This window comes from Coloeus monedula, assembly GCF_965178545.1.
Source record: "Coloeus monedula genome assembly, chromosome: 11".
Classification (NCBI taxonomy): Eukaryota; Metazoa; Chordata; class Aves; order Passeriformes; family Corvidae; genus Coloeus; species Coloeus monedula.
The window spans coordinates 15,570,408-15,714,586 of NC_138791.1; the positions used below are offsets into that span (position 1 = coordinate 15,570,408).

At 46.3% G+C, this 144,179-nt stretch overlaps 1 protein-coding gene across 1 annotated transcript; it reads right to left on the minus strand.

Moving 5' to 3' along the window:
- Positions 1-1,534: 1,534 nt before the first annotated feature.
- Positions 1,535-94,268, minus strand: LRIG1 (leucine rich repeats and immunoglobulin like domains 1). Its single transcript, XM_082288961.1, has 19 exons — positions 93,836-94,268; positions 57,845-57,916; positions 53,003-53,077; positions 35,075-35,212; positions 33,979-34,122; positions 31,581-31,724; positions 30,614-30,757; positions 25,958-26,101; positions 22,273-22,353; positions 17,185-17,256; positions 15,842-15,913; positions 13,584-13,747; positions 11,334-11,654; positions 10,428-10,709; positions 9,463-9,882; positions 8,048-8,170; positions 7,331-7,477; positions 5,912-6,220; positions 1,535-5,682 (listed from the first exon to the last, which is right to left on the minus strand). Exons 1-19 carry the CDS (start codon positions 94,000-94,002, stop codon positions 5,450-5,452), a joined length of 3,252 nt encoding a protein of 1,083 aa, XP_082145087.1. The 5' UTR covers positions 94,003-94,268; the 3' UTR covers positions 1,535-5,449.
- Positions 94,269-144,179: the final 49,911 nt, after the last annotated feature.

The window sequence follows — 144,179 nt, forward strand, 5'->3', positions numbered from 1 at the left end:
AAGCGGCAGCAGTCAAAACGGTATGGGGAGGAGTGTGAGGAGACCTTATTGGAATTATGCAAAATTATCACCAGAGTTGGTGCTGGCGGTCAGGTTTACAGCACCAGCTTGGCTGAGTGGTGGTTGAGGAGGTTTAGCTGTGGAGGGTGTTTCTGAGGGCAGGCAAAGCCAAGGGACTGTGGTGGGTGATGGGTTCCTGCACGGCCGTGGGTTGGGCCATGATACTGGGCAGTTCCTCATGACTGAGCCATGCCAGGTTCTGGTGGCACCGTGCATGCTCTGTGCTTGCTCCGTCCCCGTCATCCCAACGCTGATGTACTGGGGATGATGTGCTGCCCTAGGGTGCTGTAATTTAACTGTGAGGCTGTTCCCCTCATGAGGACGATGTGCAGGTGTTCAGAGTCTGGGGGGAGGGAGAACAAATGCCAGACCAGGTTAGTGGACTCACCAGGGGACACAAGTGACACCAGAGCCCCTGCCCAGAGCACCAACAGCCCAGGCTGGATGTTTTGTTACACTGTTATCCATGACAGAGTAGTAAGACTTTGTAGAGGCCAAAACTTAGAAAATAATTGGCAGACAAGTAAAACATAGAGAACAAAGGACATAATTCTTAAAAATAATCTTCAGTTAAAATTGGGAATTCAGCCAAGTCCTGTCTTGGTTGGTAGTGCTACTAGTTACCATGGCTTGCTGTAGAGGTTGTCTCTTTTATGACATTCTATATATGTATCCTGTATATATGTATCAGATCCAATTTTAGGGGCTGGGGGGGAGGAAGATTTATTACTCTGTCTCAAAAGTCTATCACATTTTCTGTTTAAGCTCTTTAAGCATGGTGAGGGGGTTAGCACTACAGTTGATGCATTTAATTACTTGAGCTGTAAATAATCATCTTTATGTCATTGGGTCCAAATGGTGCATTTTTTGTTTTTATTTAATGTTGCAGAATCAGTTTTTGTCATCACCTCAGGCCCTAGCCTCTTAAAGCCTCTCTCAATTTTAAAAAAATTTAACTCCTACATATGTTAAGGAACTTTGAGTATTCTCAGACAACCTGTTTTATACCCAAAGTGATAATTTCGAGGGGGAAATAGTTTTAATTTTTAAAAAATAGACAGAAACTGAGAATTTTAGTTAAAGCAAGAATTCAGTCTTATCTCCAAAGCTGCCTCTGGAATTTCCATCCAGGGTGGGGTTGGGGTTTGGGAACACCAGAGGTGTTCACAACTGCTGCTGAGTCTGGTGCTGTCCTGGCCGTGTTTTTACTTGCACACATGCTCACTCCCCCAACTGTTCTGTTCGCACTGCCAAGATAGGGGGACTTGCCAGATATTAAAGCAAGCTGATACATTGGAAATGTATTTCTTAGGAGTTCTGTATTGTATTTTCCAATCCAGCCCCAAATTCCACCCCATCCACATGCCAGGCTGTCAGAGCCTCATGCTGTTCCCCAGGATCTCATGGCCCAATTTTGAAGAGCAGGTACTTTGGCAGTTAATCTCCATTTTCATAAGAGAAAGACAGAAAAGAGTTATAGCAATGGATTAGAATTTTATTTAATTTTCAACTGAAACTCCCAAAAGCTCACTCTCAACAAATCAGCCGTAATATTATAAATGAACCTTTATTAAAGACACTTCAATGCCATTTGTTAGACACTTCAATATCTTACATGTTTTTCAATGTACAACATTGTACCAAATTTTCTAATAAATAAATAAATTTGTACACAAAAGTAATACTTCCTCTTTCACATTGCCTCTTAGAAGCAGCAAATTCACATATTTAGTGGAAGTCATAACATTAGGCAGTTAACTTTATTCAGAAACATTATTTTCAATGTTAACATGGCAAATATGCTTTGTATCCGCACTGGTGATGACACTGCCGCCAGCAAAACGAGCCCATTGAATCATTCCCATCTTCCCTGTGTCCCTGGTTCCACGAGTTGGTTCTGGAGTACTTTTCCCTTTAGTGAAGGGAAAACTGTGCTCAGTTTATAATTTTCTAACATCCATTTCCTTTGCTTTGAATAAACTTGGCACTCAACATAATTCACCACCTGTCTCAAAGTGCAAATGTGTCAATAGTCAGGGACTGGGACAGACAGGTACTGGCTGAATTATGCCTGGCTTCATCCAGGGGCAGCTGCTGCTCCCTGACCCTGAGGGCCTGAGGTCCTTCCCTCACAGGAGCTGGTGGCTCTTCAAGCTAAGGCTGGGTATGACCACCTTGTAATAAAACCAAGGGGCAGCTTGCAGCCACTCCCTGAAACCCCATAGGTGCAGTAGCACTGGAGCAGGTCCCTAAGTAATGGATCTAAAGTGAGCATGAAGTGTTTCTGCCCTTATCTCTGCTGCTTGTTCTGAACAGCAGTCCTGGCAAAGGTGGATTCCCAGACTCAGCCTCAGTGGAACTGGTATTTGAGTTGCTCCATAGGAAAAAAGTGACAACCCCCCTGTGATAAACCTGCCCCAAAGTAGTCATCACCAGAGTTAGCAACCTCATGTTAGCAGAACTCAAATCATCCATCCACAGGTACCAACAAACACCACCGGAAAGCAGCCTTTCTATAAATAAAAAGCATCATTTTGAAGTCAGAAGTGACAAAGATCTGTTTGACTGAGGTGGGCATTTCTTTATTACCTGCCCCCTCCCATTAATGGACAAGCTTAAAAGACCACATAAAAACATTTGGGACATTTCCATTTAAAAGTCTATTTCAACCATGAATCCACAGTTTTCCTTATAAAATAAGTGTATTTCTAACTAGCCCAGAATTGCTACACAAGGCAGTGTAACTCACTTGAAGGTGGTATTTTCATATAGAGAGTCTGGCTGTTCAACTACATAGTGTAATATTATGTTGCAAGGAAAAAAAAAAAGTATTGGATGAATTAATGATACAGCTGTCCCCTTAGGAGTGCAGTTTGGTTTTGTTGTCAAAACAGCTCTATGGTTTCAAACCCCCCAGAACAGATGTTTTTTGGGAGTGAAAATGCATTATACTGGCATGGGTTATTTATTCTAGGCAGGGCAAGGCTGGATCATTGCACACACCTCAGACAGGTGGAGCTGGGTCCCTTCAGAAGGGGAAGGGCCTGTGGTGAGGGCTGTGGTGCCCAGTGCTGTGCCAGCACACATGGAAGGTAACACCTCCTACGATGATATGTTTGAAAGGTGCACTGTTATGAGACCACCCCTGGTTTACTGCTCAAGTTATTTATTTTGGTAACTGCTTCCCAGTCATAACAGCCTTTTCCTCTGGTTGTTTTGGGGCTCTGTACTGTTGCCGAGTTACTTAGTGCCTCCTGTGTGGTCCACTCTAAAGTCTCACACAGTCACAGTTCAAATAGTAATTTTTACAAAGTTTTGAAAAATAATAGAATTTAAGTTCTTCCACCAACAGGAAAATATCAGGTTGCTATGTCATTGCTCACTGCTTTTTTTTCTTTATAAATTTCATTTGACACAGTTGAACCTCTCTGTTATTAAATGTGTAAAGTACAATAAATTTCCAAGGGGAAAGAAATTTGTGCTAAGTAATGCAATTGAATCACAGAATGTCTTGGGTTGGAAGGGACAGAATCACAGAATTAACTAGGTTGGAAAAGACCTTTGAGATCATCAAGTCCAACCTGTGACCTAACACCGCCTTATCATCTAAACCATGGCACTAAGTGCCAGATCCAGTCTTTTTTTAAACACCTCCAGGGACAGTGACTCCATCACCTCCCTAGGCAGCCCATTCCAATGCCCACTCTGTGAAGAATTTTTTCTAATGTCCAGCCTAATTTCCCCTGGCACAGCTTAAGGCTGTGTCCTCTTGTCCTGTCAGTAGTTGCCTGGGAGAAGGGACCAACCCCCACCTGGCTATATCTTCCTTTGAGGGAGTTGTACAGAGTGATAAAGGTTACCCCTGAGCTCCTTTTTTCCAGGCTAAACAACCCCAGATCCCTCAGCTGCTCCTCACAGGATTTGTGTTCCAAGCCCTTCACCAGCCTTGTTGCCCTCCTCTGGATGCATTCAAGCATCTCAACCTCCTTCCTAAACTCAGGGGCCCAGAATTGGACACAGCACTCAAGGTGAGGCCTCACCAGTGCCGAGTACAGGGGAAGAATCACTTCCCTGGTCCTGCTGGCCACACTATTCCTGATCCAGGCCAGGTGCCATTGGCCTTCTTGGCCACCTGGGCACACTGCTGGCTCATGTTCAGCTGCTGCCAAGTCAGTACCCCCAGGTCCCTTTCTGCCTGGTCCCTGTCCAGCTGGTCTGTCCCCACCTGTAGTGCTGCAGGGGTTTGTTGTAGCTGAAGTGTAGGACCCAGCACTTGGACTTGTTAAACTTCATATTGTTGGATTTAGCCAATTTATCCAGCCTGTCCTGACCTTAAAGGTGATCTTGTTCCAGGCCCCTGCCATGGGCCAGGAGACCTTTCATTACTCCAGGTTGCTCAGAGGTCCATCCAACCTGAACACCTACAGGGATGGGACATCCACAGCTTCTCTGGCAACCTGTACCAGTGTCTCACCACCCTCACAGGGCAGAATTTCAATTTCTTCCATATCTAACTTAAATTTTCCCCCTTTCAGTTTGAACTCATTACTCCTTGTCTTGTCACTACAGCCCTCCTTATATTGAGGGCACCAGAACTGTGTGCAGAACTCCAGGTGGAGTCTCACCTGAGTGGAGCAGAGGAGGAGGATCTTCTGCCCACAATGCTCTGGATGCAGCCCAGGACACGGGTGGATTTCTGGGCTGTGAGCACACATGGCAAGAGCATGTCCAGCCTCTGATCCACCAACACACCCAGGTCCCTCTCCACAGGGCTGCTCCTGGTCACTGCTCCACCCAAGCAGTACCTGGGATTAACCCAGCCCCGGTGTACGTGGTGTAAAGGAACTTCCACTGAAAAGAGGACAATCCCTTTGGAACGGTCTGGCTTTTAAAAGTTATGCTTATGCATTTAAGGCACCAGAATTATTTCTCTCACAAAGTTTAACAGCAACCTGATACTGAAAACAATATTGCCAAAATTGTAAAATTTCACTCAGTTTTCCATGCACTAAAGATTAAAATAGCCTCTGTAAAAGATATATATTTTTTTATATATATTTATATATGAAAACTCTTATGTACAATTGTATCAAATACTTTTCTCTTTACACAATAATCCCTTGCATTTATGTGCTTCATATGCAAGTTGACTTCTGAACACTTCATACTTCTCAGGGAAGTTTTAAACTATGTACAATCAGATGACGCTCGAACAGGAGTTTGTTCCCCATACAAGCTTGTTTCTCATACCTCAGTTGGTTGCCTTTGCCAGGCCATCAGTTCGAGATTCGAGGTAGAAGTAAGTAGCCTATATACTCTGTGCAAAAAAAAAAAATTTAAAAAGTAATAGTGTGTTTGTTAATTTGCACATGGCAGTCAGTGTGTGCTCTCAGTCCAGAGACCTGTTGGGTAGCTTGGGCTCGTGACCAGAGTTGAAGGGCTGGGCTGCGGTGCCACTGGGCAGGAGAGCCTGCTCCACTTCTGCTTCCCTCTGCAGATCCAGTAGTGCTGGGGACATTTCGGGAAGCACATTCAGTTGTTTTAATGACCCTCCTGCTGGTGAAGCTCTCACCAAATTAAGGTTGTTAAGCTCTGAAGGCTTTGCTGCTGCTTGTGAAGAGCCTGCAAAACCCCAAAGGATCAGCATGGTTAGGTGATGCTCAGCCTGCTATCTTCCATGACCCTGGAGGTCTTTCCCAAGCTTAATGATTCTATTCTGTGCTCAAACCAACCCCACCGCTGCCATCCATGCCTGTGAGCTAGTTGAAAAGGCTGAGGGGAGCACATGGGGCTGTACCACAACCCCGATGGAGCCCCTGGGGATCAAAGGTGACCCCAAGGAAGGACGTACCGTGCGTGTCTGCGAGCAGCGCGCTGGCCATGCCCTCTGGCCTTATCCTGTCGTGGTTGCTGGGGTAGAGGGTCCCGTCTGTTTCCACCCTCTTGCCACTGGCAATCCCATTGCAGGGCTGAGCATGAAGAAGGCTGGTGCCTGCACCCCTCTTCCTGTGGCGCTCCTTGCTGCTCAGTGCATTGGGGTGGGTGTTTTCCACAGTCTTTAGGCTCTCAGAGTAGCACTCGGAGTCCCTGGGGTAGATGTGGACGTTCATGCTGTCCGTGCTGCTGCTGCACTCTGTGCACACCACGGGCAGCCCATAGCCTTTGGGGGAGGAAGGGAAAATCAGCAAAGGAGGATGAGCAGCTGGAAGTGGTCAGCACTGGAGCACACAAATCATGGAAGGAAAGGGCAATTCTGTGTAGTTCAGGGGGGAATCTCTCATTAAATAATGTGGACACTTTGTGATTTTACACAGGCCTACTACACACACAGTTTTCAGAACTCTGTAGGCACCATCACTAAAGGTAGTTCCAATCAATAGCTTTAGTTAGGGATTCTTTTTCACTCCAAAGAAGTTGTAACTTTCTTTTTTTTTTTAATAAACTATGCATTTATTTCCTTTTCCAGACTTTCTAATCAGGGTAGAAATGCAAAGTGGAACTCTCCTGTAGCTGCTTTAAAATACCAAGTTACCTTTCTTATTTTTGTACTGCTGCTTTACAAGGGATCACCATCAGCTCACACTGTTATCTCAAGATACATTATTACTGGTAGTGGGAACAACAGATGAGCAGAATTCAAAGCAGCAGGAGTTTCTAAATGTTGAAAGTTGATTTCCTTAGTGCACTCAACAACTTTCCATTATTAAACTTTACATTAGTTTCTTCTAGAGGGAAATTTGTTTCATTGACTGGTTTTCTGTGGCTTTTACAATACAATGTTAGAACAGAAAGCACATCCTAAAAATAGAAAAGTATGCGTGTAACACAGTAAAAATTGGCAAAGAGCAGAGGCAGGTGTAGTGCCCAAAACAAATTTTAAATTTTGAAAATAAATAAATAAAAAAGCTGAGCTTTGAAGTCAACAGCCCTTTTAAAAGAGCATGAAAAAATTTAACACCTTCAGTTTTGAAAGCGCTCTCATATTCTAGGAATATCTCAAATCAAAATTCCCATCAGCCAGCTGGACAGAATGGCAGTCAGGAGCTTTACTCTGCCTCTTTCTGACAGTTCCTCAAATTCCAACTATCCACGCTTGAGAGAGGATCAAAGCAAGCAGGAGAAAGTAAATTTTCTGTGCTTGCACCTGATAATCATTCTGGGCTTTTTTTTCTCTGAAGGTAACAATTTCTTGTGTTAATGCTGTCTGACTTGGAGGGCTTTGTGATCTGTACAAACACGAAATGCCTTCCCAGATTAATGGGTTTTGTACCTGTCTTATCTGGAACAAGCATTCCATCAGTCATGTCCTCAGTTTTCCAAGTGTCTTTATTATAGCTGACACACAGCTTGGGCTGTCTACAACCTACAGCAGGAGCTTCAACATCTGGACACCTTCCAGCGTCAGTCTGACACATACCTGTAACAAACAAACCATCTGGTTAAAGATCACAGCCCTCTGCTCACACTTAGGTGACTTGTTGGTCTTATTTCTACTGGAAAAATGGAGAAAAAATAGCAATGGAGATAACAGATAATTTAACAGAATAAATGCTGTACAGTCTCAGGAGCATCTTAGTTCAGAACTCTGAACTTCTCCTTCCTAATATGCTGTGTTTAAATAGTGTAAAACCCCAACATTTAATTTCAAAGCCTGAAGGCAGGGACAGGCAATGCTAATGCATTTTCTAGTATAACTATGTGTAACTCTGCTGCCAAAAAAAGAATCCAAAATTAGCAAAAAACCAGTCCTTGGGGCCTGACTGAGCAGTTTCTGAGGCAGTCAGCTTGTGGGAACACTTACTTCTGGGAGAGGAGAGCTCTGTGAAGTCAAACACAGATCCCTGCTCTGCATAAATGCAGGAGTTACATTATGAAGATCTCTGATAACTCAGAACAAACACAAACACAGAAGTACTCTGGGCTGTGATTTCTACCTCCCATATCAAGTTCAGATCCAGCATTACAGAATGATTAAACCATTTCTCACCATTGCTGTCAATGTGTCCTTTGGGCTGCTGGGTATCCACTCCAATGGCCACTTCCTGCCGCTCCGAGAGAGTCCCTTGGGAGGACAAGTAGCTTGGCACGTCAGGAGGCACAATAGTCTCATCTAGAGCAATGGGAGCAAGGAAATCTCAGTTCCCAGCAGGATTTTCAAAGTAAATTCACATTTTCAAGGGGGATTTGGGACCAGATCTAGAACCGGTCATTTTCTGTAGGTGCAATGGAAACTGAACTGCCTAAATATTCCTTTCCCCTCAGAAGCCCCATTCCTGATTTTTCAAAGCTTAAAGCTGTGAGAGATAGTGCTGGTAAAGGCACTTTGAGGGTTTGCATGTGGCATGGTCAGTACATAGTAGGTGGAGTAGAACTATTTCTTCAGAATAAGTAAATCCTTCTCTTTCCCCTGAAATTCAGTCCCTCCTTTGAGTCAAGCCCTCTGCCTCCTGAAGTCAGGAGTATAAGTATTCTGCACGACAAGCTCTTTGATTCCCGTAAGCAGGAAATAAGTCTTAAGCCTCCTGGCTGTCCTTGGCTTTCTCCATTTTCTATCAGGTAATTTCAGTTTCCCTTGCCATACAAAATCAAGTGAAACTCAATTATATCAGGCATGAAGCCCTGGATTTTCAGGACTGAAAAAAGAAGTTACAAAAGAATCCCACTAATACATCACACTGCTAACAGGCTATCCAAGACTTCCTACCTAACCCATGTCTTTAAAAATCCTTTTGTACTCTGCCTAAAGCTAAGCATAATATAGGAAGGCTGCAAATCCCAACAGGCTGGGAAAGTCTTAGGCTGGTTCTTCCATACTTCTGTTTTGTTCAGAGGCTGTGTAAAGAGGTCAGGAGACTTTATTCTTACTGCAACACTTATTTCAGCACGAAATTATCCCCTCTGAGTATCAGGAGAAAGCAATAAACGCTAATTCTTTCTTTAAAAAGTAACAGATACCCCCCATCAGCAGGGCTAGCTCTTATAGCCAATATGGAAAAAGGGATTCCATCTTCAAAGTCTAATTTTTCAAGTTTTGAATTCAAAATCTTTGAAAATACAGATTTCCAAAAAGTAAGACAGGTTCCCAGCATCATGGACATCATCCAGACTGCCTCAAGAGTTACCACGTATGGTCATGGAAAACCAAAGTAGCAAAGCAATGGCTGCAACTACTGCCAAGTGGAAAAGACCTTCCTTAAAGAGCAAGCCAAGGGGAGAAATGCAGCTCTGAACATGCTTCAGCAGCAAGTGAAAGCTGTTTCCAGCTCTGTGAGCCAAGAGAACCAGGGAGATAAGCCAGCTGCAGTTCAGTGCATTGTGTGGCTCCCCGATGGGCCGGCTCAGCCTCAGTGGGACATCTGGCAGCACGAAAGGTTAGAGGGGGCCTCAGGACACTAGAGCTACCTGTGTTGGTGACACTGTACTCTTCACTCTTCTTCCTGGTCTGGTAGATGATGCAGACCCAGACCAGGGAGGTGAGCACGATGCTGCAGACCACGGCGATGGTGATGATGCCCACGGTGGTGCGGTCCTTGCGGCAGCCCAGCGACTGCAGGATGCTCACGTGGCTGTGCGCGCGCTCCGTGCCCAGCGTGTTGGACATCTCGCACGTGTACTTCCCCGCGTCCTCCAGGACAACGTTCCTGACGATCAGCAGCTGGTTGCCCGAGGTGAAGTGGTGCCTTTCCGTCACCACCAGGGGCTGGTCACCTTTCAGCCAGGTGATGCGGGGCGGGGGACTCCCCGTGGCTTTGCACTGGAGAGCCATGGTCTCACCGACAGAGACCACGTGGTCTTCCAGTGGATGGACCAAAGATGGAGTCTCTGCAGGAGAACAAACACAGAAATTAATTCTTAGGGACAGTGTAACATCAGATTAAACAGTGCTGAACATTCCTGATGTTCCTGCAGACACAGCAAGGCACAAAGCAGGCACATGCTCAGGAATATGGCAGCTGCACACCACAACAGGTCTAACAACCACAGCCAAGGCCTCACTTCCCACAACCAACTGGTGTTAAGTTTTCCCAACAAGAAACTTTCTGAGGACATGGGCCAACAGCTGACACGTGAATTATTTCATAGGGCAAGAGAGACGAAGTGCAATTTCCTTTTGAAGTCATTTTCCCAGAGAGCAAATAGGCTGGTTGGAGGGGCTTCCTCGGCTCAAGAGGAGATGCAACATACAGCTCCTTCTCTAATTTAAGAGGTATTTTTCATTAGTGAACTACAGTGTAAAAGAATGAAACAAGACTAAGCGGAACATTTGACTCTGTCTTTTCTTTATCTGCAAGTGGTAAAGAGCTTGAACAGCCATCCCTCCCAGTTCCCACTTGCACTCGGCCTCCTGGGGCACTGGTGCATCTTACCCAGGACGGTGAGGGTGGCATTGGCCAGCACGGACCCTGCAGAGTTCTGAGCTGTGCAGCTGTAGACCCCCATGTCCTCGATCTTCACATCCGTGATGAAGAAGACGTCGTCGTCGGGCATGACGTGCATGCGGCGCTCGCGGGCCGCAGGGAAGTCGGTGCCACCGTCCTTCTGCCAGGCGATTTGGGGCGTGGGGTGTCCCTCGGCTGCACACTCCAAGCGTGCCGTCGTCCCCGTCCGGCTCGTGATGTCGTGGGGAGTTTTGATAAATGATGGCAGCACTGATAAAAGAAAACAAAAAAAGGGCATGAGCAATTCTGTGGGGGAAACACCATTGTCTGGGCAGTTCTGTTTTCCTTCCCACAGAGAGGATGAACATGACCATTACCCACAGGCAGGAGGATGTCCACCTGCTTCTGCAGGGTATCTCTGAACTGCTGGGGACTGACCCTGTGTTTCTATAGAACACTCTGCAGAGTCCATGACACCCCCAACTGAGATCATTAGAGCTGGGGTCAAAGCTAATTTTCTTCTGTGAAGACCTGGGAAAAAATCCATTATCTCTCCTACAGAGAACTTCCAATCACTACATCCCTCTTCTTTGCATCCCTTTGTTATTCTTGTTTTCATTGGGCAAAGAATCTACCTGAGCAGCCAAAGAGAGGCAGCTAAAGCTGTTAAGAACATGCATGCTGAAGTGCTTGGTTGGATGGCAGCCAACACAAAATGGTGTGTGCTCCTCACAGGGCATTTCTCAGCATCCACTGAGATACAGACAGCTGCTGCAGAGGTTAAGAGCTCACCACCAGGAGTGGACCCTCGGGAAGAACTAAGTGGGTCCCAAGGAACTGTACCATGTACGAGCTCAGGCTGAGGAGAGGAATGAGGAAGCAGCTCCCACTCACCATTAACAGTGAGTCGGGCCTTGTTGGAGTAGGTGGAGCCGAAGTGGTTGGTGATGACGCACTGGTACCGCCCCTCGTGTGCGAAGGTGACGTGCCGCAGGTGCAGGATGGTGGTGCACTCCATCACCTCCCCGTCCTTGGCTCGCACGTGTGCAAAGTTCTCGATCTCAGCGTTGTGCAGCATCTCGTTGTCCTTCTTCCAGGCAAACATCATGGGGGAGCTGCTGCTGCTGGCAGCCAGGCAGGTGAAGCGAATGTCCTTGCCAAGGACGGCCACTGTCGTCTCAGGTTGGATGATGATCTGTGGCTTGGGGAAATCATCTGGGAGGAAACAGCAGCAATAGTCAGTGCTGAACTCTGAGGGGAGACTGGAGCAAGCCAAGAGGTGAAATGAGAAATAAGCAGTGCTCTGTAGAGCAGGTGTGCCACACACAACTCCACTGAGTGGTTGGTTTATGTGGGATTGTTGTTCCTCTGGTTCCTTCAGTGGGCTGAGATGGTCACCTAGTGACCTCAGACACCTACAGGACACCCAGCTCCTTTACCAATGTGGCTGAAATCTGAGAAAGATGCTATGATCTGAAGAAAATATTCAGACCATATTCAGGCTGTCCTTCCTTGTACAATCCATGCATGAAGAGCACGACTGAACTTAAAACCTCACCTCCAGACCTGTATTGGCATGAAGTAGGATGGGAGAGGACACTTAAAGGGCTGCAAGTGTCACCTCCGGGGAAAATTTCTCATAGGAGGTTTTAGTGAGGTGGGGATTGGTCTCTTCTCCCAGGCAATAGGACAAGAGGTAATGGCCTCAAGTTGTGCCAGGAGAGGTTTAGATTAGCTAATAGGAAACATTTCTTCCCAAAAATGGCTGTCAAGCACCGGAACAGGCCTGCCCAGGGACCAGGGATGTGGTGGAGTCACTATCCCTGGAGGTATTTAAAAGATGTGTAGATGTGGTACTCGGAGCCATGGTTTAGTGGTGGGTTTGGCTGTAGTAAGTTAATGGTTGGATTCAAAGATCTTAGAGGTCTTTTCCAACCTAAAGGACTCTGTGACTCTACACAGCCCATGCTGTCAAAGCAGAAGCAGCTGTATTTGCCTGTCACCCGACCGGGGTGGAAAGCTTTGCACACTCTCTCTGCCCTGAAGACTGTTGGTTTTAGCAAGGTTCCAAGCAGATTCATTTATTAGATTTCTACAAATGGTGTAATTTAATATTTGACTGAGGTTTAATTAAACAGCCAGGCCTCTGGAACCAGGACTACTAGTGCCTGGAGGACTTGGCAGGCACCGGGAAGCAAAGCTGCATTTGCTTTGTGATGTTGCTGTGGGGATGGAGCCTTCAGGATCTCTTCTTCCAGATGAGCACAGCAAGCCTCCCTCCCAGCCTGCTCAGACAGAGGCCACCTAGGCAGAGCCTGTCACTGGGGGATCAAGAGGGACACTGGAACAAAGCTTCTGCTCCGTGTTCAGTGCAAGTCATGCATTCAGCTCAGTTAAATAGTGTTTGCAAAAGCTCATTTTTCCTTCAAACAACCATGTGCAGCTCCACCCAGGATCCTCACTGGTTGGCTCCACTGCACAGGGTTTGGCTCCCAAACCAGGCCTTTCTTTTCCCCAAAAAGCTGGATGCCTGAGCAGCATTAGTTTGGCCTCCAGTGATGATTTAAATTTCTTTTTCTTTATGAGAAAGGTAGTAGATGTTTATGTGTTCTGGGTATTAAGTAAAGCTGCTTTGAAACCATAGCTCAGGTGAAGACTCAACTGCAGTATTTGGAAGAAGCAGCTGTGATGGAGGGATTCTCCTCTGGGTTTTGTTTTTAACTCTTTGTTGTCTCCAAGAGGGAGAAAGATGGGTGAGGAACACAAATCCACAGAAGAGCTCAGAACACTGCAGAAGGAAATAAAATTACAGCTGCAGTCTTGGTACTGTCAAACTGAGAGGGCTGGGGAAGTGTCTGTGCAGCCCCATCTGGAAGTGGAACAAGCCTTAGTCCCTTTTGATTTAATACTCACAGAGCCCTGTAAGGAATACTCTGGATGCAAGCAATGCAGTGTGGTTTTGGTGGGAAATAAATTGTAGCCAATGACAAATTTTTAAAATGCAGGCTTGGGCTTCCTTTGATCCCACTGAATAACAAAACAAAACAGAAACCCTCTCATAATAACATGCTGGTAGTCAAAGAAAATGTTTCCCAAGTGACTCCTACCCTTCATACAACCTCAAAACACGCAGGCAAGACTTACCACACACAAAACTCTCTGGCTGGATGGCAAAAATGCTCTTGCTTTTCAGTGACTCAGGATGGGCACAGGTGGCCACCACGAAGGACTGCAGCTCCTTCTCCACTAACCACTGGGGCAGCCACTTCAGCTGGCAGTCGCAGAGGAAGCTGTCGCTGTTAATGTGGCTGCAGGGAAACAAAACCAACATGAGCCTGCTGTGAGTCCTGCACGGAGGGAAGGCTGGGAGGCTCACAGCCCTTTCATGTTAAACACATTCCTCCCGCCCCCCCAGCATGGGTGGAGGGAAAAAAAAGGACTGCAGGGATGTCCTGGAGGCACTAAAGATGTTACAGACATGACACATTTAAAGAGCATTTCATCTCCACATAGACAGCCCCACTCCTGTACTGCAGTGACACTCTGTAGCACCTTGTACTTATTAACCAGCTTGCAGAGTGATCCCCAGACAAGCAGTGTCAGTGAGTTCCTCCTCTGGCCCTGTGGTCTGAGCATCTTTGGTGGGGACCAAATTCAGCACTTTACTGCTGAACAGAGAGAGGACACCCAGCTGCCACTGTAAGGCCTCGAGTTCCCTCCGTGGCAGAGCAGTAAGCAGAGAGGCCCTGCCTTCCACTGGGTGAACCTGGAGTTGTGTTTACTGATGAGCAGAAGCAGTAGAGGAGAAATGACCAAAGATATTTGTGTAAACCCCACACAAACAGTAACTAGTCTGGAAAACAAAACATTTCTCAGCATCCTGAGATGTTGAGAAATCCTGAGTTCCAACCCCACCATTGCAGGATTCTGTAATTCTTTGATCCAACACTAGCTTAGCACCTTATGTTAGGAAAAGAGGTGTGAAAAAGGGGCCAAAAAAAAAAGGAGCTTCAGGATTAATGTGGGTTTTTTTCAATATTCTGGGCCAAATTATGGCTCAGCATAGCTCTGAGGCCAGTGAAGAACTGTAAATTTAGGGCATTCAGACTTTGGTCTGGTTTGCAAAACTCAGTCTGATCCTTGGAATTAAATGTGAGGATGCCTCAGAGACTGGGAAAATGCCCCAGAGAGAGAGCTCTTGTCCTGCAATACTAGAAGCTATGCAAGAGCAGGGTATCAGGAACACAGCAGAACCCCAGCTCCAGCACTGCACTGTAAGATGTGAATCTCCTGCTATTTTTCTACCCAATACCTCAGGAAATCCTGAAGTTTGAAATAAGCAGGAAAATGAAAAAGAAAGAAATGGACTGGAGAGGGAGGGAATATAGGATTTGATTTTTCAAAGCTGTCCACTTTGCTCTTCTAGAATGATGTGTAGTCTCTAACACACATGATGGCATAAAACCATCCTGGCTAGTTGGGACAGGTCACAAGATCCTTCAGCATAATGCATTCTGCATGTAAATGCCCTCTAGCTGAACTTCTCCATTTTATAAACATTCCTTCACAGTATCTGGGATCTCACTATCTCTTCCTAATAAGATCAATCTTTCATCTCAATTTTGTTTCAAGAGCCAGTGCAGAAGATAAAGTTTTTAATCACACAACAGACGCACAGTGTTTATCTTCTTCATTCCCAGTCACTGGTATCAAGTGTCACTGCTAACAGTGACCATCTGATTCCCATTTCCAATGTCAGGAGCAAGAACCTGTGCCTGCCCAAATACCAAGTAAGTGATTTTGTGTTCCACAGACACTGCACTACTCCGGGGCATAGCAACACACTGACAGTGGATTAAATATTTATGGGGAAGAAGAGAAAAGGAAACCAGGCAAGACTGGAAACAGTGTCTGATAACAGTGCAGAGCCCCAGCCTGGAGCACAAGCGGCAGCTCTGATAACACATCTGTATTTTTACACCAGAAGGCTGGATGACAAGTGGATGCAGTTCAAATGCTGCTTATCACTGCAGTATCAGTCCTGTGTGTGCACCCTAAACACAGGTACAGCAAGGGAGCAGATGGACCACTGGGAATTAAGTCCATGGTGGTGTGAGCAGGAGAGCTGGCTAATAGGACCAGGGCTGGACTTCCTGAATGGAGATGAATAATTGCACAGGCACAAACCTGCTGGAAGATCCTATTCTGATGATCCAATTTCACTCACTATTACATGCAAGATGTTCCTGTGACAGCTCCTCGTGTAAAAATACCCCACAGAGGAGGACGGAGGGGAGGGGCAAATAAATGAGTGGTAATGTGGGTAACACCCGTGCTGCTGCTCACGTGCAGGGCCAGGAGGATCCCTCCTGCCTAATGGTGTGAGCAGGGCAATCACTTACAGCTGCTGCAGGCTCCTCATCCTGGCAAAGGCATCGGCTTGGATGGAGCGGATGGCGTTGTCCCCAAGGTTCCTGCAGGCACAACCACAGGCAATGTGAACAAAAGGGATGCTGTGGCTGGGACAGAGCCTCTCCACATTGATCTAAACAATGACTCCAGTAGCAGGTGATTTGGTAGCTCCTTGGTAAAGCCTTGTGCACTTACGGTGCAGAGAAATGCTCCTCAAACACCTTTATATTATTAAAGTATTGCTAAACAATAGCCAGCCAACAAAAATTACACTTAACTAAATCACTAAGTCATTCCCTACCCCATCTTCTCACTACGCTTTCTCAGTCTGAGCTACCTCCATCATCCATAGCTCGGAAATTCCTCAGCCCCCTCAATAACCAAAGATAGTCAGGAATGTGGTACCCCAGGCTAGACCTTCAGCAAATATAAAAGAAAGCAAATACTTGCACACTACACAGCATCTGAGGAATTATTTGAAAGTGACTTGGAGAGGATATTGTTGGGTTTAAAAAAACATCCCAGTATTTCCAAAGGAAGGGGTTCTTAAAAGCCTCCCTCACAACTATTGCTAATTAAAAAAATAATTTGTTCTCTGAAAAAGCAGTGTCAGATTTAGGGCTGAAGTCTGCTAAGTGACATGTAGGGCAGACGAGCACTACTTAAAGAGGACAATCTCAGTAGAGCATTAAGGGCACCTTTATTTGAGAATGTACCCCCAGTCAGGCAGCCCAGATCTTCCAGTGTGCTCTCGATGGCCATAACATCTCATACAATCAACAGCCAATAAAACATGCAGAGCACAGTCACATATACTTTAACTTGTCTTAATCCAAGAAAGAAGGTTATTCATGAATCACTGCTGGAGTCACCAGCCTTGGGACACAGAAAAAAATTACACAGAGGCAACCAAAATTTACTTCTTGCAAATGGCTCTAAGGGGGTTGCGCTGAATGGGGATGTTCAGTGCCTGCATCGAAACCAGTCATCTGCAACATATGTCACTGCCAGAGCCTGGGTTTAGGAGGAAGTTGAGGCAAAGGAGGAGAGCCTTTTTACTGCTAACAGCCTGCAAACAATATTGTGCAAGTCAAGGTGATACTCTCAAAAATTAAGAGCATGCAAATTTGCCATATGTTCTATAACTTTGTTTCTGGCACAAAAAAAGGCCAAAGTTGGGGCGGACTTATAATGAGAAGGAAGCAGGTGGCCCCCACAAATGGACTGGCTTCTCAGTTTACAAAGACACTATTAAATTGCTAGCAGATTTCTCAAGCAGCTACTTTTGGCAGACCCCCCTTCCCGAACTCTGAGGCATGGTGGGGTTACTCACAGGTGCTCCAGGGCCTCCAACCCTGAGAACGCTTTCTTGGCCACTGACTTGATCTTGTTTCCAAACAGAGTTCTGCAGTTTCCAAACATCCAGTGCCAGATAAACAGAAAGAAAATGGGGAGAGGGGGGCAAAAAAAAAAAAAGAAGGAACGCAATTAGTGTGGCTTTATCTGATATACACACTCAGTGTAAGTCCCAGGAAATCTGAACTGCACAGAGATTAAGAGGGCTGAAGCACACTCACTTTCCTGCTCCTGAAATTAAATCCTTTTATCTGTATTTGAATTTAATAGTGATGACAGCGCAAAAGGGAATGTGCCATATCATGTAAAAAGGCAGGTTTGCTCCTGTGCTTGGGAACCAGCTTACTGAGTAACAGAAGGTCCCCTCTGTTCTTCACAGGCTGGCTGTGGACAGGATTAAGTGCAGTGACAGTTTAACAAGATACTGGTCTCTCCCCAAAACACTTTTCATTTCTGACTTCTTCCCAGACAGGAAAAAGAGTGGTCATTTATTCACTGTACTTGGCCTGAGCAGCCATCAGCACACAGAGCTGAGGACTGCCCCTGGGCTGCACATTTACACAGCAGCTGACTGGAGGCACTGCTCATTCCTTCCTTGTAAATACAACAGCAAAGTAACATCATGCAACAGATCACAGCCAAGGGAAAATTTCTAGGAGCAAAAGGCAGAACAGGTAATGTCCAGAGCTGAGGAGTGGGCTTGCTTGCATCTGTGACCAGAGAGCATTCCTCCAAATCAGCAGTGGCATGAGGGGGACTATCACCAGAAAACAGCCAGCTGGAGAGGTCCCAGCCCAGCTGCCATCTCCAAAGCAACAGTTCTCCATAAATATTGACCAGTGCTAATGGCCAGGGCCAGGGTTCGTGCCAAATGGATGGTCTCCTCACCTGTTTTAATAAAACACCAACCAGTGTTACTAATTAGGAACTTTTTTTTTGCTTTCCTTCCCCAGGCTCCCTCTAAGGTTTATCCTTCAGGTGCATCTGTTACCACCACACGATGTCCAGTGCAAGTCATCACCCACACCTCAGGTGAAAAAAAGGCACATCTGGTGCTGCATTTGATTTTGAGTTTTCCTTCAAGAGTTGTACTTCAACATAGGGTGCAACGTGTATCTGCACCCTAAAAAGACCTAACACTATGATGGTCCCACTGCTTGCTTACTGTCCAGGGAAAGAACAGGGATGGGGCATGTGCAGCCATTCCATGAGCAAATACATTTCCAAGAACTTGTCAAGGCTTTCCACAAAGCACTTTTCAAATGTCAGCATAATTTGGTTATATATTGGCTGCCAGAAAGCCCAGTTTCAAATACCCCCAGCACCAAAAGATGTGTGCAATCATGTGTGCCATCATTTGGTAAAAGGGATGTTGCATTAATGAAGGCTTTGAAAAATCCATTAGAATGATTAATACAGTAAATAATTTACTATATGTAAACTCTGGTCAAATGGCTGCATCCAGACACACTGATTTCTGGAGCCATATCTCTAAATAAGGGTGTTATAAGGACAAGGTAAGGATAAAAAAAGGACCAGAGGAAACAGCCTCAAGTTGCGCCAGGGGAGGTTTAGATTAGATTTTAGGAAAAATTTCTTCAGAGAAAGTGTTGTAAGCATTGAACAGACTTCCCACAGAAGTGGCAGAGTCACCATCCTTGGAAGTGTTGAAAAAACATGTGGACATGGCACTTCAGGGCATGGTTTAATGATGAGCATGGTGATGGTGCTAGGTTAATGGTTGGAATTGATGATCCTAAAGATCTTTGCCAACCTTAATGATTCTAGTGGAAGTTAGATGGGCAACTGCTGTTGAAAAAATTATGCTGAGCTTGGGTTTGACAGCTGCAGATTTCTATTATTGTTCAGTGGATTTTGGACTTTGGAAATTGGAGATACTGCTGGTATCTGTTTATTTTTCTGTGCAGACATAAGCAGTACATCTGGGGATGGGAATACACAACTATACCACTTGTGTAGGTGCACATGACTTGATGGCTGGACATGAGAAACATCTAACACACTTAACAAGTCAGGCCTCAGCAAACTCATTACTCCTTGCAACTAATTTCAATCAATTTCAATTTGCCTCCACAAATCTGAGAGTTTGAACCCAGCAGCCCCCATCAAAGGGCTGTGGAAGGCTGGAATGTGAAGGCCGCAAACACAGCCACAATTAACCATCCCACTGCTGTCCAAAACCTCCTCCATGGGGCAGAGCCAGGCACAAGCTCTCCTGGAGACTGCACCAGTGTAATTACATGCCAGACACACAATTCATTGCAGCATTTTCTCCTCCAGCCAGTTTTGCACCTGCAGGAAGATCTCGCTGAGTAAGCCATCAAAAAGCCGGTTACATTTAGCAGCTTGAATAATTAGGAACCTCCTTGTTCTGCAGCGATTCCACCGGTGCTTTTTATGCTTCAGTGCTTCTCTACTCCCTCTTTCTTCAAGCAACATTTTAATTTAGGCCTGTGCTCTCCATCCTGGAGAGCTTCATATATAATTCAGAGAAGGCTAAAGTGACTGGCCTCTCCATCTCTATTTAACACCTTCGTGTCAGCGAACAACCCTCTCTGTGCTAAGTCCTTTCAGAGGCTAATCTGTACCAGATCAAAGGGGAACGGCTTTTAAGGCAATCTCCACAGAGCTGAGGTGATTATTAATTCATCAGAAGGTCTCCTCTGAAGTGCCCATTTACTTTTTGTATGCTAATGCATTTAAAGCGGTTGATGGCTTAAACACAGGCCCTAAATCACACACTGAAATGTTTGCTGTAAGGGCTGATCTTTTATTTACAAAAAAATCCTGATACTCACTTCAGCCTTAGAAATCACCAGTTTGGGATTTATGTGTTGATAAGCTAAAACAGTTCTGAAGAGAACCCTTTAAAAGTGACCACTCACAAGTATTCTCAAAATGCCTCAAGAAATAATAATAAAATAATTTCATGTTCTGAGCCTTTTTTAGCCTTACACTCCGGCTGACAGTGAACGATCCCAGCAAGCCGTCTGTCCCACAGCAGTTCACTCTGTTAAGTAATCAAACCACTCCTGTCTGCCCCAAACCAACCTGATCCACGTGCTCTTCCAGGCTATGAAATGTGCTGCAATCCCCTGCACAAACCTTCCCTGCACAGGTCCCTCAGCCAGACTCAAAGCTGGCCCAAGTCCATGTGCAATGACAGACATCAGTCAACAAAGGAAAGAAAGATATAAACCAAATTTCTTTAGACTTGCACAAGCCTTTAGTGCATCCTTGGCTACTGGCAGCCCAAACCAGCCATCTTTTGGAGGTGTTCCTTGTGCTGGGTGATAAACTTCCCATCAGGCCACCGCATTTTACAGAGGAGAGCAATAGCTGCTCTGCTCAGAGCTCCCAGCACATAATCCCACAGGCTGTCCCTGCCCCCTTCCTCCTTCTGCTCCTTGCTGTTCCTCCTGGCCTCTGCCTGACCCCCACAGCTCATCAGGGCTCACTGCTCCTGCTCTCCGAGTGAATCCTTTTCCTGAACTCTTTCCTTCGATGCTGTCTCCTCTGGATTTATCTCCATTCTCCTGATATCTGCACCCAGCATTTCTAACATATCCTAATCACTTGGGGCCACTACTTTTGCTCCCATGCCAGTGGCCCTGTTGGAGAGATGTGTCACCAGCAGTGGTTGTCCCAAAAGGACAGCTCTCTCCACTCCTTTCCACCACCTTCTCTCCCTTGTCAAAGCAGCACTACAGACTCATAATCCCTATAGCCTGCAAATCCCACTGGATAAAGTCTCTTCTCCCATCACCCTTGCAGCTGCTCACATGGTTTCACTGGGTTCTTCAGACAAACCAAACACTTCAGTCAGGCAGCCAAGGACTCTTCTACTCACCACATCTGCTCCTCTGCCTTTTTTCTGGCAGTCATGGGAAGATTCCCTGACTCTGCATGCACAGCAATTCTTACTGACTTCTCTCACCCCCACACTACTTCTGCTTCCCTGCCTGGCTCCCCCCATCCTTAAAACCTTCTCTGCCTTCTGCCCCACTTTACGTGCAGCTACAACTTGGTTCCTCTCTGCGTGGACCCAGTGACTCCCCTCAGCAACGATCAAATGCCATCTCTGTCTGTGATTTCAAATTTTTCTTCTCTAAGCACTACATCCCCACAAATCCTGCCATGGCTCATCCCACTCCCCGAGGAGTCTCTAATGAGAGCGTGACAATATCCCGCCTGCCAGGATTCATTCCAGCCATCTGCTATCCATCGAGGTACTTTTACTGCACCTCTGGCTGTGCCATCCCAGCATCAGAGACAGCGGCATGGGGGGTGCTGAGAACTTCAACAAAGGCAAGAGGTAATGATTAGAGACTCTTGATTTGTCACAAGCCATCAGAGACTCCTCTGACAGGGCTGATTTATATCACCCATTTCAAATGGAATAGGGACTTGTACAGAGCAATGTGAAAATCCTTGTGAAGGCCAAGCAAGCCATAAACATTTGCAAGGCGCATGCTTGCCTTGGGTTTCTTTTTATCTCTTTAAGAGCCTGTGCCCCATGGTGCCTTTTATTGTCACTGCACATGGAACCGAGCCCAAAAGATCACTCTCAGACAGAGTATCCCACAGAAACGAATTCTCTTTCAATCCTCTGTTGTAACAGGAAGTGGCGTGATTTTTCTCTTCTGTTTATTGTTATTTGCTGCATCAGTCAGTGCCTCACTGAGGATTGCAAGGGGTCGTTTTTGTTGCTTGTTTGCTTTTGGAAGTGAGGAATGGTTGTACTGAATTTTATACACAAAAACAGCTTAAATTTCTCTCTCCTGTGTGTCTGAACTGCAGTATGTGGCACAATACGTTCACCATTTTGAAAGGAAATAATTGCCTCTACCTGCTTAGAAACATCAGTGCTTGAAAACCACATTTGCACTCTTGCAGTGAGCCTGAAAAACTACTACATCTCAGATTTTCTGTTGATTTTTGTCTTGTTCCAAGATGAGGGAGGCTGCATAAAAAGGGACAGACCCAACCCTACACAGGCACACAACAAAAGTGGCTTGCAGAATTCAAGCCCAGGGATACTCACAGCTTGCTCAGGTTTTCCAGGCCAGTAAAGGCTCCATTGGTATCTTCTATTGTGCCTGAGATGTCGTTGTGGTCCAGTTCCCTGGGGAGAGAACAAAAGAGAGCTTGGAATCAGCGCCTTAGTCCCAGTGTCACTGTAACAAACAAGTGGAGGAAGCTGGAGAGTGAAGCATGAGAGCTTCCCATTTTCTCCTGAGTTACCAGAAAATGCAGAGTCCTGCAGCAAAGCAGCACTAATCACTTCTCCTGCACTGACACATGGTGGGATGGTGCAAAACAGAAAGAGCCCTAGCTGAAACCCTCTGAGACAGCTACTTTTTACCACGTAGGTTTCTGTCCATTTCTAGTTCTGTGTATCCAAACAGGAGGAGGAAAATGAAAATAAACTGCCAAAAAAACCTGAAAGAAACAGCGGTCTTTAAATGCTACTACCATGAAATAACATCACTTTAGGTATTCTAGTGTATACGTGTATTTGTCTATAGCTGAATCCTAGGAAGATTATTTGGTATATTTTCTACAAAGCTGCATTTTTTCTGGCAATGAACTTGAAAACTCAACAAAGGAAAGCGCCAGCATCGCTACACCAGCCTAACTTTGTGTAACCATTTAAAAAAACCCAAGAGAATTCCTTTTTCAGAGTTAGCTTCTTTTGGCTCTCAAATTGACCATCAATTACAAGAGCCAAAGAGGTCTGAAGAAAAACAAGCACACAGAACAAACAGAGAGATCCACAAAAGCTGTTTAAACAGTCTGTTTAAAAATCCTTCCCTCCCAGCTTTTAATTCCAGCTAGCAATGAATACCCAGCAACACAGACAGAAATTCATCATTTCCAATGCTAAGAAAAAAGAAAGAAAAACTAAATAGGCTTTGTTGGTTTTGTTACATCACTCTGATTTAAAACCTGGCAAAACCCAACACCAAAGCAAACTTCACTATCCAGATAACCCCTGAGCCCTCAGGTACTCCTTTCGCACCTTTTGAAGATGATTATCAGAATGTTTCCAGATAAAAAAATATTAAGACCAAAAAAAGAAAACCAAGTCCCCCTGCATTTTGCAACACTCTAGACACAGGCATCACAGTGTGGCTTCTGGGCTGGGCAGCACAAATACACAGTAACTCACAAGAAGGGAAAAGAAATTTAAAAGAAAGCCCCAGTTGCAATATGGGAATAGCTTTCCCTCAGCTGGCTGCAGTCTTTGCTCCTTTCCCTGCTTTAGGGTGAACTGAAGATGTGAAGGCAGATGGCCAAAAGGCACAATTCCTGGTTCTCAGCTGGCTTCAGCCTGAGACCTGAATCTCATGTCCCTGGAGAACCCTGGCCTTAGCCAGCATCATTGTGGATGTCAAGGTGATCTGTGGATTGCTCTGTGGCAAAGGGATGGACAAAAACTCAACATCCTTGTGGGGTGTGGGTGCACATAATGCTGTGGTGGCCAAAGAGATGAGTCCAGGAGACATGCTTTGATGTGCTGGAATTTCCAGCACCATCCGAGTCGGACAGGAGCAAGTAACATCCTCCTGGAGCTTAGTTTCTACATTTTCCCAACAGTTGCCAAGCCAATGTCTGTTGTTCTGTTTGTTTTTTAAGGGAAAATCCCTTCTCAGACATTTCTCCTCTTCAGTTTCACCACGGGCTGCTGGTCTTTGGAGCGGCAAACCCTTTCCCATGGCAGAGACAGACAAGTGGGAACAGCCTGTAGGAGCTCTGACACACACTTTTATTAATTGACTGCCACACATTGTGTTTTCTTGAAAAAGGGAAAGAAAATGGTACTGCTTGTTCATCCAGTGGCAACTCAAAGGTTTAGTGTTAGAAAGGAGGAATAAAAACCTTTTTAACAAATGAGTGAAAATAGAGAGAGGGAGAAAAAAAGAGTGGGGTATTTTAGCCCAGCTCTCTTTGTATTCCAACTCCTCTCCCAGCCCCTGTTGCCAATTTCCTATTCTTTCTGGCTGGCTGAGCTTGAATGCTCGAAGCCTTGTTAATCATTGTGCTCAGAGGTCTCCGGGCCTGACCTCTATTTGAATAGCTCCACATTTCAGCAGTTTCACACCCACCAAAGGCTCCCCAACAATAGCCCATAATTAAAGCATGCTCGGCTCTTTTTCACCAGGTGCAGGACCCAATAGGCCTTTCTCTTTATTAAATTAGAGCTGGCTCACACACTCCCTCTCCGTCTCCCCCCTCTGCCCTGGACATAAAAGAGGCTCCACATTCACTGCAGAGCAAAGAGAACGACCAGCTCCCCTTCCCCTCCATTTTTCTTTGGAAACCTTTAGTTCCGGTCTTGACAGCTGCCTCAGAGAGGTCCCTTTCTGAATGCCCAGTGGCTGAAAGGCTTTGGCTTAAGTTTAAAAAAAGCAAACAAAACCCAAACTCACTTTCCAGTCACTTCCTTCACGATGAACTTCAATAAAGAAAAGAGTAAGATGCAGAAAGTCCTGTAAAGAGGGGAGATCTTTCTGCTCCCGTTTCCTTTTAATGACTCAGGCCACAATGGGCTTCTGAAGAGGAATAAAAGTATCAAAGTGTGTGTTTTTTCTTTTGAAGGAAGAATTAAATCAGTTTGCTGAACCCAACCAGCCTGGGAATGTGTCTGGTGCTGTCACAAGGACTGTGAGAACTTTGTGGTTTGCCAGATGAAGGTGCTGAGCCTGCAGCTCCCAGAGAGAGGAGGAGAGCAGCCAGCAGCCTTGCAGGTTCCAGTAAGGAGACCGAGACAACACAGCTGCAAAAATGGAACTGGGTTCCTCATCTTCTGATGTTCATAAGACAAGCCCAGATGTACTTCAATCTAACACAGCTTTTGGGTTAACAGTGCATAATGGTACAGCTGCATCCCACAGAAAGTCACACTGATCTGTCTAATGGGCTCTACTACTCCTAAAACCTTACAAGCTGGTATTTGGATTAGCAAGCTCGTTTCCAGTGTCACATTTCCAGGTATTATATTGTGTGAGTGGCTTTAAAATAAAAGTCTGTGGTAAATGGCCACAGCCAGCACTGGATGGATCATTTTGCAATTCAGTATTAGGGCACACGAAACTTTGCCCTTGGCAGCTTTTTGGTTTTTCAGGGTTTACCATGAAAATCAGAGCACAGAACATTTCATGAGCCCAACTGCATTAAAGACTTCCGGTTACTTGCATGGTACCTGCAAAAGCTTCTTATTTCTCTGACTGGATTGAAGACTGGGTGAAGCTTCCTGTGTTGTTACACTTCTGGTACAGTCAGACCCCAAGCCCAACTTCTACATTGCTTTGTTTTGCCATTGCTTTTTTCTTAACATCATCTTACCCCATAATTTTATATTTAATATTCAGTTTTTTCTAAAAAAAGTAACAACACAGAAGTGCTCAATAGCACATTTAAGAGGATATTCAAATTTCCAGTGTTGCCAGTGGAAGGAATCATTCCCTGCTCCTTTTGAGTGCAGAATAACCCAAAAGAAACTAATCTTTTCTAAGCATTTCAATTAAAGTCAATATGATAGCATGAAAAATACTGCTATTAGCTGCAGGAATGAGACCTCAGGGATTTCTGGTCTGCTGAGGTGGTTTCAGAAACCTGAAACTGCCAGACATGGCACCCAAGGCACCTCCAAAGCAGAACCATTCAGCAGAACACAAACTGGAGGGAACATGAGTGTGGTCTGACAAAAGCTCAGAGCAACTTACAGGACACGTAAGTTTTTGAGTCCCCTGAAAGCACCTTCTGCAATATGATTGATGGAATTGTGGCTCAGCCGTAGCACGTGCAGTCCCCCGAGGTCTGCCAGGCTTCCCTCATCCAGCCTTGTTAGGTTGTTGTAGGAGAGTATCCTGAGGAAAAAAATGTAACAACAGCCCTTGTCAATCCATCTGGTATTTTCCAAACTCCTCTCAGCCAACCAGTGCCTGCCTCCCACAATCACCATACACGAGGTGAGGTACTGGGTGCATACATAACAGCTGGATGAGGAAATAAGACTGCAGCCTGCAAGTATTGCCACAAGCCACCCATTGGGAAGCCTGGATGACACTAAGGGAGCAGGAGGCAGTTGGTACCCAGCTATGGGGAAATTTTCTGTGCATTCTACAGAGAGAGGCTGCCCCAGAAGTGACTAAGACCAACAACCTAGCACACACACTGTCAGCTACAGCAGGGATGAGCTTCTCCTGCTCCCATGCAGCTGGGTGAGGGTCTGGGAGTGCCACCCCTCTGTCCCCACAGGTACAGGCAACACTCAGATGGCTGTGTTCAATCCTCACTTCCATTTGGACTCCCTCCCAGGCTTATAGGGAAAAGCAGGCCCTGTTCCCCACACCCTGTGAGGTGCAGAGTGATGTCACACAGATGGATTTTGGAGTTCACACACGCTCTTGGCAGGGTCCAGATTTCTGTACTCAGGAGGTGTCTTATCGTTCTGCACTTGTGCACAGCAAGCCCCAGGCTCTGGGTGTGGGTGCCTCTGCTCCACCCCAGTCCAGAGCCAAAAGCATTTCACCACAAGGCAATTGAATGCTTCCTTTCACTCACAGAAAGGAGGTGTCTGTTGTAAACCAGCCACCTTTCCTTCCTCCCACTCCCCTTTGTCAAGAAGCATAGTTTGCCTTAAATCCTCTCCACTTACAAGAGACTATTGGAGGGTTGGTTTTTTTCCTAGTTTTCCATCTATCTCTTCCCCTTGCCTGTATTATCTCTGGTGTGGGAGATTGTTTTTAAACACTACTCCTGCTGCAGTTTGGAAGCTGTCAGGAAGGCAGCTGCTTTTCTCTCCCAGCAAGGTGCAGATGAGGCTTTGGAGATGTGACACTGAGGGCAGGCATTGGGAAGCTACAAGCCACTGCAGTCACCTCACACACTGTGCAACGACCTTCTATCCAGAATAAAGCCTTGCTGTGGAAAGCCAGCTTGGACTGTCGAATGAGGGACCTCTCAGAGTAGCAGCAGGCACCAGATTTTCAAAACAACCTTCTTAGTGACCGGGACGTACAACTCACTTCAAAAGGTATGACGGTTTGGGCTGCTCAACTTTTGAAAAAGTGGAGTTAGGCAGCTTTGAACAAGCACTGAAATCTTTCACTGTATGGACAACAAGAAAAAAATTTCACTGAGTTTGAAACCTCCAAATTCCTCTTCTAGTACTGTCTGTTAATGAGTCTGCTTAAAAATGTGTCTAGGGCTTGCATGAAACTCACTGCAAAGCCAAAACCTAAGTCAAAACAGACACATACTCCAAAGCACTGAGAGCGTCATTTACTTGGCAAACGTGCAATCTTTTAGCTGTGTGAGTGGGCAGAGGGCAAGCTCTGGAGAAAATTCAGCAAAGATTAATGAGTTTGAAGGTATGGGACAACATACCTTCATTCCTAAAGAAGCTATAGTGTTAGTTATGAAGAACTGGCATCTGGTCAAAATTATGTCTTCACCTGCGATTAAAGAATTTGGCTTAAAAAAAAAAATTGTTCAAAGTAATCCTAAACCTGACTGAGAAAATATATAGCTCCTTTTGATTCTACACATAAGAGTTCCTGCCACAACTGGTGAAGGCACATTCCCTCTGTTTGTTCTGATGTCACCCCAAGATGGACAGACAGCAGCAGGACTTGGAGACTCTCTCAATGGTGTCACCACATGGAAGGTTCCAGGAGTGACTGCACCTGGTGGTGGCTTCTTCAACATTCCAGGGCTCTGCTTCCTGCCACAGGACAGGCCAATTTCCAAAACATCAGGTTTCCCCCCTCAGCAGTGTGGATTATCTGGTTGAAAGAAGCCAGCAGATCTCTGCTGCTTCCCTGACCTTGGCATCTCTCTACCAGTGAGAAATCACTGGAATGAATAAATGGCAATGTTTGTCTACACAACCCTTTTGGCAAGAAGTGGGAGAGCAGCTCCCTGAGCACCATGCCAAAATTGGTACAGAAAGGGGTTAACCAGAACCCTGTTGTGCAGCTGGGGCTGCTGCTGCCAGCCTGTTCTGGACCAGGTACATCTAACATACTTCATTCCCATTGACCAAGCTACAGGTAAAAAGGGAGAGACCCAGCAGGCAAGCCACCATTTACCTCTGATGAAATCCTGTGCTCCCACTGTGGTTTTTTCCATGATACTGATGCTCTAGCACCTGACTGGTGAATACAATCAGCCCTTTCTCATGCTGATAACAAGGCAAGTGCTTTCTTTCCTTGTCAGCTTTTAAATCAGACCAGAGCCTTGGGGTCACATTTTGTCCCAGCAACTGAATGAGAGAAAACTCCTCCTTCAGATGACCAACTCCCTCCTTAGAAGACTTTGAAATTAATTCCCTGTACAACCACGGTGTTTTCTGGTAACTGAAACCCAGTAGATTTAGCAACAGTGGAGGTGAGCAAGGATCTTTCCATGAGGAATGAAACATACACAGCTAACAAAGTGCAAGAGTCAGTCTAGATGTATCTATGGCTTCCTTTCCTCACCCTTGAATTTCAGCACAGACCTCTTCTACAGGTACTCTCTGGCTGTGGGAGTTTCAGTTTGGAGATCTGATGGCTCCCTGCAGCAGCCTTACCCTAAAGGCAACACCTGCAAGAGCTTGTAGTACTTTGCGGGGATGTGCTAACACCCATACAATCACCTTTCTCATCTCTGTGACTGTGTCTCTGGCCTCAAACGGCAGCACAATCCTGCCTGGCAGATCAGGCACACCCCAGTGGCTCATACCACCTCACACCACCGGGCATTTTCCAAATCTACCCCATCCTGCACCAGCATGAGTGAAGCCTGCCCCCGAGTTTCTGCAATTACTGCTTCTAAGACAGGACAGCTCACTGTTAGAACTGCATGTTGGATGAGATCCCAATCTGTACCTGAGAAAAAGGACTCAGCATGACATGCAACTCCAACCTAAACCTTGAGGGTTTGCAAGACAGTGTCAGGGGAGAAGACAAACTTCGCCCTGAAAGGTGCAGACGGGCCTTACCCAACCCATCTAACCCAGGCTGAACTGAAGCTCAGCACAGGCACCAGATACTTGCTCCTGAGAGCAGAAAGCTCTCAGAGCTGTGCAGTACAGCAATCTGCATTTGGCTGTTCCAAGGATTCAACTGTAAGTGCCTTGGCAAGGCAGGTTCGCCTTTTTTTGATGCTTCAGATTTTAGCAAACCACAGAGCACAGTTCCAGTTCTGATCTCTTGCCTTGAAGATCTCTCCACTAACACTGCCTTAATCTAGCAAAATATCATGTGAGGATCTACACATGAAGGAACTGCAGCTGTCCACAGAACTGTGTCAGGCATGTGCAGTTCTGCAGCAATTTGAAAAATTAGGTAATTTAACAATCACACATGTATTTCACTAAAATCAAAAATAAAGTACTTCCTTGTGCCCCCAAAAAATAACCAACACCTGAATGAATGATTTGGGTTCAACAGAAGATCACAGGGCTGGCATGTTAATTCTAAACTTAACGAAATTACATGTGTCATGTCCACCTATCTCTGAATGCACAGCCCAGAAGTTTCGGGACTCACAGCTGAGTGAGCACATACCAACCTCTAGTAGGAGAGCAGAGTGAGACCTCTGGCAGCAGGAAGCTGCTTTACTATTCTGCCTTTTGGTGGATAGGAGAATCCCTAACAACATCTAACATTTCCCTGCACCAAGCAGAATGAATTCCAGTTCCACTGACCACGTGTCAAGTTCTCCAAAGAAAAAAGTGAATCTTTCCACAGTCCCACCAAGGGGATAACAGTTACTTCTGTAAATACTGCAGGCACCCATGTGTGTCTCTTCAAAAAGGCTTTGAGCAGTGTCACAGACCCAAAAGACACCCTTGTGGGGCTGCCCTCAGCAGCAAGGCTTTCTTTCATTTATCAGGCTGTATTCACAGCTGGAAACCTCAGGAGAGCAAAGCCAATGTATTTACTTTTCAGCAACTGAACCCTACAGAAAGGATCAAGTGTAAACAGGAGAAATAAGGAGAACTGCCTTTAAAGGGCCAAATCTTTGCTAGTTGAAAGCATGATTGTTCTTCGTAAATACAGAAGATAAAGCAAAGCTTCCTTCAGGCTGCAGAGTTATTTTATGGCAAGTTACAAATCTTGTAACTCACTAGCTAAAAATGCTGGCAAGCCACAGCTCATAAGCTCTCCAGGTCTTTGGGCACTGTGCATTTTTAGTGGGTTCTAGCCTTTGTTTCTGGTGCAAATGTATTTTAACCAGGTTGTAACATCATAAATAACAAGGGCATCACTTAGGAACCTGCAGTTCCTGCATTTCTACAGGTTGATACAGTGGGAGCTGTAAGCCTTGAGAAAATTCCTTACTCCTGTCTCTCCTGCCAACATTACACAACACAACAGAAACCAGCTTACAGCTCATGCAGCTTCTGGCAGAAGCTCCAGCCATCGGGGTTGATGCGGGATATGGAGTTGTTGCTGAGGTGAAGCTGGTGCAGAGAGGAGAGGCCATAGAGAGAGCCACTGTTCACTTCTGTCAGGCTGTTATATTCCAGATGGCTGTGGAAAAAAATCAGAAGGAATTGACAGATAAGCAGCACTGGTCAAATGCTGAAAGAATTTCCAAAAATAACTGGGATTTTTGCCATTCGTACACACCTTCCTGCATACCCATGGACACATGCATGTGTGGGCATTTCTTGTCAAACAAAGGATAGAAATTCAAGGACAACACAAAGGAAATGCCCAGGAGGAGATGTGACTGCAGAGAGAAGCTCCACTGCAAATAAACCGGGCTTAAAGCATCCCATTCAAGTTTGTATTTGCAGAGTCTCAGCTGTGTGACAGCAGCACCCAGAAATATGCTGCCTTCATCATCTGGGACCTTGCAAACACACCTAAAAGCCAAGTGTGTTGGAAGCTTCAGGTATTTCTCTGCAACTTCTAATCAATATTCTCTGGTATGGAAAGAAAACATCACTAAGAATGGCCAGCTTGGTTTCCAGGTATCCCAAGAGGTAGAATAATCCTGTCTGCAACACAGAGTTTCCATATATCAGTCAAAACAAATTTGCAGAAGCCAGATATTTAAAGACCAATTGAGATCAATGCTGATTGTTCAAATAGTCAGACTTTCAAAGGAATAGTGTCACAGCTTAAAAAAACAATGCTCTTTTTATTGAACACCTGGTGAAGCAGTGAGCTTTTTTAAACTGTAGGTCAACTAAACAGCTGCTGCAGCAACTCTGAGCAAGCAGGACAAAGAAAGAAGCACGAGAAGTGGAATAGGTGCCCACAGATCTTTGCTAAAACGAAGAGAAGGATGTGACAGCAGCTGAAGCTGAGGCTGTTTAAGGGAAAAGAGCCCATTTCTCCAACTTACAGAATCTGCATTTTGGCTAGTCCCCAGAAAGCCCCATCAGTCAATTTGCTGATGTTGTTGCGCTGGAGTTTCAGGACTTCCAAGCTGTCCAGTCCCTGGAACGTCAGGCCTTCAATCAGGCGGATGCGATTCCGGTTCAGCTCCCTAAAATCACCAAGGCCATACAAGTTTATTAAACCCCAGTCCTTTCTCACGAATTCATCTGTGCAGCACACAATGGGGACAGCAATGCCAACAACTCCTCTGTCAGTGGTTCCCAGGAGACAGCAGAAGAGCACCGGAAACTTTCAATCCAAGAGCTATGCAGGAAAGGCAGCTGGGTGCGATCGCTTAAACAAACTCACCCTGGGACAGACTTTCACTACAGAGAAATAACAGAGTGCAGCAATTCCTCTTCATCCCTCCTCTCTCTGCATTTCTTTTAAGCCATTGATCCTTCTCATCAATTTTCACACTTCATCCTCCCTCAAGCGCAGACACCATTTGAACCAGAACACTCAAACGTCGGCATTATTTCCCTTACAACCCATTGTTTTTACAGGACTTGTAATTGTCCAGTAAAAAGGTGCTCTGAAACATGCAGGTGCCCCAAAAGGGTGGGCCCAAGAGGAAACTTTATGGCCAAGTTTGAAAGGAAAGCTTTCAGTTTTCTGATAAATTCCACTTTTTTTTTTTCTACTATCAGAAACTAATAAAGAGTGAAAGAAGTTGTTTCCAATAACAATGTAGTCTTACTATTTTCTGTGTACAAAGATTTCCAGCCTGGTTCATTAAATTTATTTTTAGTTTCCATGGGTGGGGAAGGACCCCTAAATGTTGGCAATATCTTTTTTCTAAATAGCAATATGAACATCATAACAGCACACTTTAGCAACCTACATCAGTCTTATGGATTGCTTGACCCACATATACCAGGTGAAAATCCAATTTTGTAAAATCAGTGGAAAACTTCAACACCATGCACTAAAAGCTGAAGCTGGAGCTTTTAAAATTGATACTTTTCCACACATACAAGATTAAGCTAAAGATAGTTCCCTATTCAGTGTTTGTGTTGAGGAAAATGGTGGAAGTTACAACATCTGAACTTGTTTTGGAAAAGATGAAGAAGCCATAGAGACTTTAAGCTTACTTTTCAACTGCCTAAAAAAACAATGTTGAACTTGCACTCAAGTTGAGTGTAATTAAAGTCAAGTAAGCAATAAAGATTTTGCAGGCCTAAAGTCCCTTGTCGTACTGCATTTCCTGGGCTATTAGTGAAACAGGCTTTGCCAGGAAAAGAACTGTACACAAATTCTACAACACACCAATCTGGATAACTTGCAATTCATTCATGTTTATCTGTAGAGTTAAACAACCAGCTCTGAGGCTGTCATTAAGAGTACCAATTACTCCATCTCTCAGTGCAAACTGTGTTCCTAAACAGACTGAGTTGTTTTTATTACAGCTCTGCACATGATGCAGTCAAACACAGTGAATTAGAAGGCCTCACTCAATGGACAGTAACTTCCAACTGAGAAGCAACAGACTTTTCAAATGCATATGCTATTGTGTCCCCCTATCCAATCCCAAACTGGCCATAAATCCTGCATGTACACAGACACAAAGGCACACACATTCCTTGGGCACATCCTGGCTTAAGGATTTATCTCTCAGTCAAGAGGTTGCCACTTAGAGGTGCAAGTTCCAACAGCATTTGTGGACTTCATGTTAACAGACAGAGGTGGACCTCCTGCCTATCAAATTTGATGGAAAGATTGCAAGGAGCCTTAGTCTGTGCCCGTTTCTCCAACGGCAGCAGAAGGGAAAAGCTCAACCATTAGTGCTACTTTTTCACACATGAAGCATGTTTATAGCTGCAGATATGTGCGTGTCCCCATGCAGGCAGAACAACAACTGTGTGTGTGTTAACTCATCTGAGCTGCAATTTTCTCTGCCCAAATATCACCTCACAGTTTAACAACCTTCCCTCACTGCTTTTTTATTGTCACATAAAGATACCTGTGTGGTCTTGAAACGCTAACATGGCAGCTGAGTTCTGTCATTCTCAATAGAAACGTCTTGCAAACCTCTCTTACACCACAGACACCAGCAACTTGCAAGGGAATGAATTAGTCTCACTCTGTCAAGTGCAAAAGATGCTGATGTCTGCTGCAGCATCCCTCCCTCCCTCCCTCTCCACCTAGTCCAAATAATGGCCTGAAAAGCCAAGAGCTACAAGACAAAAAGGACCCTCTCCCAGAGTGCCTTACTAGAAGCTGGCAGAGGACTGCTGCAGACTGGATTCTACATTTTATAGATAGTAGGTGAGAAAGGGTGACATTCGGTGTGCATATCCCCAGGGACATTTTGACTCCATAAAGTGTGGCTGAGCTTAATTAAAGTGGACATTTGTACTCACAGTTGTATTAGCCTGGGCAGCCTGAATGCCTTGACAGGAAGCTGAGTGATCCTGTTTTTACTCAGACGAAGTGTTAGCAGGGACCGTGACAGGCTATCAAAAGCACCAGGCTCCAGGGTGCTGATTCTGTTGCTCCCCAGGTAGCTGCAATAAATCACAGCAGAAAAATGAACAGTTCTGTCAGAAATCAGCTTTTATCAGCATTTAGTTGGTCTCCAGACAAGCTGGTGAAACTAGAGAGATGGCTTCAAACCAGCTGGATTTCTGTCTGCACAAAGGGCACAGGGCCTTTCCCAGAGCCTGTGATGAATGTGGAGAATTGCTGGGCACTTCCAAAGAGCTCCCTGACATCCTCCTACTTGAACAAGGCAATCAGGAGTGGAAGCCAGAAACTGGAGACTATTCCAGTGCAGGATGATGCTATTCATTCCCCATTTTCCCCTCAGTATCTGTCCCAGAGGTGTTTCTTATTTAGATCCTAGTCTTAGCCACAGGGGGCTGTTTTTGCAGGACAACAGGCAAACATCAGTCACACCACCACTCTCTTACACCCTCTTGCAACCAGGAGCAGAAACTTGGGTGTAAACTTTAATGCAGGCAGACTATTTGCTGCACCTCTTCAAAGGTACCTAAAATACAGATTATTTTATGTCTCTCTGAATAGGCAAACATCCTGTTTGGGGGGGGGGGGGGTTGTTATTCTGCTTGACCCCATTTTCTTCAAATAATCAGAGACATTTCTGTTCTCAATATTCAGAAGCCACTTTAATGATGAAATAGTTGTTCTCTCTCCACTCTCCTTGATGCACATGGGTTTGCAGTTGTAAAGACACCCACACCTGAAGGATGAAGGATACCTTTTCTCTGCAACACAATTAATAATAATCTGCATTCTTTATAGCTACATCAGAAACAGCACTCAAAAAATAACCTGACAATAGTGACAATATGCTGCCTTCTAGCTCTCCTTTGCACTTAAAATCCTGACAAAAAATCCCATACTTCTTATATTCATTACTTTTTTTTTTAAAGGTTTGAGGCCCTTTTCTCTGCTGTGGTAACTCAACAAAAGCAGTTCCCAACAAGAAAAACTCACAGCTCCTTTATGTGAAGTCCCTGTGGAAAGCAGCCGTTTCGGATTTCCGTGATGTCATTGAAACTCAGGTCCAATGTTTCCAGGGTAACGTAGGGCTGCAGTTGACTGGCTTCAATGCTGCGGATCCTGTTGTGATGCCTGAAACAGTCAGGAGGAGAAAAAGAGACTATTTAGTTCTCTTAGAAAAACAGAAAGAATATCCGAGGCTGCAGCAGGCCCCCAGGCTGGCCCCGAGTTTGTACACTCAGAGTTATGGTGAGTTTTCAACAGCTGTCTGAGGAGAAACCCACTCCAGAGAGACATTCCCTAATCCCCTCGCTGCTCCTCTGGCTAGAGACCAGCTCATAGGTATCTGCAGGCTTGAGACATTTTTTTCCTTCTACAGAACCCTTCACTCCACTCATCAGTTTTTCTTCCATTAAGCTGGGCTCGTTCTCCTACAAGCCTGCACTTCCAAACTGGATTTGTTACATTCAAGGACTACAGGGCTGGTTTTGAATCCCAAAGGCAAGGAGTGCAGATCAGTGGTTTAACCAACCTGCCAAGGCTTTATTCAGAGAATGGGACTTTCAGAGAAGGAAACAAATAAGTAAATACAAACTCAACAGAAGTTACATAACATTCTTAATTCCTAAGGATTCTTCTGAAAATTCCCAGCTTTGCACTATGTTACAACAATTTGTAATACACAGAAATAAGAAGTCTTGCAAATGTTCTTGCAGGCGTTTCCTCATCTTTTGCTACTTTTGTCCCAGTGTAGGATTAGGACAGCTCTGCAGTGCCAGTGCCTGCCCAAGCACAGACTGCAGGATCAGACCCTGCACTCACCTGTGTTTGTTGCCTTACCAGGACAGCCTGAGGGATTCAATCTAAGGTTTTCCTTTAGAGAAGGTCCTGCCAACTGCCCTCAGGGCTTCCACAGCCACTGAACAGTTAAATACCTTTAGACTTCATCTGTATTCAACAAGGTCTAAGTAAAAATCACCCTCCCACCGAGTTCTTTCCTCTGACTCCTTTCTGGCCTGAGTCAGTAGAGAACAGTAATCAATTAAAAAAATACATTGTGCATTAGTCACAGGAGGCAGAGCACATGCCTGATGTGAATTTAGACCAGTCACTGATATTACTGGCAAGGCTTTGAGTGAGGCACTCCAAACGGAGACACTCACCAGACACTTGGGAACTTGCTGAATAATAAGAGATAGTAGAGAGAGTTCAGACAAGTCCTGTGCCTTAATCCATCCAGCTACCTACTGGGTAAGCAGAGGAGGGGACAGCAGCCAATGAAAGCACTCCTGAATGCAAGTCCCAGCTCCCCTGACAGAGCATCAGCTCTTTGAAACAAAAAACTGAGGGATGTCCAACCACAGCCTTTCAGGCACTGAAGCTCACAGCTGTTTAGGAGCCCATCTTCTCCAGCTTCACCCCCATTCAAGGCTCTCCCAGTGGTTCAGACAAGCCCCTTTTGAAGAAAACCTCCTCCCTTTGGCAGCAAATGGCAACAGCACATGTCATGGGACCTGCTCCTCACACCGTGATCTGCTCCTTTACCCTCCCTGTTATTAAAACCAGATTGTTTCACCACAACATTTGCTGGTGTCCGCAACAGGAAAACTGTAAAATCTGCAACCCCAGAACAATTTACTTTTGGGAGACTCACCCTTTAAACAGCCAGCACATGGCCCTGGCTTAACGCTGGGGAAACAGGCACAGAAACACTACTTTGACTGAAGAGTTTAAATGATAATTAATTCAGTGCAGGCCCAGAAAACATTAAGGATAAATTTTACAGCTCCATAGCAGTGTGCTGCTAATACAATGCAACAAGGTGTCAAGAAAAATCAAAGGAAAGTCATAATTTATGTCTCCAAACTGGTTATTCCATGGGTTACTGGCACACAGGTCTCCACAACCACAAACTGTTTCAAAAGCAATGACATGGCTGCTATCCAAATGACCAATATTCATTTACAGCTAGGAATAAAGTCTGAATTTTCATATCCATGCACCTAGTAGAACAGAGGTACACTGAATTTAGAGTACAGGGAGACTAAAATACAGGAAAAATCACTATACCCAGAATTTTGTGACCTCCATTAACTAAACACATGGACAAAAGGAATTTCTTTCCCCCCAGGACTAGTTTCTTTTTCAATTAACTTGATCAGTAGAATCACAAAGTTCAGAAATGTTAATCTTTTTTTCCTCCTCAAAAGAAGCGCGCCCATTAAATGTGTGTCCAAGTCTGATTCAGGAAAGGACCTCAACACAGACATAACTGAAAGCAAACCATGAGCACATTTTCTGGAGCTCTCCTGAAGCAGGGGCTGTGAGTTCAGCTCTGATCTCATCTAAGCTGTGATGGCTGAGATGAATCTGGCTGTAAATTAACAGGAAATGAAGGCTTGTACAAATGAACATGGAGAATCTATAAATCACCTGACAATCCCTGCACAGGGCAGTTAAGTCTGCAAGGGACTGAGAGCACAGAGTGAATTTGGACATGAAATGCTCTTCAGAAGCCAATGTTATTTTTTTGGAGTATTAATATTTCTGTGCTTTGGTTGCTCAACATATATCCACTGTGCCCGCCTGCCAGATCTCCCAGCCCGTCCCAGAAGACAGACTCGAAGAAGGGAAGAAAAGGACAGGAAAGAACTATTTTGTTTGAGCCACATTCGCAGTTTCCAGGTGACTTCTGTTTGCCTCTTACTTTTCATGTGCTGCAGCTGGCAGATGAGATGGATACGTTATTTTACACAGGAAAAAAACTGGCTCCTTTCTCTCCATCTTCCCATCTCCTTCAAACATGGGCTGACTCCAAATGTAACTCTCAGCTCCAAACACCATCCCGGGCCAGTCCCAGCTGGGGAATGTCAGACAGTTCGCTGCAAAGCACTGCACCATCTCAAAGCACTGCACTTCAAACAAAGCCTGTGACTTTTCCTATACACAGCATGTGATATGAAGGCAACATCACCCAAACCTTTTACTAGCTTGATTACAATTTATTTTTCATTCTTTTGTTAAGAGCCCAAATCTGATTTAACCCTTACTCTTACTACTTGGATCCTCTCAGCTCTCCTGCCTTTGTTCCCCTGTTCATCACAAGGGTGTTTTACAGAAAAAAAAAGACCAGCAATGTTATGAATTTGCCTCTCCCCTTTATCACTGACTGGAAAAGGGCTGGATTTTTCCCAACCACTTCACACTGGGTTGGCTTCAAACGTGACAGATCAGATTTTAGTACCAATTGCCAAAACCAGGCGTTAAAGCACAAATAATTGGTGCTTGCACAACCAACACCTCCAGGTGTCTTTTCCTCTCCCCACTCCTTAGGCATCACAGCCTGGAAACAGCTTTCCCTGCCTCACTTCAGCCAGTGTTACCTCAAGAGTATACAATGACAGGGCTTCAATGTGAGATTGTGCAATTAGAGCCTGGAGTGGGAGCCAAGTCTCTTGGTTTCTATTCCCAGCTCTGGCACCGACTCATCTGCCTTGGGCAAGTTAACCCCTCTCTGCCTCTGGCTTTCCAATGTGCATGGAAAAGGACTATCCAGCTAGGATAATGCAGCCTTTGCTGAGGACTGAAAATCCAGAGTGAAAGAAGCTCAAGTGAAAAAGAAATCATAGGAACTAAGGAGCCCGTCCAAGTCCATTTAGGTTTGTTTACGAATATGGGAGGATCTGGCTAAAACAACTGAACTTCCAAGTTCATACCCAACGTCATTCCCAGAGACACCTCATCTGCAGCTAATGCAGACCTGGAACTGTAACACCTCCATGCCAAGCTAAGGTAACTTGGAGTCAGCAATGATCACTTTTACACTCTGTACACATGGCACTTGTTCAGGAACTTCCTTCTCCTCGGGTCAGCACCAGCTACAGCCGCAGAGGGAGAGGAGAGCTGGGCAGAGCTGCTCCAGCCCCTCAGTTTAACCCGCCTGAATCCCAGTTCAACACCCTGAGGTAGCACAGCCTCTTAGCCCTTGCACTTTGCACCGCCCTTGGACAGACTCCTTGGGCTTACAGGAGATTTGGATTAACCTCAGCCAGTTCTTTGCTGAACCAAGCCCATGAGGACCCCATGAGGAAGCAAACGCACGCTCTCTGCTCCTCTGGGCTGAGAAAAACAAGCAGAACGTTCCAGCAAAGCCAAAGCGTGTTTGGGTTTGCTCTCTGTCGGGAGGGAGCTGAAGGGGGTGGCAGGAAAATAACAGGTGGCGCAAAGTCAAAGGCTTGCAGCATTTCCAGGAATCTCAGCTTGTATTTTAGAGGTAAAGTTACACTTTAATCCTGATGTGTTTCCTCATTTGAAGCGTCTTTGTGAATATTTATTTGATAAACAGGCTGTGAAACATTTTCCACCAGACCTAACAGGGGAAGAATTCACCTTCCTCTTTGCAGCAAGCAAGGAGAAACGCCACTCAGTTTAATTTATACCGTAGCTTCAAACTCCTCGTGTGAAATGGATGCAAAGAGCAGCACAAACACATTCCTTTGTTGTTTGAGCCACATTCACTCCCCCCAGGTGCTGCCCACTCGAAAGCTGACAGCAGAAAATCCAAGCAAGCAGACCCCCAGATGGGAATGCATGAGGGGCTTGGCTTGGGCTGATTTAAATACAATCAGCCCAAAACCTCCTGGTTTAGAGAGAGCTTGAATTAAGGCTGCCGTAGCTGCTGCGAGTCTGCAGCGCAAATGTTCGGTGTGAAGGGAGGCTAAAGTCAGGGAGAAGTCACATGCCTGGCCTTCATGTAGTGTCAGCTTACAGATCTGGCCGGGCTCACCAGAGAAAAAGGAAAGCTGTAATACAGCAAACCTATTAAACCAGCACCTGTTATAGGCATCAAAAATAAAATCGAGCTTCTAAAGAGGGGCTCCACACCTCGGGCAGGGTTCTGTTAATAAGCCAGCACATTTTCAAAATTAGCGTACGAGGGAGATCACAGGACTAGAAAGAGACAGGATAGATTTAAAACGTTCAGGGTTTGGTTAGTATTTCCACACTGACAAAGTATTGAAGTAACAAAATGCTGGAATCAGAGTGAGTTATGGGGTTTGCTACTGAAGGACAGGCAAGGTTTGGTGCCAGAGACTGGCCACGCAAAGAGAGGGACTTCAAAGGCAGAGTAACCGGAGATGGATCACATACACTGTGACTAACACATGCCTGGAACTACCTGCCCTCCTCCTCCTCAGCTCAGAGGAGATGGAGATCCAGTACTGATCCTCCTAGAAACACAGAAGATCAAAGACATGGGTTCCTAAGCTTTCACCTTACATGATTTGCCATTTGATTTTAGCCCATCACTCACTACACAAACTCAAAAAATGATAAATAAAATCATGGTTTCAGAGTAGAGTGCAATGCAATTGCCTGAGCAATTTTCCTAACAGGCAAGGAGGGTAACTGATAATCTGGAAGATGAATTTGTCTTTACAACAGCAGCAACATCAATGTTTCTGCTTTTCCTGGTCACCTTATTACAGTCAATAATCGGCGATCTCTTGAGTGATTTTTATTAACGTATGGAAAGAAGGAAGGGGAAGAATGTCATCAGGACCTGCACATCAGCTTTGACTCAAAGTTCAAACAATTTATCAGTGCAGAACTTCTTATATGATTTTAACATTTTATTTATAAAATTTACTTCCAAAGACTTATTTCAGAAAACTTTTTTCCTCTACTGTAGCCTGTGAAATGTCTGCCTTGGAGCAGAGTGAAGCCACCTCTGCAGCAGAAGATGAAGTAAACATGCAGGTGACATGCTGGAAGTCTGTGCCACATCATCCTCTAGCTCTTCATATGAGACCTTCCCAGAAAAACTGAACTGGCTGTGCATGAGCCCTCACACTTCCCAAGTGCTCTGGAAACCCCCACTGGTTGTCTGACACTTTGCATTGTCTTATCAGCCTTTCCAGAATAATCCATGAGGCACAAGATTTTGGACTGTCACAAGAATGTGTATTTTTATCCAGCACAAACACACTGTATGTACTTATGGGAACTGCCCCACTGTCCTTTCAGAGTAAGGCTGCATGGGTTATTGTTTGGACAGGAAGCAAGGATGCATGGAAGCAGCCCCCACTTTTCTCAGATGCTCTGAATCACTCCTTCCCCTGAGGAATCCTGGTAGATTCCCAGGCTGTCACAGATACAGCTCTGTTTGTTCAGGTGCTGGCTGCACACACAACAAGAGCAGGGCAGTGGCAGGCCAGGCAGCCACTGCATTTTAGGGTCAGCCACACAAAAAAAAAATCCAACCCAAAAAACATCACCCCCAAAAAGCCCAAAACCAGAAAACCAAACCCCAAACCACCAAAAAAAGCCACCTGCACAATTTTTTATGGATATCCGAACTTTCCCTTAAAGGTTTACATGCTCTACCCAAGACCATAAATTAGGATCTTCCCTCTCCCTAGCACTCCTTCAAAAAAAGGTCTAGGATGCAGCAGACAAAATACATGACCATTTCACAGTGTTTTTCACTTAAAATCATACATAGGAATAATGCAAGAACAGACTGATGGACCTATTCCAACTATATTTAACTAGAGCAGAAAATCTGAAGACAATTTCTTCATCTGCTGTACATCAGCTTCAAACCAGATCTATTCCAGGGGACTTTTATTTATCAGGTCATGTTCTCACCCTGTTTTGTGGTTTAGGATGGAGAAGCATGAGGCAAACTACCCCCAGCTAAACACAGATGGGACGAGACGGGGGGTTTGAAAAACAACCTGGGTTACGGGGCTTTTTTGAAGGAGCAGGGGATGAAAAAAATTCAACCTTTCACAGTGAAGTGACTGTCTCTGTTCCAGGTCATGGATGTTTGGAGGCAGAAATCAGTGTGGGGGATAAGATTTGCTAATTCACCCCTTTGGGCCTGGGAGCAGCTGCCACCTGCAGAGGGCTGTGCTATGAACTCTATTCCCACAAGCAAACTCTTACTCACACAAATAGTTCCACTGCAGTCAACAGGACTATTCATGTGAGCCCAGTGTGACCCAGGGGCTGTGCTTTCCCTGTCTATTAAAGGCTACTCTGTGGCCACTCACAGGACCAAGCTCATCTGCCTCTCACATTGATGGACTGAAACCACTGACCCTGTGCACTCCCAGTGGCCTCAGAGCATCCTTGTGCCCAGGGTACCCAACCATGGGCAGATGTTATCCTGCTGCCAGGCACACTCTCACAGCTCTTTCATAAGGCAGCCACATGGAAAAGAGGCAGGGATCAAGCATTCTCTTTAGAATCTGTCATAGCAGCTGGACATAAGCAAAGGCCTGGATCTGATGAATAGTCATTAATGGGTTTTGTTAGGTTCAGTATGAACCGCATGAAGGAAAGCCTTTCTTCTGTTGTAACCAAAACCACCACATACCCAAGTGAGATACATATTCTCTTTGAATATTTCTGCACTAGCACTGTAAACTTTCTGACTTCTTACGTGACCTTATGCTGTGTGCCAGATCCACTGAGGTAAGTCATGTCATTTTTCAAAGCTCTCTCCCTCACTTTGATCTGCATTTCCTTTCACTGGATTTTGACTTGCCACCATATGATTTTGGATATTTTTTGCAATATACAACTTCCTAAGCCTTCAGCATTTCATTCCACTAGGAGAACAAAATGTGTGGGACAGGCAGGATTAGAAGTTAGTCATCTTTGAAACAGAGGCTGTCTTATCTCTTCAGCAGATTACACAACCTGCTATGACATGAAAGCAAATTAAGATTCCTGAAGACAAGACAGTCTCTGTTACGGGCACAGTCCCCCCATCAGCAACTGGGTGGTTCTAAGAGGACCAGCTCTCTTCTGGTTACACAGGATGTTTCATCAAGATTGTGCTCTGCAGCAGCTTTTAAAATGATGCATTCACAAAGGGCACAGATCCATTAAACAAGCTGTGCAAAGCATCTCTCATTGTCTGGCACAGCTCCTCTGTAATGAGCCTCCCTGAACTTTTATGAACTCAGTACCAGAGCACAACCTCATGGCCTCATGTGCAGCTTGACCCCAAACCATCTCAGTGATTATATGCAGAGCCCTGAGCGCATCCCTCGATGGAGGATGCACCTGCAAGGGTTGGGGCCACATATCTTCAGCAGGGGCTGCCCAGCCAGTGATGCAGTTTGGCCAAAGGCACAAGGGAGGGACAGGATCTCTAAGCCACTGAGCACCGTCAGTGCTGGTTTTGAAAGGGGCAGTTTGCAAGCACTCACAGCTGTACTAGTCTTTCACCCCCTCCTCCAGCTCTCAGTCCAAACCACTGCTCCCGTCACTTCTCACATTCCCTGACCTCCATCTGGAGCAAGCACTGAGAAAGGCTGCAAAGGAGAGGAGAGGCTCTTCTGAGTGCTGAACTCTGCTAAGGAGGAGAATTGTCCTACGGGACAAAGAAGAAGGAAGAGGAGTCATATAAGGTAAATGGCAGTTTTCATACAAGAATTCAGGAAACCACAGGGCTCTGCACCAGCTGTCTGAACGGGGTCGTGGGGCTCAGCAGAGCCTCTTTGAAGGAAGGGCTGCATCAGTATTTGAAAGGGGTCATTCAGTTGCTGGCAGATGACAGTCAGGTCAGTGTTTCCATGTTCTACATCTCATGTCTTTGGTCTGCTACTCTCTTGCTCCACCACTGGCTTTTCCTCTTATGCTTCTCCTTCAAGGGCTTTGTTCTGCTGCTGATACATGCCAGCCAAACTCAATTTTCTATCACAAATTAAATGCTTAAGCAACTCCTTGAAGCCAAGAAAGAGGCCAGCTTCACCCCACCACTCTGCTCTGATGAGTTCCTGCTCTCCACAGCCCCACACTTGCACAGCGCCCACGTCAGGGCTGCTGCCTAGGCCCCCCCACCTTATCATTGGCCTAGAAGATGAGTCAGGTTTGTGATAAGGAAGAACAGACACCTAAAAATCAGATTCAGCCCAGATGTCAACTGAACTAGCACAGGAACTGGAGCAGAGAGAGCAGCCTCCTTTCATTTCATTGCATGCAAGTTTTGTGCTTCTAATCAACAAGGATGGCATTTCCATTTGAAAGCCAAGAAGGTCCAAAAGCACAGGGCATGGAAGCACTTTTATCCTTAAATCCTGATACTGATTTTAGTTTCTCTTTGTGTAATACATGATCAAAGTAAATAAGATCCACCACAGCCTCTCTTAGATAGTGCATGTGTTCTGTGGGTGGTTTTGTTTTGCTTTTGACTCTCCACGGGAGTGAGGAGGGGAAAATAACACAAGTGGAGAAGCAATTCAAGTGCAAACCAAATGCAATGGCTCTGCCCATGATGCTGCAATTTTAATCCAACTTGTAACTGCAAGCAGATTTCTTGATAGCATGCACTGTCTGTGCCTCTAAGCCACAATGTGACACACGGGCTTTTCCCACCTTTGACAGGAACACAATGAAAGCAGGTGTATTTAACTCCACTGACGATAAGAGAGGTCAATAAAGGACAACACACTTGAATACATCTTCCAGACTATCAAACTCTTGGTCTCATGGAACTTGCAGCAGAAGCTGCTAAAAGACCTGCCTCTTGAAAAAGGCAGCATTTGAAGAAACACATTTTTGACTGGCCAGTCAAACTCCTGTTAACACTTGAGAGATGTAGATAGGCTGGCATTTCATCTGCTCCAACATGACACACACTTGTGCTCTGTTGAAAGGGCTTATCTGTCTTGTCAGCAAGGTCGCAGGAACAGGGATTGCCTCTGGGCAGAATTCACTGAGCTCTGCTTGGCTCACACTGCTCAGCCTGCAAGAAGGAATAGCTCCTATGTGGAAAAGCAGTGGTCAAGTTAGCAAAGAAAAGAGCTGCTCTTCACAAGCCCAGGCACCCTGTTACTAATAAAGCTCATCAAGTAGGAAGGGTGGCTCTGGGAAACCCCAGAACAAGGTGTCAAAACATCCAGGGAAGAGAAAATTTGGGTTTTAGAGTAGAACCGCCTCTGGCTGGTGTAAAATAGGCTGTTAAAGCTTCCCTGGTGAAGATCTTGTAAAGTGTAAGTATTCACCACTACTTAGCCAGTAAGTTCTTCAAGCTTCTTTAATAAGACCATTTACTTCTTCAGTTCCTCTTATTTTGAAAAAGATGACTGCTTTCTCAAGAAAACAATCTTCAGGGCAAAAATACCTTAGTAAGATCACCAAAAGGTGTTCCTTTTCCAGGGCACCTGAGGGATTACCGAAAGTCCAATCCCTTGGCCTGATTGCTCATTGCTAATCACCACCCTGTTCAGCAACTGCTTGCACACAGTGTGTGATCTGCAGTAGATGGACTGGACAGGAGATGATATTTAAGTCTAAAATCCATGAGCCATTTATAGATTCTTTTTTTTTGCCATCAACTCTTAATTCTACCTCTCCCCAATTCGTTTTTATCTGCTCAGATCTGACCACTAACACAGTTGTCTTTTCACTCGGACAGCCCTGCACTCCTGTTTCATTTTCCAGCTGCCTTTGCTATTTTCCCTGATGTGCAATTGCACATTAAATGGTTTGACAGGCAGAACATGTACTCACCCAACCACTTATTCCCAATCAATATTCACGTGGAATTCCTGTTAACAAGCACGAGTTATGCACACTCGTAAGGGAGGGCGGCCTCTCAAGTGATCACTTCATCTGAAGGTGTGACAGATCACTTTCTCATCTACCTTAACCTGCAATCACATTTTCCACACCGCACACCCCCAGCAGGGCTGGTTTTGCAAGATAATCACTTTTGACATGATCTCTATTGTTCACCTCTGCAATTAACTGGAGAATTTGACATGGGTTAAAAATAAGAGAAAATCCAGCACATAGCTGGCTTTTATTCAGTCAGAAATGAGCTTTCTATAGACTTTTTTGCTAATCTCTTCCAACCTGAACACAGCAGGATCACATTCAAGTGAACATTTTCTTCACCCTACACTATTCCTAATGGTGCCAGTGTTTTATGCCACCCAACTTAAACCCCACAATTCTACCCCTACCCCTGTTCTTAATTCTCTGGGCATCTATCTGATGCTCTCAGCAAGCACCACTGTCTACAACCAGGATAACTGACAGTGACGACTAACTGGTCAGTCTCAGTAGGGAAGCAGGAACACATTCTGAGAGCTTCCTGATTTTGTGCAATTTTGTCAAAAACTGAATTGGTCAAGCTTTCAGAGAGGAAAATGGGTAGAGAATTTTACCCTGAAATAATTTAACTTGCTTTTACTGTAGCTTCAACTTCACTTCTACTCACCTCTGAGCAAACTTAATTGCCATTACTAGCAGTTTTTAGGCAGGAAACTCCAATATGCTAAAAAAATGTTCAACGCAGCAAGCTATTTATATTTGAAATCTGCTTGGTCTGTGAAGACTAACAAAGGAATTGCTTTTGTAGATGTGTGCTTTATTTGCCATATGCCATTAAATGTGACAGTCAATCTACCACAGATATTAATAGTAGCAAGTTTGGGCTATTCTAAGGCTCAAATATGAAGCTATTTTTCATACTGACCTTAACAAAAGATCATGGTTGCAAATGACCCTAACAACTGATCTAGGCTTGATCTGTACAGGGACAGAACTTGGAAACCACTTTGTACATTGTACATAAAATATGCACCTGCCCTCGGAGATGCTTTACATCCAGGAGTTCCATCCTCTTCAGCTCAGAGGAAGCAAATCCGCCCAAAGGGGAATTTACTTTGGGGTGTAATGAATATGTGGGTCACGCACAAAAAGATCCTCTTCCAGTATTCCAACTCCCAACCTTGTGCTCTGTCCAACAAGACCGCTCATGTCCTCTCCCTCCTCCAGACACATACTAACCCATCATGGCCTGCTAAGCAGCACGCAGATGCCAGAGCAGATCTGGCCCAGCTCAAAGCAATTCTCTACAAGAAGAAGCTGCCACAGCTGCACAAAATGCTCATCCTTGTTAATACACAATAGAGTAGCCTCCACGGGTAACTGGTATTTCATGAGCTGCCACCAACTTTCACTATCTTTATCCTCTGGCCAATTTTTACACTACACTGTATGTGCCCAGATTACTTTCTGATGCTCTTTTGTTGAGTCTGATAACTGTGTGCTTTACCGCTGTTGCTTTTCTAGAAGAAATGATTACTCATTTCCCTGCAATAGCCTCAGATCCTTTGCCATTTCCATGTGCTGGTGTTATATCTAAGCTCAAAGAGGATATGCAAATGATTAGAACAGTTCCAACAACCCAAAAGAGAAGTCAAAATAGCATCTCTTCTGGTGCTTGGGAGCACATGATTAATGACAGTTTCCTCCACTGGGAAAGGCTCCTGCAGTCTTTGGCCTCAAAAGCTTGCAGACTTTACGCACCAGAGCCTTAATATGAACTCTGAGCAAAACGAACTAAAGAGGTAGGTTTCAGAATATCTTATGCCTGTGCACTGCTGCACACTGAACAGTCCGACTATTGGCATTCTTTTAATTTTCCCTTTCCATATTAATATATTTCACATTCAAACCCAGAAGCTCAGTAGTGTAGCCTGTAGTGTGGACCAAACTCTCAGAATGCAGCTCTCTCCATCTGTGAGGGGAATTGCTTAAGCAAACACTGCAGAATTGGCCCCTGCAGACATTACACCTTGTAGGTGATGCAAGCAGGGGTTGGGGGTGAATCTGTTCCCACTTATGTATCTACACATGCCTACACCACTTTGCCTTAGCTCCCAGAGAAAGTTTTCTTTGGGCCAGTAATTAGGAAGAGTGGAAGGCAGTGTGGTTTTCTGATCTGCCCAAGGCACGTCCTGCACACAAGCAGAGCCTGCTGACTTCAACCAGACCCCGCACACGGCTGCGTCTGAGTCATCTGGATTTTGCGCTTATGAGCACAAAACCTCTTGCTGTGACCCAGATGGAATTAACAGAGTAGTCTCCTTATTTCTAATTGTTAGATCATCCCTTTTTAACTCCAGCAAAGATGACTTGCAGATTAAACCCCTTGGGGGTCAAGGCAGTTGTTCTGTTTGTACAGCAATTAGCACAGCAGGATCCCAGGCCACAAATGGCCTCCAAGGCTACGTCTGTACTATCGTGTTAGCTCAAACCTCATTCTTCCTGTAAGCCAAACTTCCCAGCTCTCAACAACGCCTACACAGAGGTTTTTACTCTGGCCTAGCCAGGAACAAGAAGTGAGCTCACACCTCGTGTAGAGACCAGCTCAGGCCTGAGCTGTGCTCTACGAACAGCACAGATGCAGCAGTTTTGAGCTCTTCCCTCTAACAGGGGTCACCCCCCATGGGAAGCTGCCCTGGACAGAACTCCAGCTGTACTTCTGATGCTCAACCAAGTCTGCACCATCTAAAAAGCAAAGATGAAGTGAAGTCACAGATCTCAACCCCACCACCCCAGCTCCTGGGAGATCTTGCAGAAAGATTTCTGCAAGAATTTGTGAGATCCCACTCAGAGCAGCAGGGCACAGGCTGGTTGCATTGTTTCAGCTCACAAAGCAAGACACCTTTGTCTTGGGTGAAAGCAGAACAGCAGCTCAAAGAATCTAATGGACCACATAGGTTTTCAGAAAGTCTCTGCAAACCCCATATGACAACTCAAGTGAAGCAGTGCAAACAGCACTAATATAACAGCTGCTTTCCCAAGCCTTCGCATGAAAGAATGAGGCAATAGCTCAATAGGGTGATCCTGATTCTGCCACATTAGGGACCTCTGAGACCAGCCAACTTTAATCTACTACAAAGGTCTAATGAGTGTCAAAGAAAATCAAAGTTAGACAAGACACAAGGGTCACAATCTTTACAATGTGGCTAATTTAACTCAAATTATAATGGAATCCCCAGTACTTAAGAGGAAAAGCTCTACAAGAAAGCATGCAAGTCAAATGGAAGAGACTGGCTGAAGTCTTTGACCTGTTTTACCCAACATCCAGCTGGAATAGCACAGAATACCCTCCTTTCCATGAGGACCATGCTGCCCCAACCAGCATCTGAGCTCATCAGCCCTTCTTCAAGCAGTCCTAGCATGTTCCCTGCCACTCCCAGTTTCCAATTCTCCGTGTATTTAGTTTTCAAATTTTACATGATCTATTTTGCCTGGGACACAGTAGATCACTTACCCTTCTCCTATTAGCTCTCTGTTTAATTACAGTTTAATGTGAATTGATCGTTACATTAATGAGTCTGTAAAGAAGATTGATTTTCTTCAAGAGACTTTTCTGCTCAGTTTGGCAGCAGAGTAGGCCTATTGATTTCGCTTTCCCCACTAAATACACTGCAGTGTCATTGCATCTTCTTGTGAATCAGCTAATCCTATTTCACACTCTTTTGCTCCAAAAATCCCTATTCTGAGCTCCTTGTTATCTGTGCCTATTCAGAGCAAGACGATGGGGCCAAAGTATCTTTAACAGCTCTGCCTGTTGCTAACACACAGCTGACTGCTGTGGGTCACTGTCCCCTTTGTTTCTAAATGGCTGGGGGCTTAAAAGACTTACAGTGAAAGAAATGAAAGTTATTTTTAAGTGTTTAATCTGTTAACTTCCTTAATTCCCAGACAGCTATGGATGTGGCAGAGTGTGCTCTGTTGACCACACTTGCTCCAGAGGTCTGGTTAGCACTCTCCACTGAGCCCTACAGCTGCCCAACAGCCTGTGCTGGTGTGCCTGTGTCAGAGGATGCTGACTGAATCAGGCTTGGAGCCAGGGCAGAGGACAAGGACACACCTCCATCATCCTGTCCAAACTCCCCAAAACCCCTCCAGGACGCATTTACCCACATGCAGCTAAGATGCAGCAGTGAAGACAGGCCCCAGAGTAAGGGCTGAGCCTGTGCCTGCTTGGGGGTTTGTAGGAAACCCATAATAACAGACCAGTGCAGGGTTGATTGCAGCTCCTTTAACCTGGCAAGCCTAAGAGTCCTTCCACTCAAGTTCATGAGGAAGTTGGATATAAACAGACTAACTTCTGCAAATAAATGGTTTCTTCCATCATCCCTTTCCCCACCAGATCAGGTAACAGGGTCTTCTCAAGAGCCTTCAGAGTTAACACACTGTAGCTACACTGGGATGGGAAATCCTCAGCCAAGGGCATGTCAGTGAAAACATCCTGCCATCAACTCCCAAATGTCCAAGTCTAGGAACTGTAACTAAATTACAAATGCTGTGGGAATTTCAGGCAAGGTTCTCCTCTCAGCTATTCCAATGTAATTTCGGAATGAATCCAGATTCAGTCTCTCCCCCTCCCAGCTGAATTTCCTGGCTTTTGTTTGCACTCACAGATGTTTGCATTTAATGTCTGTCTTTATTTGGTAACCCGTACATAGATTATTTTTCCCTTCTGTTCTATTAAAAGCCTTATCAAGTCCCTTATGCTTGCTCTCGCTGAAATGAACAACTTTGGCAATATTTTCAACATGCAAGACAAACAAACTGATTCTTCGAGGAATAACTAAACTGAACCAAACTTCATGGCAGCATATTAGGACAAAGCATTTTTGATACATATGTTATGTCTGCGTCCATCTGCAGCCTGGGACATCCAAAGGCTTGCAGAAAGCTTTGAGAATTCTCTCTTCGACAGATTCTCACACGCTTACATATATACTGAACTGGTCTGTGGTCCTCACATATGTGGGGTCAGGCAAGTTTTGGGTGATGGAGACAAGTATGGAAAACCCAAAAGCGGTGAATGTAAACCAAAGCTCATTAAAAAACCAAACAACAACAACAAAAAAACAAAACAAAAAAAAACCCACCCAAACAAAACTTTATGCAAAAGTTGAGTTTAGCAGTACAGCAGATGTCTTTCTCCCAGCCTCAAAAGGAGAAAAAGTGTCTTCTCCTGTTTAGGAAGAACAGGAGATGAAGTAACTCATTTAGGAGGGCTGTTTTGAGTGACAAATATACAACCCTTGCTTTTATAATACATTAACAGTCCTTTGGAAATACTTAACCACATGCTATATACAAAACCTACTTCAGAGGTTTGTGAGGTAAACACACTTCACACATTTCTAAACACCGAAAAAAAAAGGAAATGTATTTATTTTTCTTTAGCAGTAAGAATACACTGTAACACTATACACTTAAACATAAACCAGTTTCTCAGTACACAAGTCTTCATTATGAGTCTTCACCCTGGGTTTGGTTTGGCAGCCTCCCCAATTATTACTTCACAGATTGGAAGGCCAGAAGAAACCAGTATGACCATATAATCTGACTCCTTACATCATACAAGGCTAAATAACTTTACCCACCAATTTGCCTATCAAGCCCATTAACCTAGGGTTGAACTAAAGGACCATCTTTTAGGAAGCCAACCAATTGATTAAAGACTCCCAAAGATAGAGAAAGCTTCACTTCCTCAGCAAATCATTCCAGTGTGAGTCAGCAACATCGACTGAAGCAGGTACTTTAAAACATCTTTCAGGTTATTTTTATCTCTGATAAAAATTAAAAGGAAATGCAAGGGGGAAAAAAGTGGCATTCTCTAATAAAAGCTAAACAAAGAGACCCTTGTTGCAGAAGTATGACAGCAGCATTACAAGTCCCACTATCAGAGTTATTTACGTGTAGCAGCTGAGAAGAACATTTTGGATTTCTGGAAAGTGATACTAAGCAGGTCTGTTTGGAATACCATCCTTTTATCATTTGGCTTTGTACCTTCTCCTTCCTTCTGCACCACTCTAAAATTTCAGAGAAGCTGTAAATCTACTGCCTTCCACCAGTCATTATTCCTCCTTTCCAAACTGCTTATTTCATTTCAGGAATAAAAAACCCAAAGCTCCAGCAATTTGGTTCTTTGCCAACAGCTAAATTAATAGCAAAAATAACAACAGGGGCTTGTGGAACTCAAAGCATTTATAGATTTCATGAGAAAGAGAAGCTGATCTGGGGGGCCTAAAACTATACCCCTGGATGGCAAATTCTATGCAAGCTTTCCATCCGTAAGTAAGATTTCTGGAGCTCTTTTTCAAACCCTGATGCACAGCACAAATGTGGCAGCATGGTAAGCCAACAGATCAAGGCTGCCTCAGAGTAAATCAGAGCCTTTTGAGCAAGAGAGGCCAATGAGCTGGAGGTGTAGTCACAGGCATTTTGCACCAATAGAAGTACCAAAGCCATGGAAAAGACAGATACCTGCCTGCGGGTGTACTGCAAGGCCATGCAGGCTGGAAGCCACCACTTGAACTGCTCTAGCACTTTGTTGAAGTTCCTATTAGCTATAAACACTTCCCAGGAACCTGGGAGGTATCATGCATACCTCAGCAAAATTCCTTCTCAGTGCACATTACAAGCAGACACATGCAAAAACAATTTTAGAAATCCACACTCTTGAGGTACTAAATAGTTTGATATGTTAATATTTTATTCCCTTCAGCAGCACCATCAATCCAAGATCCTCACTAGCAGGTACACGAGGGCTCTCAGGTGTCTAATGCTTCTGTGGTCACCTAAACTACCAAAGTTAGGAACTTCAAACCTTCTGCAGATCATGCTTTACAATCACTGCTCTCTCAAAAGGAAGTGTTAAAAAGAAGTTGAAAGAAACCATAAAAACAGGTCTGGAATGAGGTCCCTACAAGATTAAGATATTAATAGTCTCTGGCTTTAAGAGGAAAGAAGAAATGATCAGAACAGAGCCAGGAAAAAAAAAGAACAATAAAGAAAAGGTAAAATTTAATAGCGCAAGTATGACCTAATGGTTGAAACCCAAAGACAGAAAAGAAAAAAGAAGTTTTATTCAACATGTGGAATTTACTGACATAAGTTACCACTGGCCATAAGCACCTCACACAAATCACGCTATTCAAGATGTTGTTTCTTAATTAAGGTGCCAACAAACCAAAAAATGAAATCTAGAGTCAGCAGGAGTGTGACACACATGGAACTCTCAGAGGCCACTAAACCCACCCCACAGAGAGCCCAGAGCCAAAGGAGGTGGCAGTGACTTACAGGTGGAGGGAGCGGACGCTGGAAGCAGCGGATCCCAGGGAGGGAATGGCAGTCAGCTCATTGTTGTCCAGTCGCCTGCAAGAAACAGAAATTAAGGGTTGAAGCCAAGCATCCTGTGCCCAAGCATACAGGAGCAGGGGAGGCCTGGCACTGACACTGGGGCGGAGGCCTCCTTCTCAAGGGGTTTGCCTGGACCTCTGATGGCCACACCTTACTCTTTAATACGTGAGAGCCACCATCACTGGTTCCACCATACTGTCTTTACAAGAGCAAGGCTTCCTTTCCCCCCTGCCACCCACTCCCTAAAGTGTCAGGGAAGAAAGCATTGTGCCACAGCCCTCCACTAGGCCTGTGTTTCCAGAGTCATCACAGAGTCAAGCTTGAGAGAGGAGATTTTTGCACCCAAGGCCATGGGTCCCACTGCCTCAGGACAGGAATTTAACCCCTTCCCCAAGCAGCAGCCCCTGCTCAGCCCCTCCACACCAGATCAGGGCCTGAGGGCACAACCGAGTGGCCTCCTCTCCACAACTTGTCTAATTGGGCTAGCAACCTGCCCATCGTCAGAGCCTTCAGCGATTGGCTCCGTGCTGGACATAGAAGTTTTGAACAGCTTTTTTTCCCTGCCCCCACAAACCAGGTTTTGTTAAACCAACACACCAGGACCAGCTCTGAAAATCCCAGAGGGATTTCCCCACAAAGCCAGCAGCACACAGTGCTGGGCACAGGAATGTCACCAGGCACGGGGCCCTGCTCCAGGCAGCCGGGGAGCACAGGGAGCCCCCGGGTGAATGGAACCGCGGGCCACCCGCTCCTGCAACCACCAGCACAGAAACGTCCCCTGCAAGGGCCGAATGCTTGAAGTGTTTTTCTGACTGAAAACAGATCCTTGCCATGTGACTGGCTCTTCCTTGGTTTAAAGAGCCCTTGTTTGTACGGTGAATTAGTCAATTAATTACTGTAACAGTCGCTCGTCTGGCTGCTTGAAAATTACCTAATTTCTCAACCTTCTTGCCCACTCCCCCCTCACGCCGCTCGATGCAGTGATCACAGCCAAGCCCTGTCCAGGCTCCCCAGGATGCCCAAACACCACCTCAGATGCCATTGCTCCTGCTTGAGGCAGAGCCTTGCAGGGTCACTGCAGGCCTTCTGAGTGCTTCCCTTCCACAGGAAATCCTGAAAAGATCACAATTTGGGTGCAAAGCACAGCACCCCAGAGCTGCACAGCTGAGGTGTGCTAAGCCACAGGCACGAGCAGGGGCAATCCTAAATTATGTTGGGGTTTTTTGCTCCCTCTTCTTTCCTTTAACACTATTTTTGGCAGGTGGGAGAGGGCAGTGGCACATTCATCCCAGAACTTCCCTTCTGGCTCCTCTGAGAGGAGGCAAGATATTTGATTTCACGAGAATTTCCAAGCACTGCTGGGATAAAAGCTTTCCTCTGCCTCTGACATTATACCCGTGCCTTAAAACATAAGGGAAAAAAGCCATATGCATTGCAATTCAGAAAGGAGCTCCACTCTGCAACTAAAAGCTCACTGTTGCTCATATTACAATATGGTCTAGAACTTCCAAAGGTACAGAGCAAGCTGGAAAGAGCATTAAAATGCTTATTTGTGGCATGTTTTCATTAATATCCAACTGAGCATCTTTTGAAGAGGAAGGAGCTTGGGTCAGCTCTGGTTAAGCAGCTCCGACACCAAACAGCGTCTGACAACTGGTCAAACCCTCCTCTGACATAAGTGTGATATTCATATATCAGCCTCCTGTCACGCCAGGAGTCAGTCAGAAGTGGTTCTCCCACCTCATTTTCTCTCTTGGCTCACAGGCACCACTTGCTGACACAGAGGAGACAGCCAAGCTCTCTATTTGCCTGGGATTTCCCCCATATCTTCTCTTTTCCCCCATGAACTGAAAAAGAAAAAAAAGAGAGGGGAAAAAACCCCCTCAAAACAGAACAGCCAGGTTCAACAACTTTAAACTTCCAGTCTCCTTTCTCTTCCCCAGCACTCACCTTTGACGACACAAACCCGCTGCCTCTGGATGCTGAGCCAGAGGAGGGGGGGGGCACCCATATAAAATATTTACAGTCCAGTTGCCAGGCTGGTGTCAAGCTGAAATGGAGCCTGCTCAAAAATAGCACAGCTCTCCAGAGCTTTCAGTGAAAGGCACTTTAGAAAATAAAAGGTGAGTTGTTTGGAGAGGAATTTTAGCGTGGTTACTACTTTCTTTGCTACCAATGAGCTTAGAAAGCCTGAGAGCCGTGAAACCTTCAGTGGATCCCATGATCCATATGACCTGTGGAACCCCCAGAAAGGACCACAGGGCCTACCCCACAGAAGCACCCTCCATCCATCCTTCCAACCAAGGAATGAGAATGGATGGACCCCAAGGGATTGTCATTAGATGAAGCCACCAAAGGGGATGAGAAAAAGATCATGTGTCCTGAAGGAAAGTAATGTCCCAGTCCAGCCACTACCCTGAGCCTCCAACACTTATTGCAGAGCATGTGGGACCACAGGGTTCTGCATCACTTTGAGCCACTAAATTTCATCCTACACAGACTTAAAACTTTTAAAAAAAGTTTCTCATAAAGGCCACCAAAGCAAACCACACAAACAACTACCTAAACTCAGGGAAAGGGAAAAGTGTAGGGTAAATTCTATTACTTTATCACAATCTCAGTAAAGCAAAACAGAGCATTGAAGATAAGGTATGAAGTTTAAATCTTTTGGTCTGCAGATATTTTCTTAAAATCAAGGGACAACAAAATGTTTTCAAAATATACCACACTAATTATTCACATGGAGAGACACACACAGAGTTTTAAGCCTTGTGTAATGCTCAGGAACCACAGGCAGCATGTTTGAAGCATCATGGGAGGTTTCAGGTCTTATCAATGCATCTATTATTTGGGGCAATCTCTTTCCCTGAGGGTGCCTTGGTTTGCCCAGCACAGCATGCACAGAGAAACACTGACTTACTCTCGAGACATGCCACAGCATGAAGCTTACTTTATGAATGTTTGTAAAGTGCTTTAAAAAAACTCTCAGAAAGAAGATGCTCTGGCAATATAGATGTGGTTCTCCTTGTGAAATGAAGTTTATTTCAGTGGTCTGTGGTTTAGCTCTTATTCAAAAGCAACCAAGATTAGTAGATAGGGCTTTTAATAGAGCTTCTCCCTCACACTCCCCAGACCCTGCCTTCCAGGCTGTGCTCCAGACCTCTGCCTCCCTTTCCCTCCTACTCACTCTTCTGCTCTCTCCCTATTCCCATCTTTCTGACACAGCAAGCAGCTCTTAACTGCCCATTACTTTGTGGGCTGCATTGCTTATCTCCCTTGAAACCCTGACACCTTTTCATAGTGTTTAACTGTTCAGTGCAGGGCTTGTCCTGCTCTACATGCATGCAGCACTTTAAGGCTCAAGGGAATTCCCTACCTGGGGAATCAGAAGCCACACACATTTCCCACCCCATGCTCCCTGAAGTCACACGCCTTCAGGCACTTCCATGAATAAAAGCTATTGCTAAGCCACAGTCATGTTAGGATAATTCTAAAGTCTCATGGGATCAGGGCTGCAATTCTTTCCTTTAAGCACAGGGCAATTTAAGGCTTTCCACAGTTTAAAGAGAAGTTGAGAAAACAGATCCTACAGGCAGTGTTCCACTGACCCACATCACTTTCTCTCTAAAGATCATGAAGAGCTGATTTCAGAGCACTGCAGTCACTTCTGATATCTATTCCTCACTTAATCATGATCCCCAGCAAGTCCCTACTATTCATATAAGCAGAGGAGCCAGGGGCAATCAGGCCAGGAGAGAGATGCTACATTAATCCCCATAGTCCAATCCAGCAGGCATCAGTAAGGGAGAATTCCACTTTTTGCCTACTTAAGAATCACAGGATCTGGCCCCTCCATGAGTCCCAGAGCCAACACTTAATGAAAACAGACAGAGGACAAGAGAAAATGCTTGATAGAGCACAGTATTGTTTCTGAAAGGAAATGTTTTCTCAGTTTCCCATGAGGCATCAGTAGTTCTTCAAACAGAGCCCAAACCTCAAGTATGCCAGCGATTCACCAGGCAAACATGAGCTCATTACCTCAGCCCACCGCCTGCAATTTCAGTCACTTTCGTTTTTCAAACCCCAAAATCGGAGCTCCAGGAATCCCCGTGAAAGGTTCACAATACAGCCCCTCTCTGAGTGAAACTGCTGAGCCTTCACAGAGATCAGGAGCTTGGAAAACCTGCAGTTCCCTGAAACGGGTTTCTTTCATCAGCAAGGTGGGCCTGGCACAGCCACTCAGACCTTCACCAGCTCCTCTCTTCCCCAGCAGAGCAGAGACAGCCCTGCTGGTTTACCCTCTCCTAGCAAAGACTTCCAACAGAATTTGTTCTGGTTCCAAAAGGAACACAAATGTCTGAGAGAGGAGGAGACACTACACCTTTGTTTCCTGGGAGATTTGGGCTAGGTTGGCATCAGGTATCACAATCCAGGCTGTTCTGCCTTGCTTCAGGGTTACGCTTTCAGCAAGGAGCTTTGTGTGTACATTCAGGTGTGCCAAACTGCTCCCTCCGAGCATTGCACAACACCAAGGGAGGCAAACTCCAATGATTTCCAATAACAGCTCTGCTGTTTTAATTGGGATGTTGTGTTCTGCTAATTGATTGGTTTAAAGAAAGCAGCACAGGTACAATATGGAGGGAAAAAACCTCCACACCAAGTCAGACCTGCTCATCAACTTAGCTAAAGGAAGGTACTGTCTTAGGAAACGAGATACAATTTCCTCCTGGCCCAGAAGCAGCCCTGGCAAAATACAATTAAAACCTTTGAAGGAATACTTACACTTCCTGCAGGTTCGACAGCTCTGCAAAGGCAGAAGGATCAATCTCTGTCAACTTGTTGTAGCTCAGGTTTCTGTTAAAATAAAAGACAGTGAGATCAGCAAACTGCAGTCACCCTGCTCAGCAAAACAGTCATCCTAATTATTCTGGATTGCACTGGAGGGTTTGGGTTTTGGCTTTTTTCAAAAGAGAACTTAAACAGGAGAGCAGCACTTTTCTGCTGAATACACTAGTGAGTTTAGTTCCATGACAAAAATGTTATCTAGCTCTCCCCAAGCTTCTTCCTCTTTTGCATTAGATTAGCGTGGTTTTAATTTGTCTTCATATTACACAATTACATTTATTATTCTACTATTGGTTATTCACAACCACAAAACTAATCACAGATGAATAGGATATTTCCTGACAAATTAAAGTCTGAACTGAAACAATCAACAAACCTTCCACTAAATATTTTATAGCTATATTCACATGGAGTATTTTTTTATACCACTGTGTGTTACAAAGGAAATACTACATATATAGGTTTGTGCACTTACTGTGTGCAACATAAAATATATTCTACATTTTCTAACAAGATTATATAATTAGTATATCACTGAACAGTGATATTTCTTTAATCAGTGAATACAGCTTGCAAGCCACACAGTAGTACACACTTTGGTCCTCAACAACCCCAGCCAACGCTCTCCAACTATCCAACAGCCCAAATCTAATCTGAATCATATTCTAGCACTGATGGGTGACAAATGGGTTGTGCCATATTATCTGAAAGCAGCCTGGTGGGAGAGCAGACCTGCCTCACAGGACATCCCTGATTGGAATCACATCCAGAGCTCAACATGCTTCAGGCAGAAACACACTGCAAGGATTGCTAGGGACAGCAAACAGGCAAAATAATGCAAATTAAGTGCCAACTCCAGAAACCACAAGCAAGAGCTTTGCCATGCTGTGCTGTAGCATCATACTGTGCCAACAGCAGAGTCTTCCCTCCAAGATATGCAGTCTCAGCACACCACACAGGACAGGTAGAACCTGCAGCTAGGGACTAACCAGGAGAACACAGATGAACAAAGACCAAGTGACTAATGGTGCAGAAAGTAACAAGTGTTTTAATTACTATTCTCTATGCAGTGCTGGCATGTTTCTGTTAGTGTGTAATCTAAAGAGGGAGGAGGCAAATTGATGGGTGGTAGCAGAAAAACAACCACAGTAAATTGTAAGGAAATTGTGAGGAGGACTTCTTTAATTTTACTTTGCTCCACACCCTGCTCTAGGATATTACCCTGGGTAAAAATCAAGCCTCCTGCCTCCTCTGCAGGGAGGTTACACCCCTCTTACTGCACCTCTGAACACAACCCAAAAGATTCATGGCCTGATTTTAGATAAGCCCTCAAACATTGAGCTGCTTTTTCAAACCACCAAGCCAGTCTGACTAGAAAGCTGGCCAATCTTCCCTGGTTTGGGTTTTTCTTTGCTTTAAAACTGTGCCCACAGAAAGCAAGCAGGTCTGGAACCCAAACAGGTAAACAGGACCTAAATCACCGAGGCACCTACGGAACTTTTACCAATGCTCCATGACCCAAGAGCTGAGCCACGCATAAAGAAAAGGCAGCTGCCAGAAGAGCATTGACCGAAAATGCCTCTTGAAGTGCTCACACTAACACACTGCATTCTGTGGCAAAGCAAGGAGAAATCCAGGCTCACGGCAGCCTTACAAATACCAAGACTTGAAAGACTACAAAGCTTACCAACTCTGCATGACTAGCAGGAAGTGATAAACACCTCTTTCAAGCTAAAAAGCAGATATTGATCACCTGCCCTCTTGTAATGCATTTATGGGAAGTCCTCAAAGCATTCCCCTGCACGAGGGAATCATTTGATGGCTCTCACATCACACCATTCACCATCATTTCAGAGCAGCCAGCTCTGAAGGCAGCTCCTTACATCTTGCCCAAAATGTTCAAATTTTTGCCAATACCTGCTGTGGAAGAATGCTCTACAAATCAACAACACAGGCTGGCTCTTAACAGAGCCTAGAACTGAAGCTATACAGGAGTGTAAAACGTAACCAAGCATCTCAGTTTAAAATATGCTGTCCTGTAAGCCCCTACTGTCTTTTAAAACACTCAAGAGACCTTTAAATCAATACCAGCCTACAGCAGATATCCATTTCACTATGAACTCAAAGGCATTTATCTAAATAAAAGTCAAACTGCAGTTTAAACTTGGAGTGTGTTTGAAAGCCAAGTCCATATTCATAGCACAATTACGAATTAAAGTGCAATTTGCCCACAGATTATATTACTACTTTTTTTTAAAAAAAAACACACAGTAAGATCAGGTCGGAGCTTGTCCCTGCCTGATCTACAGGCAAAAAGAGAAAATACAACAGGTAATGTCCTACAGGCTCAGCACAATAATGCCGACACAGAAATATGAGTGACAAACTATAAGGGGGAAATAGAGGCAGACATGACCATGCATGAATCCGTTTTCATGTACTTCTGTGCCTTCTACTGCAGCCAATCTTTAAATTTTTTAAGGTAACATATTTCTCCTCAACACATTCCTCTGCAATAGGCTAAGAGGCTATTTTATGAAGCAAGAAACAAGAACACATGCACCAAAACTAATCATCCCTACACTTGCCAGAGGGACCAGATCCCTGGCTTAGCCTGTGCTCAAGCACTGAGTGACACTGACGTGAACCTCTGAAGTTCACAAGTGAAAAAACAAAGATCTTCATAAATTAAAGGATTTCACAGCCACAGTTTAATGCCACCCAAAGTGACTTTCTGATTACTGTTGCTGCCATTCAGGACATCTGAACATCCAAGTCACTGCACAAGTAGCTGGCTCTTCCGATAGCACAGACAGATTTTGCTGCTCCAGCAACATAAAGACTTCCCAATACTTGCTGCAGAAATGCAGGTGAACTCCATCTTTTTGCATGCCAAAGTCTTCAGTTCTCCCAACACTACTCACTCCAACCACCAAGTATCCTCACTAAACAGACAATACACTGTTCAAAAATCAGTGGGGAAATGAAAGCTAGAAATACAGTCAGTACAAAATAAACAGGAGACTTGAAATTACATAGATATGCCAAAAAAAGTTTACTGAGTTTCCAACACTAGCTGTATTTTAACTTATATTAAAATACCAAGAATTTCTAGCCTGAAGCATTAGCAATGAAAGGATGTGTTTCCCAGAACTCTGATCCCCTCACTAGGCAGTATTTGGCATGCTAGTCACAGCATTTAAGTGAGAGAAAGAATTAACGTGCTCCAATAGATAGATCATTGGGACTGGGAGTCAGGAAACCTCTGTCTATTCCTGGCTCTCTTAATCTCCTGCTGTGTGACCGGGTCATGTCACATCACCTCTCCAGAGCTTTTGTTTCCACAGCCACCCTTTGTCTGTCTTGTCTATTTAGACTGTAAATAAAATTGAGGTAGGTATTGTCTTGGTTTGCCCGATGCTGATGAAATGAGGCCTCAATCTTGGTTGGGCTCCAGTAATGCAAATAAATAAGGGAACTCAAAACTTGAGGTCATGGGTGCACACGATGGTCTCCCACCCCACCCCTAAGCGTGGGTCCCAAATGTCCAGCACTGAACGAAGCAGGGGCTTTAATGTCCCCACCAGTTTGGCCTCTCTGAGCTGAGCAGACCAGCAGTGCAGGCTGACTGGAGATGCCAAGCCTAGGGGCACAGCTGTCTTATCAGTGAAAGCTGTCACATTTACTGTTCCTCTGTAGCACAGAATGCATTCCTTCTTGAGGAGCCCCTTGGGATGATGCCACACAGTCACCCAATGATCACTGAACAAATGCTTCTGCCATCAGGTTTCCAAAATGTCTTCCTCAAAGAAAGAGAGCCATCAACTCCCCAACATCAAAACCCTGCCCTTTCCCAAATCAGCACTTGCCCTACCATCTGAGCTCTCTCTCATCCTGGGCATCTCTTCAAAGCCACAGTTTATAAAGCATCACCTACAGTGTTTTATGCCAGTTCCAAGAGCCCATGACTTTGGGGTGCGTTCGGCCCATTTCCTGGCACCTGCACATGAGGCTGGCTGAGCCCAAATGTGGGACTGCCCACAAACTGCCCAGTGCCCTGAGCCTGCTTCTCTGCATGGGTACATGTTTCTGTTCAGTTACTCATGGAAGGATATTTTGATCCCTCCAAGGCAACTGTGAAAAGGAAACAGAATTCAATTAATAGGAATTCAGGACAAGAGCCTGGGCTGCGAGTTCAGGGACGCATCCTACGAAGGTTAGAGTTTACAGCTGGCAGAAGAGAAAGAGCAGAACCACGAACCTGAGCGACCCCTAACATTCAGATTGGTTTTTTCGTATCAGCTTCTATTGAACAGGGAAAGGTGGTGGATGTTTTTAAACTTTATTCTGACTTACTGGCATGAGAAGTGCTCTGCATATTATTTATCCATTACACACTTCAAGTCTTCCTTGTATTGGCTAATCCAACAATGTAGGGTTTTCCCCTCCTGTCACTAAGATGCCCATGATCAGGAACTGAGAGCCTGTTAAATCAATGTGGGAAGGGCCCTGTTCTGTCTTTTCAGCCATTCCAGTCTCTAAATAGGAAAGCAGTGTTTGCCTTCAGCTGGCATTGTGAAAGTGGCACTGTGGATCACTGAACACTGCAGACACTGAAATGAAATTGTTAAATAACTGGTATGTTCAAACTACCTCCCAAAAGAAATAATGCTGTCACAGAAGGAGTTCCTCTTGCCAGTGAGGAGGGATCAGTCAGTTCTTTGACCTGTGAGAAGCCAACCTTGCCCCACTGGGCAAGGTGCAAGGTAGACCACAAATTCATGTACAAGTTTTGGCTCTGCTTTGGGACCTTGACCAGTGTAGAGAAAAGCCACCTCTGCTGAAAACAGAGGTGCCTGTCTGGCTCTCCAGACAAAGGAACAGAGACATACATGGTTCCTGGTCTCTGCTCACCACGACGACAGCTGAATTCTGTTCAGCAAGGTGAAGGTTTCCAACCCTTACGTCAAAACCATATATCTGTCAGTGCAGAAGATTATGTCAAAAGTGTTTCTGCACCTTTTGATGACAGCCATTGGAGAAAAGGAGGATGGCTTGAAATTCTGTCACTGCCAACTGTGGCTTTCATTAAACACTTTGTCAACCGTTGTCATAACACAACTTTTCATTGCTCCTGCACAAAAGGGAGCCGAGGGCCCAGAACAATTGAGCCCTGCAGTAGAAATTCCTCTGGCTCATCTGTTGAAAGATAGCTGCCTAGTCTGCAGCTTACTGAATAGACACCATCCTCTTCCCACATGTTTGTAGGTGGCTTTACAGCGCTGGAATGGAGGCCCCATGCACACTTGAGTGGGTATGAAAAGCATGGCTGCAGCTGAATTAGCCTGGGGATGGGGGCCAGGGGAGCAAGAGAGGGAGCACACTGCCCATGCTACAAGTGTACAGCTGAGCAGGAAGAAAGCACACTCAAATGTCTCTTTTAAACAAGCTTGTGAGGTGCCAGAGAGATTGCAGAGTCCTCGTTAGCAGTGACAGGTCAGCATTAATGCTGAAGCACAAAGCCATCAAAGCAACTGCATGGATTCAGGTGGTTGTATGGACTGTCAGGACAGAAAGAAGTAGCTTTAGTCCATTTTTGATTCCTGTGCACCGGACAGGTCCAAATTCTACTCCCATGAGGCAAGAAGCAGCCAAACAGCTACTGCAGCCTCTTCTCATCAGACCTGTGCTCCAGTCCCTTCCCCATCTCCACTGCCCTTCTCTGGACATGCTCCAGGACCTCAATGTGTGTCCTGTAGTGAGGGGCCCAGAACTGAACCTAGGATTCATTGTGTGGCCTGGCCAGTGCTGAGAGCAGGAAGGTGATCACTGGCCCGGTCCTGCAGGCCACACTATTGTTGGTACAAGCCAGTGTGCCACTGGCCTCATTGGTCGCCTGGGCACTCGCTAGCTCATGTTCAGACAGCTGTCAACCAGCACCTCCTGGTCCTTTTCCACCAGGCAGCTTTTCAGCCACTGTGCCCCAAGATGAGCCCCCTGATTTCTGTTACAGGGTACTCCGAGTACAGTGTGCTGCCTACAAGTACAAAGCATCCCGCTTACAAGAGACTCCAAAATGGAGCACAGAAATGGCCCACACCAAGCATGGGAAAGAGCTACCTCCTAGAAGGTAAACACAGGGCACCAGAGAGGTGAATGTCTCAGATTGCTGCTCTAAGTGCTTTGGAGAGAAGGGGACTCTGCAGGACACAGGGAGGCCACACAGCACCCACATGGGTGAAGCTGTGCCCCACCACTGAGAGGATCTGTTAGTGGCTCAGCTGATGTGCTCACTCAGGCTTTACTTATGTCCTTGTTCAAAATAGCAGCAGCAGCATCATATTGGCTTGGGTTAACAGCCTGCTCATATATGGGGCTTTATGTGCAGGAGGGAGTCAACTTAAGGGCAGCCCTCAAGCCATAATATGAACTAATTTGACAGTGAAGACAAACTTTGAGAGGTCATCCAGACACCAAGAAAACTGCACCATGAATCACTCTCAGTCATGACCAACGATACCATCTAAAGGAAATTCCTGTAGCATGATCCCCAAAGAATTGATACCATGCCGATTCCAGCGGATGCGTGCAGCCATTAATGCAAAGAATACTAATTAAAACCACATCACTGAGAAGCATTGTGCCAGACTACAATTTAATTTAGCATGTGGTTGGTATGGTTCAAGAAATTTGGGAATTATCTTACCTTCAAGTAACTTTCAGGGACACACTTTCAGCCTTGACCCTTCCTCCTGCTCTGCCACTCACAACTTTGGGTGTACAGAGAGCACGTACCTGGCAGAGAGGTGCCTGGTGAGCACCCACCACAGCTGGTCAGCTCACACAGGGCTGTAAACATAAATCTCTCTATCATTGTGGACTGACAGACTCCAACAGACAGCACAGGATGAGCAGCCACACTCTCAGGGCTGAGGAAGGGCAGGAGTCCTCTGCAGGAGCACTGGGTAACACTGAACTGCTGCTGGGGCTTCCACGTCTCCCACAACAAGAATTTTTACAAGCTTATTTGTCTCTTTCAACAGGGCAGTGTCAGGTTATTTTAGGCCCTGTTTGGCTTACACAAATGTGTTTTGACAAAATCTAGGATCCCATTTCCTCCTATTTTAATAATCTTAGCAAAACTCAAGTTGAGTTCTTGTCTGCTTTTTTCTTTTATTTTTCTTGGAAGATCATCTCCTCCAAACACCCCTATTTTATTTCATAAGGCAGAAGGCTTAGATGTAACTTAATCTACATAATCACACATATATGCAAATACTCCACAACACATGTACAAAGCACCTGGGTAGCTCAGGTACTCATGGACCTCATGCTATGACTCTGCACCATCAGAAGAGACATGAGGATACTCATTTCACCAGAGCTTGATCCTGGCCCACTCAGCAAGAGTTTTCTCAGTATTTCAATTGCTCCATGTTCCAAAAAAAGTGAAGTGAGATTTCAGTAAGTGAAGTAATTTGAAAGTCATCCAGTGGTCTCAGTGGCAGGGGTAGGACTGTGAGCCCCTGTTCCTGCAGTGAGACCCCCCCAGTCCCAGCAGCACTCGTGGCTGGCGCATGAACAGCCCCTCTGTTTCCTGGGGACATGTACAGCCCTCACCAGCAGCTACACAGGGACTCAAACCAACAGAGGATGGCAGGGCAAAGGAAGCACGAATGACAAGGTATCCAACAATGCTTTCTCTGCTTCTGAGAAGAGCATTAGCCACGGGCACACAGCCTAAAGCCACCGAGGCCACAAACCCTCCTGGTTAGGGTCACACGTTCCTCTGCTCCCAACAAGACAGCCCAGTCAAAGGCAGCATTGTATGCAGGGAACAGGGGATGCTGCAAGGGTTAGGGCAGGCAGGATTTAATTGCAGCAATCTTTCTCTATATTTGCCTCTTTTATTAAGCTGCACTGCCTGAAGGAGACTGATCCTCTCCAGAACACTGAGACATCAGCTCCAAGGATTGCATCAAAGCAAAAACACATTTCAAAGGGGGCATGAGCATCTAAATAAGAATAACTATTTAATTTCACGTAAAGCAATCTTGCTTTGCCACGTGTGACAGGTAAGCAGTTGGAAGGAAAAGCAGGATGTGGAAGGATTTTTAACCCACAAATAAAACTCCGCCCGTCATCTGCCCTGACACCCATAGGGTTTGTTCTGGGTTTATTGCTTTAATTAAAGTACTAACTACTGCCATGAGAAAGACATATCTTAAAACCAAAATCCTGCAAGTTGGTTGCTCAACTGTGCATGACCAAACTGACCTTTTTCTAATTTGATAGCAAATTTCTTTCTTGGTGATTTTGCATCCACAAAGCAAAGCACACTGTGTCTTAAACCACTGAAGCAAAAGCTGGATAGCCCAGCTCATAAACAAAATACTCACCAAATAAATTGCTCCTGCTTCCATCACTGCTGTGTTTCTTTGGTAAATCAATAAAGGCCATGACTTCTTTACTAACATTTTCAATTAAGGTTCCCCACTGTGTATTCAACATATTAAACCAATTTATTGAGGATTAACTATATAATTTACTATACATATCTACCGTAGAACTGCTCAGCCTCCATTAACAATAACAGGCTACACTGATAAATCAGCATTAAGTGCTATTTACAGTTTCAAAAATGGCTCCTTTTGCAAAGCAAATATTTTCATCTGAAAGTTGTGCAATTCTTCACAAGTACTCACAGCAGATAAACCATGTTAAACCTTTGGCTTTTTCAGATGTTTGGGAAGACCCACAGCAGCATGTTTGACTGCTGGCAATCGAACCCTCCCACCACATGACTTTGCAAAATCCAGCTGTGGGTTACAAGTTGAGCGCAGAGAGGAGAGAGAGAACTCAGAAATTCCTCAAACACTGTTCAAAAGTTTCCATGATTTTAGAAAACTTCCAAGGTCAATCATTCAGTAATACTGAATAATCCGTATTTCAAGTTTTCTCCTAGAACACAGAATTATAATGTGCTCTGCTCTCTTTGGAGATTCAAGTGGTTTCAATCCCATCTGCAAGTGTTTCTGGTAAGCTCAGAGACCTTAACCAGCCTAAATGATATTTTTCCACTGCTCCAACACCAGTGTTCATCAGAAATAATAATTTAGTTAATGCACAACTCAGCACAACATTCTTGCTGCCACTATCCAGCAGCACCTCATATGCAGTACTGCATTCCAGGATGGGGGATCACCAAGCCCTGAGGAAGAAATTTCAGCACACAGCTGGAATCACCCCTTTGCAGAGCCCACCATGAGTGAGACTTGGCACAGCCCTGCCCAGTCAATCATTAATGGTGGGGAGAGGGCACACAACCCTCTCCCACTGTGTTTGCTCAGCGCTTCACTTGCTCGTGGCTCTTATTAATAGTTAATCAGGAAGGCCTGATCTCCCCCAAAAAACATGCTTGATTATTTGTGCACTGGTTAAAACTAGTCAAGCAAAGAGTTGGGGGAAAAGTCTTTAAAAAACAGTGTGCAGATTTTTCCCGCACTCCAGGCTTGCTCCGGCTTCTCCTGCACTTGATGCTGCTTTTCACCCACACAAAGGGGCTGCACCACCTCCTGCTCTCACACAGTGATGGTACCGAAGTGTTTCTAGAAGCATTTCCCAGAAAGAACCACTGCTGTCCTGGTCTCCACCTGGCTGGCCACAATACACGGCTGTTTCACTGGTGGCTGCTCCTCCCCAAGCACCCAGTGCATCTACTGTGCTGTCAGCCAGGAAAACTCTCAGCAGATAACACAGACCTGAAGCTCTGCCTCATTAGATGTGCTGCTAAGTTTAAGGGGCCAAGGGACGAGAGCCAGCACAGCCCACCCAGCTGGACCTGCCAGGACAGAGGCAGTGATCATCTCTCCTGCCTCTGCTCCTCTCTTCCCACCTGGCAGCCGTGACTCTGGCCTCACAGAACACCCAGACAACTCTGCAGCTTTGCACGGTGCAAATAAAGCCTTCTCTGATCCCAGCAGCAATCCGAGTGGAATTACTGCACTGGACTCCTTGCTATGCCCACCATAAACTCACTCAGTTTGAAATCTACTGGAACAAGGACATTCCTGGCACTTTCCAATGCCATGGGCTGAAACTGAGAGGTTGGCCAAATCCAAACATCTTGTGTGTGGAAAGGAATGCTGTATATAACCTCAAACCATCTCAAGGACTAGTACCCATGGGCTGGCTATGGCTGGCAGCGCTGCGTGCTGCAGGGCCAGCTCTAATTCCCCAGAGGTGTGAGGAACACATGGCAGACAGCTCTCCATTTCCAGTTTAAAAATAGTTCTTCTCTGTAATAAAGAACAGCATTTTAAGGGCAAAACCTGAAGATTTTAAGCTAAAAAACGCCTAAGCTGACCACCCTGGCTGGAGGTGTGTGGTTTACACAAGCATCCACCCCCTTTCCTTTCGAGTAATCAATGGCCAATCATAATGCACTTCCACTCCAAGCACTTTTGTACTGCCAACAAAGCTCCAAGCAATTTAATGGATTTCTAACCCCAAATTGGAAGCTGTACTACATCCAACTGATTCAATTTGTTCAGCCTTAGAGGAAGCCCCGGGAACAAAATGCTAGAAATAAAACCACATACACTGATAAAATTACAGAAATAGATACACCAAGAAGCAAATGTTCTGTCCCTTTTATCTGACCTCCAACTTGGTTTACTTGACCTTCAAGATAGAAGGGCTGCCTTTAAAACAAGCCATTTCCACCTAGATCAAGAGTAATGAAAGTGTGAGTGTGCATGAGTAACTGTGTGTGCATGTGAGTGTGTGCGAGCGTGAGTGTGCTCTATAGAAAGTACTTTCCTACCTCGATGTTAACATCAGAGTCAGCTGTCAGAACAAGCATTCAGACTTTCTGGCGTAACTCCTGTATTGGTTTTTGCCACTGGGACAGCAACAATGTCAAAGCAGATGGAGCTGAACCCAAGTCTCTGCCCAGAGAATGCAACAATGTCATTGAGAGAACAATTAAACCTATTGCTGCTTTACATGCCAGCCTTCACATTCCTTATATACAGCAGAATCTCACATGGGTACATTCATGCTTAAATAACTTGCACATGTACATGACTTTCACCATGTGCATTTACAGACACAAAGGCAGTTTAAACACAAACATGGATCCATGCATGTATGCATGAGGCATTACAATTACAGTGATGTATACAGCTAGAAAAGCTTTATCAGGGGAATGTGGGACAGCTGTACAACTTACGACTAAGTTGTGAAGAGTGCTGGTAAAAAAAATCTTTATTGCTCTCTGCCCCAGCATATAATGTCACATCTTTTACAGAAGCACTATTTTAAAAATCTTTGAGAGCTTTACAGTTTTTATTGGTGCTGTTTTTCAGCTCCTTCCACTTACAAAGCCAGATTTCTGTATTAGTGCAACTCAGATTGCAGAAAGCCTCAGAAGGAAAAAAAGTTATAGGCAATTAAATTTTAGAAAGTTCTTCAAATGAGCTTTCCCTTTTCAAGTCCAGTATATCATAACTTTGCAGAATTAAAAGTCAGTCCTTGTTGCCAGTAGCTGCAGATTTTGCTCTTCAGGTCTCTTAACCTTTCAGGAGCCCTGGGCAAACAGGGCTCCAGGCAGAGCCAAGGGGAAGCAGCTGCTCATTTGCTCCTGCTCCCCACCTCTGTGTTGGGGGCACTGGAGCTGAGCTCAAACCCTGCATTAGCATCAGTCAGGCACCAAAGCTGAGCACACAATTCTCTTTCAGATCAGAAAGGTATTTTTTCATCTGCTTCAAAGGGCTATGATGTACTTTGCTGGATGGATGCCTTGATTTATTATTCAATGAACTCCCTCAGATTTGCACAGTTTCTCAGCTAAAAGCATCACAGCTAATTCAAAGGGAATGTAGATGTTTACGGTTCAGTCCAAGAACAAACTTTCCCTTCTATAGGTTTTTATCTTTTCCATGTTGCAGAGGGATGGGGAGGGGAACATGTCCCTATTCTTTTGCTATGGGAAACAATTAAGAACCCACTCACTCTCTTGCAAAATTGCTGGATTCAGAAGGTACTTGGTAAACTAATTTCTTCTTTTAACTATTATTACTGGAATCATACTGCTCCAGTTGGCATTTCAGGTAAGATTTTTTGCATAACTTATCTTCATTTCTGCTCACCAGAGGATGTATATGTGTCACAGGAGCTCCAGTCCCAGCTCCAAGGACAGGGAACCCCTTCATCCAAATGGATGCTGCAGTCAAGCAACAAATTCTGCAGGAAGATGTTAAAAGGCAGGCAGGTCCTTCCCTCCTGCTTTGAGCCCATCTCACCTGGGCATAATCCAAAATAGATGCCATCTTAAACTTACCTAATGGCCTCTAAAAGTATTTTTTAGAAGTCTAATAATGAAACTCCATGTGGGTGGCCACCTGGCTGCCCTGAAAATAGAAAAGCTAATGCTTGCAATTTTGCCAGGAACAGAAATACCCTTTCCCTCTTCCAAGTGGTCCTTGCAAGCCCAGGCACTGTGCCAGGGGCTCACCATTCACTACACGACCTGCAGTTCTCACAGGGCTCCTTGGCTTCCCACCAACTCCTGCTCCAAAATATGATTATTTGGGAAACATGAATGCAGAAGGTGCTTGCAAGGTTTGTTATTGCACAGTGAGGGACACAGGTGCACTCACTGCTTGGAAAATTCAAACCATGTCCTTTTGAGAGTAGACAGATTAATCTCTATGAAGAGAATAATAAGAAATGTCACCATTTCAAGGAAATCAAAGAAAGAATAGTTAGGGCTTGTGGAAAGCACTGCTGCTCTAAGCACACACAGCAATGGGAAAAAAGTGCAGCAACTGACATGCAAAGATGAAGAAATCCTGAGATGAACCATGATGGAGAAGTCAAAGCACCCCACAAGAGGGGACATGGGAGAGGTTAAAGCGGACAAGCCCAAGGAGACCAGAGGGTGACAGCACCTCACCTGGCTGAAAAACCACAGGAAAGGAACTCCTGTGCAAGTCATCACCACATCTGTGCAGCCATGAAGAGCAGATAGCTGCAGCAAACTGCCAAGCTGTGACCTGCCTGAAGGAGAAAACCTTCCTCAGTGCTTCCCAAAACTGGGCACTGCCAGGAGCAGGACCCTGGGTCAGACAGGCAGTGTGGGAGCACATGCTGTGCACACTCCCTGTTCCCAGCTGGGCCAGACTTCAGCAATGCCACATTAAAAAACACATTTTCCTCAATTTGTCACAGCAAGTGAGGTATGAAATAAAAAATCTTTCCAGATCTTCCAAACCCTCCACGTCTTTGCAAACCAATCAAAACTGTGTAAAAATAAATTGCAGTGCATTTTATAGGGGAAAATAAACTCTACTGCAACTGGAAACACATAATCTTGCTTTTCTCTAACAAAACCTACAGGAAATGGCTCTGCAAAAGTTAACTAAGTGATACTGAACTTTCTCCAGGGTGTTGTATAGGAAATAACTGCAAAAATGACTGCCCAATTTAACCTTTTGTCCAGACTGCACTACAGAGCCATACCACAGAGGTATCTGGCTGATGTTAACAATCCTCTGGTGTATTCTCTAGAACTGCAGCAGAGAAAGCAGGTTATCTCACACATGCTCACCCTTGCCACAGCACAAAGCCCAGGCAGCCAACTGCTGATAGAGAACAGAGTTTTACAGTTTTCCCCTTCTGTGGCCAGCAATTGGTTTTTATTTTGTTTTTTAAAGATGTGGTGCAAAAAGCAGAGCAGATGCCTGCATGCCCTGCATTCAGACCTGTGCCAGGCTGGCAGTGCTGACATACCAAAGGTGACCCATTCCCCTCTACATCTGCCAGACCATCCATCCAGTTGTTAGAGATCTCATAATACGATATTGGAGTATTTCTGAGTGAAACCTCTTTTAGCATCCATCACCAACACTCACTGAGCTTCTCTCCCTTTACTCACCACCTCCACCACCGCAGGAGGGGCTGCAGCAAACGCCAGGGAAGGATCTTTTGCACCCAAGGCATTTCAGGAACGGCACATCTGCCAAGAAACCTGGTGTCAGTATTAGCCTGGAGCTCTGCAATCACGCAATTCCACAACCTGAGCCAAGCTGCCCTCCATCCTTTCTCCCCCACCATCCACATGCTCCAGAGTAGAAAAGGTGCTGCTGCAAATACAGGAAACAAGGTTTTCAGCCTTCATTTCTTTTAGCTGAAAAGGAAGAACTTCGGCTTTATACACACATATATACATATACATACACAGCTATATACACACACACCCCTACTGAATCCCCAACATCTAATTCAGTCTTCACTTTCCATGAAATACACTGTATTGGGGAAGAAAAAAAAAAAATCTAAGAAGAAACCAAGGCTTTTCCATATCCCCACAAAGCTTGGGTCCTGTGTAATTGCTTTAACCAGGACAGAGCTTCAAGAGCTACAGAATTCTGCTTGATCACATTAGCCAGCAGGAAACCATTTCATTCTCTTTTTTCAGCAAATTTGACACCACCACCAAAGTTGCTCCAAGACATATAAAAAAAACACACCCATAGGGGAGAGAGCCAAAAAATCAGCCTAGAGCAAGGGCGGCTCACAGTAAAATGCCCCCCATGGAATGACACTGAATTCAATATACTGAAACAGCCACTGGGAGGGAAGCCAATACACAGGAATATTGCAAGCAGCCTTGGGAATTAGCTCTAGTCGGTTGTTTCTTTTCCTGCAGCCCCATGCTTACGTCAAGTCACGTGAATACAATTACATAAACTATACCTTTTCCATGAACACCTTCACTGGGATAAAGGTTCTCATTTTGCTCCACATAAAAAACACTCTCCACAGGTTTATAAGCTTTAATTGCTTCTACCATTAAACCCATAAAAAGTGCCCAAATAAGTCTATTTAATGGTTACACATTAACCATCATACACCTCCAGGCTTGTGTTATCCACCTATTTGCTAAAGCAATAAACTGCTCCTAGGCAAACTTTTGAAAAATGTTGCTGCTGCTGAAAATGTTCTATTTCTGTTTACTAAAAACTTTATAAATTGAAAAGTCCTACCCATATCTGAAGTTTTCTGCTTAGTTCTTGTAGGGAAAAAGCAAGCTGGTTTTCAGCACAAAGAACCAAACATCTCTCTTGTGCCTGAATCTGGATGCTGGTCCATAAGGCGACACAAGAGCAGTACAAATCCAGGCTGGGAAGGACTTGGGTGAAGAGAAACACGTGTGTGTGTGTGTGTGTGCCTGCAGAGACAGAGCTCCTCTGAACCCGAGGAGAACAAGTCCCTAGGAAACACCATAAGCCTGGACAGCCAGGAGCGGGGAAGCTGTTCACATGAGCAGCACCAACAGGAAGCATTAGCAAGGGGTTCTAGGACAGCAAACACCCAAAATACTTATTGGCAATTAAGGTCCTTCCCCCAGTGAATTCACCCATCTACCTTCACCTGCTACTGGGTACACACACTGCAGGGTGTCTGCAGCTCCTGTGGGCAACAGCAGTACGTGAGACAGCACCAAATAAATACAGCCTTACCACAACAGCCCCTGAACGAGCCACTGCAGAAAATCTCTGCAAGGCTACCTGAAAAAGCTCTCTTGCAACACTCCACACCCCATGGACGAGGAGGGCTGACAACATTTCAATTCACTGCCCTGACTAAGGGGACATCAATCACCTGGTGCAGGCCAACTGCTCTCGTTATGGCACTAAACGTTACCTTGGGCACTGACAGATGTCCTCGTGTGCCGTCACCCACCTCACACACACATGCAGTTGACAGCAGGGACACGAGGCCAAGCCCAGCACCCCCTGCCTCCTGTGGGATTGGGAGAGGGTGAGCAAGACTGAGCCAAGCAGCCTGAGTGTGATTAAGTGTTGATAAAATCCAACTATTTCATAAAGTTTCTAGTATGCCCAGCCAGCTTCAACAGTCTCTGCACTTTGCTGTGAAATCCCTAGGATACTTACGATTAGCTGGCAAATGGCTCCTTAGATGCCTTTTTTTCCCCCCTCCTCCTTAATAAGTAAAATGCACACTGAAATCCAGAGATGCACTCCTGACATCCCAGTGCAGCTTCCTTCTCCAAGCACTCCCTGAGCACTCTCAGCAGGGGCACCAGAGCCCCACACTCTGTGGCTTGGATCCCTATGAGAAGGGATGATTCTATGGGTGGGACCCTAAGCAACCTGGTCTAGTGGGTGGCATCCCTGCACGGGCCAAAATGATTGGAACTAGATGGGTTTTAAGGCCCCTTCCAACCCAAGCCTTTCTGTCATTTCAATGATTCCATGACTGTGGAGATAGATAACATCACATTTTCCCTAAGCAGGTCCCCCTTCCCCCACATCCCCTCTCCCACACCAGCCTCCCAGCCCATCTGCAGACCCACTTCCAGGGGGGCAGACAGACAGGGGCACTTCGCACCTCCCCACCATAAACCTGCCCAAAGCAATTATCCAGCCCCGTTCCAGCTGGGAACACATTGCTGCCTCATTTATAGCACCAGAGCTGCAAGGGCAGCAGGCAGCTGGCCCCAGCTATGCACGGAGAGAAGCTGAAAGTCTCCAACAGCAGAGGAAATGCAAACACAGGGGGCTCACACTAACTGCCCCCCTGCCTGTACCCATCTTAAAAATTAATCCCAATCGTAAAAGCTGGAGGGCAGCCTGTATTTCAGGCCAAATAATAAGGGGAGGCCTTTATAAATAAGGAATCATTTACTATTCAGAGGGAGGGGAAATTATAAAGGTTATTTAAATTAAAAACAAACCACACAAACAAATAAACCTCACTGTCTTTCCCCCCCAGCCCCACGCTGGCTGCCTGCTCCACACATGTTATCTGCAAACCGCAGGGAAAACCGTTCCCTGCTCCGTCCGCGCTGTTTCACAATCTGCTCGCTCTGAACCTTACACCACGTCAGGAATTAAACAAACATTTCCTCCTTCTTCGGGATTTCCCCCTGCCCCATCCAGAGCTCAGCTCCAAAGTCCAGCTGAGCAGCAGGCACGGGATTGAGGTGGAACTGTCAGCTCGGAGAGGTCAGCACACTCCCCACCACCTCCAACAGCCCCTCAAAAGCATCCAAGGGGTAGCTGCTGGTGGTGACAGAGCACACAGATGCCCTTGCATTGGGAAAAGCGGGAGGAAAGCTGGGGTGGGCATGTGTCCATTGGAGCCTTCCACAAAAAAAACGCCCAGAAAACAGGAGAGGGGTTCTGTGAAACCCTGAGCATCCATCCCACTGCTCCACTAAGGGAGAATAAATGCACCAAGGCCACCAAATCCCCATTCCTCATTTTTTCATGATCAGTGGGGGAAACTTGTTTGTAGCCATGCTCACAGAGGAAACAAGGCCATGGATGTCTGTCCTCTTCCCAAATAAGTCTAAAACTGGGACAAGACCAGAGGGCTGGGAAGAGTAAGTGAGCTCCTGCCAGGCTGCAGAAGCAAGGGCAGGCAAGGGAGGGAGATCAGCCAAGGGGCAGCACAAAGCCTTTGCCCTTGGATGGCCTGGGCCCAACACTGAGGAAAACAGGAGCCCCCCACACTCCTAAAATACACCACAGACAGCCAAGGTGGGAAGGGAGGGCAATAATAAAATACAATCCAGAGATAACAGGAACACACTGCAGAAGTCAATTAAAACCTTAGTCAGCCCTGGAGACACAAATCCTCAGGAAACCAGACTTCTTGTGCCTATTTCCATGCACGTTACTGAGATTACAAGTAACTGCAGCAGAAAAATTCCATGAGAAGTCTTCTCTTAATCTGTCCATGTTACCAAACAGGTTTATGTTACAAATTTGGGGTTTATCTTCCTTGGAAAACTCTGGTCATAGCAGGGAACCAGCAAACCGAGAGCATGATTTAAACTGAGAGCATGATTTAAACCGATTTAAATTGGTTGGTTGAATTTTTGTGCGGTTGCTGCTATTTAATGGCAATGCCTCATTAAAATGTGGGATAAAGGAAGTTTTTGTTAATGACCTGCTCTTTCCCTCCTCATGTACCTTCCCCTCAGGGTTTTGAGATCACATATAAAACACATCCCCAAGCTCCTCAAGGGATTTCCTTTTTTTTTTTTTTTTTCCCAGCAAAGCTAAGACTGACAAGACTTGACATTCCTGAAATGTTTAAATGGGGGAAGAGAGAGAAACAACATTTTTTCAAACCCACTTTATGCATCAGAGACAAGCAAAAATTGGCCCAGGGCCAAAAAAAACCAAAAAAATCAAAAATATTTGCGAGATCATCTTAAATACTCCCAATGTTCCTGATGGAAAAGTCCCCAGCTGCACAGCGGACCCAAGGCCCCACGCTGAATAGTGCACATTCCTGGAGGGAGCTGCGGAGCAGGCAGTCAGAATCAACAAACCACCACACAGAGCTGCCAGTCTGTCCCTGAGCACTCCATGGGGACAATGCCACCACCAGCATCGCCCACAGCACCGCTCAGGCTCTGCAGGGACCAGCCTCCCCCTCCAAGCAGGTGGGGAGCCCTAAAAAAAAACCCAAAACCCACATCCCAGGGACTTGGTAATGAGCTTGGGATTAGGAAACCAGGCTAATGAAGAGGCAAGAGCCAAGATATCCAATTTCTGCCAAATACCAGGAAAAGCACACTGCAATCAGTAGCCATTATATTAATTAATTCATACACCAGCCTATTTTGTAGCTTTTTCCAGGCTGGGATTTCACTTTCCTGATGCTGTGGGACAGAACTGGGCAAGGGAAAGGGCGCAGATGGAGCACTACGGCTTGCAATAAAACCACTAAAGGTGATACAAACCAGATGTGGATGGTAACCCCATGTGTTCCAAGAGGTGTTACAGCTCCATACGTCAGACACAGCATGTCAAACACTCCAGAGCAAGCACCTACAGCGCCAAAACACACTCAGGAGTGGGGAGCATTCCAAGGGGTGCAGAATGGGTTAACAGGAACCCACCGAGCTCCACTGGCCAATTATCCTTCCTCAGTTTACTAGCACAGAAATTTGGGCATCAAAGAGGACCACAGTGTTCCACTTGTGCAGTAAACTTCTTTCACCAACATCACTTCACACTTTCTAGAGTGCAAAGTTCGTGCTGATATTGTTGGCTTTCCTGCTCCCTGCTTCTTGGCACCATCCCTCCTTCTTGGCTGTCCATTAATATGCAATCAGTACATTAAAGGCTTTGTTCCACAGGCCCAGCCAGGCTGCAACAGCCTTTCCCAGCAAGTGCTGTCTTGTGCAGGACAGACATGCAAATACGTTTCAGTGCTCCCAAACAGTCAAATTAAAACCCCAAGCCCTATATTCCCACCAACTGGGTTTACAGAACAAGGAATTACCACCATCAGTGCCAAGAGTGTCCAAAGAAAACCTGGGAACTATACTGAATTTGCACCCATTATGCTTTACTCCTCTATGCACTGAAGTTTTGCACCATTTGCAGACTGACTGATCCTAGGTTCATGGCAAAGGCTGCCTGAACACACTGGCAGTGAGAAAGTTTCCACCACTTGTATTTGAATGATGAATCGGTGGGATGCTGCAAACAGTCTCCCAAAAAATACCACCTGTTTTTTCAGCTATCCTCTCTAATCTTCCAGATCTGAGCAGGAAGCAGGACAGCCCTGCCTCATTTACCATCACTGTGGTTGCACGGAAAACCATGTCACCATAGATCAAAATAATTCCTGCTCTTTTGGGAGCATTTTGTGAACGGTTCTGCTCCCCACATGCCTCGCTCCTTCGAGCTCCTTCACCCAGCAGCATTCATTTCAACCAGGAAACCAATGCAGCTCAAGTTCCCCTGTAGTTCTCTACAAAAACCCATCAGCTGCTGGCTAACAAGCTCTTCAATTAAACACCTTGTATTTCCTTCACAGACTCCTCTTCTCCTGCCCCTGGGCTTGACTGTTTCAGCCTCTGGTCCAGCCCATCCCCTCCTGGCCCACCCAGCATCACCTCCTGCCCTGCTGTCCAAACAGGCACAGAAAACTTACCCCAGCCTCCCATTATATATTATTAAATCCTGTCTTACTTTTCTTCCCTAGGAGACTAAACACAGGCTCTTAGTTCAATATAAAACTAAGTACATGCTCAAGACAGATCAAACACAGTTTAATTGCAAGGACTACCAGAAAAAGCACTCTGGCCATTTTAAGCCACACTAATAAGTTTTTGTCCCAGTTTTTCAAGAGTTGCTTATTATGGAGATGAGCCCAACTGGAAAATCAAAATCAAGAATCCCTGAACTCTGAAGGAAGGTTTATCTGAGCTTGGGGCCATATCTGCACTGAATGCAGCACAGCCAAATAACATTTTTCCATTCGTTTTTATCACTATTGCTTTGTGTTCTCCCCCATGAGCACAAGGTCCCATCAGAATTTCTCCAGACGGCCCCCAGTCCCATAAATTGTTAGAAATCTGGACTTACATCAGTGGGATTACAGGAGAACAGACAAATGTGCGCATGCTGGATGGAAAGGGGACAACACAGCACTTTCAAACTGGAGAGTATTTTTCATTTATAAATAGTTTACATTTTTTGGATCCAGGGGCGGACAACCCGCTCAGTCTGTACTGAGACCAAAGAAATATCATGTGTGAGCACTAACCACAGTGTAGCAAAGATAATAAACAACAGACAGGCAGCCATATGCAGTGAGCCTGGTGGTTTTGGTAGGGGAGGCAAATTAAAAGAAAGAGAAACACCAAATCCAGCAACCTAATCACAGCTAAAGGACCTACTAAATTCCAGAGGGACTCTTTTGTCCAAATTTGGCTGCAGGAGTAACCTCCAGCAGGGACCCAGCCCCCCACAGCCCACTGTACTAATGCTCTTAGGTCTCAGAGCAGGTCTCAGACCTGACACAAAGGAAGGCCAAGCCCAGGTACCTGCAAGCAAGGAGGGACAAAGTGATGTCCAGGTGGCCATACCAGGCAGGGGCAGAGCACAACATGGAGTGGCACACAAGTCCTGGGGCAATGCTCTGGGTTAATGTGCACAAGCACAGTTCAAATTCTTCCCCAAAACAGACCTGGTGCACTCTTCTAAATTTATATAGGAAACAACTACAAGAAACAGGAACTTAAAACACACTGTGCACCTTGCAAACAGGTACCATTTTTGCAAATGTAACCTTACGGGGTATGAAAACAACAGCCTGTACTCAGCACCTGGCAAGCGAGGGCTGCTACAGGCAAAGGTTTGCTGGGCTCCTTCAGAAGCCTCCAGCCTCCTGGACTTCACCATGAGAACTGACTGAGCTGGACTGCAAACCTCCTACAGCAGCCTCTGCTTTCTCAGCAAATAAAGCTGAAATGAGTGCCGACATCTGTATTATCCATGCTTTTACAAATGTTTTTGATATTACGTTAAACAATATCCTTATACCCCACAGAAGAGATGAGTCTTAAAAGGAAGTGGGACAACTCTGCTTGCCAAGCTGAGAAACCTGGACTTGGAGCATCTCTGTTGAAATCAGCCTGCCAAGACCAATTTGATGTGTTTTATTACTGCAAGGAATTCCACAAATATGCTGGCAACTTTTGAGCGTCAGTGTGGGTTCCTAGGTAGGAAAAAACCGCCTTAAAAATACACATTTTCTGGATTTTGCAAACATTTACCAGATGTAAACTCATGGGCAATTCATCTGCCATGACAAGTGTGTAGACATCAAATCTAGCAGAAGAGGCTGAGTACCCACCTCTGTCGTGAGTGAAAGTCAACAGCCAGATATGCCTGGCTGAACAAAGGTTTGTTTTCAATTATATTTCAAATTCTTCTAACAATAACTGTGTGGCGTCTGGCACCAACACATCTGAGCCTTTGAAGTGGTTCTTGACTTCAACCGGAAAAAGGGGGAGAGCAAAAAAGGGAATCAATCAGCAATTTCAGTCTGACTCAAACCTCTTCTCTGAAGAGAAAATGTTAATAACACAATCCCCCAGCACCATGAATGTGCTCACAAAAACAAGGAAACTAAAAAAAAAAAATAAACTATACTTGGGACAAAACAGCAATGGGTCTGCTCTGGGGTTTCACCTTTAGAAAAGGTAAAAAGATACACAAGGTTATGAGATACACGAGTCAGTGGTCCCAGACACAGGAGTCTTCCTGCCTCCCAGCACCTCCTTGCAGCTGCTTTGGGTGTTGTGACACTCCACATCCCCTTTCTGGTCACTCATGGTCATGCCTCTAATAAAGAGCTCATGGCAAGAGACATCCAATGCATAAACCCAATGTTTGGAGCATCCATGAGAGACCAGGACAGCAACATGGGTTCTGCAGAGCACAGACTGTGGGGTGCTGGTGGCCACCCAGCCGAATCACCTCTAGATGTGCAGAGAAGAACATTCCCAGGAGCCTTAAGCAGGTTTGCAGTACCTGCAGGTACAGGAGTTGCCACACACCCTTATTCCCCTTTCTTTTAAGTATCTAAACTCCTTTTCAGATTTAAATGACACTAAGATCACTGGGGAAGTCAGTGCAAGAACAGGGGAAGCCTCAGTTTTAAAATCTGTATCTTTTTTATCTGGTTTATTCAAATAAGCACAGCTGTAATTTAAGAACAACAAGGTGGCAGAGGACAGCAGCTCTCAAGACTGGGAATGGTGGTTTTGGTCAGAATTATGTTAATTTAAAGAGGGATAAAAATGCCTTATTCATTTTTCCTAAGCCATGCCCAAGTCCTACCAACTCTTTCTTAGGTCAGGCAGTTTCTGGAAACATTTTCTGGCTTAAAACATTTGCAGAATTTCAAGAATTTGCTCCACCAATCTTGAGGCTGCTTTGTTCAGGAATGCTGACATGTGGGCAAAGGGAAACCAAAACTTTCCTTGAATGCTGGAGAAAACTTTAAACCCTGCCCAAGATGAAAAATGCAACTGTCAAAATGCTGAAGGAAGTGTGGGTTTTCTGTTGCATTTCAAATATTACCCTGAACCCGTTTCTTCCAGGAGGGGAGCGTGGCTGTGCCAGGACAGCCTGCGTGCCTAGCAAGGCTGATGGCCTCCATGCGCTCCCCTCAAAGCAGGGCTGGAGTTAGGAATGAATAAATAAAACAGTCTTCCAGATCAAGTTTTCTTGGCCTTTACAGAGATGATCATGCTGTGAAAGAGCTCTGGGCAGAGAGTCTCTTCTCCCAGACAGGATCCATCCACATCCCAATGCCCCCCCATCCACAAGCACCAGGGGACAAGCCACACTTGGTCGTTTGCTTGCATGGCTCCTGGGACAATACTTGACTTGTCCTCTGGAAATACCCATTGCATTCCTTGAAACTGAGAAAACTAAACCTCTAGCTTATCCATAAAGCCTAATGTTTCTTGGGTTACATTAGGTGAGACAGATCTTCACTGCTTTAATTACAGGGCCATTTTCAGGCCGAGGAGTCTTGCCAAAGCAAGGCCCAGCTCCTGCCTGCATCACCTTGGCATTTATTCCTGCCCTGCTTCCCAACAAGTCCCCATAGACACCATGAGATGAAGGCTGGAGGGATGCTTTCAACTGAGGGAGACCAGTGTTGTGGTCTGCAACAAGGTCTGCAGAGCAAGGCTGGAAAACAACCACTGTGGCAGGCTGGGCATGGGTCAAAGAGCCACATACTGCCCCAAAACACCATCAAGTCTTACACACAGAGTTGGTTCACCTTGGCTTGAAAGCCCCCAGTGGAAGTGGCCACAGTGAATGGTGAAGGAGTCAGGAACTGAAGGCCTGGCAGGGTGAGTGGTGCTGCAGGGCTCCCTCCTGGCTTGTCCCCTGCCTTTGCCCCCATGGACCCAGACCAAAACAGGCATCCTGCAACCCCCTCCCAACACCACGGGAATGCCAAGAGAAGGACCAGCTCTGCTCTTCCACATTTGGCACAGTCAGGTGGCTCCAAAGCCACCCAAACAAGTCAAGAGGAATTCTGCACTTCAAATCTAAAAAGCAGGAAAACCATCAAAAGGCTTTTCAGTTATGACAGACCATAACCTCCCTAAATTATTTCAATGCACGTTTTCAATTCACTTCCAATCCCACCCCAGTCTCATGAGGGCTGTTACTGTATTACACAGCATGTTCAGGAAACTGACTTCCCAGAGGATTGGAAATTTTCCTGCCACCAGCTGCCATCAGCCCAGGGAGCCTGCAGGGATGGGATGGAGCAGCCTAGATAGATGGTGGTCCAAAGGGAGATCTGGGGAATGATGCACCCTGCAATGGCAAGAGACTGTTTTATAACCAGCAGTCAGAACTACTCAGGAAACCATAGAGGAAGCAACTGGAACTTGTTGGACAGGGAAACTTCCCCATTTTGTTTCCAAATGCACAGACCTGTAAGCCTGTGCTGAATTCCTGCTCTTTTAACAATGTATCTCGCAAACAGCAACATTAACACACAGCCCCAGAAGTGCTCAGCTGCCACCTCCTCCTCCCCCAAAAGGCTGGATCTGTGTTGTTTTGACCTGAAAAAAACCCCATCTATGAGAAACCTAAAGGGCTTAGTGGTGCACAGCCTGTTCCCCAGCAAGCCCCATGCTGGCATTACGACTTGCACACAGGGCACTTCAAGCCCTGCCTTTGAGCTGGCTCAAGTATTCCCAGCTGGAGAGAGAAGCAAACAAAGTAAACAGCAGGACACAGAGCCCAGCCAGCCTGAGCACACCGTGCTCATCACACACCGCAGCTGCAAGAGGAAACATCACTGAGCACGGGCTGGGCACAGGGACATGCAGGGAATGTGCTGGGAAAAACCTTGTGCAGTCCAAATAAAGGAGAGCCTGGGAGCTGCAGTAAGCCTGGGAGACAGGCAGAGGGATGCAGCACAGTCCCAGTGTCCCTGCCAGCTGAAAGGACAGCCTAGGCTCTTGTGAAGCAGACCACAAAGTGGTAACACTTGAGACAAGTGCTAGGAACCGTGAGAGAAAAACTGTAGTAAACAGCCTGGGCTGGGATTTGGCATGTCCCAAGGATGCTGCCCGGCTGCATGGCTCTGCCTTCTCCCCACAGGGGCTGTAAATCCCAGATCCCTTGAGCAGCCAGCAAGGGAAGGGGCCCCAGGCAACAGTCCCTGCCCCAGTGCTGCCAGGGGGATGCAGACACCCAGGGCCACTCCTCACCCACAGCTGACAGCCCAGCAGGCCATGAAGGCATCTTCTTCCTGGGAATTCTGCATCAAGAGGAGCAGCAAGTCACCAAAACCAATCCCTAGCTGTGGCCGTGGAAGCCACAAGAGCTTGCTGCTTTGGCTGAGATGCTCCTCCACTGCACTGGTGACATCACTTTAGACAGAGAAAGCCATGCTGGTCCCCAAAGAGGCCAGGATTTGGGTGCTTTCTCCATGGCATCCCCTGTTCACAGGAGCAATGCAAGGGGTAATCCAGCACCAAACCCTCTGCTCCTGGCTATGGATATCAGGTTAATGCCAGCACCATTCCAGCAGGACTCTGAACACCTCTTTCACCAACCTCCTAACAGAGGTAAGCACAGCCTTGTCTCACAGCTGGGTCTCTGTCATCCATTTCTCCTGCAGGGATGGTTAAATAGCACTGCTCTCTCCCACAGAGATTCTTTGATTTCTCATACAGGAAAATCTCACACTGCTTCCCTTCCCTCAGTGGGGATACAGCCACTCTCCTCAGCCTGCTGCCTATGGGGAGAGATAGGCATTCCAAAGTTGAGTTCACCCCTTAAAGTGAAGCTGGTCAACAGCATCAAAAGCTCTGGGAGAAAAGAACAGACACATGGACCATTGCACAACCTTCTTTCTCAGGAAACCTGGGCAAACAGCAGTACCTGCCTCAGAGAGATTATTGCACCAGGGAGGAGCAAATCCAGCTGTTGTTTTAAGGAGACAGTGTAAGCCAAACACATCCTGTTAGGTCTGTACAAGTTTCTGTCTGAGGAGATTAACTCAAAAGACCAGTACATGTCTCTGCTGGTAAGGTCAGCAAGGATGAAACCAGAGCTCCTGGAAGAGCTTCAGCTCACCAAGGAGTCAGAAGCCAAGCAACTTCACTGGGGAGCTGGACTCAGCCTCACGGAGATAAATAGATGCTTTTACTGAAACTGCAGGAGCTGAAGGAGTCCCGCTGCATGCCTGTGGGCTGGAGGGACAGGCTGCCAGCTCCTCGTCCAGCAGGCAAAACAAGTGACACGACTCTGGAAAAAGTGCTCAGAGATCAGGGGTGAAGCCTCAGCTCTGCAGACCTCCTCCCAAACCAGAAAACTTCTTGCCCACTCACATAGCAAAGGCAGAGTCTACCTAGGTACCCATTTTAGTATTATTTTCTAACTTACTGTAACAGGAAAAGTTTATTTATCCACTCTTATGAACAGTCATTCAACCCCTTAATTTAATCAACCTCAACAGCTTTTGGATGGTCACCACCTCAATAACAAAGGTTGGAAAGTGGGAGAGGAGATATACAAGAAGTTTACAACTATGTGAAACAATAAAGATGGCACGACTCCCACAAATCTTTCCAAATCAGAGAAGTCTAAAAATACACACTATCCTTTATTTACTGATTTATAAGCAAAATGCATGCTGTACTCCAAAAGAATCCAAAGGTGTTCAAAAGCCAGAAACTCAGATGACTTGTTTAAGGAGGAAGAAGAATGAACAGACTTGTTTATAGACCAACAGACAGGAACAGCACAAAAGTACATTTAGCAGAGAAAAAGCACAAACTATTATGACACCTTTCAAAATAAAACATCACATGGTTTGTTTAAATTTCCTAAAACAGGAGAAGTCTCCCCATATTGCCAAAACAAATGAAATACAAGTGTGGATGTGACTCTGCCCCGGTTCAGAAGGGGACAAAGGTTTACAGTGAGTTACATGGACAAACAGAGCACGGGATGCTCTCCTGGCTCCCAGCAAGGCCAGACCACAGGCAGCAAAACCTCCAGCACGAGCCAGATGCCCTGTGTCAGCAGCACCTGGCATTTCTGCCCATGCCTTTGCCATCACCACAGAGGTGGGTGAGTGATGAAGTAACTGGGCATGAGAGAAGGGGAACAGGATGAGGAACATCCAGGGTCAAGATATACCTCCTCACCCTTTGCAAATGAGAGAGGTCATTGCTGACACAGGCTATGGACACACCCCTGTCATACCCCTCCATCCTCACATTTCCCTGGGGCTGCAAAGTCTCACGAGAGAGGAGGAAATCCCAAGGCTCTGTGCACCTTTCAGCTCCAACTCAAAGCAACCACTTTGTGCTGGGAAGCAGCCAAGTTTGGGCTGCCTGCTCATGGACTGGGCTGCTGCAGAAGAGCTCATCCTGCGCAGACTGCTAGAGGACATTTTCTAAACCTGTGCTAAAGGACTGTTTCTAGTGCTTTTCCACAGCTCTGGAACCCAGGTGAATGGCAGAGCCACAGCAAAAAGCAAGCAAAAGGTGCCTGGGGCTGCTCCCCAGGCAGCAGCGACGGCAGAGTGAGCTCCAGGCTCCCCCCGTGCACACAGCGCAGCGAGGAGAGGCACCAGTGTTTGGACAACTGGAACACATTTAGGGGGCAATTTTTCACAGGGCCTCCAGCCAGGCCGTTTCCTACGATCACTGTTTTATTACCCAGGACACAACCCATAGACCAGCAGCTCCCCCACCCACAAAGTCTCCCACCACCCCACTCCTACACAGACATCACCCACAGCGAGCCCCAGCGGAGCACCTACGCACACAGGACACCACCAGCACCGCAGTTATAAATGCAACTACTACAAATCAGTGTTCCAGCAAACCTGTCACCTCCAACTGAGCATCTTCCACCAGTTCAACCCCAGCACCTATCTGCACCAGGGCTCAGCCAAACACTGCCACACATGCTGCATGCACTGCCCTGCTGGACAGCCATCACTTCTTAGTATTTTTTATATGACAGATAACATTGAAAACTTGTGTTTATATTGGCATGCAACAGGCTAAAACACACTAAAACTGAAGTTATAAAGCAGCCTGAATACCAGCTAGGCAAAGTATATTTGGACCTTGCAGGTCAGTATTTTGGAGAGAGGCTCATGAGTAGCTGGTGTTGATGGTAAATTCTCCAGAGCAGAGGTGTATTCACAGCATTGAAAGACAACAGGGTTCCATCCTGGCAAGTGCCCATCCCAAAATCACAAGCTTCAGGCAACCAGGGAAACACGTAAGTGGTGAGGATGAATCCCTGTCCCTGTGTGTGGGCAAGTGGGAAACAGCACTGCCCAGACTTGGCATTCTGAATTTCTCATTTCCTCCTTACACCTGAGGGTTTGTCTGCCTTCCTGTAGGGAGCAAAAAAACCTAAAAGTTGGAGGAGGTGGTCTAGGAAAAAGCATTTCAGTTCAAGATTTCACAGCCAAATTTCCACTGAACTCAAGAGGGTGTGTTCTCTAATCTGAAAGGATTCATCTAAAAAACAGGCACCTTCAAAGGGGAAATGTTTGCAATATGCAACTGAGTATAGTTGAGTAGGATTTACAAGAATTACATTTAAGACTGCACCTTTCCCAATTTCAAAAAATAATGAGACTGCCCCAGCAGGTCCAAAAAAGACACCAAAGGAAAATTCACAGAAGTTACTGCCCTGTTATGAGCAGCGATATTGACACTACCCAAACCCTGCCTCCCACCCTGGAAAAAAAAGACAAAAAAAGACAAATTCCCTTGCACATAAAATCTTTATCTCCAAAACAAAGCTTTAGGCAGCTAATGCATTTTTAAATGCAACTTGTGTATAACATTTTAAGAATCTGTAGCTCTACATCAAATTGTTCAGTTGTTATGTCTCCTATACTTTTCCTCCTGAAATCCCCACAAAGCCACTGTGGGAAGCTACAAAACTGCTATGGCAGGTGCACATAACCAACCATCCTGTTTGCACATCCAGCATGGTTAGTAAAAACTACACAGATGGCTGCAGTTTGAGACCCTTCCTTCAATTCTTACTCAAACTGCAAATGGACCCATGTGGAAGTGAACCATGCTCCTGGAATTGGATGTGACACGTCATCAGGTCTTGAGAGGTGTCCCTAAAATAGCAGGCCCTGCTTCTAGACATCTCCAAAATTATATGGTTGTGGCCTGAGAGACAACGTGCTGAAAACATAATGAGGGAGTGTAACATATTACATATGTTGTGGTCCTGCTCTGAAGCCAGAGGAGGCTGGGGTTGTAGGACTTAGGCTGCAGCACAGGACTTGGTTAACTATTAATGGATGACTCAGCTACAATAACAATAGGTATTTCATGTCGTGCATTAGCACAACGGCACCCCGGTCCTTGACTTAGGCCTCTGTGCATGCTAGGAAAAAACCAATATATCGTAGTACATCATTTAATAGCTGGATGTACCAGGAAACAGGTATTCTTCCAGGGTTTGCAGTTCCTGCACACCCTGGAGCCTCATACTCTGCTTCTTTCTTCACGTGCACTGAAAACCAGCAAGGGACCTCAGAAGAGAGCTGTCAGGGGGTGCGCAGGTTTGCATGAAACCACAACACAGGCCCAGGTGCTTTATTTATTGTTATTCACCAAAGCTAACTTCTGTGTTAAATCACTCACTCCCCTCACCCTGCAAGAGGTGCTAATTCCTGCCCAGCCCAGGTCCTGCAGAGCTGATCAACCTGAAGCCTGGATTTTCCACAGATGGCTCTTCGAAGCAACATTAGTCTAAATTATCTCTGCTGCATTCATCCACATGATCCCATCCAGCTCCACACTGCAAGACAAGGGAGTCACACTGGGTGATTAGGTTAGCAGCACAAAATGATTGTGTTAAAAGCTGATGAGCTGAGCTAACTCAATCCAAGGTGTCTGGCAGGGCAGCCAATGAGATCAATTAAAAGCCCTGCAGCCCTAATTGAGAGTTTCTGGGTGCGGCTGACATACCAGTCAGGGCCAACACACAAATCAGGGACAATACACAAGTTCTGAGCAGAGCTGGCTACTGAGGAATGAGAGCCATCATCCCAATTTGCAGCCACTCTAACTTCAAGACAAAACCTGAACCCCTCTTCGACGGATCAAAGCACTCCAAACCCAAAGGCAGGCAGTGCTTGGGCATGCCCAGGGTGACACTCAGCAATTCCCAGCTGCCCTGCTGGGAGACGCACGTATATTCATGAGCACCTGGGCTCATGAAGCAGAGTCAGGAGGGCATTTCAGGGACAATTCTTGGGGGATTTGCCTCAACATGAAACCACCTTGAGCCCTTCCAGCAGGCTCTTCTGAAGCTGCAGTCTGGGAGCATCCTTCCAGTGCTCCCAGACTTCCCTGCACCAGGTGAGGTTCACACATCAAATAAAGCCCCATTTCGAAGAACTTCTACATCTGCCTAAATCCCCATCAGAGACAGGACTCCAGCAGCAGCTTAAGCAGGGAAGTGAAATCTCACCCATGCTGGAGAAAGCATTTAAGTACCTGAAATGCTTTGTTGAAGTGTCTGGGGTCCCAGACGTGTTACATGTTACGTCTACCACCTTTAGCTTCTTGATGCCAACAAGTGAAGGGATAAGACAATCAACCTCGCATTGGCTCCTTAAATTCCAAGCAGGAAATCCTGCAAAGCTCAGCCACCCCCAAACCTTACATCCAGAAAACAGTAGAGCATTTTGCACAAGCAAAGAAAAAAAAATATTAAGCTGTACCTAACACATAATAGTTGATTTTTCTAGAGAACACTTGATGGTGTATTAGTTTCTTTTCAACTGCCTACTGAGACGCTGGTTCCCCTTCCCTGGGAATTTTCCCTCTGCAGCTCCTCCTCCCCCAGCTCCCAGACCATCCATTCTCCCCTTTTCAAACTGCACCCATTGTAAATGGCACTGAATATTAACACAGCCCATTGAGCACTTGCATCTTTTGTATGGGACCCCTGCGTTTCAAATTGCAGTCACTGTAGAGAGGAAAAGTCTCAAAGTGATTAAATGCCATGAAGTTTCTCAAAAGGGGAGAGGAATATGCAGAGGAGACTGAGGGGGTCCTAGAGCCTTTCACTAGAAGCCAGGGGCTTCTGTGAGAGCCAGAAGGGCTTAAGTGGGGGTATTTTATCCTTTGTTATCAATCAGGTATTTACTTTTAATCCTAGTCTGATGAGCCAATTTCTGCCCCGGCTGTGGCTCAGTGAGGGGTGGAGATGAGAAGCTCGGACAGCAGATGCAAGATGCAGAGGGTTCGCTGTTAACTGCTGCCCTCCTGTAGGAGCTGATAAATAAATACTGCGGCATGCTGAGGGTGGTCAGCAAATCCACCGACACATGTTCACACAGGAAGGGTGGATTTACTTGCAAGCACATGTATTTATTTGTGCTTAAGCAGCAGGCCCGGAGAGGCACTGGTTTGCAAGGAGGGGCTCTGCTGTTACCCACCAGGGCCAAGCTCCAGCGCAGGAAGTGCAATCCCGCAGGGTCCAGAGCCATCCTGCAGCCCTGAGGCTGGGCACTATCCGGAGCAGGGCCACTGGCAAGGACAGTGCTCCGGGAAGCACCAGATCTATGTGTCACTGCAAGCCATGCAGGAGTTCTTTCACAAGCACCACCAGCTCCCAGCACTGTCCCACCTGAGCAGGAAAACCTCCTTGGAGCACCAGCCAGCAGGGAACCACCGGCTTCGCAGGATTGGATTTCCACTGTTGCCCCAGGAGGAGGGAGAGGGACCAGCCACCTGCACCGATCCACATCCCTTTGCCGAGCCATCCTTCCAAGCGCTGCAGCCCATCCCCGGGCAGCCGGCACACGCTGAGAGCTCCGCAGCTGCGCGGGGCCAGGAGCCCAGGGTGACCATTACTTAATCTTTGTTCCATTATTTCAGCAGGCCTGGAAGCAGGACATGCAGGAGAGGTGGTGCCAGCAGCACTCCCCCCTCCCAGCACTGTCAGCAGGAGAGTCCCCCACACCACCTCCTCTTCCAGCATCTGCAGGAGCAGACTTACTCCAGAGCCCAAGAACAAGTAATGCCCTTCTCCCAAAGGATCCCATGCAACCAGCATCAGCACAGCCCCTTACCAAGCAAGCAAAGAAGCTACCCTCACACGTGAAAGCAAAGCAACAAGACCTGATACACGAAAACCCCAGTTTAGTATGAAATTTAAGTTTTTAGGTAATTTTGAACACTCAGCTTCATTGCTTTGGACAAAATCTCTTTGTATGTACACACTTGAGCACAGCAAGAGACTGCTCCTGACTTCTAGTTCAAATGCACTTCCAGGCCCTGAAACCACTGACAGGCACCCACAGGACTTTTAAAAGCATTCAGACACTGCCCTGATCTCTCCAGAGAGCAGCAGCACCATGCAAAGCGCCAACCCGCACGCAGCTGGTGCCTCGGGGCAACTTATCCATATAGCCAGACCCTGGAGCCTTCCTGAGAAACAGAGAGCAGCTCTTAGCCCAGCTCTCCCGGGTACTTGAGGACGCTGCCTTTTCCCAGATGTGCCAGGCACATGCACACTGACCCAGAGGCAGAAGGGTCCATGCATGGATGGTCAGTATGCCCCAAACATCCCCTAGTCATTTGGGTCAAATATGCACAATACAGCTGTTTAAAATTAAAACTTTCTTTCCTGCAGACCATGTTAGCAATGAATTAGCTATCCAACCACAGCCACACGACCCCTAAATCTTCTCACCAAAAATCTGTACCTAAAATACTATTGCTTTATCACTAAATAGGAAAGGAAAAAACCCCTCAATTATACATGATACCTCAAGGAAATCTCTCTTCTGTTACTCCTCAAAAATCAAGATTCATGACGAGAAAAAAGCAGAGGATGCGCCACATCACCAACAATGCTGGAGCCCTGGCTTTTTCGGAGCACAAAGCATTCTGTACTTCAGCTTAGCCCTAAACTTTATGCCACACTTAACACTCTATTGTAAAAACAAACTTCAGACTTAAACACCACAACACACGAAACACCTCCAACAGCTTCAAGGGGAGGGACTGCAAAGGAGCTCTGTGCACATCAGCTGCCCAGCAGAGTTTGATTCTCCCGGCTTCCCCCACGGAGCAGGAACCCTTCCCAGCTGCAGGTGGGTGCTGGTGCAAGGACAGGATGGGTCGTGGCAGTGTTACAACGTGCCCTGTGCAGCAAGTCAAGAACACTTATGTAACTGCTACACAGTGCTGAACTGCCTGTTGCTTTGAAGAAAAACAAAACAAAACCAAAAAAAACCCAAAAAACATCCATGCCACGCTACATCAAATGTGAGCAACTCCAGCCCCTCTGCGTATCAGCTATTCCCTCTGAAAGCTTGGGAGAAAAATTACAACTTCGAGCTCTGCTGCCAGCAGAGAAATAACAATAGTTTCAAAAAGCCCCAGTGCTTTTCCTCGGTACTGATAGTCCTGTTGACAAAATACGCGGCGTGATTAAGTCTGTTCCAGAACCCTCCCCGGCTGCCGAGCCGCATTTCCAACCCGACAAACAAAAGCTTTATCTCCAACACACTGAAAACCGATTCCAAGCACTGCCTCAGCATTGTGGCTCTCGTTAGGAATAAAGATAAACTGCTAAGGAGGGATTGTTCAATAGCGCCTTAATGAAGTTAAGGCACTGCCACCAGAGTCACTGGAAACTGGATTTATCTCGTCTCCTACTAGCGATCGAACATGCCCAAGCTTATCACCCCGGGGAGCAGACACCTCCGCGGGACACAGCCTGCCCAGAAGGGACGGAGATGAGGGATGCACAGCTCCAGCATCGCCTGTCTCTCCCCAGTTTACGGCTGGAGAACCCGCACCCCCTGGGCAACACTCCCGCATCTGCCACGGACCACTGCAGACCGTCACGTTTGCCTTCTTTTTCTTTAAGAGGGCACGTTAAAAAAATTAAAAAAAAAAAAAAATCCAAGAAGCATCAGAGATACTTGCACAGGCATAAGTTTTCTCTAGCACATGGTGGCTTTATAGAGGACATTAAACCACTAAAAAAGTGTGTTATCAACTCTCTGCACAAAAAATGAACACTTATGATCCCACCAAGCCTGAAAAACATGCTTCATCCCTGTGTTCACAAACTGAACTAGGTAACTTTAAGGAATATTTAGTAATTAGAAACAGTATTACTTTAAAAACAAAGTATTTGCAATAGCTTCAGCGTCTTCTTTTTATAGTAGCTGTGGAGAAAGGAAAAAGCCTTAATGTTGCATTTTCAGATACAAAAGCCACCATTTAAACCAATTCTTTGGTTAGTTTGTAACATACAAAATTACAAACTGTATTCTAAGTGTCTAAAAGATCAGTCCACAGGTCCATAGCAGAAGATTTACACGTGCTGTTACTTCACCAATAAAATTTAAACTCAACACAAGACACCCCAAAACCTGCTCCATTTGAAAAAGACACTCCCGGGTATTAGCACTCCGGAAAAGACCACACAACAATAAATTTGTTCTGTCTGGGCTATTAACGCACTTCCTTGCCCGAACAAAGATATGCTGTCCTATTTTAAGAGGTGCATGGGAATGCTGGAATTATTATTACAAGCTTGCTCTGAAAGGTGATGGAAGGATCCTTCAGAGCAACTCAGCAACAGGTGAATGGGATGAGTCAGGGCTTTAATGCAGAGGGCACACGTTCCTCTCAATATGACACATGATAATTTCACATAAAACAAGGCATTTCTGCAGCCAAAAGCAAATACCACCAGGAGAACCTGACAAACCTCTAATAATTCTTCTTAATAAGGAGCTGGATGATCTCCAGCAACATTTCAGTGTCCATCCTCTCTGCTGGCAGAGCTGAGGAGTATCTATTACAACCAGGCGTTTTAGAGATTCAGTAATATATAAATCTATTCGAACAGCAGAGAGGCCCCGAACAGAAGCGCTGTTTCCCAACTCTTCCCTTCTGGATCCTGATTTCCTCAAGTTAATTAATAGTTGAGGGCACTTATTTTTACAAGTTTGTGATCGCACACACATACTCTCAGTGCTCCTGGACTGTTAAACGACTCGAACCGTCAATGCTGAGCACACTTTTCCCCCCAGATCTCCTGAGCTTCAAGTGTCTGACGTTTAATTCCAGCTTTGACCAGCCCAGAGCAGCGGTCACACAACCGGAGCAGACCCGCTGCCCTGCCCGGGAAATGGCAGTGACACCGTCCTGCGCCTGGACACGAACCTGAGCACTTTAAAACACCCTTCTAGGGATAAAAAACATCCCACGGTGCTGCAGCAACCACCAGGTGCCGGGCTCTAAGCTCAGCTGCCACCCAGGACATACGATACACCGCAGCCTTATAACTTCGCTAGACACGCAAGTACTGAGGGAGCGCAGCCAGCCGCGCCGCTTTACTGGAAAACACCTGGATTTTACTGAAATTCCCCAGAAGCCCTCAACTCCCTTTCGATCCCTCGAACTTCACAGCCTAAAAAGTTGGCAGCATTAAAAGCCAGAAGGGCGGGCGCGGCCGCGGCGCTGGGGTTCGGGCACCCGGGCGCGCCCCGCTCCGCCGCCCCGGGACGGCGCGGATGGACGGACAGATAGATGGATGGGTGGACAATGTCCTAATAAGGACTCGGAAGCCCAGGCTAGCCGTTATCTCCAGCAGATCCCATCGCTGAGAGGCCAAACCCGCTCCCGGCTCCCTTTTCTCCGGGAGACCCGGAGGCCAGCCCCGCATGGGACCGAGACACGGGGAGCCCCGAGCTCCCACTTCTCACCCGGGACCGGCATCGCACCCGACGCCTCCATCACCGCCGTCCCCGCGCCGGGTGGGCGCCAGAGGGGACACGGGATCCCGGGACAAGCTTCGCACCGCGCAGCCCAGCAAGGCGCTAGCGGCCGCTTCGCTTACATAAATAAACCGGAGTTTCGCGGGGATTTTTGTTTAAAGTTTTCCTGTTGTTGACAACAAGGCAAAGAGCGGTGGTTTGGCTGCCCAGACCCCTCGCCTCTCCCCCGGCCCGTCCCCGCGGGTCCCCCCTGCCGCTCCCCGCCCGCGGAGCCCCCCCGGTACTCACACGTGCCGCGGCCAGCGGGGCAGGTCCCGGGGCAGGGCGGGCAGTGCCAGCCCGCCGCAGCTCAGCGTGTCCCCGCCGCAGGCGCAGCCCGCGGGGCAGCCGGCAGCGGCCGAGCCCAGCAGCCCCAGCAGCAGCAGCGCCGCCGCCGCCCGTGACGGCAGCGCCATTTTGTATCCGGCACCGGGGAACGTCCGCGGCGGGAGGAGGCGGCAGGAGCGCTCACGCCGCAGGCGCTCAGCGCCGCTCCGCCGCCCGCAGCATCGCCTCGGCCGCCGGCCCCGCTGGGCGCTACGGCACCGGCATCCACCGGGCACTGCCGGGCGGATCGAGTCCGCGTCCCCGCCGCGGGAAGCGCCTCCTGCTGCTCCTGCTGCTTCGCGCCGCACGGCTCGGGCTCGGCGGGCGCCGGCGCTGGCCGGTCCCGGTGCGCTCCCGCGGGGTCAGACCCGCCGCCACAGCCGCCCGCCCCGAGCGCCGCTCGCCGCGGACCCACGTTGGCGACACCGCAACATGTAGCCGCGCCGCCCCCCGCGCGCCCGCCCATTGGCTGCCGGGCGGCCCCCGCCGCGCCGCCATTGGGCAGGAGCCCCCCCCGCGCGGCGCCGCGGCGTCCCATTGGCCTCTGCGGCCCGTCAATCACGGGCGCCGGGGCCCGCCCCCTTTCCCACTCCAGGTGTGAACGCGGGCGGCCGCTGCCCCCCCGCGCTGCCCCTCTTAAAGGGGCCGCGCCCGGCGCTCGCTCCCCGCGCACCTAAACCCTCCCTCCCGTAAATCTGGACAATCTGCTGGAACACCAGGGCCTGAGGGCATCCCTGCACCCCGGCGTGTCCTTCTCCGGACGCCACGAAACGGCCGTGGGACTGCACTCCACAGGGACACGCGTGTCCCGCCACGACCCCGTGGCAGGAGCGGATCAGGTATTCACGCGTGTTCCAGACCACACCTAAGCAGAGGCTGCACTTCCCAAATGTACCCTTAGGCGTGGAAGCCCAGCACATGGCAGAGGTAGAGGAGCAGGCAGCCCAAAGCGGGTCGAAGCGTGACTCACCAGGGAGCTGCACCAAGAGCATTACGGGCACAACTCATTTTAGAGCAGCGATGCGCTCTGAGGACTCGATTTAGAGGCTGCTCCCGAGCTCAGTGGAGAGCATCCAACTGGCTTTGGTCAAGTTTGGATGTGGCCCAACACAGCATTTAGGGGAGGAAGCTCACGGAGTGTTCACCCACGGCAGGCGGGAGTGTGATTTAACCCCTTACAGCAGGAGTTGCGTGGGGAGAAGGAGGATATTTTAGGGAAAGAAACACATATCACAGCCCAATCCTGCTTCCACTACCTTCGATTAAATTTGCAACCTTCTACTGCAGATTCCTCCTCAGCGCTGGGACAGAGCCGTATTTCCTTCATGTAACAGAACAGGGCATTGCACTGCAGGATGCTTCAATCATGCTGTTCATCATATGTACCTCTTGCCATAAAACAGCCTGCACAAGGGCAGTGGCATTTCAGGCTGTTCAGAGTGGGACCCAAGATGTACAAATTCCTGAAAGTCATCACAGATGGATTGGTGTCACCTAGAGAATAGATTGGTTCAGCTGAACAAAAAAAAATCGGGTGTGATGTTGAATTTGCTGATAAGCCCAACCAAAGAAACTCCATTTGGCCCACAGGTTGTGAGAGTCCCATGCCAAAGCCTCAGTGTCTCTTCCCCATGCAGAATGTGGAGTTTGGGCAGCCTCACAAGGCTCATGAGGAGGATGAAGGCACATCTGTTCTCCATGCCCATGTGTAAGAACCAGCAGCAAGAAAAAGCAGCACACTGGAGCATTATCAGCAACTGACAGAAGAGGAATGCAGGTGACAAGCCAGCCTTTAGAGTGATGAGCAATTTGGCTTTCAAAGCCTGGGCTTCAGTATTCCTGCCTGTAGTCCTAAAACTGGGCAAAAATCTTGCAAGGTCTTTCTTGACCATCAGCATCAGTGATTGTGGTGATGAAATGCTACCTTGATGATGATTGGGAAGATGTGAGAAGAGACACGTTTTTGGGAAGCTATCACTCTAGATGAGGACATTCTCACCCAGTGCCTATTCTTGTCTTTTAGATTCGTACAAATTGGTCAATGGAACCTTGAATTTCATCTGAGACAATGCACAGGGATTTTCTAGCTTACACAGCCAGCTGCCTGACGCAGACAGCAGTCAAGTCTTCTGCTGGACCCAAAAGCACTTTTATGGAGAGGATTTCTCCTTCTCAGTGGGGAAGGAATCATAGAAATAAAAAGACCTTTTGCTTCTTTTACAGTGTTTTCAGATTTGACAACCAGGCTTTTCAATTAACTTTAACAACTCATGTTAATATTTTTTAAGAGCAAGAGAATAGGTATGGAGTTTCCCATGGAGAGAGAGAGTTTTAGATAACCTTTATAAAACAGAAAGCTAGAAGCAATTCTGCTGGAACCTGGGTCCAATCATCTCAGATGTGCACAAGATACCCTTGCACAGAAAATAAGAGCAGCTGGTAGGAGTTGTGCTCTCCCTCATCCCTGAGTCAATGCCTGTGCTGGAGCCTGTATACAGCATGGAGGATGTTTCTTCCTCAAACCTCATTAAATCTAATTAAATAGCTTACAGAAGTATTTATGAAAACAAATTTTAAAATGGCAAAGGCATGCCAACACGGAAGGTACTTCTAATTCTGCCGGTGTCTTTTTGTGGATTTGGAGTTGGTTCAGAAGTGCACACTTGGAAGGTAATTGCTGACAGCATGCAGAATCCATCAAGCTATAATTAACACTCTACTATTATTCTAATTGCCTCACTCAAGCTTCTGTGTTTTTTAATTGTAGAGCAATTCACCAATAGAGAATTTAATTGCAATACATATTTTATACATTTTGGGACAAAGTACCATTATTTCCACTTCAGCAAAAATGTTCCTCATTTTTTAATAGCTTTCTTTATTCCTTTCTGGGATTTTTAAGTTTTTTTCCCCCTATACAGGAATTTGATTGCAACCTCTTGTGAAATTAGCAATGATATAATATCCAGGAGTGCCTGGAGGCTTCAGTTTGGATCACGACTCTGTTAAGCTAGGAACTGTACATACATGTATCAGACACAGCCCTGAGGAGCTTGAAATCTAAACAGAGAAAACGAACTGAGGTGAGAACAGAAGTATTATCCTGCTTTACAGCTGGGGAAGCAGCCCCAGATGACTCACCTTAGGCAACCCCACGCTCCTGGGGCACAGCCAGGAACTCACACGAGCCCTGGGCTCGGGGCACCCTTCATCTTCAACATGAACTAAGTTTGTGTCTACTAAAAACCCAGGATCTACAGTCGCTTTTCACAGATGCCTTGACTTTCAGAGCAAGATGCAGCATTAAGGAGGAGCCCTGGTGGTCTGCAGAGCACCCCAGAGGTGTCACACTGATGGAAGACAATGGCAATGCTGTCAGGCTTTGGGAAGGATGCATTTGACTTCTTCTGGGGCAGGCTGAAAGTTGGAGGCAGTGAAAAAGAAAAGGATGGACCTTTGCTCATGTTGGCTATCCTTGCATTTGACATTTTTCATTCTCTTCTCCATTCACTTCTATCTTAGGGCTACAAATTCCTCTGTAACAACATTTGTCTTCTTCTAATAACTTTCATGGTGGCTTTACACCCAACACGAATGGGTGTAAATGACTGATGCCATGGCTACAATCCCTTGTATTGTCAATCTGGTGCATTGGGGTGTCAACAAATGTTATCATGGTGCCAAATACTTAAGAAGTTTTCAGCAAGTGTTTTGTGGACAGTGTACAAAGTCACAGTGATTATTCAGCACAACAACAGTCACATTAATACATCTCTAGCAATGGCCTTTGGTGTTAGCTGCTCATGATTTGGCTCCTGCCATCCAGGTTGCTAGAGATGGTTTCTCTGGTATGACCAGATCAACCACAGCATCAGCATTCCAGAGGTTTATTATATGTTCTGGTTACACCAGATCCACAAGGATAATTTTATGGCTTGTTGCCACCCAAAACTGGTCTCTTGTCTCTCTTGGATCTCAACCTTGCTCCTCAGAGCTTGTTCTGTTGGTACAACCTGCAAGATGCATGACGTGATCCACAAGTGCCTAGAAGCAATGACTTGTGATAACATTACTTCTCACTGCTTAAATGGGTGAAGCCAATTCAGCTTAGCAGGAGGCAGCAAATGACAGTGAGACTTAAAGAAAGAGATGATCAAAATCAAGCTTCAGTGTAGGGTCACTAACAGTGCTGACATGAAAGTTTACCTTGCAATGACACATAAACCTTTTCTTCTCTTGAAGTTAGAGGCTGGTGCTTGAACTCTGGTCCTCCAGGAATACAGTCTTTGATCAAGACCAGAGCACGCTTTGTTAACGTGAAAGTTCACTTGAGTAGCTGCTGTCATTTCATTTTTCACAGGCAGTGGGTTAAATTGTTCTCTCAGCCCAGGACAGCACAGGCAGTTAGCAAAAAATTGTGCAAATAACTAGATCCAATTAATTAAATCCAAGTTCTGTCACAACTTTGCCACCTCCAATTTTTTTTTTCCCCATCCTGACTTATTTTTAAACTGTTGTATAAATGTGTGTGTATTTGTCTCATCTTTCTAAAAGCAGACTATCAAAATAGCATGACAGCAGTTTCTTGTCATGACAGAAGGGAGAAAGAAATCGACTGTTAACACTAGAATGTTGCCTGCCAATTGGATGGGCAAAATACATGATAAGAGTGAAAGTTTGAATGTAAACCTGTCATACTCAAACCTGGAGATTACACTCATTTGCTTAAAAGCTTTTTTTTTTTTGGTAGACAAGGCAATGGATTGACTCCAAGAGCAGGAAGAAAGCTGGTAGACCTGAAGCCTGAACACTGTCTGCTTGGATGACACATTTCAGCATAACATTGCAGTAACCATTCTTGAACTCCAAAATCCAGAAGTTTGCCCAAGCCCAGGGAGAGATTTGGCCCCATGTGTGAGCTGGCAGGCTTTGGGCTTTGCTCTTCAGATCTGGACTTGGACTCAGATCTGTGCCAAGCCTCCAACAGCAGGAGCAGAGCTGGAGACACAGCTATTCCCAGCAGTGACTAGTGCTAACAGTGTTTATGCCATGAGGAGTTCTATTAACTGGCATAATAACCATAATTACATGGTGTAACCTCCTCTCATTGCTCTCACCTCTAGGCTGAGATGGAAGAGTGAAGTTCTTGCAGCCTCAGAGGAATGTGGTAGATGAAATGATGCAAGTGGAGCAAGGAAGCTGGAATCCAGCTGCAGATCAAATTGGAGTCACCTGCCCCTGCCCAGAAAATAATGGAAAAAAAAATTAGAAATATTGGAGGAGGAGTTTAACTTCTCTTTCAGATAGGGATGCTTTAAATCAAGACTATTTCTTCACTCTGGACAAGTCTCTAGAAAGGTCTAGAGACTCCATGTGCAGCTGAAAAACAGTAGATGCTTTATTTTGCTGTAAGCTCTTGCCTCAATCTAAGTGGGAAAATGAGCCACCAGCTTGCCCAATAAAAGTAATGAGCTCTAAATTGTTTCCAGAGTAAAGTTCGTATTTCCTTGCTGATGGCTGTTGACTTCCATGGCAAACAAAGGTAACTCATCCTGCCCCAAAACAACCCCCACCTCTCTGTGGGCTCAGATAAGGAAAAGTCCACATGGAACAAATGTAGGGTGCCCTCTGAAAAAAACTGCCAAACTGAGTATTTATTTAATAGCTCACTGACCAGTCTTTATTCTGCAGATGAAGGGCACCATGAGCAGGGGTGGTCTCTGCCTGGCAGGGTTTTCAAGGCAAGTTTAGCTGAGGGTTGCACAAGTTAGGGCTGTCCTCAGAGGTCCAGATCCCATATAACAATTAAAGGAAGATGATTGCAGAATGACCACAGCAGCCAGACTTCGGAAGCATCTGGCAAGCAAGCCCTGCCTTACAGGTCAGAGCTAGTTTTTCCCAGCTGTTGTCCTTGATCTTTATCCATGCTGGAAGTGGGGCAAGATACCTTGTGACAACTTTTATTGGGACTCAGTTACTGCCTCTGTGATTACCATGGGCTGTTACTACCAAACTGTCTCTTGTTGCTTCATCTGGCTGGAAGATATTAAGATTTGTCCACTGCTTCATCATACTTTGATCCCTTGTTTAGGAAAGAAATCTGTTTCCTTGCTTGAGTGTTGCTTGAGTGCCTCATTCTTGGCTAGGGATTGAGCTGCAGGCTGATATTTCTGTTTGGCCCTTGAAGCCAACTCTTAACCACACTTCTTATCCTGCTGGTACCACCCAGGAGTGCATCAATCCTGCAATACAAATGGCACAGCATCATTATATGAAGAACAAAATATGTGGCAGGGCCCTGCTGTGGCTTAGAGGCTCTGAGAAGAATCTCTCAAAATATCTTAGACATCTGCCATGTGTAAAATCTCATGATTGTTCTTCAAATTCTTCTGTGGATACATCAGCCTCTCCTCTGCTCCTCTATTGGTCTCCCTGTGCCAACACATGTGCTCTTAGCAGCAGTGTGTAACACAAGGCTTGTTTTCCTCCACAGTTCTTCTACTTGTTCAGTACCTGAGATGTTATCCTCCGATTCGAGGCACCCTAAATCACTCCCATAATGCACAGTTGAGATGGCATGGAGAACTATGATTTCATGTGGGAATAAGGAAGAGCAGATGAAGGCTTAATAGACACAGATCCCAGTTTACGCCAATGCCATAACTAATTAGAAACAGGGGAAGCAAGTAGATGGAAAATGTCTCAAACTTCTCTCAGAGCCTGCCATGGCACATGAATGAGTCTCTGGCATCACCACGCCATCATTGCAGTAGCTGGACAACCTTGTCCACAGATTCAGTGATGGGTGTTTGGAATTTGTACATAAGCTCAGTGTCTTCAGCAACAGCCATTTCTCAGCACACGCCTTCACCTCCCGCAAGATGTGAACAACCACGGGAAGTTCCAGGGATGCAGAACAACTGTTTCCATTGTATCCCTGGAGGATCACATTCGTTTTGCCTTAAAGATGCTGTTGCCATCAGCTCTACAGAAAGGCACACTGCAGTATAGAGCTCACACAGAAATAATGAGATTGAATCCCTTCCCAGCTTGTGATCTGAGGCAGCACTGTTTGAAGAGGCACAAGTTGCGTTATGCCCCCTGCCACCCAAATTTAAAAAAGAGAAAAAAAAAAAAAAAAAACACAAAACCAGAACACTCCACCATGATGTAATTTGTCTCTTAGATTAGAAGAAGCTACATAGAGATTTTAGCCTCACACGTGCTGCTCCTGAGAGGAGATAAATTCAGCTAGGATTTCTTTTTGTTCTTTAGCTTTCATATTTTTCTCCAAGAGGCTTACATTACTCCCTTTCATCCCATTTGGCCAGAGCCTCTCCATTCTGGTTACCCTGGACAATATTTTCTTTTGGAGAATCCATAATCAGACACCTTGAAGGTAAGGGCAGACCAACCAATCCCCTCTGCTCCTCACATAGCTATGGTAGCATCCTCTACTCCTAGGGCGCAGAGAGAGACCTCTTCCTGAGGACAACTTAGGGAACAAGCACCATCCAACAGAACTCCCAAACAGGAAAACTGGAAGAAGAAAACAAAAAATGCCACTCTTACCTTCCACTTACCCCCCTTGTGATGAGGTTTTTGCAGTTGCTGACTCCAGCTGGAAGCAATGCAGTAAAGAGCCACATGCCCTGTGCCCAGGCTTGCTGAGAGGAGGAAGGGGAGCTGAACTCCTTCCCTCCTCCTCCTCCTTCCCTACCACCTGATGTTGCACAAGCCCTTAGCTACACAAACCTTCCCCCTGAACCACAGCTGTCTGCAGCAGAGGTGAACTCTCCTCTCTCCAACATTTATAGGGTGCAGGGTGTCTGTGCTCGGATCCCTGGATGGGCTACACCTGTGGGCTATCAACAGGCTGTCTCACCTCCCAGGCACCACCTGCACTGCCCCAAGCCTTTATCCTTCAAGGGAGCCTTAAGGGTGAAGTGGCAGGTGCTTTTCTTTTTGGTTTGGTTTCTGTTTTGTTTTGGTGTTTTTTTTTTTTTTTTTTTTTTTTTTTTTTTTTTTTTTATGATGGACTTGCTGGCTATTATGCCAGAAATAGCAGAGCTATGCTTCAGGTCACTCCTTGTCTCTGGCCCTAGGAGTTGTCCTTTTCTGGGGAGAAGGGAATGTGCCTAGGGTGCGCTGGATATTTTTGAGTGCATGGTGGAGCCTTATGACACTTGGAATATCTGTCAGGATCCCAAGCTACAACATGAGGGATAAGTGAATGAGATTTGCTTCTCTTGTTAAATGCTCTTTTATCAAGTGCTATCTGGTTTTGGGTTGTTTACCTCCAGTTTGACTAATAATTTCTGAGTGGCTCTGAGCTCCTACATTGACGTGGTGCCTCTGTGTGAGGTGTTTCCTCGGAACTTCAGATGCCTTCTCTGCTTCTGTATGGAGCTCAGACTCAGATGTGGTCAGGAGGGCTTGTTGCTTCCTGTGCTAGGAGCATTTTCCGCTTGGTTCCATCAGGACTGATGGTTGCCCTTGGCTCTTTGCCTGAGGCTGTTGAGGCTTGGGCATTAGTTCTCTTAAATATCTTCCTCTGGCAGAGTGCAGCAGAGACAGGAGGTGTGTTTGTGCCACAGTGCTTGTAGGCAATGCCCAACTTAGCCTGGCTTACCTCCGAGATACCCAGATTGCATAGGCTGGGACAGCTTCCTCACATGTGGCAGCCTCCAGGCGACTGGAGTCCTCCCATAGATCATCCATAATTTGATAAAAGTTGGCTCTCTGTATTAATGTAAGGCAAACCGTTGGAAAAAGCCATTAATCACAGCGAGTGTCGGTGGCTGCTGAGAGCGCACCTGCGAGGCTGCAGCCTTGGGAAACAGCATTTGAGCAATCTGCATGGCTCTGACAGAATGCCTGTGAGTTTTTCCCATTACATCACTGCTGGGGCCAGCACAAAGGCTATCTGGGTTGCTGTGGAAAACAATTCTACTTTGATGACTGATCCAGGCATTTATTTAGGCAAAGCAGAAGCAGTTGCATTGGCTCATTTGATCTGTGCTGTTCACGGGAGACAACTCAGTGCATGCTTTTGTTATACTTGCTCTTGCTTGCAGAAGTTCTTGACTTTTTTTTTTTATGAACAAAACTGTCTATCCCTTCACGTGGCAACCGTGCCAGTGTCACAACCTTAATCATCACTCAAATTTTCCAGATGGGACTTTTTCCAAAATCTGGCTCAGAAGAATTTGCCCACATTTAAGGAAGTCACTGAACATGATACTGAAGAACTAGAAAAGCATCTGTATGTTACAAGAAAATAAAAGACAGGATGCAGCATGTGCAGGCATGGGTGAAAATAAAACAGCTGCTTGATTTCTAATTGCATGCTTTGCTTTTACACAGGAATGTGTCAGTAGCCCCCTGTGTCCTTTTGCAGTAAAGATGCAAAAGTTCCCTGAGAGAGAAGGAAATCTGTTACAAAAATCACACTGATCTCTGGAGCTGTGGCTGGAGCACCTTGCAAAACATTTACTTATTTTTTTAAAATTCATTCTCTTAACATTTCTCGTATGTTAGTGGCTGTTATGAAAGGTTTGATAAATGGTTTAAATGAAAGACTTGCAGAAATGGCCAATTGACCCCTTTGAAATTTTTACTCTCTATCTAGATATTAATTAAAATAAATTGACCTTCTGAAAAAGCCCCCAAAAAACAAGTGGGGCTTTCAACAATGTAGTATATGAAAATAAAAGGTGAAACTTGGTGGGAGAGGCTGACAAATGGATGTTATGCCTTTCTCAGGTTTATATCATATGCTTAAACAAGGTGTCACTGCAGGTTTTTTCTGTGTCATAGCAGTTTTATCCTGTTTTAAATCTCTTCTAAGGGTTAATATTTCTCACCCTTAAACCTGTGGGAGAGGAAGGGGTTTTCAGCTCCTTATTTTAGAAAAATTCTCAAAATTCTCCTAATTTTAGAGAAAGGCCACAGTAAATAGCAAGGCATTACTGGTTGAAATTGCAAGAACCCACAGTGAGGAGAAATCTCCTCCACCCTTCATTAAGGTAAAGTCACTGGCAATAAATCTCTCCTCCTAACCCAGTCTTTGAAAGATTCAGCAAGACTTGTCCGTAACTCTTTCTTGCATAAAAGGTAGTTCTGATTGTCCCACTCTACATTCACAGGTTCACCCGCACCCCAGGGCAGCTCCAATGGGAACTATCTCTGCTCCTTCTCTTCCTGCAACAGGTCACACAAGCTGTAGGCACTGAAGATTTTTAGGTCTCCAAAACCCAGGAGGACAGCCCAGGGCGTAGCTCCAGCCAGGAATGCCTCTCCTAAAACCCTGCACACCCTAATGCGGAGGATCATAAAAGTGGAGTCCGGACAGCTGGAAGTCACGTCTTTGGGATAATGGAGTGTGCAGATTTGCATTGTGGTGTATTTGATCCAGACTGAATGTCAGCTCATAAGGGTGCTGACAGAGCCCATGGTGAGAGTCTCCTCCACAATGTCCCTCATCAGAGCAGTCTTTCACATCCTCTGCCTTTGCTGCTAGATCATTTGTCGGCTTTATGAGCTCCAGGAATGGCACATCACCATCTCTTCCTAGCTCTTGTAACCAATTTTCCACAAATGTTATAGGGTGCGTCTATTTATTTATTTATTTGTTTGTTTTTGCAAAAGGGATTTTTACCTAGCTTTAACGTGTCCTCAAAGGCCTGCTGCAGTGTGAAGCTGGAGGAAGGCAGAGCTGTGTGCGTGCCTGGTATCGCCTGCATGCACCAGACCCTGCAGCTACTCATTCCTTCTTGTGCAGGCAGCTGAGAGCGTGACAATAGCACTTGGATGTCATCCCATTTCCTCTCCCTTAAACCTGAGTGTTGTCTTCCAGGTGTTACAGACGTTTTTGAAGTCAAAACACTTGCCAACTCCAATTAAACTTGTGGTTTGCAGACAAATTGGGAGCCGGCCGGAGAGGAAGCTGGCAGGAGAAAAGCTTTGTACATGTACGGGGTTCCAGGACAGCTGAGTTTCCAAAAATTTTGTAGAAATAGTCATCAGGGCAGAGATGAGATCATAGTGATGTGCCCCTGGTAAGAAGGGTACAAATGCACAGCTGCATGGTGTCTGCAGTGAAGGACTCCTCAAGAGCAGGGACCTGCTGTGGTTGGGTAGAGGGTACTCCTGTTAGAGACTGAAAATTGGAGAATTCAGATTTAATTTGTCCAGCTTGTGGTCCCAAAGTCCAGTCTCAGTGCCAGCTCTCTGGCTGGACCGCCTGCAGGGCACCAGGGGCTGCCTGGGCATGGTCTGCTCATGGATTTTTTACAATGAGAGTGGTGTAACACTGGTACAGGTTTCACAGAGAGGTGGTGAATGCACCATCCTTGCACACATCTGAGGTTAGGCTGGACAGGGCTCCGAGCAACCTGATCTGGTTGAAGATGTCCTCATTTGTTGCAGGGGGGTTGGACCAGATGGACTTTTAAGGTCCCTTCTAACCCAAACTATTTTGTGGTTTGTTTTTGTTGTTTTTTTTTTGGGGGGGGGGGAGGGGCGGGGAGGGGATGGTAACCTCTACATTTTCCCTCCTTCCCTCTCTATTTGGCTTTTACAAGCTCCAATCCTTCCTTTGCCCTGATTCAGTTCTATATTCCCCGCTTACTCCCTGCAGGACCTGGTCAGAAAAGGGCTGATCTACTCTCACCTCTTTGCAAATGATTTCTGGACAGTTGAGGTCTCTGTTTATGCGAAGTGTTAATCAAGTTAAGAGGCAGCTTGGGTCCGTTTGCAATGCATTTCTTTAAAATGGAGAGGGAAAGAATTTTCCCAAACTGGGAATATTTCAGACACCTTGTGACGAATGTTTTTCAGATTGCATAAAGACCATGTTCAAACACTTGGGTTTTGTTTGGGGACAAGGGAGAAGTTATTTTGATCCTTTTCCTACTTGCAGTGTAGGGAACAGACACATTTTGAACAGCAACATAAAGACCTTAAATTTTGTCACTCACTTGAAATGGGACACTTCACCTGGATTTAAAAAATGGATCAAAATGGGACACTTCACCTGGATTTAAAAAATGGATCAAAATGGCCTCAAAATTAAACATTTCCTGCACAAATGTTCATTGCGAAAATATTTTTTTTTTTCCATGGGAAAATACTGTATAGTGGGGAAACTGCTCATTAGTTCTAGCATTTGATACTATTGGAGAAGTCTTTTACAGTTTAAAAAAAAAAATTGCTTCTTTTTTTTTCATTCACTCTGCCAGCCAAAGTGGAATCTGAGACTAAAGTCAGACACAAAACCAGGAGGAAGCAGTTTATTAGACTGGGGGTGAGTTTTGCAGCACATCTCACTGTCCTGCTTTAGTGGTCTTTCCAACCTGGCTGGCAGCGTTGCAAAAGCACCCGCAGAAAACGTGTCCCTGGTGTTGCAATGATGTTTGTCTCAGGATCCTGGTTCAGCTCCGGGGGATTTCCAGCCCTCTTGCTGCAGTTACTTGCTGTTCTCTGCCTGCAGGCACCACAACCAGCTCCCCAAGTGCCTGTGTGCCCTCGCCTTGTGCCATACCCTGTGGGATTTTGCTTGCTGCACCCTGTCTGCCAGGCACCACTTTCATTTACTGCCCCTGCTAGACCTGTAAAAGCTTCATGCTGATGTCTCTGAAAGCCTTAGAGTGAGCTGTGCTATGGCAGAAGAGAAGTGCTTGATTGCTGTGGTGAATGCCAGGATAGAGAGGGCTGGGAAACAGTGCCAAATGACCCTTTAAAAAATACTTTCTACTGCAAATGTAGGATTTTGTATGCTCCTTGTAGGAAGTGTTTCTGGTCCAGGCACCACTGGGGCATTTTAGAGGTCAGAGCTGGGGAGCTGGAGACCTCCAGGGAGGTCTGTGGCTCTGATGGCTGGAAACAAGCTCACATCCACCGTTCTTCCCACCAGCAAGACTTTTCCTTAGCCGTTCCCAGTGTTGGTGGCCCTGTGGTGTCCCAGGTGGCCAGGCAGCATGTGGGTTTCCAAAATCAGTCGCTTTTCCTCATCCTGTGAGCAAGGGCCATGCCCTGCTGTTTGCCCACCACCCCAGGAAGGACGTGCAGGTCTCAGTGGGTGATACTTGTTCCTCCTGGAAACATCTCTCCTCCTGCTGCCTTCTTCCTGACCGTGTTTCTGTTTTTCCTCTCGACTGTTTCTCCATCCTCCACCTCCCCCTGCCTCCATCTGGTTTCTATCTGGACTAAACAGATGTTTTTCCACTTCTTAAATGTCCTGTACGCTCACCTCACCGATGTCTAACGGGGATTGTTCATTCTTCTTTCCCCAGGTGTAAAACTTGAAAAACTGGAGGGGCTGGGGGAGAAGCAGCTTCTCTTAATATCTTGGTGTGCATTTAGTGCTGGTGGAGGGATGAGGGAAACCTTTCCAATTACTCACCTGGCAGCCTAGAACCCTCTTACTCCTTCCAGGTCCCGTTTCCATTGCTAGTATATACAGAGGATCAGACCTGTGATTTATGCCGGGGCAGTGTGTATAATATTCTCACTTTCATGTTATAAATGTTTAGCAAATCCACAAGGCATCAAAAGAACTTGTGGAGGAGATTTGCTAAGAAGGGCTCGTGGATAAACCTTTCGGACTTGGCTGCAAAGCAGACATATACAGTTTATTGCTTCCCCCTGCTGCAGAGTGACAATAGGTTAAATGTAGACTTTTCCTTAAAATAAAAGTTCCCCACTTTGCAATTCAATCAAGCGGTATCTGTCATGCAGAGGTCTCATGAAGGATTTATTCCCATTTTAAGTAATGTTTTGGAGGTGCACACTCCATATGGAATACATTAGGCAGCGGGAAGGTTTGCTGGCATGCTCGTGGGGCTGGGAAGGTGCATGTGCTGTGGGCACAGGGGCTCATCCATGGGGATCTGCTTTCCCCTCTCCCTCTTTCTCTCTTTTTCCCCTTACATGGCTCTGAAGGTCTTTGAGGGAGGGTTTTCCCAGCCTTCCCATGGAGGGAGCTGAAGCATCAGAGCCCACTGCCTGGGGTCAGGCAGGAGAAGGCCCCCAGGTCCCTGCCCACTGAAGCAGGAACCCAGCAGCTCTCCCAGTGACTGTGGGACAGAAATCCCAATGCTCATCCCAGCTCAGGTCCTTGAGACAGTGTTGGCACAGCAGTCCCCAGTCCCTGCAGGCCTTGCTGGGGTTGCAGAGGTGGTCTCTGAGCTGCTTTGAGTCCCAGAGGTGCTGGCAGCCACTGCTGGTGTCTCTTTCTGCTCAGCTCCCACAGGTGGACTGAGGGTGGGACTGAGGTGTACAACCATCTTTTTCTCTGGAAAAAAACAGCTGCTTTCTATGACAGGAACTGAATGACCAAGTAAAATAATGTAATTTGGAAGCTGCTCTCTTCTTGGCTTTTGTATTTTTTCTTTTTTTTTGTTGTTGGCTGGACTCTTTCTCCCATGAAAACAGCAACCAGAGATAGGGTAAGCGATCAAATCCTTGCATGGCAAGTGCCTGCCAGGTATCACAGCTCTCTGCCACCTCGGGAGGTGGGCACTGGCCCCTGGCCACCCTGGCTTCTGGGTCAGGCTCTTCTGCTTTGCTGTAGGTTATGGAAACTGTCCTCCTTGGAGACCGTATCTGTGAGCACTGGCATTTTCCACGCTGCCTGCCAAGGGGGCTGCGCAGTGTGGATCAGTGACTGAATGTGAGCACAGCCTGCTCTCCTGGGGAATTTGGCTTTTGTCAGGCACCAGCTGCTGGGACAAGAGCACCCACATTATTCTCTGCAGGTGCCTGGCTGCAGAGGGCTGTTTGCTGTGCCACAAATGAGCTGGGAGAGGTCCCCATGGTGTGCTTGGGCACTGGTGAGGAGCAGCAGGGAGTGGGATTTGCTTCTGCTGTGAGTTTGCCTTCATAGGTGTCCTCTGTAAGATCCATGGTCAGAGGGAAGCACCCATTCTAAGCAGGTGTGAGCACAGTGCTGCACTGTTAGAGGGGCTCAGAGACATAAAATAGTGGATTGCATGGAGTAAAAAACCAAACAACTAAAAAGCAACAACCTGATCAATTTGAGGCCATTTTAATCCAGATTTACCTGTTACACAGCTATAGGTTTGCAGCACTGTGCACCTTGGCACTGCCTTACCATACTACATGGTCACAAAGTCTGCAGCTTCCCTGCTCCCTGGGACTTTGGGAGTTTGGGCACATTCCCTGCAATTGCTGCCAGTCCCAGAAAGAGCAAACTTAGCCCCATGTGCCCCAGGGGAAGCCCATAGTGTGAGGCAAAGGGAAGAGAGGGTTTCAGTTGCTTTTATGAAAGTACATTGTAAAGACAGAGAACACCCAGCCCCTTTGGCCAGGGGGAGCTGGGTCCCTGCTCAACACTGCACCCATGTGAGGTCCCTTCAGAGAGGAAACCCTTCTCTGGGTGAAGTTGGTGACCCTCTGCAGCAATGTTGGTCTGTGTGACACCAGCACCACTGACAGCAGAAAATATGTTTAGTTCTTCACAGAACATATTTTCCTAAACTTCTTTCTGACCTTGAAGTCTTCGGCCAGAGTTTTGGTATTTCATGTTCCCCAACCCAGTGAAAGCTGAGACTTGGTGTGGAGTGCAGGGGGTGCAGCAGGCGCGTTACTAATGGGATGTGAAAGTGCCATATGGTCCTGAAAAATCACTGTCAGTGAGACAAGGCTGAGGAGCCCCACCTCAGAGGGGCACGGAGGGAGAGGCAATTAATCATGCTCACCTCCTAATGAGCATGTGAGCTCCAATACCAACCAGTGCTCTTGTTGGAGGAGCAAAACTTCAAAGCCTGTGCTGCCCTGCAACCCTGCAGATGCACAGGGCAGTGCTGAGCCGAGGCTGCATCCCACTGGGGTACAGTGTGTGCACCTGAGAGCACTGAGAATCAGTGACAAATGTGATGGGGGTGCCTTTGGACAGGGATGTTGTGTTTTACAGGGCTTCACCTGAGGTGTGCAGCTCACAGCATCCCCTGCTTGTCCCAACAGTGGTCTCCGTGTCTGGGGGAAAGTGTGCTCCTGGGGATGTCCAGCTGGAGAACTTTCACTTCTCTTAAAATGTGAGGGGTCTGCAAAGCCAGGAAGATTCAGCTCCCATGAGCACTTGGCTGTGCTGGCCTCCCCGGGTCGGAGTCCTCATCAGATCCATTGTGTGAACGCAGTGCTTAATAAACACATCCCTGAAGCCCCCAGCTGAGTTTGCCCCACTGGAAAATCAGCAGCTCCTTTTTCTTTTATCTTTAAGCTCTTGCTGGATGAAGCTGAAAGTGGTATTGGGCAAAAAAAAAAAACCTGTTTATTCAGGCTTTTCTTACTTTAACTGACTTCCCTTTGTCACAAACACCTCTATTTCACACATTTCCCTCCTGCAGTACCGTCCTCTGGCCACAGACAGGCTCGTTCAGCCCTTTCCACTGTGAGCAATGATGGCACTGGGAGGAGGGTGCTGGAGGAAGAAGCCCTTCATGTGCCTCAGGGAGTTTTTCCCTGCTTTCTACTGAGACTGGTTCTCCAAGAAGGGCCTTGAGGGCATCTTTAAGTTTGTTCTCCTGTCTGTGCCAATGCTGGATCTCCCTGAGGGGCTCAGCCCAGCAGTCTCAGCCCAGCACTGGCACAGCTACTGCAGGAGCCACAGCACTTCATGTGGGGTATCCAGAATAAAGGAGCTCAAACCAAGCTGTCCTTGGCTCGTGTTTAGCTCTGGTTAAGCAAACAGGCTTTGCAAATTCTGTGGTCTGAACAAGCTTCCACTTGTATTTCCACATGCGGCATCGTCCCGAGCTGTAACATAAAGCAGATCCCACAGAGGCTTGTGTGTGGGAAGACCTCTGCCCAGGCAGGGATCAGCCACCCGTGTCCTCCTTCTGGCAGTGTTGTCCGGGCACAGAGTGCCTTTGCAGCATGGAGTGGAGAGACCTGGGGGCGAACGTGTGTGGCATGTTGCTTAACTGTAAAAACCAATACCCAGCCTAGGGGAGGGCTTTTGCTGGGAGTTTTTTTCAGATGTCTGAGCCTGAAAATTAGTGTGTGTGCACACATATTCATCTCCCTCTAGTCCACTGTCAGCCCAAAAAGACAATTTCCTTTTCCCACAAACTCTGCCTCTCTCCTGTGCCCAGGAAGGCATCACTCTTCTGAGCAGCATTGCAAAATGGGTGACTTTGGTTTCCTGCATCCACCCTGGTGTACCTGTTGGGGGAAGAATATCCATCTGATGAGCACAGTTGTGTCATCAGTCACAGGGAGGGCCCAAGAGCAGCCAAGCTGGAAGCAGCTGATGCTCTGAATGGGTTTTGAAGACCTCCCACTTGCTGTGGCAAGGGACACACGGGACTTGGCTGAGCACACAGGGTTCCAGTTGGGATCGAGCAGCAGCAGTTATATATCAAGTTATTTCTGGCAATTCACCATATCCTAAAAATATAGTTTCGTTAAAGTTTCTTGCTGTAGCAGCTCTTGTGTCTCAGTAAAAGGAGGTAGGCTACCGAACCAGCTGTGGGTTTTTCTGCGAGCTTGCTTACTGTAGTTTTGAACTCTGTTGCTCAGTTTGCCAACTGCTGTTCTTTCTGATGCTACCCAGTTGTTTCGCACGGCCTTGAAGTGGTTTCCCAGCTATTTGAACTCCCTAAATGACAATGCTTCATTATTGTCTGATGAAGAAGTGGATTCTTCTGTTTATATGTAAAGGTTCCCCTCCTTCCCCCCTACCTCCCTCAACATATGCAAAGGCACTGCAGAAACTGGAACCAGATAAAAAGAAGAAAACAGGCTTTTAAAGCAAGTTCTGAAGTGTAAAGATGTGAAGGCCACTTAGAAATCATTGCCTTGCGCTTTCTCTCACACTGTGATTCATTTGGTCCAATCCATCATTGATTCAACATGCTCATGGGCCAGAGCCTTCAAAGACAACTGTGCATCTGCTTTAGCCATTCATCAAGGAGGAGCACAAAGGAGAAGGGCAAAGGAAAATGTATTGCCAGCTCCCTTTGGTGCTGTTTAATAGGTGTGAAGGAAGGACAGTGGAGAATCTGGGTTAATGAAAGCCAGGACGACTGAGGAAGTGCCCCCAGGACATATATTTTTCAGCCTAGGTATGGACCTTGCTAAATTTGATTCTTCAGAGGAACTTCAAACACTGAGCAAGAGAGCCAAAATGAGGTCAACATACAGAAGAGTAATCCAGTGCAGGTGGATGTTCTTCCCCAGATGTGGCCACCAGTCTCATGTGGACACCAACTGGAGAGGGGCTGTGGACCATTCAACTCTGTTGGTTTTCATTTCTCTGAGAAACAGCGAAGTATTTTCAGGGAGATGATGCTCTGCTGCTCCAGAGAGCTCCCATAGCCTGATCCTTAAAGATCTGAGGCTCCTCATTCAGCTGCAGCTCTGCCTGCAAGTTGCTCATCTTGCATGTTTGCTGTAAGCGCAGCCCTGGTCACTGGACCAAGCCCAGATGTCGAGCTGTATGCACGTAGTCCTGGGGCAGGACCTGAGGGCACCTGAGGGATACCTGAGCTCACTGACTCCCTGCTAACACAGGCATCTGTTCTGTGGGGGACAGGTACCACTGAGCCATCTCCCAAGCAGCAGCACCTCCTCTGACCAACCCAACCTGGTGGCAAACTCAAATTATGGGCTCCAGGGGAAAGTATCTTGTCTTAACACAACCTGAACAATATTTCCTTGAGGTTGCTGGGCTTATTGCTTATGTCATCTGTGACCCTGCTGAGTTGTCTAGTGATTAAATCAGGGCTGTTTTACCTCATGTGTTTCTATTTATTTTCTTGCCTTCTCACATTGTTTCTCCTGGCCCTCCTTCACCACCCCATTGCCCTCCCACATTCTCTGTCCCTCCTTCTCATGCACCCTTCCCCATGTGGAGTGGAAAACAAAGAAAGAGATAGCCGCTTTTTAGGAACAGGTTTGACATTTGTTTGTTCACCTTTAAAACCAAAACATGTTGGAGGTGAAATATTCTTCTTGTAATTCTCCAAGTCTGTAGGAAAAAACAAAAGGAAAAATAAGACTATAACCCGTGAGAGTATCACGCCATCTGCCTGCACAGCCCCATGACTCTCCACACACATGTGTTCAAGTGATGCCAGTGGACAACAGCAAGTGGGACAATAGAGAAGAGGCTTGGTCTCCACCTTTCTTCCTGTCCAAGCAGAGTCATAACTGCAGGTGGGAGGTGAGTGAGAGGCCCTTGGTGTTTCTGATGCTGAATTCAGAGTGCCACCAGCTGCACAAGGAGGGTGAATTCACAGACGACCTGAGTTGTTCTTGTGTAACATCTTTCCCAAAGAGTGTGAGGTACTTGAGATGTGACTCTGCTCTCATTGGCAAGGACAGGAGTTAATATTAACAGAGTATCAGATTTTTTTTTCTGGGCATCCTTGAAGCTCGCCCCAAATTCCTGCGCCAGCCAACCCTTGTTTAACAGAGAGGGATTATTTGTCCTTCTTTACTGTGAGTTTGTCTTGGTGAAGGAAGGTTGTTACAAGTTGCACAGAGGGAAAAGGACATTCTGTACAACACCACTGGGAGGGCTCTTGGCAACTTACTGGCTGGTACAGATCAGCAAGTGATAGAACATGTCTGATGTTACTTACTTCACTTTGGGGGAGGTTAAGGCCTCCTGTGTTCCCACCTGATACTATTTATCACTGATATTAAGTTCTTTTCAATCAAAGATACTTTGCCTGAAGTTTTCTGAAGACTCTTCCAAGTAGTTGAGCAACAATTTGTTCTCGGAATAAACCAATTTGCAGCTGGGGCCTGAAATGCTTTGAAGAAGATGAGTTTATACTTGCAGGCATTCTGCTTTGTGCTTATCTTGATTTGGCCTTGCAGATCTTAGTCCAGATTTATAGCTGAGCGCAGTCTTCGGCTTCGGCACGGGGAGGGAAAGCACTGTGCTTCCCAACAACATGTGAATGGATGAGCTCTTGTCCAAAATCTTTCTCCTGTGAATTAAATAGAGCTCCTGGACTTGAGTAATGCATGGTCCAGTGTGTGCTCCTTTCTCTCCTTTCCATACTGCAGGATAAAGATGGAAGCTGCTATGAATTACTGATCTTTGTGCTTCAGTTCTGTAAAATGAGAGTTTGAGGTTGCAACCTCCCTTGGAAAAGTTTGGAAACTCTGGACAAGAAACCTGTAGAAGTTCTGTGAGGTTTTTTTTTTTTCGTTTTAGTGCATCTGTCACACAAACCCTCCTATATCTATATTTATGTGGTTCATTTTTCAGTACAACTGCAGTGACTTTCTTTTTTTTAAGTCTGTATGCAGCAGGTTGGGATTTGCTTTTCTTGGCTGTTTCTCCTTCAGCCTCCCTTAGTAATGCCCTTGCTTTAGCTTTTTTCTCTTGAATTCCCTTGAGTTGAGTCCATTTTTGAGCTTTAAAACTAAGAACCAGGAGATCTGTGCTCATTTGCTTGCAGCTCAAATCAAACACAGCCAGTCTTCTCCACAAGTTCATCTTTGTTACAGAAATATTGTAAATCATTCTTGTGAGTTTTGAGTTTGCTAATGAAGAAAGCAAGACAATGTCTGCTGCTAAATGAGTGTACTCATGTTAAAAGGCTCTTGATGGGAATCCGGGGCAGTGAAGTCACATAGCCCTAGTCTGGGTGTGGTCAAAATTGCGAGCAGACATCGGGTTTAGATAAAACAGAGTTCTAGCACTAGTGAGCTTTTATTGAAAGTTAGTAGCAGGGATGTTGACCTTATGTTTGGCAAAAGTAGACTACCCAAAACATGTATGCGAGGCAGATGGGGAATGTGATTTAATTAAAAAAGAAAATATTATGATATTCTGAGAACAAAGTGGTAAAATCTTCTGGCTGTGCAGGAATTTCTTTTGAGAAATGGAAGGCACTGAAAGGCAAGGCTGGGAGTGGATGGGATCTGAAATGTCCTTCCACAGGGGGGAGGAAGAAGGACGATCCCAGGGTATCTGCTGGCAGCAGGGTTATCAGTTACTCCTTGAGCAGGGATGGCTGGAGAGCTTCCAGGCACATTTTTCCATAGGAGGGTGCCAGCTTGCTGGAGCCCAGGCATTTCACAGAAGAGGGTTTGATTGCAGCTTGATAGTGGCAATGGCTCCCTGCCCTGCTGGCACCCCCCAGCCCCACCTGAGCTGCCCACCTGTGCCTGGCCCTGGGGCTCTCCCCAAGCCCCCGGGTGCTGTGCCAGGAGCTTTGCACCGACTAGACCTCAAGGCACCAGGTGATGCAATGGGGAGGAGGAAGCTGAGCTCAGTAAACACGAAAGGCCTTCACCCATCTGTGTTCCCATTCATCTGGATTTCCCTCCACCCCTCAGGGACTTTTAATGAAGACCCAGAGCCTGGGATTGCTGGCTCCCAGATTCTCTGTTCTTTGTGAGGAGTGAAGCCCTTTGAAGTGTTGCTCCAGTGAGGCAGGTTTTTGGGACCAGGGAAGCCCCACCGGAGGACAGCTGTGCAGTCCTCTCCCAGTGGGAACGATGTGACCCCGGATTCTTGCAGGGTGGGATAGAGCAACAGAAACTTCCACTTGTTCCCCTGAGGCCTTGCAATTATGCTCTGCTCACTGCTGTCTGTCCGCTCCTGCTGGCCTTCACCCCGTCCAGGGACGAAGCTGCAGCTGCTCCCCAGCCCCACACGAGCAGGGGGGCAGAAAATGGGTCTGTGTGGGGCAGCTGCAGCCCACGCCAGACAAATAAACAAACTGGGGCTTTCCTGAGGGAGGGAATGCAGCCACAGGGTCTCGCTCTGCTGTGGATCCTTGCTACCCACGATTGATGCCTCTCCGGGGACTGGAGAATATTGCTGAGTGGGCAAGGGCTCAGGAAATCAGGCAATTTAAGGGGCTTTTGTGTGGATTGAAGAGCCCCCAGACAGACACCTGCTTCTGAAAATACATGCCAAGGGCACCAGTTGGGTGCAGGAAGTGGGAAAGTATCTGTAGGTTGAGTCAGTGTGTGCCGGCTGTGTCAGAGTGGGGTCCCTGAGCCAGAGGGAGCTGGCAAGGGCACAGTTCTGGATGAAGGTACAAGGGTGAGCTCCTTGCCTGGCAGAGATGGTCTCTGGTGGGTGATGGAGAGGTGCCTCAGCTCAAGGAGGACCTCCCTCTCCATGGGGCTGCTCAGGTACAGCCATCAGCCCTGCTCAGAACATCAACATCCAAGCAGCAGGGTGCCTTCTGTCACAGGCTCAGCCCTTCAGGGAAAGGTCCCCCAACCTCTGGAGAACTCCACCTCTTGAATGACCTCTGAGAGCTGCAGACAGGGCAGTACAGCCTACAGCCCTGATCCTCCCACCATCATCCAGTCCTGTGCCTGTGCAAACCCTGCAAGCTGCCTGCACTGGCTCTGGGGGTCTGTGGGGACCAGGGGAAGCAGGTCTGGCTGCAGCTTCCAGGCCTTCATTTGTAAATAAGCACCTAGCTGCTATGGTAATGCTTATTTAATTTCGGCTAAGCATTTCTACAGCTGTTCTGGGGGAATCATGCTGCTTTATGCTAAATGTTAATTCTTGGCTGCTCACAGCTGCAGAAGTGTATTGGCCAGGCACAGTCCTAAGGACAGGTTCTGCTGCCTGGTGTGGCACAGCAGTGTGGGCTGTCCCTGCTTTGGACTTCATGGAAAGTGCCAGTAGCTCCCCAAGACCCTTGCACACAGCTTACACCAGGCAGCACCAGTACAGATCTGTGCTAGCAAAGCAGGTTGTAAATTGTAGGTTACCTATGGCGTTTTAAAAGAAAAAGGATGCTGGTCCATTCCTCAGATATAGCTGTCTTGTACTTTTCCTGCCCTCTGCCCAGTCACCCTGTGCCAGAACTCATGCTGGGTTTCCTGCCTCGACTATATAGGACTGAATCTCCCCTTGCTCCTCATCCAGGTTTTGAATGACCAGGGTGGGTCAAGGTGCAGAAGTCAAGGGGACAGACACTAAACACGTGGCACAGGCACCTATGACCCCAGGGGTTACAAGCTGTTGGTGGAGGCAGGAGGGTGTCAGGGAACTGCTGGGGGTGGTCCTTGCTTTGAAGCAACCATCAGAGCAGAGCTACATCAAATCTGGTTGTGGGATCACAATGTGTCCACTGCTGCCATTTCTCTTCCTTAGAGGTGTGGGGACACACCAACCATCCCCAAAGACCCCACAGAACCCCCTGCTCCACTCTGCAGCACACCAGAGTCACACTGGTTCCTCTGCAGCTGAAACCTCTCCCAGCCATGGGATCGATAGACTCCAAGGCTGAAAGGCTGCCAAACCATCCTGCTGCAGCAGGTGGGCCCCGCTGGCGAGGAGGAGCTGCAACGAGTGCTCACAGCTCCCAGTGCTGGCTCCTCCGGTGCTGCGAGCAGCTGGGAAGATGCTGCTGTTGGCCAAGTGTGATAAAAGTCTCCCTCCAGCCTCCCCTGGGCTGGGGTGTGTTGGAAAGCACGGCTTAGTTTGCACTGGGGGTGAAGGCACTCTGCAAAAAGCAGATTTTAGGGCATGATGGGCTGAAGTCAACTCTCTGTTGAGGATTTTGGGGCAGGCTTGCGGGAGCAGCAGGGTGCTCTGCAGCTGGCAGCCTAGTCATGGGCTCAAGGTTGCCATGGGTCCAGTGTTGTCTCAGGGGGCATAAACCTTTGTGCCAGGTGAGATGACACTGGGCACAACTGTGCCTCAGACCCCAGATGGTGGTGGGTCCAACCATGCTGTGGTTTCCATCACCTGAGATGACCCTGGGTCCAAGCATGCCATGAACCTGAGCTGACAGTGCTTCCAGGTTCCAAGCTGGCCAGGGCCCCAACCATTCATGATGATGACCTAACATCATCTCAGGTGGTGCAAAGCTTTGCAGAGTTGTTGGGTCCATGCTTGGACACACCATCATCTCAGTCCATGGCTTGTTTGGACCCAGCGTCATCTCAGGGGGTGCAAAGCTTGCAGAACAAACTTTGCATCCCCTGAGATGACGCTGGGTCCATGGCATGCTAAAATAAGCCCACTTTGACAGGAGCCCATGCGTGAGGTGTCTCGCAATCTGTTTATAGCTCAGGTTTGTCTCAGAATTTAAACACTGCAGCGAGGACTAAACGCAGCGAGCCCCATGTGGGCTTTGTTATGACATTTTGTTGCAGGCAGGAGGCAAGCTCCGGCTCCAATAACAAACACCCAGTGTTATGACACTTTTACCTTTCCAACTATTTATGCAAGCACAAATATTTTATTTTAAGGTTTGAGACACAACGTTAACATAAAGCAGTCTCATTCCTTTCAGTACGGCCTCGTTCTCACTTGGGGAGCTGTTGTTTAATGAAAAGGTTAATTGTGTTTTATAGGGCTGTATTGCCTGCCTACCAGTTTCTGGCTTGGAAGGAGGTGAGGTGAGGCTGCTAGTGCTCGTGCCAAGTTATGGGCTGTGAATACAGGCAGTTTCTAGGAAGAAAACAAAATGCACAACAAGAAGTGGCTCAGAAACACGGGGTTTTGTGGTACAAATCCATTTAGGTGCTACAAAATTAATTTCATGTGAAATGATTTCCAGCTAGGCTACCCCACCAACACCCAGTGCAGTGGAGGATGAGAAGGGAGTTTCAAAGAACAAGGACTATTTTCTGCTCAGCCGTAAACACACTAAACACACTCAGCCTTTCCCTTCCATAGCTGCACCATGTTAAATCCTACAAGTATTTTCCTCTCCTGAGGTTGAATTAATTAACTTGAAATTTCTTAACAGTCCATAATGAGTGTGGAGAGCAGAAGGAACTGAAAGTTTAATCTTGACTTGTCAGCAAATTCCTCCTCCAGCAGCTGAAGGAGCAGCAGCCATGCACTTGCATAATGCCCTGGTATGGCCACCGAACTGTTTTGATTAAATGGATTCTGGGGGTTTAGGAAAACTACAAATTTTATAGCTCTGGTGTTCTCTGCAAAAGTGATGTAAAACATCGTAAAGCTGCCAAACCACCACCGCGGTGCAGGGATCCATGCTGGCCTCCTCTGCAGCAGGGACTGTCAGCCTCAGAGAATGCTGTTAAGAAAATAATTGAGATGGAATTGGCAGAATGGAGTGGGGGGAGGTTTGTGCATTGCAAACTTTTGTTCCCTCTTTCTGAACAGTTAGTGTCTTTCGATCTGTGCTACTTAGAAGCCACATCTGAATCTGGCCCGGTGTTTGAATTGGACACTGGAGAACTGAGTGTTTCTTTGCAGCAGCATCAGTCACAGCATCAGTAATGGCATCATACCTGAACTTCTCTTCTTCCATTTGAAGAGGTTTAACACCTGTCTGTATCACAGTACCGACTCTTTCTGCCTTCAGAGTGCACTGAAGATGGATCCAGGGGAAATTTACTATCTAAATGGTTTCAGAGTAACTGTTTGAAAGAAGGTGCTATTGGCCCAAAACCTCATGTAGGGAGTCATCCCCTGTCCCATATCCACTCCATGTTGCCACCTGACAACTGCCCCAAGCAGTTGTACCCAGCTTCAGCTGCCCCTGAAGGGTGCACTTTCTCCTGGATGTCTCCATCAAGGTGGCAGAAGCATGCTGTGGTCCCCAAGTCAGTTTGTGCCTCCTCAAACCTAATTCAGCTGGCAGAGCTTGCTTTGTTTGTTCACTCATGAGTGGGGTGATGACCTGGTGCCTTGCAGTAGAAACAGGCTGGAATATATAGCTTGGATGTAGGGCTTTGTCAGCTCCCTCTGTTGCTAAACCTCCCAGAGTTTGGGCTGGATGGAAGCATTGGGAATGATGCACCCTCCACTGGGAGGGATGGTCTTTCTCTGAGCTTTTGGGGAATACTCCCTCTTTTGGAAAATTTTGATATAGTTTCCTATGGGTTGGAGAGAGAAAATGCAGCTCAGGGTTTCTTAGGTAAAAACTGGATTCCTGAAATCAAATCAATTGCATTAAAATTATAGTTACAACTACAGCCACTCTTTTTTGAGAACAGTGCCAGAGGGATGTGCTGAGTATGACTGATGATTCTAATGGCCAAGACCTGAGAATTTCAACATCCCAGGCCCCGAAGAAGAGTCAAACTCAGAGCAGAAGGGGACAAAATTGAGCCCTGTTCACTGCCAAGAGGCAACAGGGAGGACGGGTGTACACAGAAATGGTCAGCACTGCCACCAGACCGTTCACTTGACTCTTTCCTTCTTTTTTCTTCTTTTATTTTATTCCTTCTCCTTGTCAGCAGAGCAAACCATGCTGCCAACACTGTTGAGACAAAGTATTCAGTGGTGGTAGGTCACTGGCATGGACCAGGGGGATGTTCTCTGCAGCTCAACCATGGTCCCAGGCGTGCTCTTGGACCCAGCATCATCCCAGGTCTGTGGCACCCTTGGACCCAGCTCTGAGACAATGCTGGTCCAAGCACATTTGTAGATCCAGCATCACCTCAGATGGGGACAGGAGTCATGTGAGGCAAAAACCGTGCTCTGAATGAAACTGGTGGAAAAAATGTACAATCAAAATACTGTTAAATACTTCTAATGTATAAATGTAAGTTCTTTAAACCTGAAGGTTTAATTGATATTTTTTCTTCAAATAACAGACTAATGTCAAGTAATTTAAGCCATTTTACAGCAAAGGCAATTGAATAATTGCTAATGGTTTTCAGCTGAATGTATTTAAAGTCAGGTCACAAATCTGAGCTGATTTAAAGAACAAGGGGCATTTCTTTCTCTTGAAAAAGAATTTGGTTAACAATGGCAATTAGAAGGTGGGATTCAAAGGAAAGTTGGAATTTGAGTATGAGCCTTGGCAGAGCAAAAGAACTGACCCGATGAAGAAAAATTGTGAGCAACTATGCTGTGGAGTGATTAAGGAGAAAAAAAAAAACCCTGAGACTTTGCCATTAAAAATTTGAATTATCTTAATGTGCATTAAGGGATGAAATAAGCAGGTTTTTTTCTGTGGAAATCAGCCTGGTGCAAGATATCCTGGGCTGTGGCTGCACCTTTCATCCATTCCCAGGCTGGAAAATGATCTGGATGTGGGATGATGTGCACTTTGGCTGGAAGATCCCATGGGGACATCATGGCATGCAGCGCAGTGCAGACTGGCAGGGGAGCACTGCCACAGGCCGTGTGTCTAGGGGTGGTCACAGGGTGAAGATTTAAAATAACCCCCAAGCTCAGGAGAAATACCCCCGAATGGTGTTCTCAGAGCAAATAAACCTCGCGCTTTTACAAGGAACACTTTATTGATACTGCAGACAAGCTGGGACTGCAGCCCCAAGCTGCTGTTGGGGCAAGCCATTGTTGTGTTTGTTCTCCTGCTGCTGGCTCAGGAATTTGTTGGCTTTGGGAGCTGGCAGGTGCCTGTCCTCACGTTGCCGCACGTGTGTCACCTGGCACTGTGCACTGCCACGTCTGCTGCCTGCCCTTGCCTCTGCCATGGGTGCTCATCCTGCTGCTGGGGAAGGCATTCAAACTTTGCAGCAGGCAGATCAGTGCACAGTACCTCTAAAACTGCTCTACAGGAAAATTCCAAGATGTAATGTGTGCCCAGCCTGGGGTCTGAGGGATAATTCAGTATATTCATACCTGTCTCTGTTGCAGTTGTCTCCTGAAGCTAATGGGGACTTCAGTTTCAATGACATCTTACAGTAGTGGCCTCCATGTCCCAGTGATGAGACTGAACAAATCTGTGCCTTTTGCTGCTCTCTGGACTGGTCTTGCTCTGCTGGTTCTGGAGTCACAGGAGGAGGAAGACAGGAATTCCTCATCAGCTTTCTTCAAATAATAGAAAGTGGATTCCTTGTCTCCTCCTTTTTTGTTTCCTTTTAAGGTAACTGGTTCTGATTCTCCAGAGGGGAACTTACTTCTTACCTCAGTATTTGTTCAGCTTCTCTGAATCCTTCTTTGCCTGGTGTCTTCCAGGGATGGAGTGTCCTGTGGCAGAGTGGCACATCCCTTCTTGTCTCTGAATTGCTCTCCTGGATGGAGTTTCGCTGAAGGTTGTTCACCATTCAGCTGAGCTCTTCCCTGTCCCTTCTGCTGCTGTGGGTCACTCTGCGCCCCATGCAGTGTTGTGGGCACCTTCCAGAGTGAGCAGCACTGCCTCTCTCAGCACTGAACTTCGACTGCTGTTGCTCTGTTTGCCTAAGAAGATAGTCCTGCATCTGCAGTGTGGCTATTTGGAAGGTTTTAAACACCCTGGCCTGATTTCTGCTGTAATCTCACTCTTTTCTTCTGCCAGCCACCACAAGTAGCATGTGGAGGTGTGATCTATTAGCACAAACCTGCATTGAACTTTGTCAGCATCATCTAGGATGTGCTGTGGGCAGTTTTTTCTGGGACTTGCAGGTCTAGGACTTCTTTCTGGCAGGTCAGCAGTGCTCGTGAAGCACTCTTGCAGCCTTTCATTGCAGTTCTCATGGGCTTTTTTTCTGCTTTATGGCTCCTGGCAGAAGGTCCTTCCTCACTGGATCCCATCTGTTCAGCATCCCAGCTGAGGTAAATCTTGTTAAGGTCTTCTTCCCTGCAGATTCCCTTCTGGATGCTCCTGTTCTCCATCAGACTTTGGCAGCCTTCATCCTGATGTCATTGGGGTGGCTCCTCATCTGAAGTCATGGCTCTTCATTTTCTTTCTCTTGTCCTTTACTTGCTCCCCAGGGCTCTCAAGGCATGAGATAAGCAGAAGCCAAAGAGCAAACAAAGCTACCAGTGCACTTTTATCATCCTTTTGCCTTGGAAAAGGCGCTGGGTCTTGCTCTTTGCTGTTTTCTTTGCTGTCACACAGCTTTCCACTGCAGTCTAACATGGGAACAGTTAAGCAGTGTAAATAGCAAACAGGTTCACGTGCCTAAGCACTTCCAGATGCCCGAGCAGGTAATGCTTTGAAACGTGTTTTAAATGAGTGCTGAGTTTTGACCTGCAGGATAAATGCTGGCTGGCATGACACAAATAATACCAATCTTGAAAATTATCTCAAATTATCCCCACTGGTCGTAATGGTGGTAACAGCTCAGGGACTGCCCCTCAGAGGGTGATTTCCTGCCAGGATCCTGTAGAGCCCTGCAGTGACTGTCACCGACTTGTACCTTGAATTACCACATCTCTGCTAATTATCCGTTTCCTCAGGAGGTCTAAACACAAAACAAATTTTTAATTTATTATCTGTTCATATATCCATGCTCAGCCATGCCCAATCTCTGTCCTCCTGCACTGGTCCTAAGGAGCTGAGCACTGCATGTTCAGCATTGCTCATTCAGAGCTGTTTCCTTTGGTTGACTTTCCTTGTGCAGGGATTTTGCAGCTGGTTCCTGCAGGATAGAGGCGTTCTTTTCCCTTCTCTCCCTCTCATTACAAACCTCTTTTTTTGAGGAGGATGGTGCTTGTCTTACTGCAAGAACAGCATTACAAAGCAGTAATAAATCAAGATGCTTACATATCTCCCTTACAACTGTAGACTCCAAACAGCTGAGATAGCCCCAGTACACTGAGGGACATAATTAGGACAGGTTGTGTTTTGTGTCCTTTTAGGAAGAAGATTCTCTGTAACCTCTCACACTTGATATAGCCTGTAAATCAGAGCAGATCAAACATCATATCAAACTGGTACCGATGTGAGAATATTCTTATTGCCGACAAAATGGCAGGCAGGGATTGGAGGTGAAAACCTGGATTCCACTCCTGGATCCTTCAGGAGGACTTCTTGTTCTTTAGAAATCTTGGCATCAAACCCTGGCTCAAATCCAGTGAGCTCATGAGAGACAATTTCTATAGAATTTTTCATTATTTACATGCTCTCTATGTTTATTTTTCTTTTTTTTTTTTTTTTTACTGCTGAGAATGAGTATTTCATGATGCTCAGGAGAGAAATTTATAGGCAAAAAACATCAGGTCTGTGTGTGGGATAAACCAGTGAGCTGGACCATACACTGTAGTATTGCAGAGCAAAATCAAATTGCATTTCTAGTAACTGTTTACAAATGCTTGCTTCTTGGAAACTGTCTTCTGTATGTGAACAATGAATTAACCTACCTGTTTAAAATTATTATAGAGGGATTTCTTCGCTTTGTGCTGAGTGATAACAAACATCCAACAGAATTTGAGAGCCCTTTCTTCCTCTGGCCGTTAACATTTAAAGTTTAATACTAAAATACAACATTAAATGAATTATTCTCTCTTAACTGCATTCTGTCTGCTCCCACTTTCTCCTGCAATAGCTGTAGGAGACCTTCCCTAATCTTTCCAATTAACTCGGTATTTCCTGCAAGGCTGACACTGAAGAGGGTAAGAAAGGAGTGTAAAGTGAGGAAAGACATCTGTCAACTATTGGAAATACTTTCCGTGTTAGAAGTTGAAGGGAGCCCACACTGAAGCCAGATGATCCGAGGAGAACAATTGCAGCGTTGGCTTGACAAGAATGTGGGTGATTTGTTATAGCTGTCCTCGCAGTAGGCACCTGGTTGTCATGTTCATATGAGAATACCTTGGAGATATGCTAAACCATATCCTGTTCCAATCAGGAGGGCTGAAGGGCCAGAGCAGGCAAGGTTTGACTTGCATTTTCTGAAAGACATAAATTATCATTTGTTCCTAAATCTCCATCTTTTCAAATTCCTTCTCATTCCTCTCTGCTGTCCCACGACTATTTCAAAGCAAGCTATGAGAGTCTGTGTGTTGGGTAGGCAACTGAAAGTGTGTGTTTTACCAACTGGAGGCTCCTGACCCTTTTTGGGGCTAAGGCTGTGTGCAGAAGGGTTTTGGTGGTCTGGTTTTGACTATGAGCTTTATATAATAGGTCAGCAGAGACCCATTTCGGTAATGCTGCAGTAAAAATATGAAACGCTCTCTGGAGGGACCCAGTTTTTCAGCTGATCTGACACATAAACTCTTGGATTGTTGTTTGCTTTGTTTACTTTTTTGATTTACTCTGAAGTCCGAAAATGGCTCCAGTGAACTTGAAAATGAGCTGGAACAACCGTTTGTGTTTGTGAGCCAGGACACGTTTTAATAGGGGAAAGGTACTGCAGATTTCCAGGGCTCTCCTGTGCTCCTTGCCCAGCCCAAAGTAAATTAATTCTAGATGCAGAGAGTAGAACCAGCTTCATCCTTGTAAAAGAAAAAGCAATTTCACTGTGATAGTTTCTGCATCACTTGGTGTACTCCTCCCTTCCCTGGTCTGATCAAAGCTTGTCAGCAGTCCCTCCCTGTCCCCATCTCAAAAAGAAGCCTATGAAAGACTCGAGTCATGGCCCCACTAGTTCGTCATTTCACTGTTGTGTTCTCCTACGCTTCATCTCCCTCATTGTGCCAGGCTCCAGGAAAACAGAGGAAACTTCTGTGAACAGCTGGATTAGTTTTAAGGGCAGAGACTATCACAAGATCAACAACTGGAAGTTTACATTTCATGAATCATGGGATTTACCAGTCACACTGGCAATGAGCCCAATAACTCTTATTCCAAAATGGCCTGCCAGTGGAGACGTCAAGGGATGGAGACTGTTAGTAGCTCCTTTGTTATCTTTGCGCTTAGTCATGACGCTTGAAGTGGAAGATGTTCATTCCTAACACAAATTCACACCAGTCCTTCCTCCCTGAATTTTGGCAGTGGATGTTACTGTGAGGTGAGAAAAGGAGAACTGTGGAGGTCACTGCTGCATGTTTAGGTCCACCAGGTCCACTTGTGCTCTGGATCTCATGGAAAAGGACAGCATTGCCTGAGGGTGCAAACATCCAGGATTATCCCTGAAAGCACCACACCTCTGTAGTTGTGTCCTTCCCTGCTGACTCGAACACAGAGGGACCTATTTTAAGTAGAAACCTTCTATGAAGACTGTTCAACCTGTTCTCCTTTAAAGGGTCAAACCTCTGTCATCTTCAGGGCATTTTCCCTCTTGAGCTGTTTCTCTCTCTCTGGCATTCGAGAGAGATGGACCCAGCAAGGACAGGAACTGGTGCAAGGCTTATGTCAATGCACTGTAGGTGATACTGAGCAGGAAATCTGCTCCAGCCCATGCCTGGACAGGGCTCCTTGTCCATCATGGGTGATAGACCTGTCCAACTGCATAATTTATCTTACAAATGTTTCACCTCTTCCTTTGAGCATTGCTTTTCTTCAGCCTGTTGGCCACAGTTGGTTATGCTGACCTGTACTGTTTGGTGGGACATCCTGGCCATCACCACTTCCAGCCCCTGCCTACATCCTCGGGATTGAAACTCCTCCCCGCCTTGCACGTCTCCCCAAGTCCAGCCTCATGACATATGTGCTATTTGCAGAAAACGTTTGTCAAGACCAGGTGGTTGAAAGTAAAAATGCCAACAGATCTGCTTTTTGTAACCATGCAAGCAGCTTGTTAAAATTAGTCACAGGCTAAGCTGCAGTACATCTGTGCTGTCAGCCTTCCAGAGGGCCATAGATCCCGCTCCTGCCCGACGGGAGCTGTGCTCCAACGCCCATCTGTGGGGCTGCACTAGTGGAATGACTGCTGCAATCGTTCCCAAAGCCTTCTCCCCCTCCTCCAGTTCACAAACCTTTGTCCAAATTTAGCCATGAGCCTCCTTTGAAATGCATAAACACTTGTGTGTCCTGAGTTTCAGATACCAGCAGACAGAGCATCCCAAAACAAAACCTGGGAAATCTTGACACTGGCATTTGCTTTAGAAAAATTTGTACTTGGCTGCTCTGAGAACTTCTTTGTTTTTCATTTTATTGAGCAAGGACTGTGATTTCCAAGGTTCTTTGGGGAGTGAGGTACCTAGCTGTCATTGGAGGATTTATTAAATGTGTGCCCACCTCCCATTTTCTGCTTGAAAAACTGAAAAGCAAAATTCCTCCCTGCTGTTGTACGGCTGCCTCTGGGAGATCACTGAATCATCTGGTAATTAACAGCTGTCCCTGTGTTGAGCAGAAATCATCTATTCCCACTTTCTGTGCAGCACCCAGCACCAAGAACCTTTGGGAACTGCACCGCAGTGAGCTCAGCATGTGGGGTCGAGATGGCAGGGCCGTGCCTCAAACCCTCCGCTTCCCCACTGGGGGCTGCCTTTGATGCACGTCCAAAAATACGGCTTGGATTGGCTTCTTCAGATCCATCGTGCTTAACTGCTCTGTCAACATGCCCCTCTGTACAAACACATGCGCAGTTTGCGTGTCTGTCCTGGGGCCAAGGCTCTTGTATTTCTTCCCATCCTAGCTCTGAAGATTTCTCCTGAAATGCTGTGAACAACGCTGTGTTCACTCAGTCCCATATCCCTCCTCCCACCTGCAGGCACCTTTCCCCAGCCTGCTCAGCTTGGGAATTGCTGCTCCTTCTCCTGAAGCACAGAAACATGAGGGGTTTGTTCTCCCACCCTTAAAACAGGGGTTCTCATGAGTTTGACCAGGATTTCTCGCACCACCACTAGCAACAGACCTAACAGTCTGCGCTGGCTGGGGAAGGGGAGCACATTGCTCTGGCTTTGCCTGTTTCTGAGCACATTTGGTGCTGACTTCCAGGCATTTTGCACACAATTCCCTGCCTGTGAGAGCCCGCCGCTGCGCCGGGAGGCCATGAACACAGAACCTTTGTGCTCAGGGCATTATGCTTTTCCCGCGCACATGCTCTCTACTCACACACGCCGTCTGGCCAGCCCTCCGAGCTGGGTCTCTCGCATTCCACGCTTTCCTATGGAATTTGGATTCAAATGTGAAAATTCTCTGCCACACAATAAAAGTGGCATTTCCATGCCCTTTAGCACATCAGTCTTTTCTTGTGAATAGAGCCCTGAGTTCTTTGGCTTTTGCCATATGGAACAATTGATCCCTTCAGTTCACTTGCCAACAGTAATCAGTTTCTTCTAGACATAAATTTTAGCCATTCTTTCCCCATCCCCCTGCTTTTTGTGGGGCTTGGGGCAAATAAAGTAATAAAAAGAGACAGCCATAAAGAAGGCAGCTGTTACTAGTCAGATCTTAGTCTGGGGAAGCAGCAAATCAAATATCAACCTGGATCTTACCTGTTGCTCTTCACTCACAGACATCAGGACAGGTTGCTCTACGATGGGTTCCACTGCTGAGGTTCCTGCTTCCTCTGTAATGAGGCCATGTGGAGTTTTTTCTGTATTTAAGCTAAGGGAATAACCAGTTTGAAGCACTCTGTGGACTTTAGGGTTGTTGGTGAAATTCAGAAAATAGAATCTAGGTGGGCAAAGTAGTAGGAAGACAATTTTTTTGGGATGGAAATTTTGTATTCATCACTTTTCTACCTGGTGTCATTATTTGTTTGCCTGTTCTCTGCCTTGCATTGACAGGCTGTGTTTGCGCACTTTAGCCAGGCTTTCCTGTTCTGTTCACTGCAGTATCTGCTCCAAGGCTCCTTGTTCTGGTTGATCACAGTGAGCTCCTGCTTTCCTGGTGGGTGGCACTGGAGGGGCTCTCCAGAGTACCACGGCATCCTAACGCCAATCACTACAAAATCTACCTCTCCTCCCCCATCCTGGGGACCACATGTGTGTTTTGCTTTTCTTCCGTCTGAAGCTGAGGCAAAAAAGGGATGGGAAATGCCAAGGAAAACAGTTCCCCTCTCTCCACCAAAATGAGTGCTACAGAGTTTACTTTATAGGCTAAACCTAGAGTGTGTCTTGAGAACAGGTTTATTTGAAATACATTTGTCCTGGAGGCTGATTTTCTATCCATATGGCCCAGTATTGTAAGAGCTTCTCACACTTCTCTTGTGGTTTACAGTAAACTGGGAACACCTGCCTCTGCTGGGCTTGGGAAGGGCTGAGCAGTTTAGAAATTGTTGATAAAATTGTTCTGTAAGGGGACTTGATCTTACTGAGTTTCCTTCTTCCACCTGCTCAGTGCTCCATGCTGCTGGTATCAGAGAAGGAGGGTGGGGGCCTCTGTTGTGAGCAGCTTATAAGAGGAAACACATCAGATTTAGAGTCCAGTCCCTTGGAATTACAAAAGAAAATGTCCTGCTGCTCTGGGAGGGAACAACATCCTATTTCAGGACAACCTGTGCCTCTGCAGCTGCTGCTGCCACTCTGGTGACAACCAGGAGACATTAACTGGATATGTGATGGAGCCTGGGCATGCTGGGTGACTTGCAGAGAGCCAGAAAACCCTCCTGCTGAGGTGCTCTTTCCCCTGCAGCTGAGGATCTGCAGACATTTGCTTTCTCCTCAGTAGAACTCTGATTCCTACGAAGTTCTTCCAAAGCTGATGTCATCTGGGCAGAGACCTGCCAGATTTTCTGACCCCTTTGACATGCTCCCAATATCCACATTCCCCCGGGGACTCTGTGAGATGACGTGTGCCAAGGCCAAAGGCCGTGGCGCTGCTGGCCCTCAAGCAGGCACTTGGCTCACAGGCTGCCCCGGGAGAGCCAGCCCCAAAAGGCTGGCTAAATCACTCCCAATGAAACCACTTTATTTCTCTAATAACCCTCTATAACTACATTTTGATTTTGGAGAGGGGTTAGGTTCCTTTCCATCATCCCCACTGAGGATTGGAAAGAAAGAAATGTATTTTAAACCCCCTAGCTTTGGCAGAATCAGCTCTTTCCAGTGCTGTCCCTGTTTGTACACCAGGTGCCAATATCCAGCTGCAGTAAAACCACAACCTTGTTTCCATCAGTTCAGTATGAGACCTTTTTTTAAAATGTTGGATAAACCAGGACCACCAAGGAGGTCTGTAGTCATATGTCATTAGATGCTTTCTCTTGAGAAGTATCCATTTCAGTGCCTTGCTGAAATGGATCTTTTCTTCCACCTTAGATATTGTGCTGGTATTTGTAGTAAAGTTGGATGTCCCTCAAAGTCCCCTGTGTGTCACCAGCCACACTTAAAAGAGGCGGATGGTACTGGAACACAAGTGTGAAGTAGCTGGACCAGCCGGCACAGGGAAGAGTCTGAAAAGCATTGCCTGAGGCTGGACACATCTCTGAGGCACTGCATGCCAAAAAACTGTGGTGTTTGTGTGAACATTTCATGCACTGAAGCAGAATTTGAGACGCTGTTTCAGAGTCCTGTTCCAGATCTTGACAGGTTGGAGCCGCCTGGGCTGAGTGGGCCCAGGCCAGGCCCTGCTTGGGCCAGGCCAGGCCAGTCCACGGCCATCCTGGAGCCGATGGGTCTGGTTCCACCTGCGGAACCCCCCCACAGCCCTGCTGTGGGCAGCTGGAGCGGCTCGGCTCCCCCTCTCTGGTGCAGCCAAGATTCAGCTGAAGCTGCACCGCTGTCCGGCAGAGTTCATGTGACCAACAGTGATAAGCGACATCCCAGCTGCAAGGCCCAGGTGAGATTAACCCTTTTATGCTGTGAAGAGCTGAAAACCTGAGGGAGAAGAAAGAGGAGATGCTTAAAGCTGAAATTCTGTTGTGAAGCTGTGATATATCAGAGTACCCATTGTAATTTCATGAAGGCATGGGGGGTGAGGCGTTCAACTTGTACTTGTGAGCAAAAGCACCTGTGCTGAGATAGGCAAATGCTGAAGCAGCTGTAATTTAATGAGAAGTTTGAACAAGGAGAGATGGACCAGATGAGGACTTTTGTTCCAAATGGAGACCTCAGTTCCTAGAGATGCTCCCAGAGATAGTCCTAAAGATGAAGATGAGGAGGACCCTTTGCTCCCAGGGAAGGAGAAGGGCCTCTGTTCTTAGAGATGAAATGCTCCCAGAGATGGGTGAAGAGAACTTTTGTTTCTGAACGGCTCAACCTTAAATTTGTACCCCAGTAATTCACGAGTGGACCCTCAAAAGCAGTTGTGGGAAAAGCTGCAAGTCGGGGGAAGGGACTCACATGCGAGCAGAGAACCAACCCAGGCGGCTGTCTCGTTGTGATAATGTTTTCATAGCATGGGCAAGAGAGACTCCTCTTCCTAAATGGACTGAAAAAGGTTATTATGGAAGTGGTAAACAGACTGAACATCTCAAGGGCTGTCTTTTTACATTGTCAGTGGGAGAAGGGAGAAGGGGGGGGTGGGAGAGGAGAACTGTTCTGAAAGTGTGATATGATTTTTTTTTTCTTCTTTTAGGTCTGTTAATAAACTTCTTTATATTCTTTCAAGTTTGGTGCCTGCTTTGCATTTCTCATAATTCTTATCTCACAGAAGGTAAACAGTAATGAGTATTTTGGACCAAACCACTACAGATGGTTTTCTACTTTCAGGTGCACAAAGTTTGGAGCATGGTCTTGAATCAAGATGAGCTTTTTTCATCCATACCAGGCATCTGCTTGTGTGTGAGGCTTCTGACTGTGTTTGTGCAGTGTCTGGTTTGAGAAGAGACCTGCTCAGATGGATCACCAGAATGCTGCTGACACCCGGAGAAGATTAACAAACTCAAGGAAAGGCCAGAAATAATATATACAGTCCCTACTCACATTCTTGTCATGACCAGTTAAAAGAAATAAATATACATAACAGTCAGTCCACCACAACTGAACACAGTTGTATTATCTGCTCCACTTTCTGATTTATTTGTTAAAGTAGAGCAGCGCACTTAATGCTCTGCACAGCTCAGAGCTGCTCTTTCACAGGCGGCAGAAATGCTTACGCATTCCAGTAGTTAAATGATGCAATATCCAGGTGGATATTTAATGGCCCATGACAAATCTGGAATGACACAGCAGACACCATAAATATCTTTGCTCGAACAGATAGAACAAAACCTTTCTTATGAAGGCTGTTCCAAATATTTTCCACGTGCTGGCCATATTTTTAGAATACTCTTTAAGAACAGTCTGGGGAATCGTCCCTGTCCTCCTTGCAGCCTGGTCCATTCTGAGCTTTTCAGGATGTGGAGCCTGTGGTACTGCAAGAAATGGAGCCCTTTCCTCTACAAGAGGTACTCCTTGGCATTTCTTTACAGCCACAGAAAAGCCTGCAGAAATTCATTCATGTGAATATGCCCACTTTGTTCAGGGAAACTCCTCAGGTTTATGTGCCTTTATGGGTTTTTTCATAATCCTGGAGGCTTTTTAAGGATGTGCTTCTGCCTATGAGTAAGTGCTGTTTTGGCTGGGGCAAGGTGTTGCAGGATGTCAAGGCTGGCAGTCACTTGTGGCACTGCTGTGGACTCTCCCATGCCACCAGTGTCCCTCAGCAAGAAGATGTTGTCCTGCAGGTGCAAGCAAGACATGGACAGTGCCCAAACTGATGTGCCTGAGCACTTTCTCTGAGACTTGTTTCCATCAGGTTACACACAGGATGCTGCAAAGGAGCTGGCGAATCCTTGAAGAGAAGGACACAGTTTTAAAATTAGGTTTTGGAAGATGTGGAGCTCTTGTGAACTGAGGCTGAACTTGCTGAATCTTTAATTTTTCTACTAAAGCTTTTTAAAAATCCTCACGCTTCATTCTGTCATCCTTCAGGTTTGAGTGTATTTCAGAATTTCAAAAACAGAAGTTTTTTTGAGACTAACTCAAAAGTGATGCAGACTTTTATTTTGATTGAAGAAAAACCATCTTATGAGTTGAAGACTTTATCTGAAGTTTTTCAAAGGGTAGGGAGGAGACGAGAGTGTTCTCCTGAAACATTGCTTTTGGTTTAAGATTAATGGCTATATTTAACTTATTTTGTTTAATCACTCATTGGCTTTAAAAATTCTTAATTTTCTTGACTGTCTTACTGAAACAGTGTCATGGCATCCTCTGTTTGATGTTTAAATTATGGAGATGCTATCTCCAAGTGCATGCAGCCCCCCAGCACCGGCACAAACAGACAACAGTTGGGTTGTTGTGAAGTACATCTGAAAACTTGGATCTTAAAAAGACAAAAAAATGCATGAAGGGCAGAGCAGGGTGAGGGCTCATAGTGACCCAATCCTGCTGGCCACTATTGCCAGGGCAGAGCTGTGATGGTCCCAGGGACCTGCTAAAGGGATGGAGGTTGGTGAATCCCTGGAATACACCTTGAACAAAGGAAGGTTTTAGGAGGGTTTTGGCATTGCCTCACACAGGATTTGATCCCTTGTGGAGTGCATGGCAGAGCCCCTATGTTACCAATCCCAAACAGGCTATAAAGATCCAGAAGAATGTATCTACTGCTGCTGTCCTTGTTTGTGGGCCTTTTTTGTGCACTTATTCCCAAAACAGTTAGAAAGCAGAAGGATTTCAGGATCGGTACGTGTGTGCCTTGGAGGTAGCTACTGAGTTCAGTGGAAACACCACTGTCCCTTAGAGACAATTAGGTTTGGACAACCAGGTATTAATTAATCTCAAGTTCAACAGCCCATGCTGGTATGAGGTACCTCAGAGCCATTTTTCAAGCCAGGCAAGTCTGAAATGCAGCACACTCATCTTAGTGGACTACGCACAACTCCACGCCTGCACACACCTCCCCTCTCTAGAAACACTCTTTATTCTTTTAACTACTTCCTTTATCCATAAACAGTGAAGAACTTGTCAATTTGTCACAGTCTCTATGTGCCCTTCTTCTCCCTGCTGTTAAATCCTTGTTATAGGCTAACACAACTGATCTTTATCTGTTCTTAACCACTTACCCTTTCTGCTATTTTGCAGCCACTTTTACTGATACTAATGTTTATTTCTGTTTAATCTCTAGTGTCAAAGCACTAGAAATCTCTCTGGGTCTTGAGTTATGGGATACTTGTCTCTACCACAAATTAATGAATGATGTAATCGCAGCTGCATCTTGAAGTAGCTGGAAAATACCTCTGCAGTGCTCTCCAGACAGGACCATGTTGCATTTGCGCTGCAAAAAACCACATGCTCAGGCCAAGCATCCATGGGAGACCCTCTCAGATGCACATATGGACACAGAATCTCAGAACCCCAGAATGGGTCAGTTGGAAGGGACCTCAGTGGGTTGTCAGGTCCAACCTCGCTGCTCAAGCAGGGTTGTCCCAGAGCACACGGCACAGGGCTGCGTCCAGATGGTTCTGGAATATCTTCAGTGCAATTCCTCCATCTAGTCAGGGTCTACTGACTGCTCCAACTGCTCCCAGTGGGGTGCTGGGTTTGTCCCAGGAGTGGCTCTGTCCAATGGCAGATTCCCATTTGGAGACATGGATAAAATGTCCTGGCCACTGCTCAGCCTCCCCAGGAGTGATGCTTTCCTTCTCAAGGCTTTGAACTTTCAAACTCCTCTCTCCTCCGGCAAACTTTAATGTTTCACTCTATTGTATGGAAATGTTTGTGTTGCTCTGTGAAACATTGAGGATTCTTTTATTTTTTTTTTTTGTAAACGTAGACAAAACAGCCCTGTTTTCCATGAGCTCATTCTACAAAATGCGAGACATATTTCAAGTGTTTTCTCCCCAAGATTTAGACTGTAGCAGATGCTTGCTTGGAAAATTTAAGCCCTGATAGTTGAATTTTGGCAACAGCAACTGAAAAACCAGTGTCTTGTCACTGAAAGCATCTGACAACCGTAACCATTGAAAAGTGCAACATAAAATTAATGCAGGGAAATCCTTTAGTGTGCAAGGGAGGCTATGCAGATGAATGAATGGGGAAGGATATCTTCAGGCATATGGTTTTCTCCTTGATTTTGGACTGTGTACAGTCTCCCACTGTCCATTGGGGCTGGGGACCACTGGGACAGCCCAGCTCCAACCAAGCCACACTCTTGTTATTCAGGCAAGCGCTAGCAGAGCTCACAATGACGCACAGCCCCGACCTTGGCTTGGCCAGCATCCTGTGTGCTCCATCTCTGCTGGGGTAGCAGCCGCTTGCTTCTCCTCATCTTCCTTAAAAACATCATTTCCCGCAAAACCAGCCAAGCTGCAGATGTGGAGTTGTCCATGTGCAGGGGCTGCAGCAAGGGCAGGCTGGGCACTGGCAGAGGCTGACCCCAGCCAGGGGAGACCTTCTGGATTGTGTCTTGGTGCTGACCTGCCTTATTTAAACACACCTAAGAGAGACACTCGGACTTCCCAGGAACCTCTGGACCAGCACCAAGGCATCAAGGGAGACTGGCTGGACCTAATTTAAGTTTGGGGGTTTTTTCTATTGCCCCATCTTCACTGATTACTTCCTTTGCTTATCTTTGTGTTTTCCTTTTCTCCCCTTTCCTCATAGGTAACAGTGTGGCCCCTTCCCAGGGCATGTCTGCCTGGCTGGGAAGACTTGAATTTCCATTACTAATGTCCATCATGTGTTTGTCAGGTCCAGTACACAATTCTGACTTTGTATTCCCAAAGTGTTAAATCGCACTTTTTATACTGGACACAGAGAGAAAATTGCCTAAGCAGTTGATGGATAATTTTGTTTCTTATATTTTCCCATTTTTCTTCCTGTAGAAAAGATTTGTTTGGTGAAAGAATCTCTGCATTTTTATCCAGTTTTCCTCCCACTGTGATGGAGCTGTGCTCTCATTACTCATTCAGTTTTTATCTTTTATGGCAATGAATTTAGGGGGTTTTGGCCATGAACTCATTTGTTCTGTCTTTGCCCTGGTTAGCTCACATTTTCTTTTCCTTCTCTTCCTGAAAGAACATCTTTTCCTACAAAACAAAAGTCATGTGTTTATCTTTAAGGCATTTGTTTGTAAACCACCAGCAGGCCTTTGTACTTAATCCAGAGGAAAAATCCCCAGGATCTCCAGGAGATGTTTGCAATTTGACCACAAAATGGGATCCTGTATGTGGCGGGTGTTAGGACCCTTCCATGGGTCGGACCAAAGCTTAGCCCTGCCTCATGTTTGGGACTATGGAGCAGATGCTGAGGGAAAAACCCTAAGGACAAAGGAAAAGGGTCCTGATACCACCCTCAGCATTGTTTTGATCTACAGCAATCGATGGCTTGGGGACTTCCCACACCAGAGGTTGCCTGCTGGTATTTAATGTCCATGTCTCTAATCCCAGTTAAACACTGTGTTTAGTAACATTTGTCTGTGTGGTGGCTCACAAAGCCTTCTGTAAGTGGCTTTTTTATTTTCGTTAGCAAAATACTTTTGGGTTCCATAAAACATTTTCCTTAAAAAAACAAACAGAACAAATCTTGGTAATCTATCAAATTTAGGGCTGTAAAAATCACAGCCATTCCCAAGCCAACTCCATTGTCTTGGGCTCAGCTCAGACTCTCCGACAGTTTTCCTGCAGGAGTTTTCCTGCAGGGATCTCTGGGGGAACCACGCATGCCCCAAAACTGTGACTTCTCCATGCAGGAGTGATCCTACATGTGCAAAACCTCCATGGGGTGGACTCACTTCCACAGCGCTTTGCTGGAATTTTCCCAAGAAAACTGATTTTTCCAGGTGCTCTTTGTATAGCCCTGAGTTGAAGGTGCTGCTGTTTTTTGCAATGCTGTGGGTGTTCCTTGAGTGACTGTGCTGCTCATGACACTGCCCAGGGACTGCCCTTCTCAAGGGCTTGTCCGTGTCACTGCACAGACCATCGCTGCACCCTGCTGCTCCCAACTTCTTGTGCTGGAGAGAGGGGGACAGCATCTGCTCCTCTGACCCTCCTGGTGTCTCTAGGGACATTCTTAGAGGGAGACAAACCCCTTTTGTGGTGCATGCACACCCCAGGTTGCTCTTTATAGCATTATTTTCTGGACTGGGATTAATTTCTCCTTGATGCATCAGGTGATATTCCTCTCCCAAGCAAAACCATAGAATTGTTTAGGTTGGAAAAGACCTCTAAGATCGATTCCAACCATTAGTCTAGCACTTCCTTCTGGTTTTGACTCTTCTCCCTGCATCGTTTTTCTCCCTTCAAGCACTTTAGTTTCCAGGGTGAAGTTTTGGAGTGGCTTCTCTGCTGTTTTCATTTCTTGACTGATAATACTGGATAAACTCGACCTTTACCACAGCCAAAATCTCTGTACACCTCTTCTACCTTCCCCTGTGGTTCTGCACACTTGGCACAACTTTCCTCATGGCTGTTGGTCTCCAGATGAGTGACTCCTTGGGATTGTCCCATAGCTGGAAACCCAACCCCAGCGTAAAAAAATCCATCTGGGAATCAGGCAAGGAGCGGGATGCAGTCCTGATGGGATCTGAAAGTGCTCTGATGTCCTCTGCATCTGTCTGTCCATCCCCAGCTCGAATGCAGCATGGAGCCAAAAAACTCTGCTCTGAGCACTTGGGCAAGGGCCTCTTTTAGGAATTTGCCTGGGTGCCTTGGCAGTGGTGGTTGTTTTCCAACCCGAAGCAAGCCATCAGGGCAACAGATGATGTTTACTTCATGTGACATAATACTTAAGTCAAATATTATTTAGTAGCGCTTGCTTTCATGTCCTGACAACTCTGAAAGTGCCTCTGTATGACAAAAAGCTGTCGAGCAACTTTCTGCAGCTTTGCCTTATTTTGTGTGTGGAGAGAGTATTTGTCTTTTCTTTGGCCAAGTCAGACTGATCCCAGCAGAGCTACATCAGGTCAGACTGAAGCCATTTGCCTTCAGTTTTACTGGCACAAGTTTATCATGTCCCACAAAAGAGACTGGAAAGGGCTTTAGTGGGTTTTGAACTGGATTTAAGGTCTGCTAGAGCACTTGGTGAAGTGGGAGGGGTGGTAGGAAAAAACCTCAGATTATGACCCAAAAAACATGTCAGTGCTTCCCAGCTGTGTTCAGATGTTTGGGCTGAGGTTCCTGCTCCTACTGACATCCTTCACCAGGCATCATTTCCCTTGTGCCAGGTCAGGATTGAATAAATATCTGGTGTGGATGAGCACATCACACTTTCTTGCAGCAGTGAGACATCACTTTCTTGCAGCAGTGGCTGGTTTATTAACCTCTGGTAAACCAAATTTTCACAGTGAAACAACACATTTTAAGGATGTGACCTGGCATCTTGCAATATCACAAGCTGACAGAATTTATAGAGCCTTTCCCGCTAAAGATTTGTGGATCCAACAAACCAAACACCCTGGCAGTGTGGTAGCTGTGATGTAATGGATGTACTATTTAATTTTTATGGTGTGCTTAAACATATTTTATTGTCATGTTCACTGCAGCAAGCAAACACTATCTGTCTTAATGAAGATGTTTCTCTGGAGATGGTATTTCAGGTGGCTGAGGCTGCCAGAGGGAAGTGTGTCTGTTCTTCACCCACAACAGACTTTCTCAGTCAACAAGGTTCCCATGAATAAGGAGTAAATATACAAAGATTTTGTTAAAATTTTTGTTGATAAGGGAAAATATTACTCCTAGCATTCCTTCTAGCAGCACCCAGAGGACCTGGCTGAGCTCAGGCTCTCTGCTCTGTGCCAAATGCTCTCCAAATCTCTGTGAGAAAGGCAGCCCCCCACTTGCTGTTTGGTCTTTAACAGAGGAGTCAGTGGATCTGTAATTATTCGGAGAGGTTGGTGTTTGCCCCGTATTTTGAGGCTGCAGGGGTAAAGCACATCAAGGATAACTGGAGGGTACTGGGATTGAGGGCTGTGCTTAGGATGTTTACAGGTTGTGCTAAGTGTTGGAAAGTAAAGTTGTATTAGTCCTAATTTAGCAGTGAAGGGTTGATAACTCCTGACTGAAGAGCAAAGCTTTCCCCCTTCCTCCACAACTGGCTGTGATGCAGCTGGGCAAAGTTCTAAATGCTGTTGATGGCTGAATGCCACAAAAATGTCATGAATATTCATTGGGATTTTTACATGAATTTGCCTGTGATCACACCCTTTGTATCCACTTTTCACTGATACCCAATCCATCAGGTTTTACTGGCAGCAGCATGCAAGCACAGAAACCAGGATGTCTTTGCCATAAGTATTTGTAGAAATTGGGCTTTACTTTCCCATGCAGGGAAAAAGAGAAAAAAATAATCAGGAAATATTCAGGACATTGCTGAATAACAACTGCCAGGAAAATTGGACTCTTGGAATTGAAGTTGACTTTGTGATGGCTTCTGGAGTGCCAAGTACAAAAATGGCAATAGCCACCAAATAATAGTTCAGTCTTTTCCAAGCAGCATCCCTGTGCTTGTTAGGGTGGGGTGTCCCTGTGTTTTAATTGCCCACATAAAGCTTTCCCCTGGACACCTTAAGCACAACCCTCTGTGCAACTTCTCAGAATACAAAACATCCAGGAGTGTTGCATATGTGCAAGAGGTAAATCAGTTTTAAAGTTGCAAAGAAATATCTGCGTGCTCTGGAGTCTCATCAAGTCCTCTCTGTTTTCCTCGGTGGTGACTGTGTGTGGCAGTTAAGGAAAATAAACTTCAGGCCATTAAAGTAGCCTTTGCTAAGAATATTGGAGTGATAGAACCTATTTTATTATAATAAAGTTGCTCTTACGGCCGATACAGATCTGAAGTCACTAATGCTGGTGTGTTTGGAAGAAAGATGTTTGGTCTGCTTTATGGGTTTTATTGTTTTAAGATGATTGATGTTGCAAAAGGCTTTATCAGGCTGTCAGCAATAAATGGGGAAAGGACACAGCACATCCAGAATCACAGAGCTGGTAGGTCAGTCTGGGTCTCCTGACTTGCATCTGGGTTCCTCCTCTGCTTGGCCACCCCATTCTTCTCCAAAACCCTGGACTGTCGTCAAAGTTGCGCTGTGTCCCGCCTCAGCAGCGAGCCAAAAGCCTGCAGGAAGGAGAGGGATGTCTATCAGCAACTCTGGTGGACTCTGCTTTGAGAGCTTTGAACCTTGGGGGATTTTCAAATGGAGTATTTTCAAACCCAGACAGTGTCCCAGGCTCCACTCAGGGCTTCTGCAGACATGTTGTAGCCGATTCGACTTCACATTCGGATTGGAGACAGGCAGCACAGTTTAATCCAGAAAAGATGGAGACAGAAGTTCTTTAAAAAGGACACTTTATAGAGCTCCCTACTGCCTTAATGCATTTTAAGGAGACAGAAGGTTGGGTATCTCTCCCTGCTCCTCCCTTCCATCCTCCACAGCAGGGAGCAGATGTGTCCCCTCAGCTGTGCACACAGCAGGACCAGTGCCTGCTGTGCCCATTCTGTGGAGCCTGGTCTGCAGGGCCAGCCTTGGCACACAGACCCCAGTGACCAGCCAGCAGTGGGGGCACCTCTTGCTTTAATTCTCCCTGATTGCTTTTATAGGGCAGCATTTTTCTGCCACTCTGGCAATGAGACAAGCTTTGTCCGAACAGGCAGGAGGCAGCCTTTGTTGGCAGCTCCCTGTCTTCTTTTTCATTTCTCCTGGTGCTTTGGCTCTTTCTCCCCTCTCTGTTTATTCCCTCAGGAGCCCAGACACCAGCAGAGCTGTTGAGACTCCAGCAAGGGTGCAGCAGTCACAAACATGCCATTACATTTCCCTCTGCAGAGAGAGAAACAGAGCAGATGCTGCGTGCAGGGAGCTGCCCTGGGGATGGGGACATCCGTGCAGATGCAGAGACAGACAGACTTATGCTGGCACCATTTGACCCACAGCTCAAGTCGTTCAGATGCCACCAACAGTGGAGAGCACTGTGTCAGCCTCTCACAATGCCAGCCAGGATAGGTCAGGCTGGTGGGCTGAAGCTCAGGAACAAACTGAGTCCTCTTCTCCATTGGAAAAATGCAGGGCTACCGTGGGAGCAAATCTGCTCTGCAAGGGAGCATTTGTAAAGTGCCTGTAACTCCCTTGTTGTGTCTTGCTGCTTTTCCTGTCAGGAATTCAGATTTTAGATGCTGAAAAGAGAATATGGGGTCTGAATACTCACATACTTGGCTAATTCGAGCAGGGCTTTGAATCCTCTTCCAGAATAACTGGAAACTGGAAGTGCAGTGGTGTATTGCTGCCTCTTTCCTGTCATAGCAGGAGATGAGGATGTTTGCATCTTCACTACTCACCTGCAGCTCTTGAGGCAGTTCTTCGGCTGACACAAGATGCCCCAGGAGCAGCAGCTCTTTGTTGGCTTATGCCAGTCCAGGAGCTGCCTGTCCCACCTTCTTCTGGAGTTTTTGATATATTTATTTTTCTCCTTAACTGGAAGAGGGATGCTCATAGGCTGAGCCCTGCCTTCAGAAACCTTCCTCTCCTACGTGCCCGGGATAAACAATGACAGCTAAACCATTCAGTTTTCCAAAAGTAGCTTTTTTGGCTTTGAAAGAGATTTTATGAGGTTTTTGTTTGTGATGGTAGGAGACAGGATTCAGAGATCTTTTCCAGTTCTTCATCCTTAAATCCAAAGATTGTAATATAAGCATTAGTTTTATTCAGGGAGCCTGGTGTTCTGTGTTAAAAAGAAGCACAAAGTTGGTACCAACAAGAGGCTTCTCACTTGACATCAGCTGAGGGGGGAATGGGACTGATGTGATGGTCAGACATACCCCCTACAAGGGCTCCTGTCAGTGGCACTGACATGATGAGGCCGGCAGCCCTCACAGAGCTCTTGGTGGGGCTCTTGGTGGCACCTCAGCAGGACAGATCTAAACCTAAGCCTCCCTCCCAGGCATGCAGGAGCCCACATCCAGCCCTGATGGCTCTGCCATCCATCAATGCCTCACAGGGATGACTTCGAACCTTGGCTTTATCTGCTGGAGCTATTGGCTTGCCTGGCTCAGGGACCTCTGTGCTCCTCCACAGGGAACATTTGTTATGGGGCTGAGTCAATGTCCACCCCACATCTGGCAGGATGAGTGGTGGCAGGGAGGGCCAGCTCCCCTTCCCTGTGCCCTTCCCCAGTGAGACTGACAATGCACAGAACTGCTTTCAGCACAGCCCAGCTCCTGGAGGCACAGCCAGCGGGGAGTTTGTCCTCTCCACAAACCACCTCCGAGCATTTCCTATGCTGGGTCTGGGCTGGAGGCTCGGTGCTTTGAAGAGCAGGACCACACAGACAGTCCGGCCATCCGAGGGACTCTGCTAATTATCTGTGTCTGCCCGGCTGTCTGGCTACTGCTTGGCAGGAGCCACCCCTGCACACGGAGCAAGGTGGGCTCAAGCACACAGCCCAGGCATCTGCAGGACATGGCAAGGGCAAGCGACTTGTGCTGTAAATTCCCCTATAAATAGCTGAGGAATTACCTTTCTCTTTCTCTCAGGAAGATGTGCTTAGCTAAACAGAGAGCAGCACCGAGGGGTTGCTTTGTTTGTTGACACAGTTGGTCTCCATGCAGTCCGCAGGCTCTGCCAGGTTGGAAACCCCAGCAATATTTTGGTGACATGGAGTTACTAAGCTACTGTCAAACCTCCCTGGGAGAGCGAGGAGAACACCTCCCTGAGCACAGCACGCTTGCTTAACTCGCCTCTTGTCATTTTGAGCCTGTTTTTCTTCTATGGCGACGTTGTGCAACGGCTTTATCTGGTCCTTCTTATCTTCAGAGACTGCTGGAATCCCTTCCTCCTGGAGATGCCCAGCTGGTAATGTTCCTCCCTACAATACCCATGGTGGAAGGTGGGACTGGGAGCTGGAGAAGTCTTTTCTGTAGGAAACCCATCCCCGCCCAATCCAGGTCCCAACCTGGCTGTGGTCATCCCACTGGGGGGGGCTTTGCACAAGGCAGGAGAGCCGGGCTCGGCTGAGTGATGCTTTGTTTTTTCTCCTTTCCATGCTTTGACTTGGAGCCTTGGCAATGCCTGCAAAAATGCCTTGGGGTTAGAAAAGTCTGAAAAAGTGTTTGTTTCAAATATTTGGCTGGGCTTTTTCTAGGCAAGGTTCCCAGCACAGGTGTGAACTTTTTTGGGTGCCGGTTGTAATGCAAACAGTGAAGGAAGTGCTCCCAGATGCTCCCTGCATTATTTAACGTTCCAGCTCACTTTGAGTTTCTTTTTTTCACTTGGGGCCTTCGGCAACGTTTGTTTTATTCCTTATTTATACATTTATTACTTCAAAACCACTCTTCCTTCCCACCCTGCCCCAGTCCCAAGCCTCATTTGGATGCAGATGGGGAGGCAGGAGAAGCTGTGGTCCCTTGGTGGCTTCATGACCATGTGGGGACACCGCAATGGGGTGTCCCTTCCCTGGGGGTCTCTCTCCCCAGAGCTCTCTGTTGGGTCTGGCCCTTGCAGACCTACCCATTCAAAAGGGAAACATTTCTTTTTCAGCTGTGCAAAAAAGGCATTTTGCCTGAATCAGCAGTGGGTGTGTGGGGTGGATTTCTCCTTTAAAAACAGGGCAAAAGTGTACCTTGTTTGCTTTGCCTTTTTTTCCTTCCCCCCCCCAGTCTGATGGGAAAACTGAAGAACTTGTTGAAATATGACTTTAAAAGTCAGAAAAGCTTTTTCTTGACACGGAAGGGGTCCGTGATGTTCCTGTCAAAACGTGTCTCAAGTGAAGGGACGTGGCACTCCGAGTTATCTTCCTGTTTCTCTAGAAAATAGTAACGTAAAAAAACCCCAATAGAGTTTTGGCAGCAGAGAAAATGGACACAAGCAGAAAATGAGAAGGTTTGTAATACTTAAACGATCAAGTCTGCTGCAGGGATTGCTGCAGGTGAAAATTCAAAGAGGGTGGAGGGTTTCAGGGGAGCGTGTGATGCATTAGCAAAGTGCCTTTGTGGAATACAGACTGGTGATACAAGGAAATTCAGGGTGTTCAGGGGAGCAGGAGCTCTTGCTTCATGTGTCTCATTAACGTGAATATTTCCATATTTAAATAAATAGTCTGGTGAGATCAGCAGAGAGTCCCAGGTTTTTCCCAACCATAATTAGTGCTGCCATCTCCATTTGCTCTGTTCCTCCCTCAGCTCACAGTGGTAGAAGCACCTGAACAGACACCGTGGCCCAAGGAAATTGGAAACCTTCTTTCCCCTGCAGCTCCACTTATCCAGGCACCACTTCAGCCAAGACAAGGTCTCATGAGCAGCTTCACTGCCTGGAGGAAGATTTTACTGGTTCAGTAGAAGTGATCCCCAGCCTTAGGGCAGGAGTTAAGTCTGGGCACTATCCTGGTGGGGGCTTGGTTACATGAGGTTGTCAGTTTTGTCACAGAAATTAATGAGGTTAAAGAAAACCAGCAAAGCCAATTAAGCTACCTAAAAAAATTTAAATGTCAGAGGATAAAATTCAAAAGCTCCATATTATGTCAAAATGTCAATATGTATTTCTCCCTGTCTTTGCATTGATGAGGTCTAAGACAAGAGCCTGCGGGCAGAATTGTCCCTTTAAAAGAGTTATATGAAAAAGGTAATTTTCCTGGCAAAATTTTCATCCTCATTTTGCCCTGATTCATTTAATTCAATCTGAAAGACTGGAAGAAATCCCAAACCCTCAAAGCATCCCCATGTCCTCTGAGCCCCACATCTCTAGCTGTTGGCTTGTCTGCCTCTTTTGTTTTTCAAAAGAGCCCAGTTTTTTTTTATGGCACTGCCCAAAAATACCATAGATATTTTGATTGGACGAGAAAAATTTCTCAAATTTTAATAAAATAAGTGAGAGTGGGCACCTGGGCAACCCTTGGTGTATCATGGGCTCTGATGTAAAGGGAAAAGTGAATTAAATTAGCAACAGCACCAGACCTTGCCCTGCAGACCAAAACTCCTCCTGACTAC

What these genes read in the sequence shown, in the direction of transcription:
- LRIG1 (XM_082288961.1), bottom strand. Translation starts at nt 94,002, where the DNA reads ATGGCGCTGCCGTCACGGGCGGCGGCGGCGCTGCTGCTGCTGGGGCTG. An exon ending in CTGTCGAACCTGCAGGAAGT is followed by an intron (nt 53,078 to 57,844) that starts GTAAGTATTCCT and finishes TGTTTCTTGCAG; the next exon opens with GCGACTGGACAACAATGAGC. An exon ending in GGCCCGACTCACTGTTAATG is followed by an intron (nt 10,710 to 11,333) that starts GTGAGTGGGAGC and finishes TTCTTTTATCAG; the next exon opens with TGCTGCCATCATTTATCAAA.